We start from the raw sequence: 144,179 nt of genomic DNA on the forward strand, positions 1-144,179 counted from the left end.
TACTTGACAGGATAATCTTTTTCAGTCATTAAGGCAGTTAATTCCCCCATCACATGAACTGTGAGGGGGTCTTTAGCCTTCCTTCCAGGTTTCTTTACACAGATGTCTCTAATAGTTCTAGCGTATATAGGAACATCCCTTAGTGCTTGCAATAATGGGATTTTGACATACAAGTTCTGTAACTCTCCTAAAAGATTGAAGGTAGGCTGTTCAGGTACTTTAGTGAGAGTTAGTCTTTCAGGGAATGGTGGGTCTACCGTTTGGTCATTATTGTTAGGTGTTGTTTCTACTGTTTCAGTATTATGGTTAGCTGGTTTCTCTTTTCTAGTTTCTTCTTTATCAGAGTCCGTGATATCATCTATAATAGGTTCAACTATTCTCCCTGAGCGGAGATGGATGTCATTACATTGCAGGGGAGGAATAGACTGACTCTGAATGTCAATAACTTGCAAGGCCTTATTATTCGGATTAGGGTTAGGTTGTACAGGCAGCTGTGGTCTCATTGCCTGATTGTTCGGAGGATTATTAGGTGGTAAGGACAGAGATTGTTGTTTTTGAGGAAAAGGTATCTGTTGGGCTGCCCAGTTTGGGTTCCATTGATTAAAGTATGGTTGCTGGGGGGCCCAAGGATTCCACATAGTAGGGTCAGGAAAAGGTTGCTGCATAAGTGGAAAGTTCATTGTGTTAAAGGGAGGGTATTGCATTTGATTCATGGGTGGGTAAAAAGGAGAACTATTATTCCAACGATTGAATGTTGTATTAGAGCTCGTACCTTGTCTTTGCGGCCATTGCCTCCTCTGAGTCATTAGATACACCGCTTCAGCTTCTTCTTCAGTTGTTTGTAGTGCTGCTTTGATTCCAGGCAAAGAGGGGCATTGCTGTGTTTCATGATCCTTCTCGCAGATTGTGCATATAGGCATCCTATCCAGTGGGCATTCTCTAAGTGGATGTTTCTCTCTGCATTTTGAACAGAAAATTGCCAGAGCAGCTTCTACTTCTGCCTGTTTCTTCTTGACCTGCAGAGCGTCAATCTGTGAAGCAAAAGAACTTAGAATTTCAGTTTTAAATTCTTCTAATAAGTTACCTATCTCTGCTCTTGTTGCTCCTCCACTGGCTGACTTTTGAACCCTTGAATACACATTATCTTTGCCTTTCGATCTGCCTGCTGCTCCCCTTGAACACCGCATACAGAGCTTAATAATTTCATCAAAGGGTTCTTTAGAAATGTCCCCTTTTCCAAGCATGTTCAGCATGTCCAGGCAATCATCTCTTACCCCTTTTAGCAGTATGGTCTTCAAAATATCTTTGCTCATATTAGGATGATCAGACCGCTGCAGATTATACTGTAATCTTTCCACTAAATCTTCTAAATTCTCGTCCTCTTTCTGGACCATTTTAAACAATTCTTCCTTTCTTTCTCTTGTCCGACAGTAGTCTTGATACTTAGCCAGAAATCCCTCTTTCATTTGGTCCCAGGTGGTGATTGCCTGAGCTCCCAAGCTCATAAACCACCTCAATGCATTCCCTTTTAGTGTTGCTGGAAATAATTTCAGCTTCTGATTAGGACTTATATAATCATAGCTTCTACACAGTATGTCGAATTCGAAGAGGAATTCGTCCGGATCTTCGGAGGACAACCCATGGAAGTTGGGTAATGCCGAGAGTGGAATATTTTTCATGGGGGTCGTTCCTCTCGGAAGTTCCCCAATAGGGAATTCCAGGGTAGAGAGCGAGTTTTCCCCTCTCCCTTCTGTTCTGTTATCCTCCATCGGGATTTTCCCTGAATCACTTGCCTTGTCTTCTGTGTCTTCTGTTTCTTCAGGTTCCTCTTCCGGTTCCTCGGTGTACTCTGGTGCTTCCAGCTTCCTCTCAGGTCCTATCACTTCCTCCGTCTGCTGGTCTGTTTGTGAGGAGTATTGGATCTGGGGTCTCCGGGAACTCGTCCTCTGTGATGCTTCGGCCTTAGAGATGATTTCGTCGATGTAAGTCTTCCTTCCTCCTTTGCCGCCTGTAAAATTAGGTTTCTTGCGTCCTCTCATACACCTGTTATTTTCACAAAGAAACCATTAATGCTTTTAGAATTCTTTAGTTGCCTTCCCCGGCAACGGCGTCAAAATGTTGGCTAGTTGAATTGTTTATGAATTAAACATTCAAGTACCACATTAATTGTCGACCAGGGAAAGTCTTTTTATTTCAAAGGCACTGCGTACTGTATGTACTTAAAGTCTAAAAGCATCGAAAGTTGTAGTATACGTAATTCTTACGCTATGTCATTACAGTACTTGTTAAAATGAAAGCAATTAATTAAAACTACGAATCTGGAAAGCAAAATAATGGATGCTCTGTTGGCAGAGGATCAGGACCCTATCCTCCAGATGGGGACGTTCAGCACCTGCCCCTGTAATCAGAATTACTGATGCACACTGCACTCTCATTCACCGGTGAGAAACAAACTCAAAGATCAATGAAACAGAGTACTAGTAAAACAAAGAATACCAGAGGTAATGCTATCAAATCCAAACAGAGTACCAAAAAGAACTTACTGCACACTTACACACTTGACAGGAAAGTAAATGGGTGAATCTTGTGAGGAAGGTGGGCCCAGTCCCTCTCACAAGATTCCCCATGAAAACGAAGACGGAATTAAGTGCTCAAAACAGTTTTATATTCATCTGCCAAAAACATTAAATACAATAGAGTTCAGACTTGCTGATGTTCTCAGAATCTCGATTACAGACTGACCATAGACACCGACTAACTCCCTTTTCCTGTAGATGTCTCCTCTTTATAGAGGAGACATCTATTACAATAGAATATTACAGCCTGTTCAGTTAACCCATCTTGTCAAAAATAAGCAATTCAGAGTGCTGTTACAACAGTATGATAATACATTCCTTTCTTGAGCTTTAGCTGTTACACAGCGGGTAACTGACTTTGACGGTCTTCTCAGGATCTTCATATTCCTTCGCCATTTCCCCATGCTGTTCATGCTGACTGTGTTCTTCTTTCTTTAGACTTCCGATTGATTATGCCACGTCACGATTCTCTAGATAGCTGCCATCTGTTGTTCGTGGCTGTTACAAAATAGCTTGCTTTAGGTAATTGTTGTTGCTAGTGTTGCAGCAACTGTGTAGTTGATGTTTCTGGTGTTGCAGCAACTGCGTAGTTGCTGTTTCTGGTGTTGCAGCAACTGCGTAGTTGCTGTTTTTAATGTTACAGCAACTATTCATTATAACTCCTGCAAGCTTTAAGACAATTGTTTGACAATTTAGTCAGCGTTTCCAAGGATAAGTATAAATATATTCACGAATACAAAATAAAGCTACAATTAAACATAGACATGCGGAAGGTTACTTCATACCTTGGGGTTAATATGTCATTATAAAATAAAAGCTTTCACTTATGACTGCAAAAGGGTAATTATACGGCAAAAGATAAGGTCAAAAATAGGTCAATTGTGAGTCCCAACACACCCATAACTCCAAATATTGAATATCAAGGCAACTAATATTCCAGAGGAGAATTTGAATAATGCCTTCATAGGGAATTTAAGGAATAACATTCAACATGAGGTTTTCCTTTGAAAACCTAAGTCATTGGAGAATGCATTCAGGGTGGCAAGAAATGTTGAAAGAAAAAATATGGCAACAAGGACGTCTCCAGCTCACAACCATAAATATGGAAGTTTTACTTCTCCTAGGATCCCACAACCTACAAGGTTGACACCACAACAACTAGAGGGAAAAAGGAGAAAAAAGGATTTGGTATAGTTATGATAACAAACACACTAAATGTCATAACTGTGTTGAGAATAAATTATTTTATATAGATTGTGAAGAGGAGGAAGAAAAGGAACAAGAAACATCAAAAGGACAAGATATACACCATGAACCAACCCAAGGGGTCTAAAAACAAGAAAGAAATCCAACCATATATTGTAATGGATTTTTGGGAATTATCACTCCTCAAACTCTCAAGATAGAAGGATATAGCAAGAAAAAACATATTGTTGATTAAGTTGGGTAATAGCCATAATATTATTCATTATAATATAGCAAAGGATTTGAATTTCTTTCTATATCCAACACAAGAGTGTGATGTTATGGTTGCATTTGGAGAAAACATAATTTGATCAAGGAAATGCCATAATATCAATTCAACCATGGGGTAATATGAATTGAATAGTCCAATACTTATTATTTCAATGGGTATCATCCAACGTCCATCACATCATCTCTAAGAAAAAAAATTCTAAAGTTCAAGAAACGGAAGTTCACATAGAGCATCAACAAAAATCTCTACAACTCTTAAAGGATAACTTGACTCTGGTGCATAATCGAATGAAACAAAAAGCATATCAACATTGTAGTGAAAGAATATTTGACATGGGAAACTGAGTATTTTTACTGCAACAACCATAGAAACAAATGTCCATCAAGCAAGCTAAGAAGGATAATAAATTATCACACAAGTACTATATATGGACCTTATAAGGTGTTGCAAAAGATTAGTACTATGACATGCAAATTGGAGTTCCCTACATCTTCACGATTACACCTAGTTTTCCATGTTTCATACTTAAATAAAGTTATAGGTGACAAGATTCTAGTACAAGCTATATTGTCAAGACTTGACGAGGAAGAAAATTTTATATTAGATATTAAAGAAATCATGCATTAGATAAATTTAGAGGTAAAAAATGAACCTCAAAACAAAATTGTGTAATAAAAAACAACTTTTTACTTAGAAGCAATAGGTTTCAATATGACGATGTCAATCGTGGTGGATGGTTCACCATTTTTGGAGTAAAAAGGTAAAAAGAAAGAAAAGAAAAAAACTAGCTTTTAACTCATATTTTCAACTTATCTCCCTATGATTTTACTCAAATTTCGAGCGGGATCACTCGTTGGATGAAAAATTTAATTTTGTATCCAAGAAGTATCCATATTTCATACTTTCGATGGACCCTACTATGCGAAAAATGTGAAATACATGAAAAATGTGATTGCAATAATGTTTTTTCATATATTTCACATTTTTCATGTTGTAGGGTCCATAAAAAATATGTAACATGAGTATTCTTTGGATAGAAAATTAAATTATGCATCTAACGAGTACCCCCGCTCGAAATTTGAGTAAAATCGCAAAGAGATAAGTTGAAAAAGTAGTTTTTTCTTTTTTCACTCCAAAACTTGATAAGGTAATCTAATCTTAGTTTATTATTTTATAATATTCCTTAGGGGGGTCACTTTAGATCTCAAAAATTATATAATGGAAACAAGAATCTAGTAGCTATGAAATCAATCAATTTTAGAGTATCTCATTAAATGGAAGAACTTACCTACTAAAGGTTGCACATGGGAGGATAAGTATTTTATACAAAAGCATCCAGAACTACTCAAGCATTGAGGACGACACTTTTTTGAAGGAGAGGGGCATGTTAGGTCCCTATAATACTAGTGCAGACCCTATATTGTTATTGTTGTGTCCCATAAAAGACCACTATTGTTATTGTTGGGCCATTTCATTATTTTTTACCAAAAAGAAAAATCGTAATTAATTAATAGAGAATGAAAACTACGTGTCCTTACATTATTATTGTTATATAGGCTCTAATTATGTTTTGACCCTTTGACCAAGGATGTCTTTTCATTTGAATCATCTAAGAATTTTTTATTTACATCATGTAACATCGAAGTGACTTAATATCAAGGCGTCGATTTGTTTCTTCTTATGTTTTTTTCTTATATATATATATATATATATATATATATATATATATATATATATATATATATATATATATATATATATATATATATATATCATGAAATGGTTGGAGGAATGATTGGATCAGCCCCATCGAAATTTAACTCCTATTATATGTATACTTTCATATTGAATATATAAATATGTATCCATAAAAATATATAAAATTTTGTTGCAATAAAAAATTATAACTTTTATTATAAAATGAAAATAATAACCATCCTAGATCCATCTTAACTCTGGATCTATCAAGCGCACAGAGGGATCAAATCTAGGTATCAAATATCTCAAGGTGCAAACCTCTTTTCTAAGTGCAAAACTTGAAGAAAGGTTTGCACCTCAAGAAATTTCATCCCTCTCGGAGCTTGATAAATTCAGACTTAAGATGGATCGAGGTTGGTTTAATTATTAATTATTTTTATTTTTATTTTTATTTGTATTTTTATATAATTTCACTGAGTCAAAATGTTTTAATTAATAATTATTATTTTTTGTAATGTTAGATAACCTATTATAACTAGACATTACAACTCAATGTTAGATAACATAATATAACAAGACATTCTTCCATACTAGGATGGAGAGTGTCTCTTGGCCCAAAAATGTAATAAAATTAATTTAAAATTTTCATTTATAAAATATTTTGATTGTGAAATGAGAGATGGATTTTGGGCATGTGGTATTGATGAGTCATGGTATGGTATGGTTAATAATATCCATGGTAAAGTGGGGTGAGTATCAATGGTTAAAAGAGTTGTTAATTGTAAGTATTGAAGGATGATGCTTTGGGTATGTGGTATTGATGAACCATCATATTTATTCATGGTATGGTATGGATAATATCTATGGTAAGGTGGTGGTGAATATTCATGGTTAAAACTCTTGTTGTATTGTAAGTATTAAGTTTTTTTTGTTTATTAATGAAATTTAAATACAATTACAAAATTATTATTTTAATTTGTATGGTGAGAAAGATCTTAATTTGTAGCTACTATATTCTCATTTGATAGAGATGTAGATATATCTCAAAAGTAATTATAATATTTTTTCTTTTAAATCTAATAAAAAAAAGTATAAAACTAAATTCAAATAAAATATTTATAAAATATTTTGAGTGTGAAATGAGAGATGGTTTTTGGACATGTTTTATTGATGAGACACATATTGTAACAAAGAAAAGTAGACGTGAATATCCATGGTCAAACACATTTTTGTAATGTAAGTTTATGTCCTCAATAATTAAATTTAAATATTGTTACATAATCATTATTTTATTTTCCTTAATGTAAAGTCACCTGTTCAATTCCCCCCATTGGAATTCAACATATTAAATGGACATATAAGAATATTTACGAACTTTCTTACATTACATCTACACATTATCCCTCAAATAAGTTGCAATAATTTTAAATAATATTTTATTATACATTGAAAATTAAATAATATAACGTAATCCTTTGTTATTTTTTATTTGTATGATAATTTTATAATTATAATAAATAAAAATTATATATACATTTAGAAACAAATAAAAGATTGATATTTAAAATTCTATTAATTAATATAAAGGTAAAGATAAAAATATATCAACATGTTTCATTTATAATCCTAAAAAAAAAAAAAATTTTACATTTAAAAATATGAAAAACATTACATTAGGTTTTGATTAAAAAAATTAGTATGAAATTTATGTTTTTAAACTGAATTCTTACACTAGATCAACGCACTACACTTGTTTCAACGATAACCTCGTTACTTATAATCGCCTTATTAGTCCCTGCAATCTGGCAATGGCCAGGGACTATAGTAATCGAAAACCTCGATGCTAGCATTAGTTAACCTGCTTGTGAGCTGTTTCTTAATGGCAGTTGATGGAGTATATTGAAAGTTTTTTAGTACATGGCAATTTACCGTGTTATTTGGCCTCTTCCCGAGGCGGGGAGGAAAAAACATAGGTTATATTCAATTTTCTACCATCAATGTTAGAGGCAGTTTAAAACATCTGCTTAATGCTAGCATTATTGCTAGGCATTTAATGCTTGGGACATTGCTAGGCCTTTAAACTGGAACATTATACTGGGACATACAGGGTTGCTGCATGAAGATGGGAAGATAGGTAGCCTGCCGCGTGGCGAGAGAAGGGCTACAACTTCTTGAGCATTGCTAAACGACGCTTAGATTTACATTCTTCCATTGATGTGAATGCAAAAGCTTCATTGCTGTACTTCTTCCTTATTCCAGCTGATATTGAAATTATGTGGTCTACTGAGGAGGATCCGGTCATAGGTCCAGTTGAGGAGAGCTCCGGTTGGCCCACTGTGAACAACAACAAAGACGTCGCACCCCTTGCGCACCAGAATCTGCCTTCTGCTGCAAAAATTTCTTCAGTGACCCCAGGGTGCCACAGCCACTGCCAACAACCTCTCTGAACAAGAACAGTCAGACTGCCAACAACCTGTTTGAATAGGAACAGTCGCCCCAGGGTGCGCTACCAACAACCTCTCTGAACAGGAACAGTCGTCGCAGGGTGCCATACCCGTTGCCAACAACCTCTCTGAACAGGAACAAACAAACATGTTCAGGTGGAAAACAGACAGGTGGCCTGAATGAATATGAGCGTGGCTTTCAAGATCTTTATCTGGCTTTGGATCTGGATCTTTGCCAGATCTGGATCTGGATCTGGATCTCTTGGCAATTGGCAGAGAAAACTGGTAATGGCCACCAACTCTCGGAAATGACCTCCTTTCAAATAACCATGCAAGTCCTCCAGGCTACGAAGCCCCTGCGTCATTTTTCTGGAGTTTGGGCTATCATGCCCCTTTCTCTGTGGCAAAACCCTTCTCGAACAGGTGTTTGGGCCAGTACAAAAACAGAGTCAAGAGATGCGACAGCTTCATTATATATCAAGATATGGTGCATGCATAGTACAAAATACAGATAAGGGGAATGATTAGTAGGGGAATAATCACAGGCAAGGAAATAAAATACACAGAGTTTACCGAGAAGTAGAGACCGGAAGACAGAAGCACTGGAAGCGAGGCTGCTACCTTTCAAATCCTTTTGTCATCCAGCGTTCTAACCGCAGTTTTTGCCTCTTGAGGTACGTACATATCAGTTTCCAAACTGTTTATAAATAACTATCAAATGGCAATACAATCGATTTATCCCGGCACAAACCTAAGCTTTTAACTCCCTCCCGCAGTGCAGGGTTTATTGGGATGGTGAGACATGAGGCACGGCCATGGATACTCCCAGTCCATCCTCTGTGAAACGCTGTCTATTGGTTTCCGGTTGCCGGAATAGGCTTACGCTACGCAAGATTAGTAACATGCCTCTACCTTCCAAATCCTTTTATCATCCAGCATTTTATCCGAAGTTCTTGCCTCTTGAGGTACGTTCATCTCATTTTTCAAACTATTTATAAATAGCTATCAAATGTCAAGGCACTGAATTTCGGGCCCCTTTTCATTTATTCTGTTAATAGACATAATGTCTAAAGCGCTGATCAATGGCTTGGCTGGTGCGCGACAGGGAGTTTAATTACTGAATGCCTTCTGATATGTCCGTTGGATTGTAGATACCTGCTTGAACTAGCTCAGCGCCTACCAACCTTCATGAGCAGAATGGCCACCAGGTCTGCCGGCGCGTCTTCTTCCTCCTTAAAGCCCCCAGAGTGATCCTCTGTAGCTAACTAGAATGAATCTTCTGCCGCAGGAAAGAAAAGGAAAGCAACTGTAGCGAAATACTATGTTAGGCACTAGTTCTTTAGCTATACCTCTGGTGGTGAGCTCGGTTAGATTTCCCAGTCCATCCATTGAAAAAATATGTGTTTGTGTTTGGCAATTGAAGAAGTGTTTGTGTTGTGTTTGGCAATTGAGTTTCTTCAAGGTAATTGGTCTCTAGTTACACCTCTCAGTGAGGCAGGAGGCACGTGTATTGCGTGAAAATGTAAATTTTATAAATTACCGCTACCACATAGCATATTCATCGTCCTACACAAAACACTATGTGGGACCTACCATGGAGGCCATGTGTCTCATCGTTCCATTTATCAAAACTCTGTCATCCTTAACTTCAGCCTCGTGCCCTCCTTAACCTCGGTCTTGTTCATTCCTACCTTGGCCTTGTTCATTCCTTCGCCTCGTTCATTCCTACCTTGGCCTCGTTCATTCCGCGGTGGAGTCCATGTCTTTGCAACTTATGTTGCATATATTGTTGACCTGTTCGAAAACGTGGTTCATTTTCTAAATTGGTGTTCTATTGTAGTGGTTTTCAAATTTCTGCTTATTTTGTAATCGTTGTGGAACGTAACATTTTCTTTTCATCTGCTAATTTATACTGTTTTCTTATTGCTCTTGCTTCACTAGTTTTATTTATGTACCAGTCTATGATTTTGCTTCAATGGGATGCCTATAGAAGTTGATGCTTAGTATGGATGCTTCAAATTCTGTATATTGTTCTTCTTGTTTGGTGTTATCTTGATTATGATAATTTTTTAATGGACATACACAAATTGTTGGGGAGGGGAGCTCACAGTTGCGTTTACAAAGGCAAGCTAAGGTTTGGGAAACTAATTGTTGTGAAAAGGCTGGAGTGTGATGATAAATAATCAGGCAAGGAATTCTGCAGAGAGCTTCACATTGCTGGCAGTTTGAAGAATCGTCATGTGGTCCCTTTGTTAGGTTACTGCATTGATCGCCTAGGCCTTTCTCTGGTCTACAAGTTCATATCTGGTGGAAGCTTGGAATACCATCTTCATGGTATTTTTATATCTGTCTTTATTATTATTCTTTTGGGCTTTTTATTCTCTATTGGACTGAACATAAGAACTATGATTATTGGTGTTTTTAAAGTTTGGAATACCATCTTCATGTGGTATTGTCCTATAGAGAGCTTCACATTGCTGCCAGTTTGAAGAATCGTCATGTGGTTCCTTTGTTAGGTTACTGCATTGATCGCCTATGCCTTTCTCTGGTCTACAAGTTCATATCTTCATGGTATTGTTATATCTGTCTTTATTATTATTCTTTTGGGTTTTTTATTCTCTGTTGGACTGAACATAAGAACTATGATTACTGGTGTTTTTAAAGTTTGGAATACCATCTTCATGTGTTATTGTCCTATATGTAATTACTCTTCTTTTGGGAATTTTAGTTTCTGTTGAGCTGAAAATAAACAACTTTGATGAGTGTTTTGATGGTTCGGATTACCATCTTCATGGTACTGTTATACCTGTAGTTATTCTTCTTTTGGGCATTTATTTCTGTTGGAATGAAAAGAAAGAAAGTTGCTTATTGTTTAACGGTAGAAGTTTGTCATACCATTTTCATGCTCCTGTTATGTCTAGAATTCATATTCTTTTGGGCATTTTATTTTCTGTTGGTCTGAGAATAAGAAGTCTGATTACTGATGATTTGATGTGAAAATGCAGAAAATAAAACGAAAGGGAAGGGCTCTCTGTCCTGGTCAGCCAGGTTTCGAGTCGCAGTAGGAATTGCCAAGGCTGTGGATTATTTGCATCATGGTACTCAAAAATGCGTCCTACATAGAGATATCAAACCCTCAAAGATTCTTTTATCCTCTTTGAAAACAGCTAAGGTAATGTAACAGTTAGTTTTCATATACTGGTGAGAAACCATGTATTGGTCAGATCTATTTCTGTTACAATCTGCATATGGATTCTACATTCAATAATGTTCAGAAGATCTATTTTTTATGCAACTTGCATATGGATTCCACATTCAATAATGTTCAGATCTTTGGTATATAGTGCTCATGTGAAAATTTCTATTGCGGTTGTATGATTTTGGGCTAGCAACATGCACGCAGGGGCTTCTATACCCTTCTTGTGCAAGTCAGTTAAAGGAACATTTGGGTGAGGCAAATAATTCTTGGATACCATTTTCCATTTAAAGACCATTTTCTTATGGATAGTTCGATGTTGGTAATGTGAGCAATTTATTGTTGACTTGAATTTTGTGATGTCACTCCATTTGGAAATTGTGTGGTGTAATCTCCAGATGTCAAGCAATATTCCACCATCTAAACATTCTGAATACCTCTAGAATGCATAAAATACATGAAATAATGCAGAAATTCACTTTGTTCTAGCAATATTGCGGTCAAATTAGTTTATCGAGGTCTAAATTCACTTCATTGTAGCAATATTGCGGCCGAATTAGTAGGGAGGTCAAAATATTAGCGAGATTTGCTTTTGAAATGATAGAACTGCGTTTTTTTTTAGGACAAAGGCTTTCATTTCAACTATGAACATTCTTCCAATGGTAGTCTAAGCCCCACTGCAAATTTGCCATTGTTGAGAGATGTTCCTTATTTTGAAAGACAGTATCTCTTGATTAAAAAATTGAATATTTGTTGTCTCCAATATGATTTCTCAAACCCTAAAGAAAATATTGCAGAGAACGAGATCAAGCAGCAAACCTTACTAGAGCTTGTTGACTATGTTTAGTATGGAGCAGGCACACTCATAGAAAGAGTTCAGGGGGAGGTTGCCAAAATGTTTACTTCAAATCTTTTTCGTTCCTTGCCTCCATCTTGGACATGAAAATATGGATCGTGCATGGCCACATTTGCAGATAGTGTATGAACTCTTGTTGCAATATATAATTTCTACAGATACAAATCCCAGATTAGCCAAGAGGTATATAGACTGCTTCTTTGTATAGCAATAGCTCAACCTATTTGATTTTGAAGACCCTAAAGAGAGAGAGTATGCAAAAAATATATTGCATCACATTTATGGAAAATATATGATGCATCGACCATTTATACATAAAGCAATTAACAACACATTCTATCGGTTTATTTATGAAACTGAGAGACACAATGGCATTAGTGAGCTATTGGAAATTCTGGGTACAATAATAAATGGTTTTGCATTACCTCTAAAAGAGGAACATTAGTGGATATTGTTATTAGGGGTCTACTAAGGTATTGGCATGTCACAAATATCCAAAAGGAAGTTTTGTTCCTGGGAGAACAGGAGGAAGCTATAGAAATAACAAAATCTTATGCATTCCAGTCTTTCATCGTACCTCTATTTCGGCAGATAGGCCGCTGCCTCAATTTCTCACGTTTCCAAGTTTGTAATTGAATTTTCAAATTCCATTTTTGAAGCATTCCTATTTTTTATTGTCATATTTGTATATTTCCTTTCAGATGTGGTGTTGGCTTGATTCATTCTGGTTAAAATTGTACAAGATTTTATATTTTAATTTCTTCACATTCAATTTGAAGGTTTGTTGAGTTCAAGTACTACTAGCCCTAACTACTAAACACAGGTGGATGATGATCTTTCTCTCATCATCTTTCTCTTTTCCCTGATGATGGATCCCATTTGGGATTCGAAACGTTGGTGTAAAAACTCCATTACTGTGGGTTCTCCAATCAAAAATTCAAATAACACAAACCACAGATCTCTGAAATCCATTATAGATTTAGTTTCATTGCCCTTAAATTGGGAGGATTAATCACTTCAAGTGTATCAGTGGGGTGGCCCAATCTGCTCAATGCCAAAGTGAGTAGCTCTATCATAACATCGATATACAATATCATGTATCTACGTTTACCCTTGTCATTGTAATTTGTAATATGAACATAATTATGGATGGATTCAATTGATATTAGGTTGAATGGGCTTCTTGAGCTGGCTGGTCATATGTTCATCATATTCACACGGCCACATATGCACTGAATAAGAGAAACATAGGCAATAGGTAGTCTCTATACCAGGATTAATGGGAATGTCAGAAGCATAGGTTCTAACCCCATAGAGCATGTGCAGCAATAAAGACGTAGATAGCACCCATCATCAGTCCCCCTAACTTCTTCTCGCCCATTCCAAAATTTTTATGAGAGAAGTCCCCTTTCAAGCCAACAGACCGGTTATAATAGAGGTAGGTGTTATATAAGTTGAAGTTCCATGGAGACACTAGCATTTGAGACGAGTGCGGCCTTTTCCGCCTTAAGAGAAACTAGCCTGTAGTCCACATGCACTTATGGGTGATTCCCGGTTTCTTCCACTACTAAGAGATAGGGGGAAATAGAAGTTATAGATGTAATTCTTCCATTACTTCTTCTCACCCATCCCAAAACGTTTATGAGAGAAGTCCCCTTTCAAGCCAATAGACCGGTTATAATAGAGGTAGGTGTTATATAAGTTGAAGTTCCATGGAGACACTAGCATTTGAGATAAGTGCAACCTTTTACGCCTTAAGAGAAACTAGCCTGTAGGCCACATGCACTTATGGGTGATTCCCTGTTTCTTCCACTACTAAGAGATAGGGGGAAATATAAGTTATAGATGTAATTCTTCCATTTTATGCAATGGGCATACGGTAACATACTAATTGTAGTTAGTAGGAGAACGACATGACATGATATAATTTACCTTTACTTTTATTTATTTTTTCAAGTTTATTAATTTTATTTTTATGTTTCAAGTTTATCGATGAATGAATAGGTCATGGGATGAATATGTTTCAACTAGATGCTAGTTTTCCTAAAGCACCCAAATTCAAATTCAAGCAGTTTTATCTGTCATTGCTGGTACTTTCTGCAAGCCCAAAACTTCAATAGATGTTGCAACATCTCCTGAGTTGGCACAATAGGCTTGTGGATGACCTTTTCTAGTTGTGGCTCTAAGGGATTGTTCTTCGGAGTGGTTCTTTCTATTAACCATTTCACATAATCATTAATTTGTTGAATTGGCAATTGTCGTGAATAGTCTTCACTCTTTCGTGTCTTTTTGGCTGTGTATTCTTTTCACCTCTAGTTGTCGTTGTGCATTGAACACACATCTATGGAATTTAAAGACTTTAGATCTCTAGATTAGCTCTGAGCTACATGGTATGGTTGCATCTTCCAGCATTCTTTTTGCAAGATGAGGGCTTAGTTTTGTCGCTCTTTTAGGCAAGCATGCTCATTCCTTTCAAGCAAGAGTGTCACTTATAGATTGCATCTATATCCAATTAGTGAATATGTTAGAATGTCTTCCTCGCCCATTTATTGCACCACAAGTACCATAGAGGTGGTCTTTCGCTTCTACTCGCGAGGGCTGCCTTCTACAATTCACCAAGGCTACCTTCTACAATTCAACACATGTTAGAATGTCTTCTTCAAATTTCTATGATGAAATGAATATGGTTACTTAAGGTGGCATGTAGATTTTGGACTGTGATTTTTCAAGGCTGCTTTCTATGATCCAGTAGATATGCCAGAATTTATTTCTCGCCCTTTCTGTGATGAAATGGATAAGCTGGCTTGCAGGCTTTATATTTTATTTTGAAGCTAGTTGTGGCTTCGACCTCGACCTGATCGTGCTCATCATGGCCTTTTATACTGTGATTTTCCCATGCTTTCAGGCTAACCAGATTCATTAGACTATCATAGCTCCTGGAGTGCATGCTACTTGGCCTTTGGTTTCGATCATGACCATTAGGAGTGGCTACATTATGCGCGTGTTATTTTCCTAAATTAAGATCAAAGATCTGTATGTTTACAAAATCTCATGATTGTAGCAAAGCCATAGAATTATTAGTGTATTAGACTTGGAAATGGTAATTCTCTGCTGAAGTATGTTTTTTAGTGAAATTTATATGCTTGTAAATTGGTTCTAAGGATACACAAGACATAGAAACAAGCAATGGCTTGCGAACAAAGAGAAAGATCCCCATGTCTACATCTGAGGCAACACAAAAACCATATAATGATTAGTCGCTGAAGCTGCTTGTTGAATATTGTGTCTAGTGGTATATTCTTATGAGCTGAGATTTGTCAGCTTGTGAAGGATTTCAAGGAGTCAGTTTTGGAACAGAGAAATAGGGGCCTAAAGCTTCTTTAGAGATGTTTGCCAAACTAATGGGCAGGCGGTTGTACCGCAAGCCCTTAAAGTCTGAGAGCAATGGAACGAATGTAACAACACCACCACCAGTGAAAGCGGTGGATGTGCGTTCATCTGCGTCCATAGATCAAGCAGTTGCACCTGTGAAAAATGGATTGAAATGTTTGAATGATGATGCCATATAGCCATCAGTTGGCAGACCAAAGTTGCTAGAGGCCATAAATCATGACCCAGGGAACAAACCTTTTGTCGTGGCACTGAACTTTGTAGTTGCCCCATTGACATCTCCAATCAAAGAGAATGATGTGACTAATGCTTAATCTGAACATTCTTCCAATGGTAGTCTAAGCCCCACTACAAATTTGCCATTGTTAAGAGATGTTCCTTATTTTGAAAGACAGGATCTCTTGATTAAAAAATTGAATATTTGTTGTCTCCAATATGATTTCTCAAACCCTAAAGAAAATATTGCAGAGATCTCTAAAGATAGAAATCTCTCTCAATCTATACATCTCTAAATCAATATATAGAACTAAGTAGGTATCCATGGTGAGTCCAGTAAACAGAATAGGTCATGCGCATGGGAGGATGGCCTGTAGGCTCTTTCACCACCTTCTCCCTCTTTGCTCAATTAAACATTATTCTAGCAATCATGCAGATGGATTTAACTACTATCACTCTGGCTGCTTTCTCTACTACTCTCACTCTGGCTGCTTTCTCTACTTTGCATTTCAACTACATTCGTTGCTTTGAGGATACTCTACACAAACATAATTTTACGACCTACATATTGTTCTAAGTCAGTGCTATGGCTGATTTTTGTTCAGGTCACTGCTTTGATTCCCATGGAACTAAGTCACATGACACTAAGAATATTACACAAAATAAATGAATTTAAAAGCTGACTATCTGTTGGTCATTGGTCTTCAAGCCCAACTGTCTGTTAGCCTTAGATTGTATTACACAGAATACATGGATTTAAAATTTGATTGTTTGTTGGTCTCATATAGAACTAAGTAGGTATCCATGGTGATTCCAGTAAACAGAATAGGTTATGGGCATGGGAGGATGGCCTGTAGGCTCTTTCACCACCTTCTCCCTCTTTGCTCAATTGAACATTATTCTACCAACCATGCCGATGGATTTAACTACTATCACTCTGGCTGCTTTCTCTACTACTATACTTTGCATTTCAACTACATTCGTTGCTTTGAGGATACTCTACACAAACATACTTTTACGACCTACATATTGTTCTAAGTCAGTGCTATGGCTGATTTTTGTGCAGGTCACTGCTTTGATTCCCATGGAACTAAGTCACATGACACTAAGAATATTACACAAAATACATGAATTTAAAAGCCGACTATCACTTGGTCATTTGTCTTAAAGCCCAATTGTCTGTTAGCCTTAGATTGTATTACACAGAATACATGGATTTAAAATTTGATTGTTTGTTGGTCTCATATAGAACTAACTAGGTATCCATGGTGAGTCCAGTAAACAGAATAGGTCATGGGCATGGGAGGATGGCTTGTAGGCTCTTTCACCATCTTCTCCCTCTTTGCTCAATTGAACATTATTCTACCAATCATGCCGACGGATTTAACTACTATCACTCTGGTTGCTTTCTCTACTTTGCATTTCAACTACATTCGTTGCTTTGAGGATACTCTACACAAACATACTTTTACGACCTACATATTGTTCTAAGTCAGTGCCATGGCTGATTTTTGTGCAGGTCACTATTTTGATTCCCATGGAACTAAGTCACATGACACTAAGAATGTTACACAAAATACGTGAATTTAAAAGCTGACTATCTGTTGGTCATTGGTCTTAAAGCCCAACTGTCTGTTATCCTTAGATTGTATTACACATAATACATGGATTTAAAATTTGATTGTTTGCTGGTCTTAGATTGTATTTGGCTACTCCTTTCTCATACAGATGCATTTTCTTGAAGCTCCCGCATGGCAGGGACTTGCTGCGATGCAGCCCTTCTTAAACTTGTATCCACAAAAACCATGAATAAATCAGGTTGACAAGTCAACCTTTACCTAGGTTCCAACTCAGAAATTGAAACATTCACGTTGGATGCTAGCAGAGTGTGCGATCAAGATGATGCAGATGTATGTGACGATCCATGATGTGAAGAACCAGGATTGTTGGAAGTAGCTATAGAGCTCACAAAAGCAGGTTTCGTAGGATCTGGTAACATTATAGTCCCCGTTGAAAGCATTTCACTGTAGATGTTGATGAACAAAGTAATGGGTCATCTTGTGTACATAGCAATGCAACATGGATGCATCTCAATACTTCTGTCTAATTAACACAGGTTTCATTTATTACGGGATCAACAATGGCGTCAATATTTCATCCTGTATATAATCCCCATGTCTACATAATCACAACATATCGTGAAATTGAGAAAAATTATACAGGATGAGTAAGATCTACCATTAGTTTATGATGAATTGTAGAAAGTAATTCTCGGACAACACTATAGTCATGTCAAAACAGATCAGGATTGCATAACTTGGATAAATGATCTATGAAGCAACAAAATAACATGGTCCGGATAACGTGGATGCTGTGAATTGGAAATTTAATGGAAACGTTAGCTTACCCATTATAAAAGTATAATGGATCTGCATTTCAGGTGGTAAATTAAAATCCATGTTCCTTTTTCCACTGATAAGTTCCAGAAGAAGAATCCCAAAACTATATACATCAACTTTATCAGACAGTTGCCCATGCATGGCATACTCTGGTGCCATATACCCTCTGCAAATAACAATTTCACTTTATAAATACGTCTGTCAATATTTAAAGAAAAAGAAGACGAGTAGTGCATTGTCATTAATATCAATCATTCTCCGTGTATTTCAATTTCTTTTCTTGGTTCGTGTATTTTAATTCTATTCTTGGTTAGGTTTTTTTGATTGAGAATATTTTCTAGTTAATTCTATACAAAATTCAATATGAATATTTCACAATGACAAGTTTGAATTATGTAGTTTGTATAATTTGAGTATTAAAAATGTTTTTTTTATGGGTGGTTCACGGGGTGGTCGCTACATCCACAGAAAATCCGGGCAGAGCAATCTCAAAAAGCTCGGAAGATCAACCCTGAAGCGAATCGTTTAAAGCCCGTCAGCCAAACTAGCGGGGCCTAATCCCAAGGCTGTCAAGGAGAATTGACCCCGTGACCTTGTGATCGATGAGGTACTTAACAACGGCGATTCGACTAATTGAGCTAACCCTTGGGGCTAGTGCTACAAATTTTATTAATGTTAGAAATTGTAATTACTCTCGCATGTCGAGTTAGTTAGAATTAGAGAGTTAGTTAAATGAGCGTTGATTCAATATGAGTAATGGATGAGTGCAGTCCATATTTGAGTGTTGAGTCAAGTCGAGTTAAGTGATAGACAACTTTTAGTGTGTGGTTGCATGTCAAGGCAAGTAGATAGTTGGAAAAGGATAAATACCCTTCACCAGGTTCATTATAAGAATCATGTTTTGTGTGATCAATAGAAGAGCCGCAACTCATGTTTTTTGTGTATGAAATTTGTGTTTTGTCTCCTTTTCGTTTCCAACAAATTAGTTTCAAAGTGAAGTTAAGCCAAAGGTTTCAAAACCCGAATATTGGAAATGTGCAGCCGTAGTCTGCAAAGAAAATTAATTGTTTATTATCTATTGGGGGAATTGTGAGCCGCTGCAGCTGCTATCAACCACCATCGCAAGTGTGGTAGAGGTGAGAGCCACCAGGGTCCTCTGCCACCATCATGAATCCTATCGTCGTTGAAGTCGACAAAGGTGTCATAGCCACCTTCGTTAGCAACCGCTGGAGTGGCGATCCACAAGTTGATTTGTATAATTGTAGCGTGAGGGTCCAAGCGTAACTGAATAAGCCACCGAAGAAGGTTTGAAAATTAAAAGCATACATAAATTATTATTTTTGAAAAGTCAAAAGGTTTTTAAAGTTCCTTGACATAAGGTTTAAACGCCCATGTAATTTTTTAAAACGTTTCCACAATGATTTGAAGAAAAGGTTTTTATTCGAGGTTGAAGGTTATTAGAAAGTCAAGATTAAAAAGTTCGAGCATATACTTTATTCCAAAGGGTTGTTATTTTGTAAAAGTTGGAGATTCTTTTAGAAGATTTTAAAGTGATTTTTATTGAAAATTAATTTAGGGCTTTGCAAAGTGTTATCACCTAGATTGACCTCACGCTGAAGGGAGGCAATTCTAGGGTAACCACAAACCACACTTAACCTAGTAGCTAGCCCTACTAGGTTGGGAGAGGGCTCTCTCCTTATGGATCTTAGTCAAGATGACTGGATCAAGAACAAGATTTTATGCTAGGTATAGTAGCTCAAGGGTTTTGATTGAATTTGTTGGTGTTTTTGCTAGATCAGGAGGAGCTGGGCAATTTGGGTCTGGGAAACTAAGTCAAAATTGCAGGGGATTCTATGGGGCAAGGTAGGTATGATCTTCAACACCTTAAAGCTTGATGGGGTGAAAGGCTAGACTGGTGAGGAGCTAAGAAGGACCTGAGCAAGTCAAGAATCCTTCCTAAACAGAAGAAAACATGAAATATTGGTGTTTTCCCAAGGCAGAGCATTAAAACCTAATGTATTCCACCTATCTGACTTGAAAACAACCAATCAGAAGTAATTATATGAAATATGCATACATTAATAACATGAGAACATATTAATAGAAGAAGAAACACATGTTGAAGGCCATACCACATGTATCCCATAAAAATAGTTGCAACATTATTAGTTTCCTGCCACAACTGCTACAAAATGATAAGTGTTCAATACATGAGTATCCAGCTGAATCCAACCCCCCCAAATGACCAAGAAAACACATAATATAGACATCTAAACTACTCATCCTGACATTCAGGGGTCGAATCAATGAGAAGAGGGGTTGTTTCAATCATTTCCCAACAAAGAACTGGAATATAGGCAATCAAACAACTTGCCTCTAAAAGAGGGGAAATTGATTCATTTGCCCCAAAACCACCTCTAACTAATGAATCTACCCTCTAACATTGTTTTACCATTACATTTACATGCCATGTCATCAATTACATAATTGAAATCATCGATGAGGAGAGAGAAATCAAATTCATAGTCAAAACAGGCGAACTTTGGCTCCGTGAGCAAAATGGCCCTAAGCGCAGTGCCACTGGTCCTAAACGCAGTGCCGCTTTCCACCTTATTTTGGAAGCCTTTCCCTTATCCAAATTGAGCTCATGATATCTCATTGGAAAGGTATTCAAGTCTAGTTTCTGGAACACCTAGAATTTTTGAATTTGGAGGTCATTTGCCCTCTCAAAAGTTGAATTTCCCAATACTGCTTCTGTGTGTCCAAAAAAAGGCAGAAATGTCATTTTTGGGTAGTTTTTGGACCTTTTGGTGGACCATATCTGCTTCAAAACTTCTGAAAATTTCCAGGGTGCATGTCCTCATCATTCTGAATTCAAAAATTCCAACCTTTTCTCCATTAGATGCTCTAGGAAAAAGCGCAGCGCTAGTGGTGTTGCACTTCTAGGCAAATTTTCTGTTAAGAATTTAATATTTTCAAAAAGACCAAAACTCCTAAAAATTTGCCCAAATTTCGCATGGAGCACCACCATCAAGTGCTTTGGTTGGCCAAGGAGGCTTCAGCCAACATTTTGAGTCTATCTTCCTCTTTCTTGTCCTCTAAGGCTCTCTTCAACCTACCTTTCATCCTCTTAATTCTCATGTTGCAAATTTTATTATCGGTCCTGTAGTGATAGGCCATGTGCCTTATCATTTGGTTATATCTGTTGGCCCTCTGAAATAATAGATGGTGATATTGTGAAAGTTACTCCAGCCAGAGTCACTTCATAGTTTTTCAAGTGAGCCACAAAAAGTCTAGCAAGCTCATGATGAAACTGGACCCTCTCTACTAGTTCAAAAAATTCATAACATCCAACGTGTCTAAAACATGACACTGCTAATGGACAAGCTTGCAATTCTTTTAGATTGTTGGGCTCTTCTTTTATGAGTTTACCTCCTTTATGAGGCTTTCTCTGCTGCCTATGTGTTGTAGGGAAAAGTATCCGACTCGGATGACCCTATCCCACTCTAAGGGTGATAGTACCTCAGCAACAACTGTAAAGAAAACTACTTAAGGTTTACTTCTTTATGAAAGCAAGAGAGAGTGAAGAAATGCACTAACCGTTGCCTTGCGCTTAATGTCGAATCCAAACTCTTCTCTTTGCTGCTTGCTCCCAGCTCCTTGCACTTTTGCTGGCCCAGCTACAAAGAGATCCTGCAAAATAACAAAGAAGGAAACTACAAGAAGCATGCAATCATAACTGATTCAAGGATTAGCATAAATCAAATATACAATTATCACAATACATCATTGAAACAAGTGCATATAGAAGAACCTCAATAGCTTTTATTAATAGAAGAAGTAAAGTTCTGAGTGTGTTACAACCATTGAAGGCCCCAATCCAGCAACACCTCCCAGCAGAAAGAATTTCTCCTCTTCACCTCCTTCAAGAAATCACCCAATAGTTCTATAGTGAAACCAACAACATATCATTACTTTGCACAAAATTCCAGCCTCCTGAGCTCATAGGAGAGAGCTCAATATATAGATGAATTGAGAAAGGATGAGTCAGCTTGCAACTGATGTGTAGCTGCCTTGTGTCCTCTCTCTCTTCAGTTGATCTTCAGTTCTTGAGTCCACTTGGAGAACCTTGCTTCCACTTGGAGAAACAGAGCCTCTGACTCATCACAAGGCGAAATCCCTGATCCAAGTGTCATTTTTGGAAGATTCCAGAGCAATGACTCAGTTTTCCACTTGTCCCATCTCGCTCAGCGCAGGTAGCCTTTGTTCTACCTGCTTTGCAACGTAGGTACACCATGGAGGAGTTGAGTTTCAGCGCAGAAGCCTAGTGGAGCACCTGCTTTGATTTCAGGATTGCTTGTTTTTTAGTGTTTTCAGGTGGAGAACTGATCTGAGAGCTGTTGGTTTGCTGACCTTGTTCCTCTAGGGGTAGGAACATCATGTTTAGGGACTTTGGATCCCTTGGATCATTGACAATTCATGCCTGATGCTGCAAGGCACAAAATTGTCTATAACAGATGCCCCCTAAAGTATGAGGTCGTTTATCGGGTGAAATGCTTTATTAGGAGGATCCGAAGTTCATTCAATCTGCTGAGAACTGTCTTGTAATAAGATACAATACAATACATTATTTTTCATTCTTTTTCATGATCTAGCTAAGGCAGGCATTCCCATGCTCAGCTTTATAATTTCATTTTGGTACATAGCATAGACGATCGTCTGATGATAGACTGATAATTCTCTGCTGAAATTATCATCCTTTGAGAAGGATGATCATCTGCTACAATGATGTACATATCAAATGTCTTTATATCCTGAATATATATCGCAGCCCGGATGGATGAAACTAGATCCGGGGTCTTCAATCTCTTCTGATCTTCACTCGATGTACAAGTCGATCCATGTGAGAATTTCTTGAAGTCGAACATGGAAAGACATCGCTTGATTACCGGTCAATGATGTAAACCGTTAACAAGCGCGAGAGGAATCACCGATAAGGATGATGACCCTCAAGGTATGGCAGTACAATTCACATGGTGGGAATAAAGGACTTGGCGTCGACCACCATGCAAAATCTTCTGGTCGAAGGTCATTGAGGTATACCTGTCGCCGGAAGTGAGAAACTTGCCATTGAGGCATGCAAGCTTCAAAGTACTGAAGGGGTTGTTCCTAGATCAACTCCTTGGATAATGAGCTGATGTCGACAAGGAGCGATCCGTTAGAGGAGGGCCTTAATGATTCCCACATCAGTGACACGGAATAGAGCTAGTGATTGTGATGAGGTGAAAACAAACTGTGATGTATGATTCAGGGTGGCGGTCATGAAATGGATGAAGGACAATGTATGGCAGTGGATGGGACACGGTTGACTCTTTGCAGAACAACATCTCTTGAACATATAACGACACTGATGCGATGGATTGGTAGCATTACCCCAAATGTGGATGGTGTGGCGAGGACCATGGTGATGATACTGGTGAATGAAACAACCCAACCCGATGTGATACGGAGGACAAAGTGTCATGTTCAAGAGCGACTTGCTACCATTAAAGCTGTGAGGTTCTCCCAATTTTTCCCCAGTCATTGCTGACCAGTACCTCTTTATTTTTATCAAGCTTGAGGAGGATAACATATGCTTGTTCTATAACCTGCCCTTCGGGCAAGCCCATCGCTATGTTTTAACGAGCCTAGCGATAGGGAAACTCGTTCTCGTCTAAAGACAAGTTTGTCGCTATTTAATGAATTTTAACGAGTCTAACGACAAGGATAACTCGGTCCTTTTCATTTTTAGAGAGTCTGAAAAGGTACATAAAGTCAACTCCAGAATTCCTTTTTCGTCATCTAATCCCTTAAGTCCGAAAAAGTATAAAACAATACAGAAGGGATGAGTTTTCGATTGCTTTAACGAGCCGAACAAAACAAGCGCTCGATCTTTTTGTGCAATAATCCCTCAGGTCCAAAAAGATTAAAATCTAGAGGAGGGATAGCTCTTCCGGTCGTTTAACGAGCTGGAAGGCCAAAACTCGGCAAACTTTTCATATTTTACGAGTCAGGAGAAAAGAGCTCAAAGAAGACTCGTCTTTTGAGGAACGAGTGATAAACAGGGATAGCAGCAGATTCCAGGTACAGGTTGGAATTTTCCAATCACGGCAGTGTCACAAGGATGGCTAAGTGAAATCACTCTTCGCAGCTGTTCCTCAAAATGGGTAAACACACATATGGAGATGAACGATTGGCCAAATGAACGGATGGAGGTGAGACTGCAAGAACACGACCAAGGGCTTTAATATGGCTGTCAAAGGTTACATTTACCAAGGTTATTTACCGGTTCAATTTTTCTGGGTGAGCTTGAACTCTAGGGGAAGATTGCTCACAACTTCTGTTTATTTTTTAACGAGCATGAACTATGTGCTAAAACTGCTCGGATCTTGCGTTTATTTTTTAACGAGCATGAACTGTGTGCTAAAACTGCTTGATTATACCAGTCATAATACAAGAAACGCCTCAGGTGAGATAGCTATTTTTTAAGGAGCTTTATCTCACGAAGCTATGCTCCTATTTGGAAAGTTTTGACTTTTGCCCCACATCCTTTCTTTATGCAAGCTGGAAATGGCTAATCCTACGAGTTTAACGAGTTAGACCTACAGGTTTAAAGGGAGGACCTAAAAAATTAAAAAATAAATAGTCGTCCCATGCTTGCACTCCAAAAGGTTCGCATGCCCCCAGGTATAAAGTATAATTTCGAGGCGCTACCTCTTTCTTATTACCCGAAAAATGGTTTTGTTCGCTGCCGCAAACTAAACTCTCTTTTTCCGGCGATGTCTATCATTAGGTTGCTAAGGATGGTGACTACTTGTTGCAGCAATTTCATCTCTTTCTTTGGAGGCTGCCCCTACTTATCCTTCAAAACATATGTTTTAATGGGTGAGGCTTGCCTTCAAAGATGGTGGCTACTTGCCGCCACAAATGGATCTCCTCCCTTAGGAGAGCCTACTTTTTAGACAAAGGGAGCGAGAACCTGATTATCTCACTCACATAACTTTGACAAAAGAACTTTATCCTAGAACAACCCTCTCTTCCTTCCTTCGGACGGGGTACGGACTAGTCCCATTCTTCTGCGGAAATTAACTTTATACCCAAGGTTTCCTCTGCCCAAGGCAGGCCAGGGTGCATGCCCCCTGGGTTCCAGTTACATCTTTCTGAATCACTCGCATTCATCGGGAAGTAGAACCAGGGGTGGAGGCATTCCTTGAGTGAATAGACCGTTAAGGGATGGTATTTGACTATTTGCGATGCGTGATCCTGGAAATGAAAGTTGGTCTACGAGCTTGACCATTCTTCCTTCGTGCGGAAAACACATAACTCTGAAGAGTGAGGACACTATCGCCTCCATGCAATATATATAGTCTCGTCCAAGGAGTAAGTTATACACCAAGGGTCCCTGGACGACCATGACGTTCATATGAATTGTCTTCCCTTTCAATGTAATGGGAACATTGGGGAGAATCCCTAACGGGCGACTGGTTCCTTTATCAAAACCTGATAGATTTCTCATCTCAGGTAAAAGCGCCGGGGAACCCAGTGCTTTCCAAGCAATAGAGGAAAGGATACTCATAGATGCCCCTTCATCAATGATAGTTCCAGCCATCACCATTTTGTAGATTTGGACGATGATTCTGAATGGGATACTGGCTGGTAACCGGGGTCTGCCTAGTTGATTCCAATCAAAGGATACAACCAGGTTGCTTGGTGGTGGGACCGAATACACGGCCGGATACGACCCTGACGATGTTCCTTCCTTCGATAAAGGAATGGGCGCATTGCCCTGATGCTCATCAGAGTCTGTGTTGATGAAAAGAATATGGACGGTGTCATCCTTATTCTCTTCAGTGAGGGTGTCATTTGAAGATGAGTCTTCAATGACGAAGTCATTTGAGCATGAAACCTCTGAAGGAAGAACCGGGTCAACTGTCGTTTCGACCTTTAGAATTTCGTCTGGTCTAGATTCAGCAGGTTCATTCTCAATGACTGACACTTCAGCTGACCACTTGAGCGGGCCAGCTGGATTTTCAACTATCGAGGGATTAGGCGCGAGTTTTTGGTATCCAGGAGGAAGTCGTAACAGTGAAACCGGACGATCTTCCAAAACTCTCTTTGCCTCATCTAAGAATGGACAACGGTGGATGGCGTGACCGCCTTCACACAGCATACAGGGTGATCTTGGTCTCCCTCTTCGTCCTTCACTCTCGCTAGTCGACGGACTGCAATCAACATGACTACCAGAGGTTGATGCTACCGGATTGTGCAACCTGGGGGACCAGTCCCTTAGTATCCGGGGAATACAAGGACAATCACGATGGAAGTGGGTCCCTTTGCAAATGACACATGGCGATTTAGGCCCGGTCGGTGCAGTGTGTGGATTTTTGTCAGTTGTCTTTTGCTTGCCCCCAGTCGCCTTCGCCATAGGCCCCTTCTGCTTCTTTTCTCTCTTCTTCTTTTCCTTCTTCTCCATGGGAGGCTGACTTTTGCCGGCTCTACCTTGCGAAGATGAAGGATCAGAGGAAGAATTGTAAGAAGTGGAAGGCTGGTGGGTAGTTCTAGACTGGTCTGACTGTTGATTCGACTGCTCAGGATTAGTGGCGATCTGAACTACATTAGTTGAAAAGAGCCATACAGGTAGGCCAATTGTCAATCCTGGAAGTGACAATGTGGCCATATGGGGCGCACCAACATCTCCCCAAGAGGAGAAGGGATTGGGACTTCCGCCAAGGTGACTTCCTTGGTTGGTGGGCTCCATACTTTTCAACTGAAAGATTAACGTGGGAATAACAGGTGATTATGTTCCGATTAAAATAAATTTTATTAACGACGCTTTAGACACAACTTTGCTTTTTCATGTTTTAAGAGTCGAGAAAAAGCTAAAGATGACTCTAGTCCCCTTCGATGTTTTAATGAGCCCGAAGTGACAAATGCTCAGATGGACTTTTTCAGTTATAGAGTTTGAAAAAGGCCAAAAGAAACTTCTCTAGAGTTCTAGGCAGAGGGTGTGCCAAACTTTTCGCGAAACCACAGAATACGTTTTACGGTACGGGTGGTCAATCTTCGTGAATGCTGTGTTCACTGCATCGCGATCAGTAGGGCAGTCGACACGGCTTCCTATGGATAAAGGCTTTGTTCCTATAGGGGTCTCCCAATATATACGCGACGGTACGTGGGAGCACAAGTCCGTATTAGTGCCACCGACTCTCAGGAGGAATCACCCACCTTCGTAGAGATCGACAGTCACTATGTTTAACGACGCCGGAACACGTCTCTACCTAGACCTCTATGTGTTTGCGTTATGTTACAAAGCGTTGTTATGTAAATTGAATTTATTTTAATGTTGATCTTGTTTAGCAGTTTGCCTTTAAGGATCACCACGAGATGTATGTAACAAATTCCTGAATGCAGTCTAAGATGAGAAGCAAACTTTTCAATCTTTCAACTTTGAAAATCTTAACTACTGAGGGAGAAGAAAGGCAAATCTTTTCACACAGATCATAGAGCACACACTAATGCAATTTCCTAAATCGTCATGCAAACAGTTAAATGCAAAATGCACAATGCATGTATTTTCTTTTCCCTTTCTTAATGTTGATGTATTACAAAAAGAAAGTTGTTATATAACTTTGATTTCGATTTAAAGCGAAAACAAACAAGTTGGTCCAAAATCAAAAGACACCTTAAGATTTACTTGTTTAATCACTGGAAATACATGAAATCAAACCATAATGAAGAAAGTAAAAAGACTAATCAGCTATGGACAGCAAACAAGCTAACTCTTTAGACCAGCAAAATGCCTAACACAGGTTCAGATCTAAGAGGCCAAGGCAAGACTAGTTCACTTTCGTTATGGGAAATTGTAAATGATGTAAGAAATACAAAAGAACAAGTACAATTTCGTTATATAACGGAGGCGGAATGATGGCAAGTAAGGTTGGTTTCAGAATAGGTACAAGACTGACAACTAGCAGCAAAATCTAAGTGAAAACAGGCAAGAAAAAGGGAGGAAACCCCAACTGCACAAGGAAAAATTGGGCCAACGCAGGTGCTGCACAGCCAGTCTGGCTCTCAGCGCAGGTAGCCCCTTCGGGACCTGCATTGTAAAGCAGGTAGCCTGTGTACTACCTGCTTTGGAAAACGAAAGTTGCGTTTTCACAGTTTCCGGGTCACAATTTTCTCAAAAATGCACAGTTTTTGCTCAAATCAGAAGCTATCAGTCAAGCACACACTAAGGGATGACAAGGAAGATGAAAAGCTATCACTAAGAGTTTACAATGATCCTTGTAGATCAGCTCTTCAAATCATGAACATGCTCAGAAATGAGCTAGAGTAGCTGCCCTCTACTTCGCTTTTGATATAGTCAAAAGCTTTTCGATTTGGTACTCTTTTGTTCAGGAAATGAATAGCAAAATACTACAAACAATCAAACAGATACGTTCCCCAGTGGAGACGCCAGTTTGTTGTAGGGAAAAGTATCCGACTCGGATGACCCTATCCCACTCTAAGGGTGATAGTACCTCAGCAACAACTGTAAAGAAAACTACTTAAGGTTTACTTCTTTATGAAAGCAAGAGAGAGTGAAGAAATGCACTAACCGTTGCCTTGCGCTTAATGTCGAATCCAAACTCTTCTCTTTGCTGCTTGCTCCCAACTCCTTGCACTTTTGCTGGCCCAGCTACAAAGAGATCCTACAAAATAACAAAGAAGGAAACTACAAGAAGCATGCAATCATAACTGATTCAAGGATTAGCATAAATCAAATATACAATTATCACAATACATCATTGAAACAAGTGCATATAGAATAACCTCAATAGCTTTTATTAATAGAAGAAGTAAAGTTCTGAGTGTGTTACAACCATTGAAGGCCCCAATCCAGCAACACCTCCCAGCAGAAAGAATTTCTCCTCTTCACCTCCTTCAAGCAATCACCAAATAGTTCTATAGTGAAACCAACAGCATATCATTACTTTGCACAAAATTCCAACCTCCTGAGCTCATAGGAGAGAGCTCAATATATAGATGAATTAAGAAAGGATGAGTCAGCTTGCAACTGATGTGTAGCTGCCTTGTGTCATCTCTCTCTTCAGTTGATCTTCAGTTCTTGAGTCCACTTGGAGAACCTTGCTTCCACTTGGAGAAACAGAGCCTCTGACTCATCACACGGCGAAATCCCTGATCCAAGTGTCATTTTTGGAAGATTCCAGAGCAATGACTCAGTGTGCCACTTGTCCCATCTCGCTCAGCGCAGGTGGCCTTTGTTCTACCTGCTTTGCAACGCAGGTACACCATGGAGGAGTTGAGTTTCAGCGCAGAAGCCTAGTGGAGCACCTGCTTTGATTTCAGGATTGCTTGTTTTTGAGTGTTTTCAGTTGGAGAACTGATCTGAGAGCTGTTGGTTTGCTGACCTTGTTCCTCTAGGGGTAGGAACATCATGTTTAGGGACTTTGGATCCCTTGGATCATTGACAATTCATGCCTGATGCTGCAAGGCACAAAATTGTCTATAACACTATGTCTCTCCATTGAACTATCACTTGTTGTAACTTCATCATAATCAAAATCACTTCCTCTGTCCATTGAATTAGCTATTTAGTTGCACAAATGTTGACAGTGTAAATAGGACAATGTAAATGGGATGATGGGTATGTTATAGGGTTTGTAAGTGAATGTATGTAGTTATAAACAGAGCATATTCTATGAGAGTGAAGGGAGTGTATATGAAAATGAAAGATAGGTGATGAAAAGTAAATGAGTATGGAGGGAATGATGAATGAAAGGGTCTAGTTATGAAGCTAGATAGTGAAATGAACAGAGTGATTAGGGTTTTAATGGAAGAGGATTAAGGTTTGATAATGAGAATGGAAGAGAGGTCTACAACATGAAGTTTGCAATCTAAACACTGTATAAGAGTAGATACTTACTTGCAAATATGATATTGGAGGTAATTTGGGCAAAAATTTTAAGTTTGGAGTGATGGGATGGATGTCTGCTCTAAGCGTGGTGCCCTTCTCCATAAGCGCAATGCCTTTTTGAAGACCACGTTTGGATTACTTCCCGGTGTCCAAATTGAGCACAGGATAGCTCATTGGAAATCTTGTCGAGTCTAATTTCTAGAACATCTTGAATTTTTTAATTTGGAGTTCATTTTTCTCTCAAGAGTCCAATCTCCCAAGACTTTTCAAAATGTACAGAATAAGGCTAGCAAAATGCAGAGTTTTGTTTCAATCAATGTTTGGAGGTCTTCCTAAACTCCAAATGGAGCTCATGATAGCTCATTGAAAATCTATTTGTGTCTGGTTATCATTTAATGCATCAAGCAAGTCATTTGGTCAACCTGGCTAGGAGAAATCGTGATTTTCCCAAGGTCACTCCAGAAGTGCATTAACTCTCTTGTAGCAATTGTATTTTTTACATTTCTCTAAAACCATGACACCTGTGTACAAATTGAAGGAGGTTTTTCATATTGGGTCTATGACGGGAAAAAAAAAACCTCTCTCAATTTTGTCAAATTCATCTTTTCTTGCTCAGAAACATAGTTTGAAGAAAAATAGTCCCTTATGTGTGGTGAATGGCTTGTTCCTTGAAATGACTTCTTGACAAATGATGGAGACTTGATGTTTGATGATATGAAATGGCCTCATACCTTCTGATATCTCTCATGCCTCCTCTACGAAGATATCTCTTCTCCCATAGCCAACCCTAGCTCAGTGGGAGAGGAATTTAGGGTTTTAGTGCTTGTTTCTATTTTGCTTTTGCAGGTGAATTGCTGCTCAAGATGACTTGATTTTTGCAGTGGCAAGTGCTTGGAAACATCACAAGATGCTTAGGAGTGGCTGGGAACCAATATTACATATGAAAAGATAAAATTACATCATAAATGAAGATAAAAACAAAATACTTTGTTTTCACCTCAAAACAAGTTTTGAGGTGAGAACTACATTCGGCATTCAAAATGATAAATTATGACTTTGGCAATCATTATTGGCCTCCTCATGTCCTTGCTGATCATTATTGGCATGTAATTATTGGATTTGACCATGGTGGGACCCTAAAACCTAATGAGACCAAACCCTAAGACATAATGAAATGAATTGCAAAGCGAACATCAGCCATGACTGAAATATATGAAAGAGGATCAACAAGTACAGATCATGAGGGAAAATTTTGAAGAAAACCCTACCATCAGTGAATCCATGACCTAATGGAATGCAAACTCATCAGTATGGGACTCCTACTATGAAATGCAAAACAACAGATTTTGATCACTGATGGCAGTGTGAAGACATTGACACTAACATTGGCTCCAATGGGGATGGTAGCTCCTTGAAGGTGCCAAGAACACCATAGACCTAGTAGCCTTATCCATTGGGCATGGAGTAAAACAAAATCTCAATCTGAAATACATGACTGAAAATTGACGACTTGACGACACAAACTAACTCTGAAATTGACTGAGACATGCTCACTTCTGTGAACTTATTAATCACACCCTACTCTAAGTGATCCATTCCTCACCTGATCAAGTGAAATGAAACAACCAATGCAACCAAGTAAGCATTCTAGTTGCTTTTTTAATTCTCCGCAAGTGCTTGTTTATGAACAACAAGAGAGAACTACTGAAAGCCAACTCCCATGAAACTTGTAAACAGATCCAAATTTTCCCAGATTGAATAATATGGATTCTCTATCTCACTCCAAAAATACTGCATAAGGATTTTGAAATTAATGTGCACTTGGACTTAGCTCATCCAATGGATTACTTTTCTTCTCCTCATACCATGAATGCAAACTTTCATCTGAGCTTTGTGACAAAACTCATGCTGAAAATGACAAAGAAACTAGTTGCCAAATCAAGTTTGTATCAATACTTTTTTCAAGCTCATAGTTGGCTAATGAAGAAGGACTTTGATTGTAGACATCATCCAACACATTAGCTATTGGATCGTGAAAAACTTGAAAGGACTATTGCAACCCATTTTCTATTAGTTCTAATGAGATTGCATGATTTTTTATAGGCTACTCATTTGAAGATATACTATGCAAATTTCCCTTCAAAAACTGAAATGATTCAAAACAGAATGGTATGGAATCATCTTGCATCATTTGATCATATGTTCCAACTTCCAAGCCTTCATCTACAACTTTACAATCAATGGCATTTGGGGGCTGCAAATATATATATGAGAAGTCTTGAACAAGGATTTCATTTCCCTCAAGATGGTCCAGATCAAAAATTGTCGACAGTTGATTTCTGATTGCATGAAAGTTGTCTCTGATGAACTGAATGAAGAAAAACAAAAAGGAAAAGATCCTTCACTTACTTCAACATTTGTTGCACTTTCCTCCTCACTTCGATAGCTGATATGCAACGACTAATCATTGTATTTGAGCTGCTGAAAGTGAACTTCCTCCTTCCACAAACCAGCTGTTGATTTGTCTGCAAGACAAGCTTTTGTTTGGAGAACATAATCATCATCATATTGATAAAACTTAGGGAAATCATCAGTATAAAACACATCATCAATCATACATGTCATATCAATAGATCTCTCTTCTCCAAGATCATCTATAAAATATTCATTATCAGAGCTATGAAAACTGGGATAAGAAAGAAAATGTTTTGGATCAGCCACTTCTTTTTCTTCAATCAACGAGCCATGGTCTTGAAAATCATACTCATTCCTTGTGGTGATATTTTGCATCATCTCTTCCACTGCACTTACCAAAATGTCGAGCTTTACCTCTAAAGACGTTGATTCCTCTGGATCTATGTTCTTCATGTTTTCTTCCTTCAAATTTGCCCTTCTGATCAGCAGATTAGCCTCTACATCTACTGCACTGTTTTGCATCTCTTCAAGAGTTGCAAGTTTCCTTTCCCTCAACTGAAACTCCATTTCCGGATCAAAAGCTTCTGGGTAGTGTAAGAGAGTGGATCCAGGAGGAGGTCTTATATTAACCGACATCAAAAAATAGGCTTGGTCACACCTGGTGAAAATTGTTGCACTGTCTCCCGTGGCAGTCTTTTCAGTTGGTTATATTCTTCTAGAATGAAGAAAGGGTTATGTCTGACCACCTACATGTCAAGAAAAAATTTGAAAAACTGCTTGAAATCTGAGATGCTCGCATCAAGCAGGGTTTTGAACGAACTCTTGACTTTGCTTTGCAAAGAAAGAGAAAAAAGCCTAACACTGACATCTTTTTCATCAACCTCATAAAGGTCAAGAAAAGACTCAGAATTTAGTACATGTCTCTCAGCAGTGATGTTGTCACATTCACCATCAAATCTTGGTAGATATAGGTAATGATTTTTAGGGAAAGCATGGGATATAGGAGGTAAAATCAGAGGCTTGTATCTATCTGGCGTTTTACAAGGTATAAGAATATGTACAAGAGGTGTAGAATTAGTCTTGGTCTCTTGAGGCTCATTAGTTTAAAGACGGTCGTCATAAGATTCAGAAGAAGGGTCTTGATCAAGATCAGAGGCATGCGAACATTTTATATTCACAATTTTCAAAGGGAAAGAATCAAATGCAGGTCTAGGATCTTTTCTCGAATATAGTTTACTTTGTAAAGCCTTCATGACATTCTCGAGAAAATGGAAGAAATAATTTATAACAAAGAACATAATGTCTTGGATGAAATTCCAACTTGAATACCTGCTCTTTCCATATTGTCCTTTCATGTTTTAGCTGGTCAGGTTCATCCTCCAATGGAGTCCTTGGATCTGATATCGAAATTGATTTAGAGTCGCCAGTTGAATGATTTCAGCCTTTCGGTGTCTGATCGTTGTCCACCATCAACAATCAAATCTAAACTTGATACATTTTGCTGAGGAACATAAAACTACATTCCCTAGTACGGTCGCCACTATGTTATCACCTAGATTAACCTCAGGATGAAGGGAGGCAATTCTAGGGTAACCACAAACCACGCTTAACCTAGTAGCTAGCCCTACTAGTTCAGAAGAGGGCTCTCTCCTTATGGATCTTAGTTAAGATGACTGGATTAAGAATAATATTTTATGCTAGGTATAGTAGCTCAAGGGTTTTGATTGAATTTGTTGGTGTTTTTGCTAGATCAGGAGGAGCTGGGCAATTTGGGTCTGGGAAACTAAGTCAAAATTGCAGGGGATTCTATGGGGCAAGGTAGGTATGATATTCAGCACCTTAAAGCTTGATGGGGTGAAAGGCTAGACTGATGAGGAGCTAAGAAAGGCCTAAGAAAGTCAAGAATCCTTCCTAAACAGAAGAAAACTTGAAATACTGGTGTTTTCCCAAGGCAGAGCATTAAAACCTAATGTATTCCACCTATCTGACTTGAAAACAACCAATCAGAAGTAATTATATGAAATATGCATACATTAATAACATGAGAACATATTAACAGAAGAAGAAACACATGCTAAAAGCCATACCACAGGTATCCCATAAAAATAGTTGCAACTTTATTAGTTTCCTGCCACAACTGCTACAAAATGATAAGTGTTCAGTACATGAGCATCCAGCTGAATCCAACCCCCCAAAATGACCAAGAAAACACATAATATAGACATCTAAACTACTCATCCTGACCATCAGGGGTCGAATCCATGAGAAGAGGGGCTTTTTCAACCATTTCCCAACAAAGAATTGGAATATGGGTAGTCAAACAACTTGCCTCTAAAAGAGGGGAAACTGATTCATTTGCCTCAAAACCACCTATAACTAATGAATCTACCCTCTAACATTGTTTTATCATTACATTTACATGCCATGTCATCAATAACATCAATGAAATCATCAATGAGGAGAGATAAATCGAATTCATAGTCAAAACAGGTGAATTTTGGCTTCTTGAGCAAAATGGCCCCAAGCGCAATGCCACTGGTCCTAAGCGTAGTGCCGCTTTCCACCTAATTTTGAAAGCCTCCCCCTTAGCCAAATTGAGCTCAATATAGCTCATTGGAAAGGTCTTCAAGTCTAGTTTCTAGAACACCTGCAATTTTTGAATTTGGAGGTCATTTGCCCCCTCACAACTTGAATATCCCAAGATTGCTTTTGTGTGTCCAAAAAGAGGTAGAAAGGCCATTTTTTGGTAGTTTTTGGACCTTTTGGTGGAGCAGATCTGCTCCAAAACTTTTGAAAGTTTCTAGGGTGCATATCCTCATCATTCTGAATCCAAAAATGCCAACCTTTTCTCCATTGGATGCTCCAGGAAAAAGCGCAGCACCGGTGGTGTTGTGCTTCTGAGCAAATTTTCTGTGTTAAGAATTTCAAATTTTCAAAAAGACAAAAACTCCTCAAAATTTGCCCAAATTTGGCATGGAGCACCACGGTCAAGTGCTTTGGTTGGCCAAGGAGGCTTCAGCCAACATTTTGAGTCTATCTTCCTCTTTGTTGTCCTCTAAGGCTCTCTTCAACCTACCTTTCATCCTCTTAATTCTCATGTTGCAAATTTTGTTCCGGGTCCTGTAGTGATAGGCCATGTCCCTTATCATTTGGTTATCTGTGTTGGCTGTCTGAAATAATCGATGGTGATATTGTGAAAGTTACTCCAGCCAGAGTCACTTCATAGTTTTGCAAGTGAGCCACAAAAAGTCTAGCAAGCTCATGATGAAACTGGACCCTCTCTACTAGTTCACAAAATTCATAACATCCAACGTGTCTAAAACATGACACTGCTAATGGACAAGCTTGCAATTCTCTTAGATTGTTGGGCTCTTCTTTTATGATTTTACCTCCTCTATGAGGATTTCTCTGTTGCCTATCTCTCTCCTCTGAACTATCATTTGTTTTCTCCTCATCATAATCAAAATCACTTCCTCTGTCCATTGAATTAGCTATTTAGTTGCATAAATGTTGACAGTGTAAATGGGACAATGTAAATGGGATGATGGGTATTTTCTAGGGTTTGTAAGTGAATGTATGTAGTTATAAACAGAGCATAGGAAATGAGAGTGAAGGGAGGGTTTGTGAAAATGAAAGATAGGTGATGAAAAGTAAATGCGTATGGAGGGAATGATGAATGAAAGGGTTTAGTTATGAAGCTAGACAATGAAACGAACAAAGTGATTAGGGTTTTAATGGAAGAGGATTAGGGCTTGATAATGAGAATGGAGGAGAGGTCTACAACATGAATTTTGCAATCTAAACATTGTATAAGAGCAGATACTTACTTCCAAAATGAGATTGGAGGTAATTTGGGAAAAAATTTGAAGTTTGGAGTGATGGGATGGCTATCTACTCTAAGTGCATCACTAGGTTCTACGCGCAGCGCCCTTCTCCCTAAGTGAAATGCATTTTTGCATACCACTTTTGGAGGCCTTCCCAATGTCCAAATTGAGCGTGGGATAGCTCGTTGGAAATCTTGTCAAGTCTAATTTTCAGAACATATTGAATTTTTCAATTTGGAGTTCATTTTCCCTATCAAAAGTTCAATCTCCCAAGACTGGTCAAAATGTGCAGAATGAGGCTGCCAAAATGTAGAGTGTTGTTTCAGTCAATGTTTGGAGGTCTTCCTAAACTCAAAATTGAGCTTATGATAGCTCATTGCAAAGGTATTTCTGTCTATTTATCATTTGAATCATCAAGAAAGTCATTTGGTTAACCCGGCTAGGAGAAATCTTGATTTTCCCAAGGTCACTCCAGAAGTGCATTAACTCTCTTGTAGCAACTGTATTTTTGAAATTTCTCTAAAACCATGACACCTGTGTACAAACTGAAGGAGGTTTTTCTTCTTGGGTCTATGATGGACAAAAACCTCTCTCACTTTTGTCAAATTCATCTTTTCTTGCTCAAAAACACAGTTTGAAGAAAAATCGTCCCTTATGTGTGGTGAATGGCTTGTTCCTTGGAATGACTTCTTGAAAAATGATGGAGACCTGATGTTTGATGATATGAAATGGCCTCATACCTTCTGATATCTCTCATGCCTCCTCTGCTCAGATATCTCTGCTCCCATAGCCAACCCTAGCTCAGTGGGAGAGGAATTTAGGGTTTTAGTGCTTGTTTCTCTTTTTCTTTTGCAGCTAAATCGGTGCTCAAGATGACTTGATTTTTGCAATGGAAGGTGCTTGGCAACATCCCAAGATGCTTAAGAGAAACTGGGAACCAGTATTACATATGAAAAGATAAAATTACATCATAAATGAAGATAAAAACAAAATACTCTATATTCACCTCAAAACAAGTTTTGAGGTGAGTGGTGGGCTCCAGTATTGTAGCAATAATGCCACAACTCCTGGAGCTCCCTATCTCTAATTTTATCAACCCGGTAGTTCGTACAAACTTGGAAGCGACGGTGTTGTATGCACAAGTACTAGCTCTTGTCGCAGCTGTCACTTGGTCAGCTGGCACAAGTCCGCTAGGGCTCAAGCCAACTTCTATAGGCTCTCAGAAGAAGCTTGTTAAATGATGGACGAAAGCTAGCTCAAAGAAAACTAATCTACTTGGCAAAAATGAACTGAAAGCAAACCAAAGCATGGAAACCCTAGGAAACCCTAATCTGACTAGTTTAACCTCTATGATGCAATAGTGAGAGTGCAGATGTCTAAGAATCAATGTTTTACAAAACGGAAACGGATTCGGACTCGGCCGAGGATCGACTCGGAAACGGAAACGGAAACGGCAATGACTCGGCCGGCTCGATTTCAATGACTCGGTCGTTGTAAAAAATACATTAAATATTTATTTTTTTTATAAAAAAACATAATTTTAAATAGTTTAAACATAATTTTAAATATTTTCATTCAAGTTTCCAAACACACAACATTATAATATACATGGAAGACAACATATGATCAAAGTAGGCTCATGAACCAATCCATTATATCAAAATGGTACGGTGTACCCAATGGCAATAGTAAATACATAGTCAACTGTAGTCTGTCATACATGATCAAAGACTCAAGAGTCAAAACAAAATACAAATAACCAAGGAGGCTAGTAGCTACTGGCTACTGCCAGAGGAGCCAAGATCATCTCGACCAATCTCTGGATCATCATCATCAGAGGCAGAGCCAGACAAGGGGCCCCATGACTCCTCCTCATCATCATCGTCTCCAACTGCAACTGTAGAAGTGGTGCCAGTACCAGTACCACTAGGCTGTGAAGCAGATGCAAGCTGAGATAGAGTACAAATGCGGCTGCGCTTCTGTCGTGGCTGAGCAGAGGAAGGCGAAGCACCTACAACTGGAGTCCTAGTCCTACTAGCTGGCTGTGAGACTGAGGCTGGTGGATTGGGATCTGCATTCAACTGAACACGCTGCAGTGGATCTCCAACATCAAGTTCATCAAGATCCTCATCAGGATCAAACTCTGGTAGACGACTCTCCACTACCCAATCTGATGTTGGATCAATGTCTTCCAACACAATGGGATCTGAATCAGGTCTTTTGTTCAGCAATTGGTTCCGTCTGAGCCGAAGGTTGTATTGGACAAAAACTAGATCATTCAACCGTTTTTGCTCCAAACGGTTTCTCTTCTTTGTGTGAATCCTCTCAAAGACAGACCAATTGCGCTCACACCCAGATGCACTGCAAGTTTGACTCAAAATACGAATTGCAAACCTTTGCAATTCAGGGCAGTGGCCACCAAAGGCCTCCCACCATTGTGCTGCAAAAAACATAGGAGTGTAATGAATTATGAGTTAGATGAAGGCTGAAGCTCAAAAAAATTACAAATTATATCTAACTTGAAATTGAGAAATTGAAAATTGAAATTTTTGTTTACCTGGCTCATCTGCTTCTCTTGCAATCTTTGCTAGGTTCTTCCCAAAGGTACCTGTTGCATTGGTGAAGGATGTGACCTGCTGATGTATCAGTAGCTGATCAGACTCCGATAGGACCATGCGCTCAATGCAATCAACCAGTCCATCTCTGACCTCCCCCCTCAAAGCTCCTGACTCCTTAGCTTTATAGTGATACCGTGGGTTCAAAAAATACCCAGCTGCATGTATAGGGCGATGGAGTTGATTGTTCCATCTTTCATCAATGATTGCCCAAATGGGCCCATACTTTGCCACTCTATCCTTGTATGCTGCCTTTATTTGCTCCTTTGCTTGATCCATAGCCTCATAAATGAAGCCCATAGCCAACCTTTCCCCATCCACCAACCGCAACACCTTAACTAGTGGCTCAGCAACCTTCACAATCTCTGTTGCCTTTCTCCAAAAAGTTTCATCATGGACTTTCCTTCTCAATTCTCTGCCTTCTGGTTTGTTAGACCAACTGCTATTATTCCAATCATCACTGGAAAACATCTTTTGCAAGTTTCTATGTTGGGAAAGCATAGATTGCAATGTCAAAAAATGTGTAGCAAATCTAGTGATGGCAGGCCTAATAATATCCTTGCCTCCAGTGTGTTTCCTCATGAGACTCAAAACCAGTGTATGATTGTAGATAAATTTGGTTATGCTTTTGGCATTATCTACAGTGTTTCTGACCCAATCTAATTTCCCAATATCCTCAAGCATGAGGTCTATGCAATGTGCAGCGCATGGGGTCCAAAAGATGGTCTTGTGTTTTTCCTCTAACAGTCTACCAGCAAGAACATAGTTAGAGGCATTGTCTGTGATGATTTGAACAACATTAGCCACCCCCACTTCCTGAATAACCTCATCCAATAGCTGAAACAACAATTGGCCATCTTTTACCTTATCAGATGCATCAACTGATTTTAAAAACATGGTTCCCTGTGGGCAGAAGGCAAGAAAGTTTATGATGGTACGGTTTCTTTGATCAGTCCATCCATCTGACATGATGGTACACCCTGTTCTTGCCCATGATTCCTTGAAATCTTGCAAATACTCATTAATTGATGAAATTTCTTTCTGCAAACGAACCCCCCTTAGCTCTTGCATAGTAGGGCCTTTGAAGCCTTTTCCAGCAGCATGTATGGCCTCTAACATAGGCTCATAATATGGTGAACGAGCAGCATTAAAGGGGATATCAGCATCATACCACCATCTAGCTATGTAGTCACAAGCAGTCTCCCTCAATTCTTTCTTCCAATGGTCATCTAAAGTGGGCTGAGAAAGACCTTTACTAACTTCAGGACCATGTGCATCTGATGGAGAGGAGGCTGAGTGAGTGAAAAAACTTTTGATAGTCCCATCACCCTTCATTCTACCCTTTCCCTTATCTTGACCAGAAGCATAAGAGGGAGGAACATAACGGAAAGGGTTTGATGCATCAGTTTGAGGGATAGAGGAAGAACCCTCAAACTCATAGTGGGGGTTGGCAGCCATCATTCTTTGTATCTCCCTCTTTCTCCCAATTTCATCCTGTATCTCTTTTTGCCTAGTCTTTTGTTCTTCAAATTTTTCAAAGCTTTCCAACAAAGTCTTTCTAATCTCCCCAATTTCCTTAGATTGACATGCAGTAATATTGCCTCTAATCCCTGCCAAGTGTTGTTTCAGCCTATGAATCCCCCCAGGACCTGACTTAATTTTCCTATGGCAAAACTTGCAACACATCTCATTATCAATCATTTCAACATATGCCCAAGCAGCATCTTTTGCTCTAGGTGCCATTTTTTGACTAGGAAAACAATCTGAAAATGAAAAAAAAAAAAAAAATTGATTCAATGTTCATTTATTTGACTAAAAACACTCTCTAAGCTATCTTTATATGCACCTAAAATTTAATAAGTAAAAACAGATTTATAGAGGTGGAAAAAAATACCTCCAGGCACAAACTGCCTCCTCAAACTTGCTCCAAAAATCAGCTCCTCAATGCTGCTCCAAATGGCTGCCCAAGAAGCTCCTCACTCCAGCTACAATGCTCCTCCAAGACTCCTCACTGCTGCTCCAAAACAAGCTCAAGAACTGCTCACTAACTCTCAAAGAAGACTCTCACTCAAATGCATAAGACTGCTGTGAGTGAAATGAGAGCATTTGGCTGTCTTAAATAGAGTTTGGGAGGGGGAAATGGACCCCAAATGCATTTAACTAATCACATAAACCTTTTCATGTCCACAAACCCTAACCAAATCAGCCAAAAATCAGCAAAAAGTTATTTTTTTTCTAAGTTAAACGCTGCCCACGGGTTCCCAAACGGTACGGCCGAGTTAAGTCGTGACCCGGCCGGGTTGACCGGGTCAGCTATGACCCGGCCGAGTCATTGGCTGACTCGGCCGGGTCATAGCTGACCCGGTCACCGAGCCGGGTCAATAGGCCGGGTTGAATTTTTTTGCATCAAAACGGTTTGAAACGGCCGTTTCCGGGTTAACCCGGCCGTTTTGTAAAACAGTGCTAAGAATGATGCCATTACCTCCAGTTATGTGAAATGCATGAACTCAAACTAATTTCATGAAAAAGGACATTGTTTTTATGTTTTTGCTTGAATGGTTGGAGTGATTGTGATTTTGTTCTTATTAGGGTTTGGTTATGCAGAGGTGGTGCAGAAGGAAGGAAAGCTTGGGAAAGGTTGGGGAGGCTAGGAGAGGTCCCCAGGGATCCTTAGCATCCGTCCATAGAGGTTCCTCACGTTCAGATGCTCAGCAACCGAGTTTGTGGGCTCCTACAGGATGTCTGCAGGGGATCCTACAGGAAACTCAGGAATTTCTACAGGATGTTCTGCAATTCTTCTACAGGATGTTCTGAAATGGGATGTTTGAGGATGGATGGTTGATGGAAGATGCATGGATGGTTATGGAGGTAGGATGGGGGTCTGAAGTGATCCAGGAGCTGATGGATGGAGTGGTGAGATGATGTGGAAGGCTGACTTGCATCAACGAAGGTTTAGGCAAGGAAAGAGCAAGAAGGTAGGGTTACGTGGCAAAAGAGCAGATGGGAGATGAGGAAACAGACTTGGCGATGGAGAATCTGATCTGGACGAGGCTTAGATGAACGAAGAGGTGATGAAGGTGCCCTGCATAGTGTTTACAACTGAACCAACAAAGACATGCAAGAAAACGAAGATCTAGTTATAAAACCTATGACCTAGTTACTTCACTCTAATCTGACCTAACAGCAAAGGAAATGAACAGAAGTTTATTTGCAGTGAAACCATGTGAAACAACTATGAAACTAAGTGATTATAAACCTAAACATGCATCCAAACTGATATCGAGTTCTGCAAATGAGATTCAAACACTAATGATTGCATGGTGAAGCAAAGAAAGTGTTTTTGTTGGCAGCAAGGTTACATTGGTCCCAGCTCATTATCCCACTGAGGGAGAGGTGAGATCCAAGGTACTTGATGGCCTTTTTGTAGAGCTTTTCCTTGTCAATATCCTATCAATATATGCTAACATAAACAGCTACTTTAACCATCAAAAGAAATCTAAATAATAAAGCAAGATGTAAGTCTAAAGAGCAGATTTTATTTTAAGAACACAACAACACATAAAGATAAACAAGGGAGGTACAGAGCGCTTGAGATGGGCCCAACCCCAAGAGCTACAGCCTCCCAAGAGAGATTTAGAGCTGGTGCAAAGCTGGATTCATCTTTATTAAACAAGAACGAAGAGTTACATCAAAATTGTCCACAAGGAGAGCTTGAGAATGAACTGAAAGAAAAGCTAATCCATGGCCTACAAATCGAACTACAAAATGACTAACTACTGGTTGAGACAAGTGACTAACCACTAGCTACAAAATGACTACCCACTAGCTAACCAAAATGAGGTCCTAAGCCTTCTTATTTATACAATTTTAGGACCCAACAGTCCTCCTAAAATTTAGGGACTTGGCTGCCCAAGACTTGTAGTTAACAGCAGTCCTACTTGACTTGCTTGGCTGCCCTTGTGCTCATTGATTTAGTGGCCTTTGAACTCTGAGCTGATGGTGGAGAATTCGAGGTAAGGGCCCATAAATGAGGCGGACACCTTCCTACAAATCCTCTAGCTTGTTCTCCCACGAATTTGGCTGCCAAGTGCTCATTAAGACCTTCAATTTTGTCTCCAAGTTGACCAACAAGGCTACACAAAGCACCCATTAGACTTGTTGGCATAACGACTAACCAAATTCACTCTATTAACATAAAAATAATCAAAAACATGCAATAAACAAATGAGAATGGTGGACTAAGCCAAATTAGGAGGTTGAATGAGCCCAAATAATTGTACATTTTTGGGGCTCATCAGTGAGAACTACATTCGGCTTTCAAAATGATAAATTATGGCTTTACCAATCATTATTGGCCTCCTCATGTCCTTGCTGATCATTATTGGCATGTAATTATTGGATTTGACCATGGTGAGACCCTAAAACCTAATGAGACCAAACCCTAAGACCTAATGAAATGAATTGCAAAGTGAACATGAGCCATGACTAAAATATATGAAAGAGGATCAGCAAATACAGATCATGAGGGAAAATTTTGAAGAAAACCCTACCATCAGTGAATCCATGACCTAATGGAATGCAAACTCATCAGTATGGGGCTCCTACTATGAAATGCAAAATAGAAAATTTTGATCACTGCTGGCAGTGTGAAGACACTAACACTAACACAAAGTATGTTCATCTACAAAATTATTTGGTTTTTTGTCAAACATGACAGTGTTTTGGGTGAAGATTGTGCCTTACGGTGGTGCATATTGAAATCATATTTTTTTCGGGGTTGATATGGAAGACAGCCTAATGCAATAAGAAAAGTAGCTATAAGAAAATGAATGACAACACTCATTAATCATAAAGGGCGATTGAAGCATATTAAGAAAAGAAATCGAAAAAAAGAGGCAAAGGTCATTTCCATGGTTAGAGAGGTTCAGGGCGTAGCCGATGAACTAAGAAGTCTAGCAGCAGACGAAGAAGATATCAAGGGTGATTGGTGTAACTTTGATTTTCTACCACCTCCTATGTTTACAGGTGAATATTTTGATCATTGGGTTATCAAGATGTTAACTTTTCTTTGAGCTGGAGAGTTAATTGAGTACGAATCTAGTAACCCATATGATGAAGTATGTTATGTTTTAGAATTGAATTTTATAAAACTAGCATTGGATGAGAATTGTTGGTGCAGGGTAGAAAAAGCTACAACTTCCAAGGAAGCATGGAAATTCATGGAAGCAAATTTTGGTGCAAAGGGAAGTGACATGCAACATCGCATTATGTCACAAGCAAAGAAGCCAGCCGCAGAACTGAGAGTAGATGAGCAAGACTTTGAGAGGATAATAGAGCTTGGAGAATCCCATTTAAAAGTGGATGATGGTTGTCAAAACCATAAAATTGAAACCAATTATGCAAGCATGCATATGGTTGAAGAAGATGCAACAAAGATTGCAAAGAGAGAAGCAGGAGCCTCTATGTGTGAAATAGAGAAAGAGAAAATAAATGCTCAAGGAATCCAGTGTAATGTGGATGACATAGATGATGATGAATCCCACTGTGATGAAACACATGTGGATGATGACTGCAAAGTGATATGTGAATTGGTGAATCCAACAAGAGTTGATGGATTTGGTAAAGTTGAAATTGTCAATAAAATTGACAATGAGCACATGCATGCTCGGATATCCCACCGTAGTGTGAATGAACATTATGTTGATGTTATGTGTGGTTTCTTTTTCAAAACAAAAATTGATTTTGGCAATATGGTAGGTGCAATGTTTGATGAAACATTGAAGGTCGAAGCTACCACTATAGCAGCAATATATGAAGTAATTGGAACTTTTCATGAAGTAGTATGTCATCTAACAACTGTTGATGATTAAGAACAGGATAAAGTGATTGAAGAGTCTTTTATGAGAATATCCACTGACATCGTAATAGTGGAAGACAACCTCCATGCAATTGAAAAGAAGAAAGATGTAGAGAAGGAAGCTCTCACTGAAGAGAATCATTTTAGAGATGCTTTTAACATTTTTTTTGAATATGCAAGTGTTCAAAATAACATGGGAGCACAAGTTGAAAGCAAGGTTGTTAATAAATTTGATGCAGATTTGAACCTCATTGAATAATGGATTCAGAAACCAATAGAACAAATTGATGTGAGTTTTAAGGAAGCAGCTGGAATAAAAGAATTGAATGAAATGGTGAATATTGATCTTGAGTGTGAAGATTACAGGAAAGAAACAACAGTACTTGATGATGAAAGTGAAAAGAATGATATGAAAGACAAAGATGAATGCATTGAAACCATTTTTGAAGATGAAATGTTATGGCAACAGTCCATAGTTGAACGAATATTTGAAGAGGAAGGTGTAGAAGACATGATCCAATTGTTTTTTAGAACAAGTCAAAGAAAAATTGCAATAGCAGCAAATGAATAAAGCCTACAGCAAGAAAGTTCAACAGAGAATGAAGCAATTTCGAGGATATAGAACCTTGAAGCAAAGAAAAAGAAAATGCAAAATTGTAAAATTCTTGAGTCATTGCAAGCCTACTTGAGACATAGACCAACATGCATGTTTATGTGATAGTTAAGTCATGTTGAGTCAAACAGTCATAGTTAAGGGGGAGTGTTAGAAATTGTAATTACGCCCGCATGTGGAGTTAGCTAAAATTAGAGAGTAAGCTAACTGAGCATTGATTGAAGTCAAGTAATGGATGAGTGCACTCAATATTTGAGTGTTGAGTCGAGTCAAGTTAAGTGATAGACAACTTTTAGTGTGTGGTTGCATGTCAAGACAAGTAGCTAGTTGGGTAAGAATCATGTTTTGTGTGATCAATAAAAGAGCCGCAACTGTCTCCTCTAGCTTTCCAACAATTAAGGTGTTGAATCTAATTCTTTTACCCAAAATTCTTTTTTGGATATATTTTTCTAATAATTTTTTATTTGATAAAAATACAAAAGACATGGAACGTAACTTTAAAAAATTAATATTGGAAAAATTAGATCACCAAACTCCAACTAAAATTTAAAAGAATCCAAAAATACCAAAAATAGTTAGAAAGCCTTTCTTCACCAAAATTATCATCCTAAAAAGTAATTAATGTAACCGAGTGATGCATGGTTCTAAGTTTCACAATCTTAGAATACCTAAAATAGTTAAAAGGCCTTTCTTAAACCAAAATTATCATCCTAAAAAGTAATTAATGTAACAGATGATGCATGGTTCGAGGTTTGTCCAACAAAACGTTGCTTGCTTTAATACCCCGATGGATAATCCGGACATGAGAATCCTCGTGCAAGTAAAGAAGCCATACCCCGAGCTCCGAGTCTTCCATTATTGTTTTTGAACAATTCATCAATTCTTGTTGACAGACATGTCTTGCAGTCGGCAAGAGGTATATCTCCCCAGCACTGAGCCAGACCGTAGATCGGGCGCAACTAGCTGGAGTCTGCAGTTGAACCTTAAGCATGTCGATTCGTTGCTGTTCCAGCTGTAATATCGGATGACAAATTAAACAAGAGCTGCCGAGCAGCGTCGGCATAGGCAGTGGGGTCTGGGGAAGCGATAACGTTATTGAAATTATTGTATCCAGTATCGTCCATATGTCCAATGAAGTTATAGTTTCCATTATAACGTAAGAAGCAGACAATGGACCAAACACTACAACCAACGAAATTCCCACAATATTGTAGAGCATCGATCTTGGCTTGACGCGAACAATATTGTAGAGCATCGATCTTTATTTAAACGATGAAGATGAAGATGATGCAGTGGCTGCAGATGTATGTGACAATCCATGACGTGACGAGTCGGGATTGTTGGAGGCAGCCACAGAACTCACAAAAGTAGGTTTCGTGGGATCTGGTAACATTATAGTGCCCGTTGAAAGCATCAAGTTCACTGTAGACATTGATGGACGAAGTAATGGGTCGGCTTGTGTACACAGCAATGCAACTTGGACGCATCTCAAGACTTCAGTCTGATCGCCGCAGGTTTCATTTATTACTGGATCAATAATGGCCTCAATGTTTCCTCGTGTATATAATCCCCATGTCTGCATAATCACATCACATCGGGAAATTGAGAAAATATACAAGTGTGTTGAAAATATAATTTCAACTGCGATTGCCGATATCGCATCGGCAAAATGAAGTGAAGGAATTATAAAGGAGCCTTTGTGTTTGCGATAAGCGATCGCCGATATCGCATCGGCAAAGTCGAAGTGAAGAAATATAAAGAAGCTTGTGTGTTTGCGATGAGCGATCGCCGATATCGCATCGGCACATCGCTATCGGCAATATCATAGGGTCGGGGTCTTTGACATGAGTAAAGTTGCGATGCGATGGAGTGGACCCGATGGCTTCCCAAAACCAAATTGCATAATGTTTGAAATTCACCCGACGGCAAATATTAAATGTTGCGTGGAGTAAATCTAAGTTTTGGCTGACCATACGTCTTAATGAAATGTCATAGTGGTAGGTAAAATATTAAAGTTTTACATAGAGTTCGTAAGTTTTTTTATGAAAAGGTATGGGCGTATGTACTTATTACATAAATTCTGTATGGGATATGAGTATGTAATTTATTACTGTGTTGACCATTGTCTTTTATGTATGGCACACGGGAGGTTTTAGTGTGAGTTCACAGTAGAGTAAAATCAGAGTGGTGAAGCGAAAACCATGTGTGGTATGTATTGAACACACAGCAGTGTGAAAAATGTGAAGAACCAGAGGGTGAATGCACAGCAGTGCACAAATGTATTTGGTAATGTTTTGTAAGGAATTGTAAAACAGAGGAATAGCAAAAACCATGTGTGGTTTTGCATAAAGGAAATGGTGGAGCGTGAAATTTTGTAAGCCTGTGTGAATTTTGTTTACAGCAGTAAACTTATGTAAACTTTTGTTACAGCAGTAAGTTGTTTTTCACAGCAGTGAATATGAAAATGGTTTTACAGTGTTAAATCCCTCTCAGTAAAAGAGGATGAAGTTTGTATCGGTTTTTAATGAATAGAAATCTCTTATGGTGAAATACTCTGTCTCTGAGTGAAATTTTTTTAAGTCTTCCTGCATAAAAGATCCTGGAGCAAAGTAAAACAGAGCATTGCCTCTGTGTGTTTGAATATTTGGTTTTTGGTATTTTCCCCATTTAAAGAAAAATACCCAACAGTGGTATCAGAGCAGGCTTAGGCTCTTGTAAGTGCTCAAGAAGCTGAAGGGAGAAGGTTGTTGCTGCAGCAAAACTTCTCAGGCAGACAGAAGACTCAGACATCAAAGGATTCAGGTATTTCAAAGTTTTTATTGTGTTGCTGAAGAAGTAGTGATTTGTTTTAAATACACAGTCAAGGAATGGCCAGCACAAGCACTGGTATGGGTTTGTTTAACACCCAACTCCCACAGTTTAATGGGAAAAACTATGATTATTGGTCAATAACTATGAGAGCCCTGTTTGCCTCTCAAGATTTATGGGAAATAGTTGAAGATGGTTTTGAAGAAGTAGCAGATGAAAATGAGTTCAATGCACTAACTCAGGGAGAGAAGGATCAGCTGAAGAGCAATACGAAGAAGGATGCAAAGGCCATTTTATTGTTGCATCTAGTAGTAGACCAGAGTATATTTCCAAGGATAGCAGCAGCTAAAACATCAAATGAAGCATGGCAAACCCTTAAGACAGCCTATCAAGGAAAGGAGAGAGTGAAGACAACAAAACTACAATTGCTGAGAAAGGATTTTGAGAACTTGAACATGAAGGAGTCAGATAACATTGACTCATTCTTCACTCATGTGATTGGTGTAATCACACAAATGAGAACTCATGGAGAAACCATTGAAGATAGAAGGATTGTGGAGAAAATATTGAGGGTATTACCCTCAAGGTTTGATGCCATAGTCACCACCATTGAAGAGACAAAGGATCTCTCAAACTATTCAGTTGATGAGCTACATGCATCACTGATAACTCATGAGCAGAGGTTGAGTAGGAATGAAAACTCATCTCTTGAGCAAGCCTTCAAGACCCAGATGTCCTTTGGAAGAGGAAGAGGTCAAGGAAGAGGAAACAAAAGAGGAAGAGGCAGAAGCCAGAACAGAGGTGGAAGGAACAGCCCATCAAATGCACAAGGAAGAGGCAGCAATCCAAATCAGAACCAAGGTCAAGGCAGCAGCCAACAAAGAGATCAACATCATGCTCAAGGACAAAGGTATGATAAGTCTAATGTTCAATGCTATTATTGCAAAAAGTATGGACATTATGCTAGTGATTGTAGAAAGAAACAACATGATAAGAACAACAGACAAAATGCAAATGTTACAAGAGAAAACAACAGTCAAGAAAATGTCCTGTTAGCTTGTAACATGGCTGAAACACATAGTGAAGACATATGGTTTTTAGACTCAGGTTGCAGCAACCATATGACCGGAAACATAGCCTTCTTTTCTGCCCTAGATAAAAATGTGAAATCAGAAGTCACACTAGGAATTGATAGTAAAGTGTCTGTTATGGGAAAAGGAGAAATAAAAATATTTTCAAAGCAAGGAGAAAGGAAAACCATAACAGATGTATACTATGTCCCCGGAATGAGATGTAATCTCTTGAGTATTGGACAGCTTGTCCATAAGGGGTACAATGTTTTCTTTAAAAATGATGTGTGCACCATCATGGATATACCACCCAGCAAAAGATGCATTGCTGAAGTGAAGATGACAAGGAACAGGATGTTCCCTCTCCGGATCAGGGCAGACATAAAGAACAAAAGGGAAATGGCAGCAGTCACCCAAGAGGCCTTCCAGAGCGTGCCAAAGGATGAGAATTGGTTATGGCACTTGAGATTTGGGCATCTCAATTTTGGAGGCCTAAACTTATTGAGCAGAAAAGGAATGGTAAGAGGATTACCATTGATAGAGAAGCCGGACAGCCTTTGTGAAGGTTGTATATTGGGCAAACAACATAGAGAGAGTTTTCCATCAGGGAAAAGTATAAGGGCAAAGGCACCCTTAGAGATTATCCACTCAGATTTGTGTGGACCAATGCAAGCTCCATCATTAGCTGGCAGCCTATATTTCTTGACATTCATTGATGATTGTACAAGAAAGACTTGGATATATTTCCTCAAGAACAAAAGTGAAGTCTTTGAGAAATTTCAAAACTTCAAAGCACTTGTGGAGAACCAAAGCGGGCTGCACATTAAAGTTTTGAGAACTGATAGAGGAGGTGAGTATATCTCCAAGGAATTCCTAAGATTCTGTAGAGAAAATGGAATTCATAAACAATTTACAACTCGGTACACCCCACAGCAAAATGGAGTTGCTGAAAGGAAGAACAGGACCATCATGGATATGGCGAGGAGCATGTTGAAGGCAAAGCATTTGCCGAATGAGTATTGGGCTGAAGCTGTACATAGTGCAGTTTATATACTGAACAGGTGTCCTACAAAAGCAGTCAAGAACAAAGTGCCAGAAGAGGCATGGAGTGGGAGAAAGCAAGGAGTCACCCACATGAGAGTTTTTGGGTGTGTGGCCTATGCACACATACCAGATCAGCTAAGGAGGAAGTTGGACAGCAAAGGGGAGAAATGCATCTTCATTGGATACAGTGATGAATCCAAAGCCTACAGGCTGTACATCCCATCCACCAAGAAGTTCTTTGTAAGCAGGGATGTTCAATTCATTGAGGAGGAAGCTTGGGATGGAAGCATAGAGAAAACAGTTAATGTCAAGAACTGTTTGTCTCATGATGAAGATGAAGAGGAAATGGCTGAAGTACATCCCCAAACAGCAGCGCCAACACAAGGACAGCAAGGTACACCATTGAGGATCAATGAGAGTGCTTCTCCAAGCACACCACAAGGAGGAAATTCAAGTGCATCTTCAAGCACTTGCACACCAAGTGAAAGAGGTAAGAAGTTTAGAAATCTAAGTGACATTTATAATGAAGGAATGAATTCCTTATTTGCCCTGTTTTGTCATGTTGATGATCCTATTCATTTCGAGGATTCAATTAAAGATAGGAAATGGATAGAAGCTATGAATGAGGAAATTAATGCCATAGAGAGAAACAAAACATGGGATTTGGTTGAGTTACCAAAAGGCAAAGAAGTCATTGGTGTGAAATGGGTCTATAAGACCAAGAGCAATGCTGAAGGCAAGATAGAAAGACACAAGGCAAGGCTGGTTGTCAAAGGGTACAAGCAGCAGTATGGAAGAGATTATGAGGAGACTTTCGCACCGGTTGCAAGAATGGAAACCGTGAGAGAAGTGCTGTCCATAGCAGCTCAAAACAAATGGAAAGTCTACCAAATGGACGTGAAGTCAGCATTTCTAAATGGAGTGCTAATGGAAGAGGTCTATGTGGAACAGCCTCTCGGATATGAGAAGAAAGGTGAAGAGCACAAAGTGTGCAAGTTGAAGAAAGCTCTTTATGGGCTGAAGCAAGCGCCAAGAGCATGGTACAGCAGGATAGATTCATATCTATTAGATAATGAATTTGACAAATGTGAAGGAGAACCCACTGTCTACATCAAGGAAAAGGATGGTAAAATTTTAATTGTTGTCTTGTATGTAGATGATGTTATTTTCACTGGAAATGATATTTATCTTATTGAGAATTTTAAATCAGTCATGAAGGATGAATTTGAAATGACTGACATGGGTTTGTTGAGATACTTCTTAGGCATAGAAGTAGAGCAAAATGAAAAAGGGATTTTTATATCTCAAGCAAGATATGTAAATCAAATTTTGAGCAGATTTAAGATGGAAGAATGCAAGGCAGCAATCACTCCCACAGTGATGGGATTAAAGCTCAGCAGAGAGGACAGCAGCAAGGATTTTGATCCTAGCCTATACAAAAGCATTGTAGGCAGCCTTATGTATTTAACAGCAACTAGGCCTGATTTAATGTATGCTGTTAGTTTGATTTCCAGATTCATGGAGAGGCCAAAGGAGGCACATTGGCAGGCAGCAAAGAGAATTTTGAGGTATGTCAAAGGCACTAAAATGTTTGGAATTCTATATCATGCCTCAGAACATTCAAATTTGGTTGGTTACACTGATAGCGATTGGGCTGGAAGTGTAGATGATCGGAAGAGCACTTCCGGTTATGTTTTTAATATGGGTTCAGGAGCCATTTCATGGGCTTCTAAGAAGCAGTCCATTGTAGCATTGTCTACAGCAGAGGCTGAATATGTGGCAGCTACAGCAGCAGCATGTCAAGCAGTATGGATGAGAAGAATGTTGAGAAGCTTAGGCCAAGAGCAGGCAAAAGCGACAGTGATATTTTGTGACAATAGCTCAGCTATTGCATTGTCAAAGAATTCAGTGTTTCACAAAAGAACGAAACACATTGATACAAGGTTTCACTACATCAGAGAATTGGTGAACAATGGAGAAATTGTCCTAGAACATTGCAGGACTCAAGAACAGGTTGCGGACATCCTGACAAAGCCATTGGATCAAAAGAGCTTTGAATTTTTGAAGAAGTGTTTGGGTATGATTGAATGCCCGACAGTTGAAATTAAAGGGGAGTGTTGAAAATATAATTTCAACTGCGATCGCCGATATCGCATCGGCAAAATGAAGTGAAGGAATTATAAAGGAGCCTTTGTGTTTGCGATAAGCGATCGCCGATATCGCATCGGCAAAGTCGAAGTGAAGAAATATAAAGAAGCTTGTGTGTTTGCGATGAGCGATCGCCGATATCGCATTGGCACATCGCTATCGGCAATATCATAGGGTCGGGGTCTTTGACATGAGTAAAGTTGCGATGCGATGGAGTGGACCCGATGGCTTCCCAAAACCAAATTGCATAATGTTTGAAATTCACCCGACGGCAAATATTAAATGTTGCGTGGAGTAAATCTAAGTTTTGGTTGACCATACGTCTTAATGAAATGTCATAGTGGTAGGTAAAATATTAAAGTTTTACATAGAGTTCGTAAGTTTTTTTATGAAAAGGTATGGGCGTATGTACTTATTACATAAATTCTGTATGGGATATGAGTATGTAATTTATTACTGTGTTGACCATTGTCTTTTATGTATGGCACATGGGAGGTTTTAGTGTGAGTTCACAGTAGAGTAAAATCAGAGTGGTGAAGCGAAAACCATGTGTGGTATGTATTGAACACACAGCAGTGTGAAAAATGTGAAGAACCAGAGGGTGAATGCACAGCAGTGCACAAATGTATTTGGTAATGTTTTGTAAGGAATTGTAAAATAGAGGAATAGCAAAAACCATGTGTGGTTTTGCATAAAGGAAATGGTGGAGCGTGAAATTTTGTAAGCCTGTGTGAATTTTGTTTACAGCAGTAAACTTATGTAAACTTTTGTTACAGCAGTAAGTTGTTTTTCACAGCAGTGAATATGAAAATGGTTTTACAGTGTTAAATCCCTCTCAGTAAAAGAGGATGAAGTTTGTATCGGTTTTTAATGAATAGAAATCTCTTATGGTGAAATACTCTGTCTCTGAGTGAAATTTTTTTAAGTCTTCCTGCATAAAAGATCCTGGAGCAAAGTAAAACAGAGCATTGCCTCTGTGTGTTTGAATATTTGGTTTTTGGTATTTTCCCCATTTAAAGAAAAATACCCAACAAAGTGGTCATTAAGATCGATCACTAGTTTATGATGAATTGCAGAAAGTAATAGATGCGGATTATGTATATGCTATAATCATGTCAAAACAGATCAGGATCAGATCAATAATCTTCAATGTCATATGACTTCGCTAAACAATCTATGGAGCAACTAAAGAACATGGTCCTGATAACGTGGATGTTGTCAATTGGAAATATAATGGAAACGTTATCTTACCCATTGTAAAAGAATCTGCGTTTCAGGTGGTAAATTAAAATCCATGTTTGTTTTTCCACTTATAAGTTCCAGAAGAAGAATCCCAAAACTATATACATCAGCTTTAGCAGACAGTTGCCCATGCATGGCATACTCTGGTGCCATATACCCTCTGCAAATAACAATTTCACTTTATAAATACCTCTTCCAATCTTTAAAAGAAAAAGTGTACTTAATCTTCGGAAAGACGAGTAGTGCAGTGCCATTAACATAAATCGTTTAGTAAGTATGCTTGTATTTTAATTCCACTACGTTTTTTTTTCCCTTGGTTGAGCATATGCTATTTTAGGTAGTTTTGTTCAAAATTTAACATGAATTTGTGGCAATTGAAATTTTGACTTAGGTAGTCTGTGTAATTCGAGTGTTCTAAATGTTATTTAAGGTGCTGAATCTAATCCTTCAGCACCTTTTACAAACTTTTTCACATATATTTTTCACATATGTAATAAATAAATAAAATATCAGGAAGATCACCAAACTCCAACAAAAACTCAAAAAGTTAAACAGCCTTTCTGAAACCAAAATTATAATCCTAAAATACTAAATCTTAAAATGGTTAGACAGCCTTTCTGAAACAAAACAGTATAATACTGAAAAGTAGTTAATGTAGCCGACCGGTAGCCTGCCGCGTGGCAAGAGAAGGGCTGCAACTTCTTGAGCATTGCTAAACGACGGTTAGATTTACATTCTTCCATTGATGTGAATGCAACAGCTTCATTGTTGTACTTCTTCCTTATTCCAGCTGATATTGAAATTATGCGGTCTACTGAGGAGGATCCAGTCATCGATCCAGTTGAGGAGAGCTCCAGTTGGCCCACTGTGAACAACAACAAAGACGTCGCACCCCTTGCGCACTGAAATCTACCTTCTGCTACAACAATTTCTTCAGTGACCCCAGGGTGCCACAGCCACTGCCAACAACCTCTCTGAACAAGAACAGTGGGGTTGCCAGCAACCTGTTTGAACAGGAACAGTTGCCCTAGGGTGCGCTACCAGCAACCTCTCTGAACAGGAACAGTTGCCGCAAGGTGTCATACCCGCTGCCAACAACCTCTCTGAACAGGAACAAACAAACATGTTCAGGTGGAAAACAGACAGGTGGCCTGCATGAAGATGAGCGTGGCTTTCAAGATCTCTGTCTGGCTTTGGATCTGGATCTTTGCCAGATCTGGATCTGGATCTCTTGGCAATTGGCAGAGAAAACTGGCAATGGCCACCAGCTCTCGGCAATGACCTCCTTTCAAATAACCACGCAAGTCCTCCAGGCTATGAAGCCCCTTCGTCATTTTTCTGGAGTTTGGGCTATCATGCCCCTTTCTCTGTGGCAAAACCCTTCTCGAACAGGTGTTTGGGCTAGTACAAAAACAGAGTCAAGAGATGCGACAGCTTCATTATATATCAAGATATGGTGCATGCACAGTACAAAATACAGATAAGGGGAATGATTAGCAGGGGAATAATCACAGGCAAGGAAATAAAATACACAGAGTTTACCGAGAAGTAGAGACCGGAAGATAGAAGCACTGGAAGCGAGGCTGCTACCTTTCAAATCCTTTTGTCATCCAGCGTTCTAACCGCAGTTTTTGCCTCTTGAGGTACGTACATATCAGTTGCCAAACTGTTTATAAATAGCTATCAAATGGCAATACAATCGATTTATCCTGGCACAGACCTAAGCTTTTAACTCCCTCCCGCAGTGCAGGGTTTATTGGGGTGGTGAGACATGAGGCACGGCCACGGATACTCCCAGTCCATCCTCTGTGAAACGCTGTCTATTGGTTGTCGGTTGCCGGAATAGGATTACGCTACACAAGATTAGTAACACGCCTCCTACCTTCCAAATCCTTTTGTCATCCAGCGTTCTAACCGCAGTTCTTGCCTCTTGAGGTACGTTCATCTCAGTTTTCAAACTGTTTATAAATAGCTATAAAATGTCAAGGCACTGAATGTCGGGCCCTTTTTCATTTATTCTGTTAATAGACATAATGTCTGACGCGCTGATCAATGGCTTGGCTGGTGCGCTACAGGGAGTTTAATTGCTGAATGTCTTTTGATATGTCCGTTGGATTGCAGATACCTGCTTGAACTAGCTCAGCGCCTACCAACCTTGATGAGCAGAATGGCCACCAGGTCTGCAAGCGCGTCTTCTTCCTCCTTAAAGCCCCCACAGTGATCCTCTGTAGCTAACTAGAATGAATCTTCTACCATACTGTGTTAGGCACTAGTTCTTTAGCTATACCTCTGGTGGTGAGCCCCAGTCCATCCGCTGAAAAAATATGTGTTTGTGTTTGGCAATTCAAGAAGTGTTTGTGTTGTGTTTGGAAATTGAGTTTCTTCAAGGTAATCGGTCTCTGGTTACACCTCTTAGTGAGGCAGGAGACACGTGTATTACATAAAAATGTAAATTTTATAAATTACGGCTACCACATAGCATATTAATCATCCTACACAAAACGTTATGTGGGACCTACCATGGAGGCCATGTGTCTCATCGTTCCATTTATCAAAACTCTACCATCTTTAACTTCAGCGTCGTGCCATCCTTAACCTCGGTCTTGTTCATTCCTACCTTGGCCTTGTTCATTCCTTCGCCTCGTTCATTCCTACCTTGGCCTCGTTCATTCCGCGGTGGAGTCCATGTCTCTGCAACTTATGTTGCATATATTGTTGACCTGTTCGAAAACCTGGTTCATTTTCTCAATTGGTGTTCTATTGTAGTGGTTTTCAAATTTCTGCTTATTTTGTAATCATTCTGGAACGTAACATTTTCTTTTCCTCTGCTAATTTATATTGTTTTCTTATCGCTCTTGCTTCACTAGTTTTATTTATGTACCAGTCTATGATTCTGCTTCAATGGGATGCTTGTAGAAGTTGATGCTTAGTATGGATGCTTAAAATTCTGTATACTGTTCTTCTTGTTTGGTGTTATCTTGATTATGAGAATTTTTTAATGGACATACACAAAGTGCTGGGGAGGGTAGCTCACAGCTGCGTTTACAGAGGCAGGCTGAGGTTTGGGAAACTGATTGCTGTGAAAAGGCTGGAGTGTGATGAAAAGGAATCAGACAAGGCATTCTGCAGAGAGCTTCACATTGCTGGCAGTTTGAAGAATCGTCATGTGGTTCCTTTGTTAGGTTACTGCATTGATCGCCTAGGCCTTTCTCTGGTCTACAAGTTCATATCTGGTGGAAGCTTGGAATACCATCTTCATGGTATTTTTATATCTGTCTTTATTATTATTCTTTTGGGCTTTTTATTCTCTGTTGGATTGAACATAAGAACTATGATTACTGGTGTTTTTAAAGTTTGGAATACCATCTTCATGTGGTATTGTCCTATAGAGAGCTTCACATTGCTGCCAGTTTGAAGAATCGTCATGTGGTTCCTTTGTTAGGTTACTGCATTGATCGCCTATGCCTTTCTCTGATCTACAAGTTCATATTTGGTCGAAGCTTGGAATACCATCTTCATGGTATTGTTATATCTGTCTTTATTATTATTCTTTTGGGCTTTTTATTCTCTGTTGGACTGAACATAAGAACTATGATTACTGGTGTTTTTAAAGTTTGGAATACCATATTCATGTGGTATTGTCCTATATGTAATTACTCTTCTTTTGGGCATTTTAGTTTCTGTTGGGTTGAAAATAAACAACTCTGATGAGTGTTTTGATGGTTCGGATTACCATCTTCATGGTACTGTTATACCTATAGTTATTCTTCTTTTGGGCATTTATTTTCTGTTGGAATGAAAAGAAAGAAAGTTGCTTATTGTTTAACGGTAGAAGTTTGTCATACCATTTTCATGGTCCTGTTATGTCTAGAATTCATCTTCTTTTGGGCATTTTATTTTCTGTTGGTCTGAGAATAAGAAGTTTGATTACTGATGATTTGGTGTGAAAATGCAAAAAATAAAACGAAAGGGAAGGGCTCTCTGTCCCGGTCAGCCAGGTTTCGATTCGTATTAAGAATTTCCAAGGCTGTGGATTATTTGCATCATGGTACTCAAAAATGCGTCCTACATAGAGATATCAAACCCTCAAACATTCTTTTATCCTCTTGGAAAACAGCTAAGGTAATGTAACAGTTAGTTTGCATATACTGGTGAGAAACCATGTATTGGTCAGATCTATTTCTGTTGCAATCTGCATATGGATTCTACATTCAATAATGTTCAGAAGATCTATTTTTGATGCAACTTGCATATGGATTCCACATTCAATAATGTTCAGATCTTTGGTATATAGTGCTCATGTGACTATTTCTATTGCAGTTGTGTGATTTTGGGCTAGCAACATGCACGTTGGGGCTTCTATACCCTTCTTGTGCAAGTCAGTTAAAGGAACATTTGGGTGAGGCAAATAATTCTTGGATACCATTTTCCATTTAAAGACCATTTTCTTATGGATAGTTCAGTGTTGGTAATGTGAGCAATTTATTGTTGACTTGAATTTTGTGATGTCACTCCATTTGGAAATTGTGTGGTGTAATCTCTAGATGTCAAGCAATATTCCACCATCTAAACATTCTGAATACCTCTAAAATGCATAAAATACATGAAATAATGCAGAAAATTCACTTTGTTCTAGCAATATTGCGGTCAAATTAGTTTATCGACGTCTAAATTCACTTCATTGTAGCAATATTGCGGTCGAATTAGTAGGGAGGTCAAAATATTAGCGAGATTTGCTTTTGAAATGATAGAACTACGTTTTTTTTAGGACAAAGTCTTTCATTTCAACTGTAAACATTCTTCCAATGGTAGTCTAAGCCCCACTGCAAATTTGCCATTGTTGAGAGATGTTCCTTATTTTGAAAGACAGGATCTCTTGATTAAAAAATTGAATATTTGTTGTCTCCAATATGATTTCTCAAACCCTAAAGAAAATATTGCAGAGAATGAGATCAAGCAGCAAACCTTACTAGAGCTTGTTGACTATGTTCAGTATGGAGCAAGCACACTCATAGAAAGAGTTCAGGGGGAGATTGACAAAATGTTTACTTCAAATCTTTTTCATTCCTTGCCTCCATCTTGGACATGAAAGTATGGATCGTGCATGGCCACATTTGCAGATAGTGTATGAAATCTTGTTGCAATATATAATTTCTACAGATACAAATCCCAGATTAGCCAAGAGGTATATAGACTGCTTCTTTGTATAGTGATAGCTCAACCTATTTGATTTTGAAGACCCTAAAGAGAGAGAGTATGCAAAAAATATATTGCATCAAATTTATGGAAAATATATGATGCATTGACCATTTATACGGAAAGAAAATAACAACACATTCTATCGATTTATTTATGAAACTGAGAGACACAATGGCATTAGTGAGCTATTGGAAATCCTGGGTACAATAATAAATGGTTTTGCATTACCTCTAAAAGAGGAACATTAGTGGATATTGTTATTAGGGGTCTACTAAGGTATTGGCATGACAAAAATATCCAAAAGGAAGTTTTGTTCCTGGGAGAACTGGAGGAAGTTATAGAAATAACGAAATCTTATGAATTCCAGTTTTTCATCGTACCTCTGTTTCGGCAGATAGGTTGTTGCCTCAATTTCTCACGTTTCCAAGTTTGTAATTGAATTTTCAAATTCCATTTTTGAAGCATTCCTATTTTTTATTGTCATATTTGTATATTTCCTTTCAGAGGTGGTGTTGGCTTGATTCATTCTGGTTAAAATTGTACAAGATTTTATATTTTAATTTCTTCAAATTCAATTTGAAGGTTTTCTGAGTTCAAGTACTACTAGCCCTAACTACTAAACACAGGTGGATATTATAGATTTAGTTTCGTTGCCCTTACATTGGGAGGATTAATCACTTCAAGTGTATCAGTGGGGTGGCCCAATCTGCTCAATGCCAAAGTGAGTAGCTCTATCATAACATCGATATACAATATCGCGTATCTACGTTTACCCTTGTCATTGTAATTTGTAATCTGAACATAATTATGGATGGCTTCAACTGATATTAGGTTGAATGGGCTTCTTGAGTTGGCTCGTCATATGTTCATCATATTCACACGATCACATATGCACTGAATAAGATAAACATAGACAATAGGTAAGCTCTATACCTCTATACCAGGATTAATGGGAATGTAATAAGCATAGGTTCTAACCCCATAGAGCATGTGTAGAAATAAAGACGTAGATAGCACCCATCATCAGTCCCCCTAACTTCTTCTCGCCCATTCCAAAAAGTTTATGAGAGAAGTCCCCTTTCAAGCCAACAGACCGGTTATAATAGAGGTAGGTGTTATATAAGTTGAAGTTCCATGGAGACACTAGCATTTGAGACGAGTGCAACCTTTTCCGCCTTAAGAGAAACTAGCCTATAGTCCACATGCACTTATGGGTGATTCCTGGTTTCCTCCACTACTAAGAGATAGGGGGAAATAGAAGTTATAGATGTAATTCTTCCATTACTTCTTCTCGCCCATTCCAAAAAGTTTATGACAGAAGTCCCCTTTCAAGCCAACAGACCGGTTATAATAGAGGTAGGTGTAATATAAGTTGAAGTTCCATGGAGACACTAGCATTTGAGACGAGTGCAGCCTTTTCCGCCTTAAGAGAAACTAGCCTGTAGTCCACATGCACTTATGGGTGATTCCCTGTTTCTTCCACTACTAAGAGATAGGGGGAAATAGAAGTTATAGATGTAATTCTTCCATTATATGCAATGGGCATATGGAAACATACTAATTGTAGTTAGTAGGAGAACGACATGACATGATATATTTTACCTTTACTTTTATTTATATTTTTCAAGTTTATTAATTTTATTTTTATGTTTCAAGTTTATCGATGAATGAATAGGTCATGGGATGAATATGTTTCAACTAGATGCTAGTTTTCCTAAAGCACCCAAATTCAAATTCAAGTAGTTTTATCTGTCCTTGTTGGTACTTTCTGCAAGCTCAAAACTTTAATAGATGTTGCAACATCTCCTGAGTTGGCACAATAGGCTTATGGATGACCTTTTCCAATTGTGGCTCTAAGGGATTGTTCTTCGGAGTGGTTATTTATATTAACCTTTTCACATAATCATTAATTTGTTGAATTGGCAACTGTCTTGAATAGTCTTCACTCTTTCGTGTCTTTTTGGTTGTGTATTCTTTTCACCTCTAGTTGTCGATGTGCATTGAACACACATCTATGGAATTTAAAGACTTTAGATCTCTAGATTGGCTTTGAGCTACATGGTATGGTTGCATCTTCCAGCATTCTTTTTGCAAGATGAGGGCTTATTTTTGTCGCTCTTTTAGGCAAGCATGCTCATTCCTTTCAAGAAAGAGTGTCACTTATAGATTGCATCTATATCCAATTAGTGAATGTGTCAGAATGTCTTCCTCGCCCATTTATTGCACCACAAGTACCATAGAGGTGGTCTTTCGCTTCTACTCGCGAGGGCTGCCTTCTACAATTCACCAGGGCTACCTTCTACAATTCAACACATGTTAGAATGTCTTCTTCAAATTTCTATGATGAAATGCATATGGTTACTTAAGGTGGCATGTAGATTTTGGACTGTGATTTTTCAAGGCTGCTTTCTATGATCCAGTAGATATGCCAGAATTTCTTTCTCGCCCCTCCTGTGATGAAATGGATAAGGTGGCTTGCAGGCTTTATATTTTATTTTGAAGCTAGTTGTGGCTTCGACCTCGACCTGATCGTGTTCATCGTGGCCTTTTATACTGTGATTTTCCCATGCTTTCAGGCTAACCAGATTCATTAGACTATCATAGCTCCTGGAGTGCATGCTACTTGGCCTTTGGCTTCGATCATGACCATTAGGAGTGGCTACATTATGCGCGTGTTATTTTCCTAAATTAAGATCAAAGATCTGTATGTTTACAGAATCTCAGAATCTCATGATTGTAGCAAAGCCATAGAATTATTAGTGTATTAGACTTGGAAATGGTAATTGTCTGCTGAAGTATGTTTTTTAGTGAAATTTATATGCTTGTAAATTGGTTCTAAGGATACACAAGATAGAGAAACAAGCAATGGCTTGCGAACGAAGAGAAAGATGCCCATGTCTACATCTGAGGCAACACAAAAACCATATAATGATTAGTCGTTGAAGCTGCTTGTTGAATATTGTGTCTAGTGGTATATTCTTATGAGCTGAGATTTGTCAGCTTGTGAAGGATTTCAAGGAGTCAGTTTTGGAACAGAGAAACAGGGGCCTAAAGCTTCTTTATAGATGTTTGCCAAACTAATGGGCAGGCGGTTGTACCGCAAGCCCTTAAAGCCTGAGAGCAATGGAACGAATGTAACAGCACCACCACTAGTGAAAGCAGTGGATGTGCGTTCATCTGCGTCCATAGATCAAGCAGTTGCACCTATGAAAAATGGATTGAAATGTTTGAATGATGATGCCATATAGCCATCACTTGGCGGACCAAAGTTGCTAGAGGCCATAAATCATGACCCGGGGAACAAACCTTTTGTCGTGGCACTGAACTCTATAGTTGCCCCATTGACATCTCCAATCAAAGAGAATGATGTGACTAATGCTGAATCTGAACATTCTTCCAATGGTAGTCTAAGCCCCACTGCAAATTTGCCATTGTTAAGAGATGTTCCTTATTTTGAAGACAGGATCTCTTGAATAAAAAATTGAATATTTGTTGTCTCCAATATGATTTCTCAAACCCTAAAGAAAATATTGCAGAGATCTCTAAAGATAGAAATCTCTCTCAATCTCTACATCTCTAGATCAATATATAGAACTAAGTAGGTATCCATGGTGAGTCCAGTAAACAGAATAGGTCATGCGCATGGGAGGATGGCCTGTAGGCTCTTTCACCACCTTCTCCCTCTTTGCTCAATGAAACATTATTCTAGCAATCATGCCGACGGATTTAACGACTGTCACTCTGGCTGCTTTCTCTACCACTATCACTCTGGCTGCTTTCTCTACTTTGCATTTCAACTACATTCGTTGCTTTGAGGATACTCTACACAAACATACTTTTACGACCTACATATTGTTCTAAGTCAGTGCTATGGCTGATTTTTGTGTAGGTCACTACTTTGATTCCCATGGAACTAAGTCACATGAAACTAAGAATATTACACAAAATACATGAATTTAAACGCTAACTATCTGTTGGTCATTGGTCTTAAAGCCCAACTGTCTGTTAGCCGTAGATTGTATTACACAGAATACATGGATTTAAAATTTGATTTTTTGTTGGTCTCATATAGAACTAAGTAGGTATCCATGGTGATTCCAGTAAACAGAATAGGTCATGGGCATGGGAGGATGGCCTGTAGGCTCTTTCACCACCTTCTCCCTCTTTGCTCAATTGAACATTATTCTACCAATCATGCCGACGAATTTAACTACTATCACTCTGGCTGCTTTCTCTACTACTATAACTCTGGCTGCTTTCTCTACTTTGCATTTCAACTACATTCGTTGCTTTGAGGATACTCTACACAAACATACTTTTACGACCTACATATTGTTCTAAGTCAGTGCTATGGCTGATTTTTGTGCAGGTCACTGCTTTGATTCCAATGGAACTAAGTCACAGGACACTAAGAATATTACACAAAATACATGAATTTAAAAGTTGACTATCTGTTGGTCATTGGTCTTAAAGCCCAACTGTCTGTTTGCCTTAGATTGTATTACACATAATACATGGATTTAAAATTTGAGTGTTTGTTGGTCTCATATAGAACTAAGTAGGTATCCATGGTGAGTCCAGTGAACATAATAGGTCATGGGCATGGGAGGATGGCCTTTCGGCTCTTTCACCACCTTCTCCCTCTTTTCTCAATTGAACATTATTCTACCAATCATGCCTACAGATTTAACTACTATCACTCTGGCTGCTTTCTCTACTTTGCATTTCAACTACATTCGTTGCTTTGAGGATACTCTACACAAACATACTTTTACGACCTACATATTGTTCTAAGTCAGTGCTATGGCTGATTTTTGTGCAGGGCACTGTTTTGATTCCCATGGAACTAAGTCACATGACACTAAGAATATTACACAAAATACATGAATTTAAAAGTTGACTATCTGTTGGTCATTGGTCTTAAAGCCCAACTGTATGTTATCCTTAGATTGTATTACACAGAATACATGGATTTAAAATTTGATTGTTTGTTGGTCTTAGATTGTATTTGGCTCTCCTTCCTCATAGAGATGCATTTTCTTAAAGCTCCCGCATGGCAGGGACTTGCTGCGATGCAGCCCTTCTTAAACTTGTATCCACAAAAACCATGAATAAATCAGGTTGACAAGTCAACCTTTACCTAGGTTCCAACTCAGAAATTGAAACATTCACGTTGGATGCTAGCAGAGTGTGCGATCAAGAAGATGCAGATGTATGTGACGATCCATGATGTGAAGAACCAGGATTGTTGGAAGCAGCTATAGAACTCACAAAAGCAGGTTTCGTAGGATCTGGTAACATTATAGTCCCCGTTGAAAGCATTTCACTATAGATGTTGATGAACAAAGTAATGGGTCATCTTATGTACATAGCAATGCAACATGGATGCATCTCAATACTTCTCTCTAATCACCGCAGGTTTCATTTATTACTGGATCAACAATGGCGTCAATATTTCCTCTTGTATATAATCCCCATGTCTACATAATCACAACATATCGTGAAATTGAGAAAAAATATACAGGACGAGTAAGATCTACCATTAGTTTATGATGAATTGTAGAAAGTAATGCACGAACAACACTACAGTCATGTCAAAACAGATCAGGATCGCATAACTTGGATAAATGATCTATCAAGCAACAAAATAACATGGTCCGAATAACGTGGATGCTGCAAATTGGAAATTTAATGGAAACGTTATCTTACCCATTATAAAAGGATCTGCATTTCAGGTGGTAAATTAAAATCCATGTTCCTTTTTCCACTGATAAGTTCCAAAAGAAGAATCCCAAAACTATATACATCAACTTTATCAGACAGTTGCCCATGCATGGCATACTCTGGTGCCATATACCCTCTGCAAATAACAATTTCACTTTATAAATACGTCTGTCAATATTTAAAGAAAAAGAAGACGAGTAGTGCATTGTCATTAATATCAATCATTCTCCGTGTATTTCAATTTCTTTTCTTGGTTCGTGTATTTTAATTCTATTCTTGGTTAGGTTTTTTTGATTGAGAATATTTTCTAGTTAATTCTATACAAAATTCAATATGAATATTTCACAATGACAAGTTTGAATTATGTAGTTTGTATAATTTGAGTATTAAAAATGTTTTTTTTATGGGTGGTTTACGGGGTGGTCGCTACATCCACAGAAAATTTGGGCAGAAAAATCCCGAAAAGCTCGGAAGATCAACCCTGAAGGGAATCTTTTAAAGCCCGTCAGCCAAACTAGCGGGGCCTAATCCCAACGCTGTCAAGGAGAATTGACCCCGTGACCTCCTGATCGGCGAGGTACTTAACAACGGCGATTTGACTAGTTGAGCTAACCCTTGGGGCTAGTGCTACAAATGTTATTAATGTTAGAAATTGTAATTACTCCCGCATGTCGAGTTAGCTAAAATTAGAGAGTTAGTTAAATGAACGTTGATTCAAGTTGAGTAATGGATGAGTGCAGTCCATATTTGAGTGCTGAGTCAAGTCGAGTTAAGTGATAGACAACTTTTAGTGTGTGGTTGCATGTCAAGATAAGTAGATAGTTGGAAAAGGATAAATACCCTTCACCAGGTTCATTGTAAGAATCATGTTTTGTGTGATCAATAGAAAAGCCGCAACTCATGTTTTTTGTGTATGAAATTTGTGTTTTGTCTCCTTTACATTTCCAACAAATTGGTTTCAAAGCGAAGTTAAGCCAAAGGTTTCAAAACCCGAATATTGGAAATGTGCAGCCGCAGTCTGCAAAGAAAATTAATTGTTTATTATCTGTTGGGGGAATTGTGAGCCGCTGCAGCTGCTGTCAACCACCATCGCAAGTGTGGTAGAGGTGAGAGCCACCAGGGTCCTCTGCCACCATCATGAATCCTACCGTCGTTGAAGTCGACAAAGGTGTCATAGCCACCTTCGTTAGCAACCGCTGGAGTGGCGATCCACAAGTTGATTTGTAGAATCGTAGCGTAAGGGTCCAAGCGTAACTGAATAAGCCACCGAAGAAGGTTTGAAAATTAAAATCATACATAAATTATTATTTTTGAAAATTCAAAAGGTTTTTAAAGTTCCTTGACATAGTGTGTTTGGAAAGTTAAAAGGTTTGAAAAGGTAAAATTTAAAGGAAAGATTTATAAAAAGTTTTTTTATCATAAAAGTTTGAAACAATATTCGAAGGTTTTGGAATCAGTATTTTTATTAAAAAAGCCACCCATGTATTTTTTTTAAATGCTTCCACAATGATTTGAAGAAAAGGTTTAAACACCCATGTAATTTTTTAAAACGTTTCCACAATGATTTGAAGAAAAGGGTTTTATTCGAGGTTGAAGGTTATTAGAAAGTCACGATTAAAAAGTTCGAGCATATACTTTATTCCAAAGGTTGGAGATTCTTTTAGAAGATTTTAAAGTGATTTTTATTGAAAAATAATTTAGGGTTTTGCAAAGTGTTATCACTTAGATTGACCTCACACTGAAGGAAGGCAATTCTAGGGTAACCACAAACCACGCTTAATCTAGTAGCTAGTCCTACTAGATTCGGAGAGAGCTCTCTCCTTATGGATCTGAGTCAAGATGACTGGATGAAGAACAAGATTTTATGCTAGGTATAGTAGCTCAAGCGTTTTGATTGAATTTGTTGGTGTTTTTGCTAGATCAGGAGGAGCTAGGCAATTTGGGTCTGGGAAACTAAGTCAAAATTGCGGTGGATTCTATGGGGCAAGGTAGGTATGATCTTCAGCACCTTAAATCTTGATGGGGTGAAAGGATAGACTGGTGAGGAGCTAAGAAGGACCTGTGCAAGTCAAGAATCCTTCCTAAACAGAAGAAAACATGAAATATTGGTGTTTTCCCAAGGCAGAGCATTAAAACCTAATGTATTCCACCTATCTGACTTGAAAACAACCAATCAGAAGTAATTATATGAAAGATGCATACATTAATAACATGAGAACATATTAACAGAAGAAGAAACACATGTTGAAGGCCATACCACATGTATCCCATAAAAATAGTTGCAACATTATTAGTTCCCTGCCACAACTGCTACAAAATGATAAGTGTTCAGTACATGAGTATCCAGCTGAATCCAACCCCCCCAAATGACCAAGAAAACACGTAATATAGACATCTAAACTACTCATCCTGACATTCAGGGGTCGAATCAATGAGAAGAGGGGTTGTTTCAACCATTTCCCAACAAAGAACTGGAATATAGGCAGTCAAACAACTTGCCTCTAAAAGAGGGGAAACTGATTCATTTGCCCCAAAACCACCTCTAACTAATGAATCTACCCTCTAACATTTTTTTACCATTACATTTACATGCCATGTCATCAATTACATAAGTTAAATCATCGATGAGGAGAGAGAAATCAAATTCATAGTCAAAACAGGCGAATTTTGGCTCCGTGAGCAAAATGGCCCTAAGCGCAGTGCCACTGGTCCTAAACGCAGTGCTGCTTTCCACCTTATTTTGGAAGCCTTTCCCTTATCCACATTGAGCTCATGATAGCTCATTGGAAAGGTATTCAAGTCTAGTTTCTGGAACACCTGGAATTTTTGAATTTGGAGGTCATTTGCCCTCTCAAAAGTTGAATTGCCCAATACTTCTACTGTGTGTCCAAAAAAACGCAGAAAGGTCATTTTTGGGTAATTTTTGGACCTTTTGGTGGACCATATCTGCTCCAAAACTTCTGAAAATTTCCAGGGTGTGTGTCCTCATCATTCTGAATTCAAAAATTCCAACCTTTTCTCCATTAGATGCTCTAGGAAAAAGTGCAACACTGTGGTGTTGCACTTCTAGGCAAATTGTCTGTGTTAAGAATTTAAAATTTTCAAAAAGACCAAAACTCCTCAAAATTTGCCCAAATTTGGCATGGAGCACCACAATCAAGTGATTTGGTTGGCCAAGGAGGCTTCAACCAACATTTTGAGTCTATCTTCCTCTTTCTTGTCCTCTAAGGCTCTCTTCAGCCTACCTTTCATCCTCTTAATTCTCATGTTGCAAATTTTGTTATCGGTCATGTAGTGATAGGCCATGTGCCTTATCATTTGGTTATATTTGTTGGCCCTCTGAAATAATAGATGGTGATATTGTGAAAGTTACTCCAGCCAGAGTCACTTCATAGTTTTTCAAGTGAGCCACAAAAAGTCTAGCAAGCTCATGATGAAACTGGACCCTCTCTACTAGTTCAAAAAATTCATAACATCCAACGTGTCTAAAACATGACACTGATAATGGAAAAGCTTGCAATTCTATTAGATTGTTGGGCTCTTCTTTTATGATTTTACCTCCTTTATGAGGCTTTCTCTGCTGCCTATGTCTCTCCATTGAACTATCACTTGTTGTCTCTTCATCATAATCAAAATCACTTCCTCTGTCCATTGAATTAGCTATTTAGTTGCACAAATGTTGACAGTGTAAATGGGACAATGTAAATGGGATGATGGGTATGTTATAGGGTTTGTAAGTGAATGTATGTAGTTATAAACAGAGCATATGCTATGAGAGTGAAGGGAGTTTATATGAAAATGAAAGATAGGTGATGAAAAGTAAATGAGTATGGAGGGAATGATGAATGAAAGGGTTTAGTTATGAAGCTAGATAGTGAAATGAACAGAGTGATTAGGGTTTTAATGGAAGAGGATTAGGGTTCGATAATGAGAATGGAGGAGAGGTCTACAACATGAAGTTTGCAATCTAAACACTGTATAAGAGTAGATACTTACTTGCAAATATGATATTGGAGGTAATTTGGTCAAAAATTTTAAGTTTGGAGTGATGGGATGGATGTCTGCTCTAAGCGTGGTGCCCTTCTCCGTAAGCGCAATGCCTTTTTGCAGACCACATTTGGAGGACTTCCCGGTGTCCAAATTGAGCACGGGACAGCTCGTTGGAAACCTTGTCGAGTCTAATTTCTAGAACATCTTGAATTTTTCAATTTGGAGTTCATTTTTTCTCTCAAGAGTCAAATCTCCCAAGACAGTTCAAAACGTACAGAATAAGGCTGGCAAAATGCAGAGTGTTGTTTCAGTCAATGTTTGGAGGTCTTCCTAAACTCCAAATGGAGCTCATGATAGCTCATTGAAAATCTCTTTGTGTCTGGTTATTATTTAATGCATCAAGCAAGTCATTTGGTCAACCCGGCTAGGAGAAATCGTGATTTTCCCAAGGTCACTCCAGAAGTGCATTAACTCTCTTATAGCAACTATATAGTTTGAAGAAAAATAGTCCCTTATGTGTGGTGAATGGCTTGTTCCTTGGAATGACTTCTTGACAAATGATGGAGACTTGATGTTTGATGATATGAAATGGCCTCATACCTTCTGATATCTCTCATGCCTCCTCTACTCAGATATCTCTGCTCCCATAGCCAACCCTAGCTCAGTGGGAGAGGAATTTAGGGTTTTAGTGCTTGTTTCTCTTTTGCTTTTGCAGGTGAATTGGTGCTCAAGATGACTTGATTTTTGTAGTGGCAAGTGCTTGGCAACATCACAATATGCTTAGGAGTGGATGGGAACCAATATTACATATGAAAAGATAAAATTACATCATAAATGAAGATAAAAAAAAAAAAATACTCTATTTTCACCTCAAAACAAGTTTCGAGGTGAGAACTACATTTGGATTTCAAAATGATAAATTATGACTTTACCAATCATTATTGGCCTCCTCATGTCCTTGATGATCATTATTGGCATGTAATTATTGGATTTGACCATGGTGGGACCCTAAAACCTAATGAGACCAAACCCTAAGACCTAATGAAATGAATTACAAAGTGAACATGAGCCATGACTGAAATATATGAAAGAGGATCACCAAGTACAGATCATGAGGGAAAATTTTGAAGAAAACCCTACCATCAGTGAATCCATGACCTAATGGAATGCAAACTCATTAGTATGGGACTCCTACTATGAAATGAAAAACAACAGATTTTGGTCAATGATGGCAGTGTGAAGACACTGACACTAACATTGGCTCCAATGGGGATGGTAGCTCCTTGAAGGTGCCAAGAACACCGTAGACCTAGTAGCCTTATCCATTGGGCATGGAGTAAAACCTCAATCTGAAATACGTGACTGAAAATTGACGACTTGACGAAACAAACTAACTCTGAAACTGACTGAACCATGCTCACTTCTGTGAGCTTATTAATCACGCCCTACTCTAAGTGATCCATTCCTCACCTAATCAAGTGAAATGAAACAACCAATGCAACCAAGTAAGCATTCTGGTTGTTGTTTTGATTCTCCGCAAGTGCTTGTTTATGAACAACAAGAGAGAACTACTGAAAGCCAACTCCCATGAAACTTGTAAACAGATCCAAATTTTCCCAGATTGAATAATATGGATTCTCTATCTGACTCCAAAAATACTGCATAAGGATTTTGAAATTCATGTGCACTTGGACTTAGCTCATCCAATGGATTACTTTTCTTCTCCTCATACCATGAATGCAAACTTTCATCTGAGCTTTGTGACAAAACTCCTGCTGAAAATGACAAAGAAACTAGTTTCCGAATCAAGTTTGTATCAATACTTTTTTCAAGCTCACAGTTGGCTAATGAAGAAGGACTTTGATTGTAGACATCATCCAACACATTAGCTATTTGATCGTGAAAAACTTGAAAGGACTGTTGCAACCCATTTTCTATTGGTTCTAATGAGATTGCATGATTTTTTATAGGCTACTCATTTGAAGATATACTATGCAAATTTCCCTTCAAAAACTGAAATGATTCAAAACAGAATGGTATGGAATCATCTTGCATCATTTGATCATATGTTCCAGCTTCCAAGTCTTCATCTACAACTTGACAATCAATGGCATTCGGGGGCTACAAATCTATATATGAGAAGTCTTGAACAAGGATTTCATTTCCCTCAAGATGGTCCAGATGAAAACTTGTTGACAGTTGATTTCTGATTGCATGAAAGTTGTCTCTGATGAACTGAAACGAAGAAAAACAAAAAGGAAAAGATCCTTCACTTACTTCAACAGTTGAGCTGCTGAAAGTGAACTTCCTCCTTCCACAAACCAGCTGCTGATTTTTCTGCAAGACAAGATTTTGTTTGGACAACATAATCATCATCATACTGATCAAACTTAGGGAAATCATCAGTATAAAACACATCATCAAGCATACATGTCATATCAATAGATCTCTCTTCTCCAAGATGATCTATAAAATAATCATTATCAAAGCTATGAAAACTGGGATAAGAAAGAAAATGTTTTGTATCAGCCACTTGTTTTTCTTCAATCAACGAGCCATGGTCTTGAACATCATACTCATTCCTTGTGGTGATATTTTGCATCATCTCTTCCACGGCACTTACCAAAATGTAGAGCTTTACCTCTAAAGACGTTGATTCCTCTGGATCTATGTTCTTCATCTTTTCTTCCTTCAAATTTGCCCTTCTAATCGGCATATTAGCCTCTACATCTACTACACTGTTTTGCATCTCTTCAAGTGTTGCAAGTTTCCTTTCCCTCAACTGAAACTCCATTTCCGAATCCAAATCTTTTGGGTAGTGTAAGAGAGTGGATCCAGGAGGAGGTCTTATATTAACCGACATCGAAAAATAGACTTGGTCAAACCTGGTGAAAATTGTTGCACTGTCTCCCGTGGCAATCTTTTCAGTTGGTTATATTATTCAAGAATCAAGAAATGGTTATGTCTGACCACCTACATGTCAAGAAAAACTTTGAAAAACTGCTTGAAATCTGAGATGCTCGTATCAAGCAGGGTTTTGAACCAACTCTTGACTTTGCTTTGCAAAGAAAGAGCAAAAAGCCTAACACTGACATCTTTTTCATCAACTTCATAAAGGTCAAGAAAAGACTCAAAATTCAGTACATGTCTCTCAGCAGTGATGTTGTCACATTCACCATCAAGTCTTGATAGATATAGGTAATGATTTTTAGGAGAAGCATGGGATATAGGAGGTAAAATCAGAGGCTTGTATCTATCTGGAGTTTTACAAGGTATAGGAATATGTACAAGAGGTGTAGAATTAGTCTTGGTCTCTTGAGGCTCATTAGTTTGAAGACGGTCATCATAAGATTCAAAAGAATGGTCTTGATCAAGATCAAAGGCATGCGAACATTTTATATTCACAATTTTCAAAGGGAAAGAATCAAATGCAGGTCTAGGATCTTTTCTCGAATAGAGTTTACTTTGTAAAGCCTTCTTGACATTCTCGGGAAAATGGAAGAAACAATTTATAACAAAGAACATAATGTCTTGGATGAAATTCCAACTTGAATGCCCGATCTTTCCATATTGTCCTTTCATGTTTTAGCTGGTCAGGTTCATCCTCCAATGGAGTCCTTGGATCTGATATCGAAACTGATTTAGAGTCGCCAGGTGAATGATTTCAGCCTTTCGGTGTCTGATCGTTGTCCACCATCAACAATCAGATCTAAACTTGATACATTTTGCTGAGGAACATAAAACTACATTCCCCAGTATGGTCGCCACTATGTTATCACCTAGATTGACCTCAGGCTGAAGGGAGGAAATTCTAGGGTAACCACAAACCACGCTTAACCTAGTAGCTAGCCCTACTAGGTCAGAAGAGGGCTCTCTCCTTATGGATCTTAGTCAATATGACTGGATCAGGAATAAGATTTTATGCTAGGTATAGTAGCTCAAGGGTTTTGATTGAATTTGTTGGTGTTTTTGCTAGATCAGGAGGAGCTGGGCAATTTGGGTCTGGGAAACTAAGTCAAAATTGCATGGGATTCTATGGGGCAAGGTAGGTATGATATTCAGCACCTTAAAGCTTGATGGGGTGAAAGGCTAGACTGATGAGGAGCTAAGAAAGGCCTAAGAAAGTCAAGAATCCTTCATAAACAAAAGAAAACTTGAAATACTGGTGTTTTCCCAAGGCAGAGCATTAAAACCTAATGTATTCCACCTATCTGACTTGAAAACAACCAATCATAAGTAATTATATGAAAGATGCATACATTAATAACATGAGAACATATTAACAGAATAAGAAACACATGCTAAAAGCCATACCACAGGTATCCCATAAAAATAGTTGCAACTTTATTAGTTTCCTGCCACAACTGCTACAAAATGATAAGTGTTCAGTACATGAGCATCCAGCTGAATCCAACCCCCCCAAATGACCAAGAAAACACATAATATAGACATCTAAACTACTCATCTTGACCATCAGGGGTCGAATCCATGAGAAGAGGGGTTGTTTCAACCATTTCCCAACAAAGAACTAGAATATAGGTAGTTAAACAACTTGCCTCTAAAAGAGGGGAAACTGATTCATTTGCCTCAAAACCACCTCTAACTAATGAATCTACCCTCTAACATTGTTTTATCATTACATTTACATGCCATGTCATCAATAACATCAGTGAAATCATCAATGAGGAGAGATAAATCGAATTCATAGTCAAAATAGGTGAATTTTGGCTTCCTGAGCAAAATGGCCCCAAGCGCAGTGCCACTGGTCCTAAGCGTAGCGCCGCTTTCCACCTAATTTTGGAAGCCTCCCCCTTAGCCAAATTGAGCTCAAGATAGATCATTGGAAAGGTCTTCAAGTCTAGTTTCTAGAACACCTAAATTTTTTGAATTTGGAGGTCATTTGCCCCCTCACAACTTAAATATCCCAAGATTGCTTTTGTGTGTCCAAAAAGAGGTAGAAAGGTCATTTTTGGGTAGTTTTTGGACCTTTTGGTGGAGAAAATCTGCTCCAAAACTTTTGAAAGTTTCTAGGGTGCATATCCTCGTCATTTTGAATCCAAAAATGCCAACCTTTTCTCCATTGGATGCTCCAGGAAAAAAGGCATCGCCGATGGTGCTGCGCTTCTGAGAAAATTTTCTGTGTTAAGAATTTCAAAATTTCAAAAAGACGAACTCCTCAAAATTTTCCCAAATTTGGCATGGAGCACCACCATCAAGTGCTTTGGTTGGCCAAGGAGGCTTCAGCCAACATTTTGAGTCTATCTTCCTCTTTCTTGTCCTCTAAGTCTCTCTTCAACCTACCTTTCATCCTCTTAATTCTCATGTTGCAAATTTTGTTCCGGGTCCTGTAGTGATAGGCCATGTCCCTTATCATTTGGTTATCTCTGTTGGCCCTCTGAAATAATAGATGGTGATATTGTGAAAGTTACTCCAGCCAGAGTCACTTCATAGTTTTGCAAGTGAGCCACAAAAAGTCTAGCAAGCTCATGATGAAACTGGACCCTCTCTACTAGTTCACAAAATTCATAATATCCAACGTGTCTAAAACTTGACACTGCTAATGGACAAGCTTGCAATTCTCTTAGATTGTTGGGCTCTTCTTTTATGATTTTACCTCCTCTATGAGGATTTCTCTGTTGCCTATGTCTCTCCTCTGAACTATCACTTGTTGTCTCCTCATCATAATCAAAATGACTTCCTCTGTCCATTGAATTAGCTATTTAGTTGCATAAATGTTGACAGTGTAAATGGGACAATGTAAATGGGATGATGGATATTTTCTAGGGTTTGTAAGTGAATGTATGTAGTTATAAACACAACATAGGCAATGAGAGTGAAGGGAGGGTTTGTGAAAATGAAAGATAGGTGATGAAAAGTAAATGAGTATGGAGGGAATGATGAATGAAAGGGTTTAGTTATAAAGCTAGACAATGAAACAAACAGAGTGATTAGGGTTTTAATGGAAGAGGATTAGGGTTTGATAATGAGAATGGAGGAGAGGTCTACAACATGAATTTTGCAATCTAAACACTGTATAAGAGCAGATACTTACTTGCAAAAATGAGATTGGAGGTAATTTGGGCAAAAATTTGAAGTTTGGAGTGATGGGATGGCTATCTACTCTAAGTGCAGTGCCCTTCTCCCTCAGTGAAACACATTTTTGAAGACCACTTTTGGAGGCCTTCCCAATGTCCAAATTGAGCGTGGGATAGCTCGTTGGAAATCTTGTCAAGTCTAATTTCCAGAACATCTTGAATTTTTTAATTTGGAGTTCATTTTCCTTATCAAAAGTTCAATCTCTCAAGACTGGTCAAAATGTGTAGAATGAGGATGCCAAAATGCAGAGTGTTGTTTTAGTTGATGTTTGGAGGTCTTCCTAAACTCAAAATTGAGCTTATGATAGCTCATTGAAAATCTCTTTGTGTCTATTTATCATTTGAATCATCAAGAAAGTCATTTGGTTAACTCAGCTAGGAGAAATCGTGATTTTCCCAAGGTCACTCCAGAAGTGCATCAACTCTCTTGTAGCAACTGTATTTTTGAAATTTCTCTAAAACCATGACACCTGTGTACAAACTGAAGGAGGTTTTATTCTTGGTTCTATGATGGACAAAAACCTCTCTCACTTTTGTCAAATTCATCTTTTCTTGCTCAGAAACATAGTTTGAAGAAAAATCATCCCTTATGTGTGGTGAATGGCTTGTTCCTTGGAATGACTTCTTGACAAATGATGGAGACCTGATGTTTGATGATATGAAATGGCCTCATACCTTTTGATATCTCTCATTCCTCCTCTGCTCAGATATCTATGCTCCCATAGCCAACCCTAGCTCAGTGGGAGAGGAATTTAGGGTTTTAGTGCTTGTTTCTCGTTTGCTTTTGCAGTTAAATTGGTGCTCAAGATGACTTGATTTTTGCAGTGGAAGGTTCTTGGCAACATCACAAGATGCTTAAGAGCAACTGGGAACCAATATTACATATGAAAAGATAAAATTACATCATAAATGAAGATAAAAACAAAATACTCTGTATTCACCTCAAAACAAGTTTTGAGGTGAGAACTACATTCGGCTTTCAAAATGATAAATTATGGCTTTACCAATCATTATTGGCCTCCTCATGTCTTTTTTGATCATTACTGGCATGTAATTATTGGATTTGACCATGGTGGGACCCTAAAACCTAATGAGACCAAACCCTAAGACCTAATGAAATGAATTGCAAAGTGAACATGAGCCATGACTGAAATATATGAAAGAGGATCAACAAGTACAGATCATGAGGGAAAATTTTGAAGAAAACCCTACCATCAGTGAATCCATGACCTAATGGAATGCAAACTCATCAGTATGGGGCTCCTACTATGAAATGCAAAAGAGCAAATTTTGATCACTAATGGCAGTGTGAAGACACTAACACTAACAGAAAGTATGTTCATCTACAAAATTATTTGGTTTTTTGTCAAACATGACAGTGTTTTGGGTGAAGATTGTGCCTTACGGTGGTGCATATTGAAATCATATTTTTTTCGAGGGTGATATGGAAGACAGCCTAATGCAATAAGAAAAGTAGCTATAAGAAAATGAATGACAACACTCATGGATTGTAAAGGGCGACTGAAGCATATTAAGAAAAGAAATCGAAAAAAAGAGGCAAAGGTCATTGCCATGGTTAGAGAGGTTCAGGGCATAGCCGATGAACTAAGAAGTCTAGCAGAAGATGAAGAAGATATCGAGGGTGATTGGTGTAACTTTGATTTTCTACCACCTCCTATGTTTACAGGTGAATATTTGATCATTGGGTTATCAAGATGTTAACTTTTCTTTGAGCTGGAGAGTTAATTGAGTACGAATCTAATAACCCATATGATGAAGTATGTTATGTTTTAGAATTGAATTTTATAAAACTAGCATTGGATGAGAAGTGTTGGTGCAGGGTAGCAAAAGCTACAACTTCCAAGGAAGCATGGAAATTCATGGAAGCAGATTTTGGTGCAAGGGGGAGTGACATGCAACATCGCATTATGTCACAAGCAAAGAAGCCAGCCGCAGAATTGAGAGTAGATGAGCAAGACTTTGAGAGGAAAATAGAGCTTGGAGAATCCCACTTAAAAGTGGATGATGGTTGTCAAAACCATAAAACTGAAACCCATTATGCAAGCATGCATATGGTTGAAGAAGATGCAACAAAGATTGCAGAGAGAGAAGCAGGAGCCTCTATGTGTGAAACAAAGCAAGAGAAAATAAATGCTCAAGGAATCCACTGTAATGTGGATGATATAGATGATGATGAATCCTACTGTGATGAAACACATGTGGATGATGACTGCAAAGTGATATGTGAATTGGTGAATCCAACAAGAGTTGATGGATTTGGTGAAGTTGAAATTGTCAATAAAATTGACAATGAGCACATGCATGCTCGGATATCCCACCGTAGTGTGAATGAACATTATGTTGATGTTATGTGTGGTTTCTTTTTCAAAACAAAAATTGATTGTGGCAATATGGTAGGTGCAATGTTTGATGAAACATTGAAGGTCGAAGCTACCACTATAGCAGCAATATATGAAGTAATTGGAACTTTTCATGAAGTAGTATGTCATCTAACAACTGTTGATGATCAAGAACAGGATAAAGTGATTGAAGAGTTTTTTATGAGAATATCCACTGACATTGTAACAGTGGAAGACAACCTCCATGCAGTTGAAAAGAAGGCAGATGTAGAGAAGGAAGCTCTCACTGAAGAGAATCATTTTAGAGATGCTTTTAACATTGTTTTTGAATATGCAAGTGTTCAAAATAACATGGGAGCACAAGTTGAAATCAAGGATGTTAATAAATTTGATGCAGATTTGAACGTCATTGAATAATGGATTCAGAAACCAATAGAACAAATTGATGCGAGTTTTAAAGAAGCAGCTGGAATAAAAGAATTGAATGAAATGGTGAATATTGATCTTGAGTGTGCAGATTACAGGAAAGAAACAACAGTACTTGATGATGAAAGTGAAAAGAATGATATGAAAGACAAAGATGAATGCATTGAAACCATTTTTGTAGATGCAATATTATGGCAACAGTCCATAGTTGAACGAATATTTGAAGAGGAAGGTGTAGAAGACATGATCCAATTGTTTTTTAGAACAAGTCAAAGAAAAATTGCAATAGCAGCAAATGAATAAAGCCTACAGCAAGAAAGTTCAACAGAGAATGAAGCAATTTCGAGGATATAGAACCTCGAAGCAAAGAAAAAGAAAATGCAAAATTGTAAAATTCTTGAGTCATTGCAAGCCTAGTTGAGACATAGACCAACATGCATGTTTATGTGATAGTTAAGTCATGTTGAGTCAAACAGACATAGTTAAGGGGGAGTGTTAGAAATCGTAATTACTCCCGCATGTGGAGTTAGCTAAAATTAGAGAGTCAGCTAACTGAGCGTTGATTCAAGTCAAGTAATGGATGAGTGCACTCAATATTTGAGTGTTGAGTTGAGTCAAGTTAAGTGATAGACAACTTTTAGTGTGTGGTTGCATGTCAAGACAAGTAGCTAGTTGGGTAAGAATCATGTTTTGTGTGATCAATAAAAGAGCTGCCGCTGTGTTTTTTGTGTATGAAATTTGTGTTTTGTCTCCTCTAGCTTTCCAACAATTAAGGTGTTGAATCTAATTCTTTTACCCAAAATTCTTTTTTGAATATATTTTTTTAACAATTTTTTATTTTATAAAAATACCAAATACATCAAAATTAGATCACCAAACTCCAACTAAAATTTAAAAGAATCCAAAAATACCAAATACTAAAAAGTTAATATTACGGAAAATTAGATCACCAAACTCCAACTAAAATTTAAAAGAATCCAAGAATACCGAAAATAGTTAGAAAGCCTTTCTTCACCAAAATTATCATCCTAAAAAGTAATTAATGTAACCGAGTGATGCATGGTTCTAAGTTTCACAATCTTAAAATACCGAAAATAGTTAAAAGGCCTTTCTTAAACCAAAATTATCATCCTAAAAAGTAATTAATGTAACGGATGATGCATGGTTCGAGGTTTGTCCAACAAAACGTTGCTTGCTTTAATACCCCGATGGATAATCCGGACATGAGAATCCTCGTGCAAGTAAAGAAGCCATACCCCGAGCTCCGAGTCTTCCATTATTATTTTTGAACAATTCATCCATTCTTGTTGACAGACATGTCTTGCCAGCACTGAGCCAGACCGTAGATCGGGCGCAACTGGCTGGAGCCTGCAGTTGAACCTTAAGCATATCGATTCGTTGTTGTTCCAGCTGTAATATCGGATGACAAATTAAACAAGAGCTGCCGAGCAGCGTCGGCATAGGCAATGGGGTCTGGGGAAGCGATAACGTTATTGAAATTATTGTATCCAGTATCGTCCATATGTCCAATGAAGTTATAGTTTCCATTATAACGTAAGAAGCAGAACATGGCCCAAACACTACAACCAACGAAATTCCCACAATATTGTAGAGCATCGATCTTTGCTTGACGCGAACAATATTGTAGAGCATCGATCTTTATTTAAACGATGAAGATGAAGATGATGCAGTGGCTGCAGATGTTGTTGGGTATTTTTCAATGGGAAAATACCAAAACCAAAACAATAAAACACAACAGAGGAGTGCTCTGTTTCTCTGCCTCAGGATCTTTATGCACAGAGAAGCTTTTAGAAAAAAATTATCTCAGAACAAACCAATACACAGCCATAAAAATATTTCTATTGATTAAAATATAAAGCCTGAAACAACATTCATCCTCTTTGCTGAGAGGGATTCACCAAAATTACTTTTACCCATCAAAACTCTGTTTTCACCTGAGAAATTGCTGTGCTGGGTTTACTGCAGTAAAACCCATTTTTACATTTGCTGGTGTAAAACTATTTTTACACATACTGCTGTAAAAATATTTTACACATACAGTAATCTTTACATTACATTCACAATCTCAAAAATACCTGAGCGCTCTTTTTATTTGCATTTCAATGCAAATCCAACCTATAAAAAAAAACTTACTCAAAACACATGCGCTCCACTTCGTTTCTTTTCTTCATGCACTACTGTGCAAAACCACACATGGTTTTTCGCTTTTACTGCACCTTCGTTTTACAATGCTCCACCATTTCCTTTATGCACTGCTGTGCAAAACCACACATGGTTTTTCCCTACACAAAATTACATCACCTGGTTCTATCTTTTTACACACTGCTGTGTGTTATCATTCACATTTTAATTTCATGTGCAATTCACTCATTTACAAAAATGAGCACTCACTAGAAACATATACCAAAAAAAATTAAAGATAGGGCGATGACTTGCCCATACCATTCTTTAAATTTGCCCATACTCCCGCTGAAATAAAATTAAAAACTTCACCAAAACTTACCAACCCACAGTAAATTGCATTTACTGTTTTACTGACATTTACTGGCGGTAAAGGAACTTTTACTTCACGTCAAATTTATTTGCTGCTGACCTGTACTTTAACCATTGACTTTATTTGCATCGCATCGCAACTTTTCTCATGTCAAAGACCCCGACTCTATGACATTGCCGATAGCGATGTGCCGATGCGATATCGGCGATCGCTTATCGGAAACACAAAAGCTCCTTTATAATTCCTTCACTTCATTTTGCCGATGCGATATCGGCGATCGCAGTTGAAATTATATTTTCAACACTCCCCTTTAATTTCAACTGTCGGGCATTCAATCATACCCAAACACTTCTTCACATGGAGGGATTCACTAACTGCTGTTACAAGAATATCTTCCTCACATAGAGGGGTTCACCAATCTTCCTCGCATAGAGGGATTCACCAACTGCTTCTGCTGCAGTTCATAAACAAACAAAGTTGTCTTCCTCTTAATAGAGGGATTCACCTGAAACTGTGCTTAAGAGCACCTTCCTCATGACAGAGGGATTCACCATGTGACTGTGCTTAAGAGCACCTTCCTCATGACAGAGGGATCTACCAAACTATGCTAGAGAGCATCTTCCTCTGAACAGAGGGATTCACCAATGTAACTGTGCTTAAGAGCACCTTCCTCATTACAGAGGGATTCACTAATGACAATGTGCTTAAAAGCACCTTCCTCTTCAATAGAGGGTTTCACCAAATGACTGCTTCAAATGCAGTTCCAAAACAAACAACCATTGCACTGCTGTGTGTGCAAACTCATTACGATGTTCTTTTATGCTGCTGCATATTCTCTGCTGCACTGTTGTGCCATCTTCTTTACTGTGTCTACCTCACACTGCTGTGTCTACACTTGCACTGCTTCTGCACTTTTCAAAGACAAAATACTCTGTCTTTCTTGGAACAATTACGCTGTCCCAATTTACAAATTTACACTGCTGTGTGTAAACATTTCTTACACTCACTGCTGTTGCATATATTGCATTTCAATTCAATTCATTACATTTACCTTTACTGCTGTAAGGAAAATTTCTTTTGCATGTGCTGTTGTTCAAAACTTCTTGCTGCTGCATTTTTTTTATTTGCATTGCTGTGTGCTTCTCCTTCTTGCCGTCATGCTGCTGTCCATAACTTCCTGCTGCTGCATTTTTTCATATTCACTGCTGTCCATACCCATAACCATGGACTGTCATCCCTGGGTTTTTATTTGCTGTTGCGTTGCCTCTGCAATTTGCACTGTGGCTGCCTTTTGTTTCATCATATTGTTGTGTGCTCATACACTAACTCTTTACTCTCCATTACTTGCACATAGAGAGAAATCATCCTCACGCTGTTTTGCGCTGCATTCTCCACACAACAGAAAATAACACGGGCTGCTGCCTTTTCCTTTTACACCCTTTCATTTTTTTTTGCCACACACATTCTTATACATCCAGTGTGCAGTAAAAGTCTGCTGTCCCTGTTTTTCTTTAGCCATTTCTTTGCATGCTGCATTGCATATGAAGAAAAACATTACATTTTTTACTGCTGTGTGAGAAATTTCATTGCATTCTCAGCCACTGGGCATTTACGCTCTGCTGCGTTTTGCCTTCTCATTTTCTTCTCACTGCTTTGCATTTTCATCCCCACTACAAAACATTTCATCTGCTGTGCATTACACTCATTCTGCTGTGAGTATGTTCTATCACATTACATAGAAGGAAACTACCTTCCATTGCTATGCATTTCAATGCATGTGCACCACAAAAAAAATTTCAAACTGTTGTTTTGTGTTCTATCTTCCCACTGCTGTGAGGGTCTCCATGCTTTGCATTTTTCTATTATCTCGCTGCTGCTCTTTACATTTCAGCGCTGCCATTTTTCTTCTTTATGCATTTCTGTGCATATTGCATAAAAACAAACCAAAAACATTGTTGATTTCATCGCTGCTGCATATTACCTTTCAGAGGGATTAACAAAGATTTCATTTGCAACTGCTGCGCTGCAATACATCCTCCATCAACAAATGACTGTTAATACAGTCCAGCAACAAAAATTACAAGCTCCCCTTTAATGTATGCTTGTCTTCTTTTGGCAGACTCTTCTCAAAACAAATTTAGATCAGCTGCGTTCCTTAAGGGGCTTTCACACTGTATTTCTTTTCTTCTCCATACTTGTGTAACTTTCTTTTTTTGCATGGGTCTAGCTTGTGTAAGATCCCATGTCAAGTTATAGTCACGTGCCATATGCCCAATGTTATGACACTTGAAACATTCAACATTGTTCATGAATAACATTTCATGATTTCTTCTAAAATTGTTTCTCGGAGATTTTCGGAGACCACAACATTTATCTTTATGAAATGCTTTACAGTCTTTTGCCATATGACCAAAGTTTGAGCAAGCATAACAATAACCATAAAATGGACTTTGGTACCTGGGAGATGGAGGTTTCCTTGATGTACTTCTGAAGCCTTGCTGCCTTGAGATCCTTTGATGATCACCATTACCTCTTGCCTTTTTGACATCAGCTACATTTCTTCTTGGAGCTGGTTTTCTTCTTGGAGCAGGATCTCTTTTATTGCAGCCTTCATTTTTCTCCTTGCCTTTGCTGGAACTAGGAGCATCACCATCTCTTTCTGGCTTCTTCACATCTCCTTTGCTTAAAGCATCCTCATCCTTGTTTGAGGGTTCACCTACATATCCAAGTCCTGATTTGTCAAATGGAGATCTGTGATAGTTGAGCATGTCATCTAAAGCTTGAGAGCTCTTCATCATTTTGTTCATTCCTTCAACCTTCTTCCTGAGGAGGACAATCTCTTCTTCTAACTTTTCACATACATCATTTCTCTTTGCTAGTTGTCCCTCAGTTTCTTCCTTGCTACGAGTAGCTTCAGCTGCTACTATTTTGAAGGAGATAATATCTGACTTCATCTTGGAGATTTCTTCATCTTTTGCTTGGCTGCTCTCCATTTTCTTTTCAGCTTCTTGTATCTGCTTCCTGGCTTCTTGTAGTTCGGACTTAAGGGAGGAGACCTCTACCTTGTACTGTCCAATCTCTTCTACAAGCTTGTTCACTCTCTTGTGCCTTTGTTCAAGTTGACTTGTCAAGACATCTTCCTGCTTCTTTGCTCTGTTCAACTGATTTGTCATAGATATGACTTCTTCATGATGTTTCTTCTTGCATTGGTCAAGCTCCTTCTTGAGCTTGGCTAGCTCTTCATCCCTTTCCTTTACTTGAAGCTTGATGAGGTCAAGCTTTTCATTCTCAGCTTCTATGATGGGTGCTTCTTGACTCATTGGCATGGTCAGTGCTCCCTTTGCATGAAGGTCATGCAGTCTGTCCCATATATCCTTTGCTGATGTATATTTTCCTAGATTCCTCTTCACAGAATCAGGGAGTCCATCTAAGATAGTCTTTGTTGCCTGTGCATCATACTCCATGGATTCTTTATCCATCTTGCTGTCATCAATCACTGACTCCCAAACTTCAATCCCTTCAAACATTAGGAAAGCCCTCATCTTTATTTCCCATACATCAAAGTTTCCATCAAACTTTGGGGTTTCAAATAGAATGTATTCTAATGGATTGCCTTCAAGTTTAGTAGAGGGGGGAGACACATTTTTAACAGGCTTGGAGGCTTTCTTCTTTGACCTTGCCATTCTTATCTGGGCTTCAAATACTTGACTGTGTTTTTTTTTAATAACTCAGAAACTTGGGAAATACCTGAATCCCTTTGGCTGAAACTTCACACTGCTGGAGAAGCTTTCTCTGCTACAACCACACCTTCCTTTAGCTTCTTTGAGTCTTCAAAGAGCCTGGACTAGCTCTGATACCACTGTTGGGTATTTTTCAATGGGAAAATACCAAAACCAAAACAATAAAACACAACAGAGGAGTGCTCTGTTTCTCTGCCTCAGGATCTTTATGCACAGAGAAGCTTTTAAAAAAAAATTATCTCAGAACAAACCAATACACAGCCATAAAAATATTTCTATTGATTAAAATATGAAGCCTGAAACAACATTCATCCTCTTTGCTGAGAGGGATTCACCAAAATTACTTTTACCCATCAAAACTCTGTTTTCACCTGAGAAATTGCTGTGCTGGGTTTACTGCAGTAAAACCCATTTTTACATTTGCTGGTGTAAAACTATTTTTACACATACTGCTGTAAAAATATTTTACACATACAGTAATCTTTACATTACATTCACAATCTCAAAAATACCTGAGCGCTCTTTTTATTTGCATTTCAATGTAAATCCAACCTATAAAAAAAAACTTACTCAAAACACATGCGCTCCACTTCGTTTCTTTTCTTCATGCACTACTGTGCAAAACCACACATGGTTTTTCGCTTTTATTGCACCTTCGTTTTACAATGCTCCACCATTTCCTTTATGCACTGCTGTGCAAAACCACACATGGTTTTTCCCTACACAAAATTACATCACCTGGTTCTATCTTTTTACACACTGCTGTGTGTTATCATTCACATTTTAATTTCATGTGCAATTCACTCATCTACAAAAATGAGCACTCACTAGAAACATATACCAAAAAAAATTAAAGATAGGGCGATGACTTGCCCATACCATTCTTTAAATTTGCCCATACTCCCGCTGAAATAAAATTAAAAACTTCACCAAAACTTACCAACCCACAATAAATTGCATTTACTGTTTTACTGACATTTACTGGCGGTAAAGGAACTTTTACTTCACGTCAAATTTATTTGCTGCTGACCTGTACTTTAACCATTGACTTTATTTGCATCGCATCGCAACTTTTCTCATGTCAAAGACCCCGACTCTATGACATTGCCGATAGCGATGTGCCGTTATCGGAAACACAAAAGCTCCTTTATAATTCCTTCACTTCATTTTGCCGATGCGATATCGGCGATCGCAGTTGAAATTATATTTTCAACAGATGTATGTGACGATCCATGACGTGAGGAGCCGGGAGTGTTGGAGGCAGAACTCACTAAAAAAGGTTTTGTGGGATCTGGTAACATTATAGTGCCCGTTGAAAGCATGAAGTTCACTGTAGAGATTGATGGACGAAGTAATGCGTCTTGTGTACATAGCAATGCAACTTGGACGCATCTCAAGACTTCAGTCTGATCGCCGCAGGTTTCATTTATTACTGGATCAACAATGGCCTCAATGTTTCCTCGTGTATATAATCCCCATGTCTGCATAATCACATCACATCGGGAAATTGAGAAAATATACAAGTGGTCATTAAGATCGATCACTAGTTTATGATGAATTGCAGAAGTAATAGATGCGGATTATGTATATGCTATAATCATGTCAAAACAGATCAGGATCAGATCAATAATCTTCAATGTCATATGACTTCGCTAAACAATCTATGGAGCAACTAAAGAACATGGTCCTGATAACGTGGATGTTGTCAATTGGAAATATAATGGAAACGTTATCTTACCCATTGTAAAAGAATCTGCATTTCAGGTGGTAAATTAAAATCCATGTTTCTTTTTCCACTTATAAGTTCTAGAAGAAGAATCCCAAAACTATATACATCAGCTTTAGCAGACAGTTGCCCGTGAAGGACATACTCTGGTGCCATATACCCTCTGCAAATAACAATTTCACTTTATAAATACCTCTTCCAATCTTTAAAAGAAAAAGTGTATAGATGAGTAGTGCAGTGCCATTAACATAAATCGTTTAGTAAGTATGCCTGTATTTTAATTCCACTACGGTTTTTTTTCCCTTGGTTGAGAATATCCTATTTTAGGTAGTTTTGTTCAAAATTTAACATGAATTTGTGGCAATTGAAATTTTGACTTAGGTAGTCTGTGTAATTCGAGTGTTCTAAATGTTATTTAAGGTGCTGAATCTAATCCTTCAGCACCTTTTACAAACCTTTTCACATATATTTTTGACAAATTTTGCCTAAATGAAGCAGAAATTTATGGCATTTACAGGTTTAAGTTGTATAGTTTGAAAAAGACAAAATCCATCCCAACATCAAAACAGACAATTTAACCAAAAATGTAATAAATAAACCAAAAATGTAATAAATAAATAAAATATCAGGAAGATCACCAAACTCCAACAAAAACTCAAAAAGTTAAACAGCCTTTCTGAAACCAAAATTATAATCCTAAAATACTAAATCTTAAAATGGTTAGACAGCCTTTCTGAAACAAAACAGTATAATACTGAAAAGTAGTTAATGTAGCCGAGTGATGCATGGTTCGAAGTTTCACCGAGTTCCTGTGCCCACAGAAGTTTCATCTTCCTCAGAAGTTTCATCTTCCTCGAAGAGTCTTGCCAATCCGAAATCTGCTATCTTGGGATTCAAGTCTTTGTCCAACAAAATGTTGCTGGCTTTAATATACTGATGGATAATCCGGAGATGAGAATCCTCGTGCAAGTAGAGAAGCCCTCGAGTTATACCAAGTATGATGCTACAACGCTTCTGCCAATCCAGTTGCCTGCGTCTCTCTGGAACTGTATCGACCATGCAGGAAAATAAATGATCACAACCGACTTAAAGTATGTATAAGCATTTCAGGGAATTATTTCCATTACGGACATTAATGTCTCACTTTTCCTTCAAAAAAATGAAGGAGACTTACCGAATAGAATTTTAAGGCTGTTATTGGGTAAGTACTCATAAACCAGCAACCTTAAATGAAGGAGACTTACCGAATAGAATTTGGGTAAGTACTCATAAACCAGCAACCTTAAATGAAGGAGACTTACCGAATAGAATTTTATCAAGGCTGGTATTGGGTAAGTACTCATAAACTAGCAACCTTTCTGATCCCGCTTCGCAACAGCCAAGTAATTTCACCAGATTTCGATGTTGAACTTTTGCCAACAACTTAACTTCATTCAGAAATTCCTTCTTGCCTTGCCTCAGCTTTTTCACTGCTATCTCTTTACCCTCTGGAGTAGTTCCCTGAGAGATTGAGAGAAAATGGTTATGGAGATTTTGTGAAGAAGTACTATAAATTATCCATCTATACTTACTCTGGTACCGGCGACCATATTGCAAGATCTTTTAAAACCTTCCAAAACAGAATGGATGTTTACGTAAAGTATGTTACCTTGTATACAGCACCAAATCGTCCCTGCCCAAGCTTGTTATTATCATGAAAATTTTCTGTTGCAGCTATCAATGTTTCCATTTCAAACACTGTAAAAGCTCTGGACAGGCTGGGAATCCTTGCTAAGACATGCCCCTGGCTGGTCTGTTGCTTATTTTCTCTAATTCGTGAGTCGCCCCCCTCATAGTATCCTACAAAAATTAAAGTTCGACCAAGAAAAAAAAGATTTAATTCAACGGACTCTACGCAGTATGCTACAGAAAGCAGACAATAATAGCAAAACGAATGCCTCTGCAATACCTCCCTGACGGCTTCCAGATAAGGCAGATTTCAATTTTTTTCGAATTCCAAACAGGAACATGATTAACAGGAGAAGAAAGCCGCCAGTAACACCAAAAATTATGGGTAGTTTGCTTGAAGACTTTTCTGGATGTGATGGAGACGCAACATAGATTGGTGAAGGCGAAGGATTAAAGAAAATATATCCTTCATATCGAATAATGCAGCTTCTAGCCATACCCCGAGCTCCGAGTCGTCCATTATTGTTTTTGAACAATTCATCAATTCTTGTTGACAGACATGTCTTGCAGTCGTCAAGGGGTATATCTCCCCAGCACTGAGCCAGGCCGTAGATCGGGCGCAACTGGCTGGAGTCTGCAGTTGAACCGGAAGCATATCGATTCGTTGCAGTTCCAGCTGTAATATCAGATGACAAATTAGACAAAAGCTGCCGAGCAGCCTCGGCATAGGCAGCAGGGTCTGGGGAGGCGCTAACGTTATTGAAATTATTGTATCCAGTATCATCCAAATGTCCAATGAAGTTATAGTTTCCATTATAACGTAAGAAGCAGAACATGGCCCAAACACTACAACCGACGTAATTCCCACAATATTGTAGAGCATCGATCTTTGCTTGACGCGAACAATTGTAGCATTCATAGACGGTTGCGTCTCCCCTGCATTGGAGGAAGGCATATATTCGGTTAGGAGTTTGGCCGTAAACAGAGGTATTAAACCTGCCTTGGGAGGTATGTTCAACCTCGACTAGAAGACGATTCAACGTTACATTCAGGTTGCTTACAAACGTGCTGCCGTTTGTATATTGAATGGTCAGGTTGGTGTAAGGAGTCGGCCACCACTCTGGTTGTAAGCTGCTGCACATGAACATATTAAATGAAAAGACGACAATAATATATATAACCATGAAAGACCAGAATTGCTTTCCATGGAAGCTGATCATCTTTGTCATGGGTGAAGGCGGGAAGGAGAATGTCATGATACTAGGAGAGGCTCATGTATAGTGGTCTTGAAGGCTGAGATCGAGAAGCTCGCACTTAAATGCACTCGCCTCCGTCAAAAATGGAGAGAAAAATTATTCGAAGTATTGAGCGCCAGTCGAGTTTAAATTCGCCACCGTCCATCGGAGAGAGAAATCACCGTAGTCTAACCGTTCTACGTTAGAGAACGCCCATCTTTGCTAGTCAAACTGCAATTTTCGCTTCGTATATTTTGGCTGCACTCCCGTGGTGATACCTTTTCTAGACATTTCCCTGGCACAAATTCCAACCTCAAGTTTAGTCAGATTCAGGGCGATGTCGTTTCAACTTTCAATACTGACTTCGGCAGTACACTTCAAAACGACTGTGGCGAGATGCAAAGAGTCAAATTTTAACAACTTGATGGGGTCGTTTTTGGAGAAATTTCCACCGAACACGGGTTTTGGAGGACAAATACTTTGCTTGCACGATACGCATAGCACTTAAAGTCAAGCTGCATTGAAACACAACTCTGGACGTCAGTATCGAAAATTTAAATGAAGCGAGCAGTGGTACAAATTGAATGGCTTTCAACTTCAGTGTTGAATGTTGAAACGAAATTATTCAGTCTTTTCTACAAATATGGAATCATAAGATGAAGTTGTTCATATGTTGAACGTTTCCAGTGGTACAAATTGAATGGCTTGCAACTTCAATATTGAAAGCTGAAACGAAATTGTTCAGTGTTTTCTATAAATACGAGTCCTAAGATGAAAAGTTCATATATTAGGTTTTTATAAATTCACGGTTGATCTTATATTGTTATCGTTGTGCTTTATAATTATCAAATTTGAAGAGCTGCTTTTAATTTCAATTAAATGACATATTTATTGAGGCTTTCCATAATTTAAAAACCAAAAAAACATTATAGTTTTAAGGAAAAATATTATTTTTATATTTTATTTTTAATCAAGTTTATTTTTATTACATTATGCTAACATCAAATATGTAATATAATTAAATTTGAAAATTATAAAAAGTGATTGTAATTGCAATTTTTTATAATTGAATTTGTATTTTTTTTAAAGTGTTCTTAAAAATCTCTATTACATTCAAATTATGCACTATCAATAATTAATATCTAACTAAAAAAAGTTCCAAGCAATAAATATTGTACATAACACCAACCCACCAGTGTGGTTGTAGTTGATGGCTATTTAGGTTAAACCTGAGATTTTAGAATTACCTTGAAAATAATATGGAATGAACATGTTGTTGTCATTGGACTTGTGAGTGGGTTCATGGTATGGAACTACCACCCTCGTAAGGCAGAGCATGCATTCCCATTGATTGTCGTTTATGAAGTCTCCCACATACAACAGTTGTTTGTCTCTCAACCTTTCCAACATCACAGAGGTATTGAACCTAGACATGACATGTAAATATGAGAAACCCAACAAAATCTAGAAACATATTGAAATGAATCAACGGGTTATTGATTCAATGAGAACAAAATTCAAGCCAACACTGCCATGAGCAAATACATCATCTTGAAAGTTCACAATCGTGAAGCTGTCATCTACATCTCTCATAATTAGAGTCCATTCTACCATTATTTCTATAGTCGAAATCAAGGCTAGCATAAGAGCACGACCTAGGTGGATACAAAACATAGAAGTCATTATACACCCATCTCCCCTTGAACAAGTCATATTGGCATTGTATTCCTAGTGAAGGACACGAAGGTTCTTCCATGGACATGTTGGTGCCCCTGCCTCCCATGGGCACATTATTAGCACTCTTGTTACCTATAATTGGATTTAACCCATTGAATTCTTCATGCAACATGGTTTCCATAATGTTCTTGGCAATGTATTCCACCCCAGTATTACTCTCAGATTTACCCCAGGAAACTCTAAATCTTGTTGTCAAAGGTGGGTCACAGAAAAAATTCCTGAACAATGCAGAACGACCTGCAAATTTCATCTTGCCTGTGTTGGGTAATGGATTCTAAAGCTGTGAATAAGTGCCATCATTAAAAGCCCATATGAAGAAGGAAAATAATATGAGAAAATTGCCACTTCGTCTAACCACGTTTGCAAAGAAAGTGCCTCCTTTCTTTCCCGTTTGTCTATCTACATGAAATCATATATATATGAATGAGAGAGAGAGACAAGTAGCATTTTATAGGTAGGGCAGGCACTTGAAGCAATGTAGTGTATATTCAAGGTTGCAAAACCACAACAAAAAACTGAAAAATCGCTAAGGTGAAGGGTTGATTCTTTGTTCTCATCAATTTTCCCTTCTTAACTCTTTCTTATAAATTTCTCATAGTTTTTTGGTTCTTTTTCATGTCTACTTCTAATCCACCCAACCCAGCACAAAGTCTCACCTCATAAACTTCCAATTTTTGCTCAAACTACATAAACAAGAAAACATCAAATTTTATTGAAAAATAATGTCTGAATATAACATCTCTACCTCATTTTAATACTGGTCAATTCTTCTTATTAGTCGGTAAAAAATCGTGTGACCATTCATATTTAGTCTGGAACATGTAATGGCCTCCAGGAAATGCACATGCCAACCAAACTTTGTAATCATTGCTCATAGCCTTAGCAAAATCTCTTTAAAGAAATTTCTGATTTAGGTGAGGGAAGAGATCTTTAAAGTTTGTAGGTGTCTTTCAAGAAAATCTAGCAGGATCTTATATTTTCAGTCTTTTTCAGTATGTGAATGTTAAAGTTTTGTACATTGTAAAGTTTTCTTGAGATGAATATTACTGCGTTATAGGAAGCAATACATTGGTGACTCGTGAGAAGAAGTTGAATTGAAGGAAATTAGTTAATGTCAACCATGTTTCTCTGTCTTTCTCCTGATTAGAAAAATATGAATTTTAAAAGCACTAGAAGGGAATGCACTGAATCATTGGGTTGTGTTTGTGTGAAACTCATGGAAATTATTCAAATTGTGAAGATATAACAAGGTTAATTATGGCTAAGAGTTTAGTATTGATTACTTATAACCTACGGAAGTCGATTTGTCAACTAACAGTACATATATGTATATGAATCTTTGTAGACTGTGTAAAGGGTATTAATACAACATGGTTTGGATTTTAATATCACTTTCGCCATTATATTAAATTCAATGTTATTATTGTAAATGGCGTGATCTAGATAATTAAATCCATCCACTGAATCGCTAATTTCCATAAAATTTTGTAACACGTAATTTATCTGGCAACAATTTATCCAACATCCCTTCATCGAGCATTTTGTTATAATATTTAATTTAAAAATGATCCTGGGATCAAGAATATGCTCAAAAATAAAAGTGCTCAAAATATCTAGAAATATACAGTAAATCATAGATCTCGTTGTTCTGATTCCAACGATAGTTGAATCGCCTCAATATGACATCATATGAGGAAGTTATCACGTTCTGAAGCTTTTGATAAATAGTAAAACATCAACTTGCATGGTTGGTTGAGCAGTGTATGGATGCCATGTGGAAGTTTATACATTGACGTAGTGCTGACGTCAGCAAGGTGATTGTGCAGTACGAAGCCTATCAAGACATGACACATGGTCCAGTGATACAGGGGAAAATGGAGTGATTTGATCAATTGATGTGGTTTGGTTTGAGCCAATTATGGAGTGACACATGGCCTAATCACAGGATGCCATGTGGCACTCTCGATGAGGCAAAAATTTAGTTAAGGACCGGATGAGCCTCTGCAAGGATCGCAATCATGAACAATCACCAACTAATTGTTTTCTCTGCCACTGCGCTATGTTGTTTCTTATTAATACAAAGTGATCCTAAAAATTTTCGTGAATGCTTTCAAATAAAAATCCTGATCATACATGACCTATTACTAACACTTACATTTTCTTTGTGAAACCATCAACAATGCATATTATAACAATACTTTAGCAAACCATCAACATAAAATAGGAAACTAATAATAAGCCATAATCATGAACAACCATAAACACATGATATGATAATGGAGTTCACCCCGTGTGAGCTATGTCTTCATGCCAAGTGTCAAGAGTGGGGAGAAACCACTTCATTAGTTCCTGCAAGAAGATGATGAGTACATTATGAAATCTTTGTCAATACAAGGATTAACCCCCTTAACTAGAGTGACATGTCTCTCCACGAGACATTATTCTATAAGAAATATCACTCATAAAATATCTCCTCTAGCATGATAAAGGAACAATATTTACCACAAAGTTGGATATAATAATCCTCTCACAAAGAGGCATACATGGATCTAAAATTCAAATCATTATCTCAGGAAAAATGAAATGAAGACATGAAAACAATGCACCTTATACCTCCAATTCTGGGGACAACCTGAAAATTATCTACTCGAATGAAAAAATGGCATGCACCATCACATTCCTTGTGAAAAATCGTGAAATTTGAGTATAAACTCGACCCCTTTCTGTCTCGGTCAAATTTGGGCTCCTCGAGAATCTCAAAGATTCCTCAAAGATTATCTTCTGCATGTTGACTGAAATTTTGATTCTTTGATAAATAAATTGATCATACCATCGCGTTCATTGCAAAAAATTGAGAAAAATTAGTATAAAGTTGGTTTGGTTCTGAAATCATCATTTTTGGGCCTCTAGGGAATCTTTCAAATTCCATATAAATTCTTCCATCAAAATTCCACCTTCATGGTTCCTACCTCAACATTATGCTCACTCAAATAAAAAAACCAATCACGCCATCAATCTCCTCTTGAAATTCTAGTTAATCTAAGTACAAACTTGGCATGATTTTAACACCTTCAAAAACTGGCTCCCATGGAATCAAATTTTAACAACTTTTCCACCGACACACGGGTTTCGGAGAAGAAATACTTTGCTTGCACGATACGCATGGCGCCTAAAGTCAAGCTGCAGATGCAAACAGTCAAATTTTAACAACTTTTCCACCGACACACGGGTTTCGGAGAGGAAATACTTTGCTTGCACGATACGCATGCGTAAAGTCAAGCTGCAGATGCAAACAGTCAAATTTTAACAACTTTTCCACCGACACACGGGTTTCGGAGAAGAAATACTTTGCTTGCACGATACGCATGGCGCCTAAAGTCAAGCTGCAGATGCAAACAGTCAAATTTTAACAACTTTTCCACCGACACACGGGTTTCGGAGAAGAAATACTTTGCTTGCACGATACGCATGGCGCCTAAAGTCAAGCTGCAGATGCAAACAGTCAAATTTTAACAACTTTTCCACCGACACACGGGTTTCGGAGAAGAAATACTTTGCTTGCACGATACGCATGGCGCCTAAAGTCAAGCTGCATTGAAACTGTAGTAACGGTAAAAATATTGAGAAGAAAACTATACCGGGACAAAATGCATCTTCATCGAGAAAATGGGTGTTGGGATGAAATGAAAATGGGAAAATTATGTGCAAAAAGGTTTTAGGTGGATGCTAAAAAGAGACCAAATTAGACACGCATCTTGTTTCATATTGATATTCAATCAAAATTTAAGTCCAAGAGGTAGGTACTATGCCATGAGTATTAAAACTTACCAAAATTGTGGTTTTTACGTAAGAACTAACCACATGTTCAATTACAACTTTTCCACTTTCTCACGGAGGAATAGCTAGTCACATAAGTTTCGAAAAATCAATTGCATAGAGATAATAGGGTTTCATGAATACATGAAACATCTTTAATGGGAAGAATGTATTTTCTCAGGGAGGAATACCTAATCACATAAGTTTCGAAAAATCAGTTGCATAGAGATAATAGGGTTTCGTGAATACATGAAACATCTTTAATGGAAGAATGTTGATTCATGAGACTTGCCATTATTTCACATTTTTTAACCATCTTGTAGTAGTTTTTTTCTTGACTTTTAATCTTTTTTCACATCCCTGTGACTATGTTTTACTTTTTAGGATGAATATTTTTTTATATATTGATTTTAGTATTTAAAATGATTTTATGATTAAATATTATAAAAATAACATGTTTTTAATTATTTTTGAAAGTTTGGGAGATATATAATGAGGAAAAGATGACATAATATATTGAGCATATAATAAAGACAAAAGAGTTTTGATATTGGCAATTTTAAAAATATTGAGCTCAAAGTTAATGAAAAAATATAGAAGGGTATAAAAAATGTTAATGAAAAAATGGATACCTACAATATCTAGTGAGACTAGAGATTTTTAAAATTTAGAAGGTGTATTGAGTTCATATTAGTAGGGAGTTAAATAATGTGATTTTTATAGGAAATTTTCAAGATGTATTCAAATTAAGGGTATTGTTTAGTATTCCACGAATGCATGTGATAAACAGCCATAAAATAACATTGAAACTTTTTTATTTAAATATCATGAAGATATTCATGAGAGGATGTTTACAGATATTTATAGATACTTGTTAATTATTAGCAAACAGTTGTAACCACATGAGAGATGTGGAAATGAATTTGTTGCTAATCTTAGTTCCAAAGCAAGTTTTTGTATAAATAAGAGTGTCTTCCTCCTTCCAAAGAGAGGACTCTTAGAGAATATGTCCAACATATGATAAAACATTATACTTTTTTTAATATTTCCTTTCACATATATTGTCATCCTTTGCTTTTAGATGTAAAATGTTTTAATTTTAGTTTATGATATTATAGAATAGTTTACTACTATATTTTTTGGAGAATTAAGCTCACTACAAATAGATCATGGCCTTTTATTTCATTTTATGTTTGTTTATCAATTTTATGCAATTTCATTTCATGGTTAGCTTTTCCATTGATGCATGTCTGGTGTGTGTTTTTATCACAGCTAACTAACAACAAGATAAATAAATCATGGAAAATTGTGCTAAGAGATAACCTATTAACAAAAAGATCCCTACCTAGTAGCATGATTGAGACAAGCACATGACCATTATCAAGAGTGCTTAAGCTTGGTTTTATTTATGAAGTTTGGTTTGATTCATTTCCATAGCTAGTCTCATTAAATTCTATTATGAAATATACCAAAATGGAGTCTACAAGTTGATTTAGAACCTTGGTTGATAAATGAAAGTATATTTCAATGATTAATTTGTTTTTTCATATAGTATATTTCATTTTAATATCCTTTAATTGAACTAAATTATGGAATATATCAAAACAAGTATTGTTGTAGAAAGTTTCATATCTTGAACATTGAACACTTAACTATAACATGATTTGCAATGTTAGTTGATATAGTAAGATATCGTGGATTTTTTTTAGTTTAATTAATTCATTTCACAAGTTTTAGCTTCAATAGAATAATTATTACATAGTTTAAGTAGATCGTATTACATATAATCTATTTCTGCATATACAATATTTTCATTTCACACGTTTTACATATAATCTAATTTTGCACATACAATATTTGCATTTCACACATTTACGAACCTAAGTTGAAAATTAATGTCTAATATTATGCAAATAAATTACATGACAATCAACACATCAATATTAGGTTTTAACTAAGATGTAAAGATTTTTTACTATTTCTGGAGTGCATTGGATTTGGTTAGATGTAAATGGGAGGGCATGGGAGATAAAGAAAAGTAAATTTTTTTATATGGCTACTAATTATGGTTGTTATCAAGCTTAGAGGAAGTTCCTCAACATTCGCATGGATTAACATAATTTTCTAAAGCTAGCCTTTCTCCATTTTCTTAATTGTCCAAAAATAAAATGCCTCAATTTGTATTTCAGATACAAACTTTCAATAGAATAAGTATTATATAGTTTAGGTAGAACATATTACAAATGATCTAATTCTACACCTACACTGTTTGCATTTCACAAGTTTAATGTATAATACTTATGCAAATAAATTAAGTGACAAACAATGCACTAATGTCCTAATAGGTTTTGACTAAGGTGCAAAGTTTTTAAACAATTCCTAGTGTGCATTCGATTTGATTAAATGTAAATGAGGCAATATGGGAGATGAAGGAGTACGTAATTTTTGATATGGCTACTAGGTTAGAGGAAAATCCTCAACATTCACATAGATTAACCTAATTTTTGAAAGCTAACATCCTTAGCTTTTTTCAATTGTTTAAACACAAAATGTCTCAGTTTATATAATTTGTATTTCAAAATTTCCTAAAATGCCTAATTCCCATAATTTTTTATTTTTTAATATATTATTGCAAAAAACAATTAAGTAATTTTATTTATATTTTTTTAATATATTATTGCAAATAACAATTAATAACTTAATGTTGCTCCTATTCTATTATGTTTTTATTTTAATTCTTGAAAATATATCTGACATTAGTCCTTTGACGTACATGTTTCTTCATTACTGGGCATTGAAAATGAGGAAGTTTACCATAAATGATACAAACGTAAAGGTATTTTTATTGGATAATGTAAATATGAAGCTTTTTTTTTTTTCAATAACAATGTGTTGTTATAATATTCTTATACTTTTGAACAAAAACAAGTTATCAACTAAAGAAACAAATACAAAAATGGCATAAGATAGCTACACAAAAATGACATATATAGTGTGATTGAATAAGCATCTTTATGCTCTTGGTTAAGCATTCCACACTATATTATGTTTATATTGGAAAATAAACTGATTATTATATAAAATTTTAAAATACTATACCATGCATATTGATTTTATTGTAAATTTTTCATATATCTTCCAATTTTTATAATTTTAAATTAAATTAAAATCATAAATACAAAACAATAATAAATTTATTATAATAAGAAATAGTAACAGTTATATATTTAAAAATATTATTTTTCTTCCTAATTAATAAACAATATAATTGAATAAAAAACTTAAATTATAAACCAATTAATTAATTAATTTTAATTAAAAATATAAACAAATAATTTTAATATTAATATGATTAAAAAAAATTGATACCATTATTTTCCACTTAATGTTGTATCTAAAAAACAGCCCAAAAATATTAATTATCTTTCTAATATAAAAACCCAAATTATAACTCAATTAATTAGTTTAAATAAAAAATATAAAAAATAATTATAATATAAAAAATAAAAAATATAAATGTGAGCCATTACTTTCCACCTAATTTTAAGGCTAAAAGCAAGCAAACAAAAACCTTATTAATTATTCAAAACAATAGGTCCCTTTTCTATTGTTATTGTTATTCTAATATATGAAAATAGTTCTTGATGGCAGTTTTAATGAGTTTGAATATGAAATAAATAGAAGTTCCCACAAAATCATATATGAAAATCTGCTATTAAATAAGGCTCTATTGTCACTCTTATTGGTTGGATGTTGTCTATTCACTCAAAACACAATTCTTTCCCATTATATGTTGTTTAAAATTGTTTATTTTATTATATTATATGAAGTTTTGCTGTAATAATTAATTATAATTTTTATGATAAAATAAAATAAAAATAGTATATAATATGAAATTTATATTACAGTTAATATATATCGATTGAAATACGGTTGATGTTATCTGTTATTTTTACGCCCAAAAAATTCATTTATAAACATTAAAAATATCTATTTAAATAGAAAATATAGAAAATACTTATAAAAAAATATAGAAAACACCCATAAAAAAACACTTCAAAAAACACTTATCAACATAATTAATATTGAAAAAATATAATGATTTTACATAAGACATTATGTTCAGTTTTGACATAAATATTACAAAATTTATATTTCTTTTACTGAATCCTCACAATAACTAAATATCAGCGTACTACTTTCAACAAGAACCTCGTTACTTCTAATCGCGGTATTAAACTTGCAGTATCGACAAGAACCATGAATAACTCTGGTTCATAAATCAATCTTTACCTGGGTTCCAACTCAGAAATTGAAACGTTGGCATTGGATGCTAAAGTAGTGTGGGATGAAGATGATGCAGTGGCTGCAGATGTATGTGACGATCCATGACGTGAGGAGCCGGGATTGTTGGAGGCAGCCACAGAACTCACAAAAGCAGGTTTCGTGGGATCTGGTAACATTATTGTCCCCGTTGAAAGCATCAAGTTCACTGTAGACATTGATGGACGAAGTAATGGGTCGGCTTGTGTACATAGCAATGCAACTTGGACGCATCTCAAGACTTCTGTCTGATCGCCGCAGGTTTCATTTATTACTGCATCAACAATGGCCTCAATGTTTCCTCGTGTATATAATCCCCATGTCTGCATAATCACATCACATCGTGAAATTGAGAAAATATATAAGTGGTCATTAAGATCGACCACTAGTTTATGATGAATTGCAGAAAGTAATAGATGCGGATTATGCATATGCTATAATCATGTCAAAACAGATCAGGATCGGATCAATAATCTTCAATCTCATATGACTTCGCTAAACAATCTATGGAGCAACTAAAGAACATGGTCCCGATAACGTGGATGTTGTCAATTGGAAATATAATGGAAACGCTATCTTACCCATTGTAAAAGGATCTGCGTTTCAGGTGGTAAATTAAAATCCATGTTTCTTTTTCCACTTATAAGTTCCAGAAGAAGAATCCCAAAACTATATACATCAGCTTTAGCAGACAGTTGCCCATGCATCGCATACTCTGGTGCCATATACCCTCTGCAAATAACAATTCCACTTTATAAATACCTCTTCAATCTTTAAAAGAAAAAGTGTACTTAATCTTAGGAAAGATAAGTAGTGCAATGCCATTAATATAAATCGTTTAGTAAGTATGCCTGTATTTTAATTCCACTACGTTTTTTTCCCTTGGTTGAGCATATCCTATTTTAGGTAGTTTTGTTCAAAATTTAACATGAATTTGTGGCAATTGCAATTTTGACTTAGGTAGTCTGTGTAATTCGAGTGTTCTAAATGTTATTTAAGGTGCTGAATCTAATCCTTCAGCACCTTTTACAAACTTTTTCAAATATATTTTTGACAAATTTTGCCTAAATGAAGCAGAAATTTATGGCATTTACAGGTTTAAGTTGTATAGTTTGAAAAAGACAAAATCCATCCCAACATTAAAACAGACAATTTAACCAAAAATGTAATAAATAAACCAAAAATGTAATAAATAAATAAAATATCAGGAAGATCACCAAACTCCAACAAAAACTTAAAATAGTTAAACAGCCTTTCTGAAACCAAAATTATAATCCTAAAATACTAAATCTTAAAATGGTTAGACAGCCTTTCTGAAACAAAACAGTATAATACTGAAAAGTAGTTAATGTAGCCGAGTGATGCATGGTTCGAAGTTTCACCGAGTTCCCGCAATTCCTGTGCCCACAGAAGTTTCATCTTCCTCAAAGAGTCTTGCCAATCCGAAATCTGCTATCTTGGGATTCAAGTCTTTGTCCAACAAAATGTTGCTGGCTTTAATATCCCGATGGATAATCCGGAGATGAGAATCCTCGTGCAAGTAGAGAAGCCCTCGAGTTATACCAAGTATGATGCTACAACGCTTCTGCCAATCAAGTTGCCTGCGTCTATCTGGAACTGTATCGACCATGCAGGAAAATAAATTATCACAACCGACATAAATTATGTATAAACATTTGGGGGAATGATTTCCATTACCGACATTAATGTTTCACTTTTCCTTCAACAAAAATGAAGGAGACTTACCGAATAGAATTTTATCAAGGCTGTTATTGGGTAAGTACTCATAAACCAGCAACCTTAAATGAAGGAGACTTACCGAATAGAATTTGGGTAAGTACTCATAAACCAGCAACCTTAAATGAAGGAGACTTACCGAATAGAATTTTATCAAGGCTGTTATTGGGTAAGTACTCATAAACCAGCAACCTTTCTGATCCCGCTTCGCAACAGCCAAGTAATTTCACCAGATTTCGATGTTGAACTTTTGCCACCAACTTAACTTCATTCAGAAATTCCTTCTTGCCTTGCCTGGATTCTAAGGACAGCTTTTTCACTGCTATCTCTTTACCCTCTGGAGTAGTTCCCTGAGAGATTGAGAGAAAATGGTTATGGAGATTTTGTGAAGAAGTACTATAAATTATCCATCTATACTTACTCTGGTGCCGGCGACCATATTGTAAGATCTTTTAAAACCTTCCAAAACAGAATGGATGTTTACGTAAAGTATGTTACCTTGTATACAGCACCAAATCCTCCCTGCCCAAGCTTGTTATTATCATGAAAATTTTCTGTTGCAGCTATCAATGTTTCCATTTCAAACACTGTAAAAGCTCTGGACAGGCTGGGAATCCTTGCTAAGACATGCCCCTGGCTGGTCTGTTGCTTATTTTCTCTAATTCGTGAGTCGCCCCCCTAACAGTATCCTGCAAAAATTAAAGTTCGACCAAGAAAAAAAAGATTTAATTCAACGGACTCTGCGCAGTATGCTACAGAAAGCAGACAATAATAGCAAAACGAATGCCTCTGCAATACCTCCCTGACGGCTTCCAGATAAGGCAGATTTCATTTTTCTTCGAATTCCAAACAGGAACATACAATAGTTGATTGTCGTTTATGAAGTCTCCCACATACAATAGTTGTTTGTCTCTCAACCTTTCCAACATCACATAGGTATTGAACCTAGACATGACATGTAAATATGAGAAACCCAACAAAATCTAGAAACATATTGAAATGAATCAACGGGTTATTGATTCAATGAGAACAACATTCAAGCCAACACTGCCAAGAGAAAATACATCATCTTGAAAGTTCACAATCGTGAAGCTATCATCTGCATCTCTTGTAATTAGAATCCATTCTACCATTATTTATGTAGTCAAAATCAAGGCTAGCATAAGAGCACGACCTAGGTGGATACAAAACATAGAAGTCATTATACACCCATCTCCCCTTGAACAAATCATATTGGCATTGTATTCTTGGTGAAGGAGATGAAGGTTCTTCCATGGACATGTTGGTGCCCTTGCCTCCCATGGGCACATTATTAGCACTCTTGTTACCTATAATTGGATTTGACCCATTGACTTCTTCATGCAATAGGGTTTCCATAATGTTCTTGGCAATGTATTCCACCCTAGTATTACTCTCAGATTTACCCCAGGAAACTCTTAAATCTTGTTGTCAAAGGTGGGTCACAGAAAAAATTCCTGAACAATGCAGAACAACCTGCAAATTTCATCTCGCCTGTGTTGGGTAATGGATTCTAAAGCCATGAATAAGTGCCATCGTTAAAAGCCCATATTAGAAAGGAAAATAATATGAGAAAATTGCCACTCCGTCTAACCACGCTTGCAAAGAAAGTGTCTCCTTTCTTTCCCATTTGTCTATATATATATATGAATGAATGGATGAGAGAGAGAGAAGTAGCATTTTACAGGTAGGGCATGCACTTGAAGCAATGTAGTGCATATTCAAGGTTGCAAAACCACAACAAAGTACTGAAAAATCGCTAAGGTGAAGGGTTGATTCTTTGTTCTCATCAATTTTCCCTTCTTAACTCTTTCCTATAAATTTCTCATAGTTTTGTGGTTCTTTTTCATGTCTACTTATAATCCACCCAACTGAGCACAAAGTCTCACCTCAAAAACTTCAATTTTTTGCTCAGACTACATAAACAAGAAAACATCAAATTTTATTGAAAAATAATGTCTGAATATAGCATCTTTACCTTGTTTTAAGACTGGTCAATTCTGCATATTAGTCAGTAAAAAATAATGTGACCGTTCATATTTAGTTTAGAACATGTAACGGCCTCCAGAAAATGCACATGCCAACCAAAATTTGTAATCACTGCTCATAGCCTTAGCAAAATCTCTTTAAAGATATTTTTGATTTAGGTGAGGGAAGAGATCTTTAAAGTTTGTAGGTATCTTTCAAGAAAATCTAGCAAGATCTTATATTTTCAGTCTTTTTCAGTATGTGAATGTTAAAGTTTTGTACATTGTAAAGTTTTCTTGAGATGAATATTACTGCGTTATAGGAAGCAATACATTGGTGACTCGTGAGAAGAAGTTGAATTGAAGGAAATTAATTAATGTCAACCACGTTTCTTTGTCTTTCTCCTAGAAAAATATGAATTTTAAAAGCACTAGAAGGGAATGCACTGACTCATTGGGTTGTGTTTGTGTGAAACTCATGGAAATTATTCAAATTGTGAAGATATAACGAGGTTAATTATGGCTGAGAGTTTAGTATTTATTACTTATAACCTACTGAAGTCGATTTGTCAACTAACAATACATATATGTATATGAATCTTTGTAGAATGTGTAAAGGGTATTAATACAACATGGTTTGGATTTTAATGTCACTTTTACCATTGTACTAAATTCAATGTTATTATTGTAAATGGCGTGATCCAGATAATTAAATCCATCCACCAAATCGCTAATTTCCATAAAATTTTGTAACACGTAATTTATCTGGCAACAATTTATCCAACGTCCCTTCATCGAGCATTTTGTTATATTATTTAATTTAAAAATGATCCATGGGATCAAGAATATGCTCAAAAATAAAAGTGCTCAAAATATGTAGAAATATACATTAAATCATAGATCTCGTTGTTCTGATTCCAACGACAGTTGAATCGCCTCAATATGACATCATATGAGGAAGTTATCACGTTCTGAAGCTTTTGATAAATAGTAAAAACATCAACTTGCATGGTTATTTAGGCAGTGTATGGATGCCATGAGGAAGTTTGTACATTGACGTGGTGCTGACTTCAGTAGGGTGACTGTGCAGTACAGAGCCAATCAAGACATGACACATGGTCCAGTCATACAGGGGAAAATGGAGTGATTTGATCAATTGATGTGGTTTGGTTTGGGCCAATCATGGAGTGACACATGGCCCAATCACAGGGTGCCATGTGGCACTCTCGATGAGGCCAAAATTTAGTTAAGGACTGGATGAGCCTCTGCGGGGATCGAAATCATGAACTATCACCAACTAATTGTTTGTTCTAACACTGTGCTATGTTGTTTCTTATTAATACAAAGTGATCCGGGAAATTTTCATGAGTGCTTTCAAATAAAAATCCTGATCATACATGACCTTTTACTGACACTAACATTTTCTTTGTGAAACCATCAACAATGCATATTATAACAATACTTTAGCAAACCATCAACATAAAATATGAAACTAATAATAAGCCATAATCATGAACAACCATAAACACACGATATGATAATGGAGTTCACCCCGTGTGAGCTATGTCTTCATGCCAGGTGTCAAGAGTGGGGAGAAACCACTTCATTAGTTCCTGCAAGAAGATGATGAGTACATGATGAAATCTTTGTCAATACAAGGATTAACCCCCTTAACTAGAGTGACATGTCTCTCCACGAGACATTATTCTATAAGAAATATCACTCATAAAATATCTCCTCTAGCATGACAAAGGAACAATATTTACCATAAAGTTGGATATAATAATCCTCTCACAAAGAGGCATACATGGATCTCAAATACAAATCATTATCTTAGGAAAAATGAAATGAAGACATGAAAACAATGCATCTTATACCTCCAACTCTGGGGACGGCCTGAAAATTATCTACTTGAATGAAAAATGGCATGCACCATCACATTCCTTGTGAAAAATCGTGAAATTTGAGTATAAACTCGACCCCTTTCTGTCTCGGTCAAATTTGGGCTCCTCGAGAATCTCAAAGATTCCTCAAAGATTATCTTCTGCATGTTGACTGAAATTTTGATTCTTTGATAAATAAATTGATCATACCATCGCGTTCATTGCAAAAAATTGAGAAAAATTAGTATAAAGTTGGTTTGGTTCTGAAATCGTCATTTTCGGGCCTCTAGGGAATCTTTCAGATTCCATGCAGATTCTTCCATCAAGGTTCCACCTTCATGGTTCCTCCCTCAACATTATGCTTCTGAAGAATCCGTCACTCAAATAAAAAAACCAATCACGCCATCAATCTCCTCTTGAAATTCTAGTTAATCTAAGTACAAACTTGGCATGATTTTAACACCTTCAAAAATTGGCTCCCATGGAATCTCCAAGATTCCCTACAAAATTTTGCATAAAGAATATTCCCTAGTGTAATAGTCCCTCATAGATTCCCTCGAAATTTTTTCCCTGCCTAGGTGCGGTCCTTCTCTCATTTCTACAGCTCGTTCCTCCTCTCGACTCCAGTCTCCGTTGGTCAAATGGTGGAGTTGGGTTCTTAAACAAATTTCTCGGCAAAATATACAAAGTTGGCTTGTGGATTGTTGGTGATTGTTCCAAAATGAGGTGGGACAGGCCGAGGTTCCAACCTTGCGGCCTCCCATATTTAAATCATACTTTTGTTTTATACTTCATGGGGGAGCGTAGGTGGTGGGCCAGAGCAGGTTCAACTCTCGCGATGTCGGTGTATGCTATATGTGTTATGGTGGGTTAGCAGCGTTTGACCACCCGCCCACTCTTTTGGTTTGGAAGTTGAGAATGGGTCAGAGGGTACGCCAGTTGGGTGGCCTACCACCCAAAATATTATTTGTTTAATTATTTTTGACATGGTTGTTCAAAACTTTCAATGGAATTTTTGGGGGTCACCGACAATTTTCAGTAGGTGACATTTTCACCATTTCTGACTGCCGAAAAATGTCATTATTAAGTGTCATTTTGTCTCTTGGTTAACTTTCACAAAATTTAGAGGCTTCCAACAAATTTATCCAAACCTCCAATTTTCGTGGACATCCAAATTTACTTAGCGACCTGTTAAATTTAGCTAGTGGGGCCTAGTTGGCCAAAACTTTGATTGTGAATATATTGAGTATATGAACTCGGATTTGAGTCTCATTTGCACCGTTGGAATCAAGACAATGAGCTATTTGATATGGTCTTGGTTGCGATGAAATATGGTAAAATTTATTTGTTAATCCTTTTCAGAGCAAACTTTGATTTTTGGGCCTTTTTGGAGCCACCTGGATCACATAGTGGGCGAGTTTTATATAACGTGTTATGGTTGGCATGTTGGGGGGAGGGTTAGGCTGGCGGGCTCGCCAAACCGACCCAACCCCAAGTTGTATTGTGGTATGGTGACCGTGTGTAAAGCAGAGAGGACAAGGTGCGTGGCACCCAGCCGACGCCTCAACCCTAGGCTCTATCGTGAACGCGTAGCTAGCAGCAGAAGGATCGGGAGGGTCAGGTGCATGGCATGATGCTCATGCCCAATCCCCAGTCACATTACATTTCAAATTACTAGGATTGGGGCCAACGAGCACGTGGCCTCTGGTTTTCACCCAATGGTGACATTACTTTCCACGTGATCGGCCGAAGGGCGAAGAATTGGGGTACAGAGGCCAACTAAACATTTGATAAATTGCACCAAAATTAGTAGGTTTTGTGGTTCAATGCACCACGTGGACTTGTGACATTTTCACCTTGCATTGTCACCAGTGCTGAATTTTGTTGCCAATTTTGACAGAGGGACGGATTTTGCAGAACAATTAGTAGAGAAATGAAGAAGGATACCTAGCTTGACCATTTTTTATCCCTTTTAAGCCCAAGAAGGGCCTACACAGGTGTTTTTGGGTTTTTTGTGCATAATGGCAGTTTTAATTTTGCAATTTGAGCATTATATAATGATGTAATTTCAAGTTTGAGCGTATAATATAAAGGGCCACCATTGGAAGCTGGAACTAGAGATGTAGCCTAGGAGGGGTGAACTCTGTCATCAAATCGTTGTGTTGTGATGCTGCATGTTGTCTATTTTTCGCTGTTAAAATCTGCAAAATTTAACTTAGTTTATGTGCTTTTTCAATATCGATCCATTCCCCATAAGACATAAAATAGCTTGTAAAATTTTACATGAGACCTTTAATTTTCATTTCAGATTAGTTTGGTATCAGAGCATGGTTTTTGTGAAGGTTTGACAATTTTTGCAAGTGTTTTCTTGAATGACTACAAGGTATAAATTGAAAAGAGGAGAAGGAGATCTTGAATAACCAAACCCTCAAATTAGTTCAAGGAGGTCACAAACACCACAAACTCCACTAGTCATGGAACATGAAGAAGGACATGAGATGATGTTTTTTTTATGAAACCAACTCACAAAAAGATAGAAAAGATAGATTAACACCTTATAAATCAACCTCTTTGAGGGGGAAACCTCCTTTACATTACACAAATGAACAATTCTTCGATCATACAAATGACTAAACCTCCTTTCTATATATAGGAGTCTAAGGGGTCACATAATAATCAAAATCGGCATAGCAATAATAATATAAGGGCACAAAAATAATAATAGTGGACTTTTGTGGGGCACACTAATAACAATATGGGGACAATAGGGCCACAATAATAACAATAAGGGATACAATGACAATAGTAATAGAGGAATCACTAGTATTATATGGACCTAACATGCCCCTCTCCTTCAAAAAAGTGTTTTCCTCAACGCTTGAGTAGTTTTGGATGCTTCTGTATAAAATTCTCATCCTCCCATGTGGAATCTTCAACAGGTAAGTTCTTCCACTTGATGAGATACTCTAAAATTGATTGATTTCGTAGTTGTCGAGTTCTTGTTTATGTGACTTCTTTAGGTTCCAATATGATTTTTCCTTCCTCATCAAGTTTTGGCAATATTGTTTGAACTGGGAGCTTGTCACCTTTAACCTTCTTTAAACATGAAACATGGAAAACTGGGTGCACTCGGGACGCTGCAAGAAGCTCCAATTTGTATGCCATAGTACCAATCTTTTGCAACACCTTGTATGGACCATAATACTTTGGTGATAATTTATTATCCTTCTTAGCTTTCTTGAGGGACATTTGTTTATATGGTTGCAGCCGTAGGAATACCCAGTCACCTATATCAAAACTTCTTTCACTGTGATGTTTATCTGCCTGTTGCTTCATTCTATTCTGCGCCAAAGTGAGGTTATCCTTTAAGAGTTGGAGAACTTGTTGTTGATGCTTGATTTGATCTTCCACTACTTGAACCTTAGAATTTTCTCTTAAATATGATCTGGTGGATAGTGGATGATATCCATAAAGTGCCATAAATGGGGTCATTTTTTTTGTAGTATGGAAGGAAGTGTTATACCACCATTCAGCGAGAGGCAACCATTTGACCCATTGTGTTTATTTATCAAAGACAAAGCAACAAACATATCCTTCCAAACATTTGTTTACTATCTCAGTTTTCCCATCAGATTGAGAATGATAAGATGAGCTATGAGCTAATTGAGTACCGAGACAAGAAAATAAATTTTCCAAAAATTTCCAGTGAAAATGGGATCTCTGTCCCTTACAATAATCTTTGGGTTTCCATGTAGCTTTTGAATTGTTTCCATAAATGCAGTAGAAACTGTACTGGATTTAAATGGATGAGATAATGCACAAAAGTGTGAATACTTGGTAAGTTTGTCAACTACCACCATGATGACACTATTTCCTTCGGACTTGGGTAAACTTGTGATAAAATCCATTGAAACCTCCTCCCAACGTTGGCTTGGAATGGATAAAGGTTGTAATAGACCTGGGGTCTTAATTGTTTCAACTTTATTTTGTTGGCAAACCAAACATTCCGCCACAAACTTCAGAATATCTGATTTAAGGCCATCCCAAAAAAAATTCTTCTTAACTCTGTGTTAAGTTTTTAAAAATCTTGAGAGGCCTCACAAGGGAGAAGTGTCAAATTCCATAAGAATCTTTTGTTTGAGTTGGGAATTATTACATAGGTATAAGCGATCTTTGTACCATAACGAATCATTTTTCTAGCTAAATGTATCAAATGTACTGGGATCTTGTTGTATCTTTCGAATGAGTGCCCACACTTCTTCATCATTCTTCCATTCATCCCTTGCTTCGTTTATCCAATGTAGTTGGATAATGGAAATGGCACAAAGCAATGCTTCCACATCCTCATCCTTTCTTGAGAGTGCATCTGCCACAATATTTTGCTTCCCTTTTTTTTAGATGATTTCAAAGTCATAACCCAACATCTTTATGAACTATTTTTTTTGCTCTTCTGAAGACAATATTTGTTCTAAAATGTATTTAAGACTATCATGATCTGTTTTTACCTTGAAGTGTCTTCCCATTAGGTAGGATCGCCATTTCTTAAGTGCATGTAGTATTGCCAACATTTACTTCTCATAAATAGCTTTGTGTAAGTACTTTCCTTTGATTGGACGATTTTCGAAAGAAATGGGTCTTTCTTCTTGCATTAAAACAACACCAATTCCGTTTCCCGAGGCATCAAATTCCACAATAAAGGTTTTTGTGAAGTCCGGTGTAGCTAAGACCGGTGCTTGGCACATTGCCTCTTTAAGATGTTCAAAGGCCTTTGTTTCTTCTAGAGTCCATCAAAATGCATCTTTCTTCAATAATGTTGTTAGAGGTGCTACTATTCTCCCACAATTCTTAACAAACTTGCGATAATACCCTGTCAACCCGAGAAATCCTTGTAGATGCTTTATGGATGTGGGGATTTTCCATTCCTTAATGGATTTAATTTTTGTAGGGTATACCTTAACACCTTCATGAGATACAATATGACCCAAATATTCCACCTCTTGTACTCCAAAGAAATATTTGGAGCTTTTGCATATAATTGTTTCTCCTCCAATAGTTTGAGCACCTTGTCAACATGTTGAACATGATCCTTCTAGGACTTGTTATAGATTAGTATATCATCAAAAAATAATTTCCCAAATTTTCTAAGGAATGGTTTGAAAATGGAATTCATCAAACCTTGAAATGTAGAAGGTGCATTGGTAAGGCCAAAAGGCATGACCAAAAATTCATATTGACCCTCATGAGTTCTAAATGTTGTTTTTGGAATGTCTTTAGTCTTCATTCTGATTTGATGATATCCTGAACAAAGATCCAACTTGGTGAAGTAAATTGATCCATGCAATTCATCTAATAATTCATCAATGAAAGGAATGGAAAATTTATCTTTAATAGTGAGTTTGTTGAGCTCCCTATAATCTGGACATGTGCACCATGATCCATCCTTCTTATGCACCAATACTACTAGAGCAGAGAAAGAACTTTGACTAGGTTGAATTATACCAGCCTCTAGCATTTCTGCACCATACGTTCAATTTCACTCTTTTGGGCATATGGATATCTGTAAGGCCTGATGTTTGGAGGAACACTTCCTGGAATCAAATGAATAGCATGATAATGATCACGAATAGGTGGTAGGCCTTTGGGAGTCTCAAATACCTTGGAATGATTGTCCAAGACTTTTGGGAGATCTGGAGAAATAGATGATTTTGATGTGGGGACCTCTAGCAAACATAATTGTGAAATTATGCCTCGTTGTTCTTTCTTTAGAAGCTTTGTCATTCCGTTAGAGTTGATTATATTTCTCAGTTTCCCTACGATACCCCTTACTTCACCTTCCTTTCCTTCCGAACAAAATTTCATGAAAAGTTCTTGAAAATTAAAAGCTATTATACCCAAGGATTGTAGCCATTGGACTCCTTGTACAACATTAGCACCACCCATTGTAATGGAAAGCATTAGGCTATTCAATACATATTCTCCCATGGATAGTTTGATATTATGGCACTTTCCAAAGAAATTTATGGTTCCTCCACTTGCAACCATCACTTGACACCCTGGTGCTGGATATAGGAAGTAATTCAATTACTTTGCTATCTTACAATGAATAAAATTATGGGTACTATCTGAATCAGTCAACACTATTACCTTTTTCTTCTTGATATGTCCTTCTATCTTGATAGTTTGAAGAGTGATAATTCTCGCCAATGCATTACACGATATGGTAGGATTCATTTCTTCTTTCTCTAGGGTTTTTTCCTGGTGTATATCCTCTTCTTTTGACATTTCTTGTTCCTTTTCTTCCTCCTCTTCACAATCTATGTAAAATAATTTCTTCTCAGCACACTTATGACCTTTAGTGTATTTGCTATCACAACTGTAACAAAGCCCTTTTTCTATTTTTTCCTCCAATTTTTTTGGTTTCAACCTTGTAGGTTGTGGAAGGCTAGGGGCAACAACACTTCCATCTTCATAGTTATGAGTGGTATGCTTCCTGGTTGCCATAATCTTGCTTTCCATTTTTATTGCCAACCTGAATTCCTTCTCCAATGAATCATGTTCCCAAAGGTGAACCTCATGTTGGATGTTATCCTTTAAAGTCCCTATGAACACATCAATCCTATGCTCCTCTGGAATATCTTTTACCCCTATATTCATTTTTTGGAAGTCCTCAATGTGATCCATCATTGAACCCTTTTGTTTGAGATTTATCAATTGGCTAAAAAAGGTGTTGCTTTTTGTATCCTCATAATGTGCTATCATTTCTTCCGTAAAAATTTCCCAAGTGACAATTTTTTTACGAGAGCACAACAATCGATAGCATACAAATTGATTTGGTTCCAAATATAAAGTGGCAATGCTTACCATTTGTGTGTTTTTCACATTATGGAGATTGAAATATTGCTCCATCTATATTATCCACGTTACAGGATCCTTGCCATCAAACTTCTTCATATCAATCTTTGGAACATGGTGGGTCTTCAATCCAATGTTAGAGTCTATGAAATCATGATTAACATTTCTTTTGTTCTCATCAATAGTTTCCTTATGCTACCCTTTCACCGTTAGTAAACATTTCTTGTAGCAACTTTGTCAAATCTGTCTTTAAATCTTCCATTTTGCCTTCCATCTTAGCTTCCACATCATTCATCTTAGCTTCCATGCCTTTCTTTAAACCATCCATCTTAACTTCCATGTCATTCATCTTAGCTTCCATGTATTTCTTTAAACCATCCATCTTAGATTATGTTACTTTTTGTGAGAGTGAATTTTGTTGCACTTGGTCTCATAATTTTGATATATCATGTTGCATTTCTTCCTCTTCTTCATGAGTCATGCTAGAGATTTTAGGTTTCTTAATAGGTGTTTCCATTTTCTTTCTTCGGGGCATCAATTAATGATAATTATGCTTCACAATGCCCTTTGAATTCCTTCAAACTAATTTTTCAAATCAAGCTTATGCAAAATTTTAAAAAAACTACACACCTTTTTTCACTTTGTAGGAGCTAGATATTAAATCTGATGTATCTCTAAAATTTTGGATCTTCAAGGTCTGACATTGCGAACTAGGGTAGCCCTCTGAGTCCTCTTTCCAATGCCACCAGTATGATTGAAATTGGATTCTCCAAGAAAGAGTTATGTCCAATCTCCCATGATGACCTGATTATACACTTTTTCAGTATATCAAACTTGTACGAAGTTCCATGTGTCACTGTTTCAACTTTCGGACCTGAAAATGATGAACAGAAAACTACAGTCCGTCCTCTTTCTACAACTTCTTACGAAATTTAAATCTGATAATCAGAGAGAAACTTATGATTATTTTCCCAAGGTCACCTGTTTAGGTTGTAATTCGGGAGCATGCAAAAACCCTAACTTCCATAGATCATCTCTCTGAAAATATAGCGAGACAAGATCTGAAATTCAGACCTGAGGATCATCACGGTTTCAGCTCAAATGGGCCTTTTTTATCTTTTGAAACCTTGTAGAAAAAAATTTATAGCGAAAATGCCACGATGACCTATTTGGAGTAGCAAAACCCTAGAATCTAAAGATCTGATACCAAATGGTATGAAACCAGCTCACAAAAAGATAGAAAAGATAGGAAAGATAGATTAACACCTTAGAAATCAACCTCATTGAGGGGGAAGCCTCCTTTACATTACACAAATGAACAATTCTTCGTTCATAAAAATGACTAAACCTCCTTTCTATATATAGGAGTCTAAGGGGTCACAATATAATCAAAGCTAACATAACAATAATAATATAAGGGCACAACAATAACAATTGTGGGCTTTTATGGGTCTCACTAATAACAATATGGGGAAAATAGTGGCACAATAATAACAATAAGGGCTACAATGAAAATAGTAATGGGGGAATCACTAGTATTATAGGGACCTAACACATTTGAGGATGAGAGAGATTTTAGAAAGGATTTCTACGATATGTTTGAGATGGTGAAAGTGTTTTACAATGAGAGGAAAACAAGGTTGTAAAGAGAAATTTCTAATCAACCAAAAGGCAATGGTGGTGATGGGAGCAGGCCTCCACCTCCACCTCCTCCTTCACCTCCATCTACACCTCCATCCTCACTTCCTTCTTCACCTCTTTCATCTCATAGATCTACTCCTCCTCCATCTCCAAAAGGACATGTTAAGTCTCCTTTAATTAAGGTTGATGTCAAGTTTGAATTTCCTATGTACAATGGGGAATTAAATGTTGAAAAGTTGGATAATTGGGTTTGTTAAAGTGGAGTCTATTGCAAGATTCAAAATATTGATGATGATTTCACTAAGATTCAACTTGGTTCTCTTCATTTGGAAAGTGCAACTCTCATATGGTGGGAGGCCAAAACTCAAGAATATTTGAAGAAAAGTGGTAAAATTATCTCTTCTTGGAATGATTTTATAGATGCATTAAGAAAGAAATTTTATCCATTAGCTTACATTCAAAAATAAATTATGAATTGGAAAAAATTTAGACATGCTAAAGGTCATAATGTCCAAAGTTACACACAAAAATTTACAAGAAGAGCTTTAATCTTGGGTGTTGATTTGTCTTCACAAGATACTCTCCTTAAATACATAGGTGGATTACATAGTTATTTGATACATACTATACTTATGTTTAATCCCACCAATCTATATGAAGTATGCATTCAGGCAACTCATTAATGTTCCTCAAGGGACTAGCAAGAAACCTTCCAAATATAGAGACAAAGGAAAGGGAAAGTTTAAAGGCAAAGGAAAAAAGAATGATACTATTAAAAAAGAGGGAAAAAAACTTGCCTGTAACATTTTTCAAAAGGAGGCCGTGATGAAGACCATTGTTGGAAATTACATCCAGAAATGAGACAAAATAAGTTCAATAACAAGGGGAAACAAAGAATTGCTATTACAACTCAACAAGATCTAGGATCTGATTCAGGTGATGAAACCAAAATCACAACGATGGGAATGAAAGGTATAGATTCTAATGCAAGTACTAATTCTTCTAGAAAGCCTATTGAATCTCAAAATGATAAAGAAAGAAGTGAACTTTTCCATATCAGGTTCATTACAAAACATACAAAGGTTGATATATTGTTTGATAATGGATCCCAAGTCAATCTTATCGCTGAAGTAATTGTGAAGAAACTTAATCTAGAAAATACACCTCATACTAAACCTTACCCTTTAGGTTGGGTATGTGATGATGCCAAATTACAAGTGAAAAGAAAATGTAAACTCAAATTCGCCACCACTGCTAACTTTATAGATGAGGTAGAGCTTGATGTTGTACCACTTGATATTTTCAAGATTGTTTTGGGGAGTCCATATTTGTATGACCGAAAATCAATATTCTATCATCATGAGAAAAAATATCATATTTTTAAATATGGAGTTTAGTATATCATTATAGCACATCGCAAGAAGATGAACTTATCTCTTATTAGTGTTGGTCAGATGAAAAGGCTTGTAAATGCCAATAAGAATTTTGTGTTGTTGATGACTAAAGATAAAGATATTGTTGAATCTGAAGCTTTCACAGGATGTGATTCTAATCTCAAGCATGAATTGGTTGAAGTTGTTAACACTTATGACAAGATTATTCAGGAACCTAAAGGGTTTTTTCCTAAAAGATGAATCCAACATGAGATTCACTTGTAGCAGGATGCACCACTTCCAAATATTGGCATATATAGAATCTCAGTTTTGGAGAATGAAGAGCTCAAGAAGCAAATTCAAGAGATTCTTGACAAAGAGGTCATCAAGCCTAATACATCTACTTGTGGATCCCCTATTTTATTGGTTCATGTTGACAGTGCTGGACCCACCAACATTTGAGGGTATATCCCTAGTAAGAATTCCCAACTAGACCTCAGACCGTTTGGAGTAGGAGTCCTAGCAGTGGGTGGTAATGTAGTGCCTTGACCGCGGTAGTGTGCAGAAATAAGTATAATGACTTTGGGTGGAAGAAAATGTGTGACCTTGCAACAATTCAAGTGAGATGGATGAGGGTTCTAACACACGGAGGGGAAAACAAAGTGTGCCCCTTAAAAGCCTGCAATAATATGCAGATTGAAAGGAACACACGAGCATAATGACATCACAAGATGGGAAGTGGAATAGTCCACAAACCAAAGTGATGAATTAATCCAACAACACGCATTCAACAAGATTTATACAATTTCATACAAAGTGGTTCATAATCAAATGCATAAGTTAAAAAAAAATACATTGCTAAAGCAACCAGAATAGTCCAACTACAATAAAAACATATGCATGAAAGCATGTTGGCTTCGTTATTATTATTATAAGTGAAAGTTTCATCCATACATACACCATTGATAGCCACTAGTCCCAATTGTGGAACATTACATTGAAGAACACATGCTTCTCCAAATAAGTATACTCGTTCTACACTATGGAGAAGCCAAGGCTTGACACAATACTCCCAAGCCTTCTCTAAGACTAAGCCTAGCTAAAATCTTGGCTCCCAAAAGCCTCTTCTATGAGTTATGAGATTATATTTATAACAAAGGGTTGGGTGACCCTTGATATTCCCCTTTGTGACTCTTTGACTACCCTCATGACACTTCAACTTCTTTATAAATAACTCATTACATTACATAGTGACTATTCACATTCCACTAATGACACTTGGAATTTCACTTACAACATATTTACAAATATTATACATTTTCGATATGTACCCATGTGAGACAAAATAGACTAGAGACAACCTAACAAGATAAACACCGTGACTCAGAAGTTTTGGGGAAGACCAACTCGGCAACCTCCACTTGATGCTTCTCAGTGACGTACTGGTACCAAGCTTGGTACTATTCTATAGTGTCCCCAAACTGCTTGGTTTTTGATAGCGGACCCTTGCCTCCATAGATTCTTGGTATATGGTCTAGGAACCCTTGTCTAACTCATCCTAAAGCATGTGCATCATGGACTTGGCTATGGCAGGACCACCAATGTACCTTTGCATGTTTTCTGCGCTCAGCTCCAAGTCATCGTTGGTGGCCTCTCGCCTTAGCTTCTCCATGTACTTGTCGATCTCTAGCCAGACTTGGTTATTTTCCTTAGCTTCGACGAGGGAACCGATTGATGTGATCCTGTGCATTCTTACCATGACCTCCATACTCTTAAACAACCATGCATATGAAGCCTATATGCTGCTGACGAATAGGGTGAGTTGCTCATAATTTTGGATTAACACCCAGATTCATGTTGTGTCTAGCTCTGCTTATGACTTCATCATCTTATGCAAGTAAAGTGGGGATCCCTTGTACCTCATTGTCCACTCTTGCACATGAGAAATAACAGCATGTATGTCCCTAAGAGTTTGGACAACCCTTTTTCTCCTCTACTGAAAGCCATGTAGATGGAAAACCACCTTATTCATGGTGACAAATCCATCATAGAGTTTTCTCATGCTGGTATCAAGCATTGATACTTTAGCAAGCATCACTTTCCTCATCTTTGCCATTATGGAACCTACATATTTCTCTTCCTTCTGCTTAGCTTCTTGCAAGTTCCTTGCCATTTGTTCATTCTCTGCTAATAGGAACTTAACATTTGAGCTTGTGGCTCCTGCATAATCCATAGTGGCATTGACCATGGCGACTAGATGATTTCTGACATCTGACACTATCACCCTTTCCTTCATAAATGCAGGTGACACGTGATCATCCGGGAAATGATTTCTTTGCACCTGTATAATATTATGTTGAAACTCATCAAATGATAGATTGTAGATGTCCATCACCGGATCATCATCAAGGAGTACAACCTCTCCTTGCTCGCTTGGGACTGGTTCTGACACTGGAGGTGGTGGAGGCTGAGAGGTGACCTCGGGTTCTCTTGGCATGAGGTCGATGTCTTGGTCCTATGGCTCCCATCCCAACTCCATGTCCATTACTTCAACCATTTTCTCAATCTATTGAGCAAGTTCCTGATCCTACATCTGCTCACCCTCTTCTACATCTGCAAGCTTTTTTGAATCCTCCACCTGTATGGGCGCAATTTTCTCTGTCATCACGCCTTACCCTTCTTCTTGTTCATGTTTCTTCTTCTATTCCCTCTCTCTCCTTCTTAGCTCTTATTCTTCCTTCAAATTCTTCTTCGTTTCCTACAACTTCCTTTCTGCTTCCTCCAACCTTTTCTTTTCTCTCTTCCTTCGCTCTGCTCTCTTTATGTGTTGTTGCCTTTTTTCCTCCACTGCCAAAGATGATTTCTCAATTAGAGGATATTTTTTGAACTTGTAGATTTTCTCAGCCTTTGGGTTCTCAGAAATCTTCCACTTACACTTTTCCTACGCTGGTTTGTTGTTGTTGTTGTTGCTTCCTGCGTTGTTGTTTCCCGCAGAGAAACTTTCCATGTTGTGGCTATACTGACCGGTTCATTGAGATTGGAGTAGTTGTAACAATACCTCCAAGGCTCCTCCTCTGCCCAATGACATGCCCCATGGATCCATGGATAATACACCTTCGCATAGTGGTTCTTGAAAATATCATGGGGATCGTACGGATTGAAGTCCTTGGTGCCGAACTCAAACTTCACTAACTCCTTACCTTCGGCATCTGCATGCTTTAATATATTAATCTCATACAATCGAATCCACAAAGGAAGAGCGGGCCATGGTGCATTCTTCCTCCTATGCAACCCTGCTGATAACCCTATGGAGATGTGATATGTGACCTCTTTCATGACCAAATTGTCCGTGGCATATCTTGGTAGAACATGCAGAGGCTTCTCTTCGCCAAACATCCTTATGAAGGTGCCACCGGGTAAGGCATACCAATATGCAATGTCAAGTATTGCCTCCATAGATTCTTGGTACATGCAAGGTGGATCATGCTCAAAGATCAACTTGTATACCAAGATAATGAAATGGTCAATCAGCCTCACCATAACTCATTGGTAGCTGTAGTCAGAAAGAAACTTGCAATAAATATTGATAACAGTCTCTTCTGGTGTCCATGTCCAACCCATGCTAGGAAACTGATGATGGGCACAAATTACATCAAGTAAATACTCAGACATGTAGAATATCTCTTTCTCATCCTTAGGCGGATTCAGGGCATTATTCACATAGAATTTCAACTGAAGAGCCAAAAAATCTAGCCAGATGAATGGCCTTCCATGATTCACCAACTCGTCCAAGACGACCACCCAATTCTCCAGAAAGGTCTCCACGCTCTCTTGACTGTACAATCGCCATGCAAAGATGATCAAGAGTTGGTAGGCCTTTCTGAGTAACTTAGTTTTGTAAACATGATTAGGTTTTACTATGAACTTCGACGACTCTTTCACCCAATGCTTTATAATATATATGGTATTCACAAAGCTATGGGTGGCATAGAAAAGTGTGTCCATGCGGTTCACTAACTGTGGTAAATGATACATTTGATGATAGTTCTTTTCCTTGAAGGTAGAAAGATGTGTCCCACTAGAACTACTCAATGTCATAGTCTCTGGATCTGTGTGTGAGACAATCCAGTGGATAATGTACGCACATGGGAAGGAAGGGTACCTACATGCAACCTTATGTAACCCTGAACGGTGGACATTGACATAAACTTATCGATCCTCCAAGTCCTCCTTGAAGTCCCCTGCAAAGATATCCTTGATTTCCTACCATGATAACTTCATGCCCTTCTCAATGAATAACTAAGTGTCTACATAAACTAGAAAATTCACTGACACCTGCTCAACTGCTTCCCCGGTGCTACTCTCAATAGTATCCTTTGATGCAACTCTCTTGGAAGCCATGTTACCTAATACTGCTGGAGAGTTTCTCAACAACTGTTGTACCTGGAGACAAAGATGACTCTCGTGGCATGCAAATGGAAGCTTGAAACCAAAATCACTTCAAGAATAGACCAAACAAAAAACTGGGCAACTACTGGGAAGAATTGCGCAATCCTGGATCTCAGAGGTGATTGACTGCCAACTAGTTTTGCACATTGTGCAGTCCTAGATTCCAGTGGGAGGGCTTGCTGACTATAACTATGCAATGTGTATTTCAGTAAGGCTTACGCCAAGTGGGACTGCGCATTGCACAATCCCAGTGGCCAAGGCTAAGGACTGGCTCCTAGAACTGCACAGTTGGCGCCAGGCCTTGGTAGCCTTTCCACAATTCCTGGAGCCAAGGTAGAGCCTTGAGATAGAGAAATGCGCAGTGCATTCTAGGGAGGAGAAAGATCTAGGCCAAGGAAGCCTAGATCTTCACAATTGAAGCATGAAAAAAAGCAGAGATGAAAGTGGAAGTGACAGTGGGTGCAAATTTGAGTGAATGATGATGCATGCAAATAAAATGAGTGCAGGAATCAACAAAACTAAAGATAAATGAAGCATGTGGAGAGAGTCGCTGCAACATCAACTGTTAGTGAAAAAACTAGGTGATGCATGTAACACTCGGGAAAGGAAATGAAAAAATTAAAACAACACTTCTACAAGCTAAAAAAAATCAAAATTTCAGTGGTCGCCCAATAAAACGAGTAAAACAACACTCTCATGAGCCAAACAAACAAAAGCAATAGAAAAAGAAGCAAAAGACTAGAAAAGCAGGACTTACTCGGAAAAGAAACGATGATCGCACCAAAGTTTCCTAGATCTCCTCAGCAATTCTAGAGCTCCAAGGTCTAATGTGTAAATGAGCTCTGGCAGCGTCGTTTAAATAGATTTGGTTGATTTAGGTTTTATGACGTGAAGGCCAAAAATCTAGGAAAAAGCGACACTTGGTGATAGTTTCCAAAATAACTCGAGTGCCACCTCCGGACTGCTAGAAATAGGTCCCTATTTTCTAGGAATGCTTTTTTTCTTTTTCGTGGGAAAAAGATGCCATGAATTTCCTCGAGAGATTGCGTAGTTCTAGGGAAAAATGGGCAACTCACTGGCTCATGCATCGGGTAGCTGCTGAGGGAAAATATTCTGCACAATTTTTGGGTTGAGTGGCCCTGGATACCTCTCATGCTCAGTGCAGTTTCTCAGCTGAAGATTGGCTGTCAGCTAGCTCTACACAATTTTGGAGCTGAAGGCTCACTACTGGCTTAGACTGCGCAAGTCCTGAGAGCAAGGCTAGTTGCCCTCAAGGATTGTGCAGTTCACTAAGGCAAGCCTAGAACAGGGTTGAAACCAACTCAAGACATCGACTTGTGGGTTAGACGGTAAATCGAGTAAGAAAAAACAATCCAAAAGAAAAATATAAACATCAATGAAAGCAGAAGTGCCTGGGTCAGTGTGAGATGAGCTGCTCCGCTTGAGGAGGGAGGCTCCAAAATAAAGCATAGGAAAAATTTTGGAGGGTGGTTGCAGCTGCTACAACAGTTCCAAATAAAGATGGTACATGGAGCATGTGTGTGGATTTCCTAGATTTGAACAAGATCACGGTAAAGAATCGTTATCCTCTTCCTTGCATTGATGATTTTCTAGATCAGTTAAAGGAAATTGTTTACTTTACCAAACTAGATTTGAGAAGTGGTTATCATCATATAAGGATTGTTGAAGATGATATTTGGAAAATTTCTTTCAATACAAAACAATGTTTGTTTGAATGGTGAGTTTTACCATTTGGGCTTTGTAATGCACCTGCAACATTCATGAGAGTTATGAATGATGTATTGAGACTAGTCCTTGATTATTTTTTCATAGTCTACTTAGATGATATTTGTATTTTTAGTAGGACTCATGAAGAACATGTCAAGCATGTGAAACAAGTTTTAGACGTCTTGAAAAAGGAAAAGTTGTATTTGAAGATGTCTAAGTGTGAATTTGGGAAAACCTCTTTGGTTTATTTGGGTCATATTGTAGGAGGGTGTGAATTGAATATTGATCCCTCAAAAGTTTATGTCATTATGAATTGGCCTAAACCCAACAATGTAACTGAAGTTAGGAGCTTTTTGGTAGCAACCCAATATTGGAGAAAATTTATCACTAACTTCTCACTCATTATAGCACCATTACATGCTTTGACAACTGTGAAACGGGTCTTTAAGTGAGGAGGAAAGCAAGCTAAAGCCTTCGACACTTCCAAAGAGAAAATCAGTACAATGCCATCTTTGTCACTTCCATATCTTGAGAAACCATTTGAAATTCAAACTGATGCAAGCGAATATGCTATGGGAGTAGTTTTGATACAAAATGGTAAGCCAATATGTTATCATTCTGAAACCTTTACCAATGCAGTAATTAACTATCCAACTTATGATAAATATTTGTATTCTTTAGTACAAAGCGTGAAGAAATGGAAGCATTATTTTGTGGGTAAAGAAACAATTACACATTCTGACCATCAACCTTTGCAATATTTACAATTACAAACCAAGCTACAACAAGCTAGACATTTCAAGTGGATAGGATTCCTACAACAAATTCATTTGGTGATCAGGTATAAGAATTTTATATACAACAAAGTTTCATATATGTTACCAAGTCCTATTTTTAATGCATTTGTTATTCTTAAGCATAACTCAATCATGCATGAAAGTTATATTGAACAATATGCTCAAGATGATGATTTTAAAGATGTTTATGCAACTTTGAGTCAATGCAATCATGTTGAAGATTTGGATTATCATGTTCATAGCAAGTTGTTGTATCATCTTGGCAGGTTATGTGTTCCACAAGGTGAAGGAATCAATGTCATAAGGGAATCTCACACTTCTCTTATTGATGACCACTTTTGTGTAGGAAAAACAATTGCTCAAATTAAGAGGTATTGTTATTGGCCTCACATGAATGAAATTATTTCAAGATATGTGATAGGATGTTCCATGTGTGTTACTGGTAAGCCAAGTAATAGGAAATTGGGTTTGTACACTCCACTTCCTATTCCTTCTCTTCCTTTGGAAAGTATTTCTATGGATTTTGTTGGGGGACTACCAATGTCTAGGAAAGGTCATGATTATCCATATTTTGTTGTGGATCGTTTCAATAAAATGTGTGTGTTGATGCCTGTAACACCCTCCTCCCACATCCACCCAAGTAACCATGCCAACCAGGGTAAACATGAGATGAGAGACTACTATGATAAGATTCGACCTTGTATGTGACCTTAAGAAAGTGGAATCGACAAAATATCACACACAGTCATCCAACATCATCAAAAAAACCCTCAGGAGACAAGTCAGCCACTAAGACAGCCTTCCCCTGGGTCCCACTCCTATTCTCGATCTCTTAGGACATAGTCGCTCTCATGCTATGGGAAAGGGAGTCACCAGAAACCCAAAGTCACTCTCACAGGCTTTCCTGCCAGTGACCATGTAACAACCCTGGTGAAAAACCTTGTAATAAAAGTTAAAAACAATAACCATGGATGAATGGGATACCTATTCCAAGCTTAATGTTGGGCAAGACATCCTAGGGGGTGTTCATTTGGTTGTTTATGGCTAAGGAAATTGGCAAAGGCAATGGTTAAGGCTTTGGAAAGGAAAATAGCAATTTTGGCACATTTATTTATGAAAATAATGGAAATTAGGAGAAAAAGGAGGTGAAAGGTCACAGGTTGCATGTGAGGATGAAAATAAAGGAAAATAATGGAAAATGAAGAAAATATAAGCCTCATTCATAAAAAGGATTTTGAGGATCAATTGGTAACCTTTTGTCAGTTCAGTGTTGGAGCTCTCTCATTATTCTCTCTCTCTCTCATACTCTTGGATACTTAGAGTTTTCTTGGAGCACCCTTGGAGGGTGTGGCATACTTGGATTCTTGGAGCAAGAAGGTAAAGGAAGAGCATGAAAGTGCAAGAAGGAATCGACATCAACAACTACATCAGATTTTCTTGTAGGTACCGAGTTTCATGTATGATTTCTTCACTAGTTTTGGCATGCATGTGGTTTCTTTGTTATGATATGTCATTGGCATGGATGATTTCCTAGATCGACAGTGGATTTCCTAACCTTTCCATTTATGGGTTAATTTCATTGTTTTGTTTGTGGTTGGTTCTCATGTTTCCTTAGCTTGGGTTGAGTTATTAGTCCTAGAAGCCCTGGTTGAAAAATTTCTCTAGAAGCCCTATAAACAACTTGGGTTGAGTTACTAGTCCTGGAAGCCTTAGTTGGACAAATGCTCTAGAAGCCCTTGGTGGGTTGAGTTACTAGTCTTGGAATCCTTGGTTTGGAAAAATTCTCTGGAAACCCTATATAAGTTGTGGGTTGAGTTACTATTTCTCCGAGCCTTGGTTGAACAAACACTCTGGAAGCCCTGGAAGGCTTTAATGGAGACCAATCTGATGATGGTTTTATGATGTCCAACTGTGAGGTGGAACCATTATTTGATGGGTTGAGGTGGATGGCCTCTAGAAGCCCTGGATGAGTTTTGGTTGATGTGTTTTATGATATCCCACATTCATTCTTGGAATATGGCACGAGGGTGAATGGATGAAGGAAGATTTGGCTCAACCATTCTACAGTCGATTTGAACGTGGGAGTCCCATCTCTGGTTGGTTCATTGAATTCATTAATGAGAAATCCATTCCCTTGATTTTCATGTGTAAATGTATTGATGTATTTATGGATTTTGATGGATGATATGTTTATTGTATTTCTGTTCCTATTATGCTAGTTATATGCACATTTTATGACAACAACTATGTATGGATCTCAACATGTTTTTACTATATGAATGGATAATGTGTTCATGGTCTAATAGATGATAATGCAACAAATGGCATGAGGGAACAATGGTTCATAACGATTCTTAGATAAGTTTGAGATCCATACACTAAATTTTGTTGTTTACACCTGTAGGTTAAATGTCGATGATATGTTTGATGAAATGCCTGTCATGGCTAGCAGGCGTATGGTTGAGGTCTTGATTAACTTATTTATTTTGTGTCATAATTTCCCTATAAATTTCATGATTCTAAGCTATCATTCCATTCTGGGCAGTGGCCTGGGCTCTGGGCCTGAAAAAGTGGCTTAAATCATGGGGTCGTTGGTACAAAAATAGCAATTTTGATCCACAGTTGCTGGCAGGCAGGCCTATGAGAGCGACTTTGGGTTTCTGGTCACTCCCTTACCCATAGCGACTATGGCCTAAGAGGTCCAAACTAGTAGTGGGACCCAGGGATAGGTTGTCTGAGTGGCTAACTTGTATCCTGAGGGTTATGTTGATGGTGTTAGATGATTGTATGTGATGTTCTTTCAATTCCACTTCCTTAAGGTCACATAGGAGGTCGAATCTGACCATAGTAGCCTCTCATCTCATTCTTACCCCGGTTGGCATGGTTACTTTGGGTAGACCTGGCAGGAGGGTGTTACAGAGTGGTATCAGAGCATGGTTCAACTCTCAGATTGGATGGGTTGAATGTGTTGGTCATGCATGCATGTCAATTGAATGTGTGTCTCTTACACTTATATACTTGTTGCATTTTCTTGACGATTGATTAGGGTTGTAATATGGTTATCATGGAGAATTTGATATTGATTTCATGAAACATATTTGTCATGAGTATGTGACTGGTTGCATATGGTTATATATCACTTATATGTTGATTTTGTGTTGCCTACTTACATCCTTGTATGTTAGGTTACATTTTGGCTATTTTGACTACATGTATCAATATTGTAGGTTAATTACAAGATTTGATCGCTTATGTTTGACTACATGCGTTTATGCGTAGGTGTAGTTGATTTGGAATTGCTTATGCATATTGTTGGTTGCATGTGGCAATGTGTACGATGGAGTAATGGTTTTTGTCATGCATGAGGTCATAGCATGCATATGGCCCTGCATTGATGATTAGACCCTAGTTAGAGTGATGTTTATGAGTTGATACATTTACTTGTGTATGTCGATATGTTGTTATGATTATGTTATACATGTATCACACTAATTTGGTGATCTTGCAGACAAGGTATCCTCCTTGAGATATACTAAGGTACGTTGATTTATTGTGATTTGGTTTATCTGACATATTATGCCTTGCAAGAAGAAATATCAAATGGCTAGCAAGACGGTTGACTACAAAGACTTTCCCTACGAATTCGAAGAGCAGTATGGTGTTTGGAACTCTTTCGATTTGGCAGTAACATTGAGAAGTTTAATGGAATAGATAAGGAGTTGTAAGGCAGATAATGATAGAATCATACAGACACAGGAAAAGCTAGCAAAGGTAAATGCAGTTATACTCCAAAGCTTGTCATATTTGCGGCTGAAAGGACCACTTCAGATCATTCATGAGGAGGAGGAAAATACTAATGGGGCATATGGTAGTAGATCACATGGCAGTCACCAATCAGATAGATATGACACAATCTAAGATGACAAATTGTTGGACACTCCGGAGAGGAGAAGGGATAGACACAGGGATTATTCTAGTTCTGATTCAGATAGGCACTATGATACTTGCCAAATGAGTTTAAGAAATCAAAGCCACCTACGTTTGATGGAGGGATAAATATATCATAGGATGCAGAGGCATGGTTGCTTGGTATGAAGAAGTTCTTCAGGTTTCATGACTACTCAAAGAACATGAAAGCTAGAGTGGCTACTTTCAGTCTTAAAGGTCAATAAGACATCTCATGGGAAGATGTGAAGAATTTCAGAGATGTAGATGAGGAAGATCTGACTTGGAGTGAATTTGAATGACTATTCAAGAAGAAGTATCTTCCGGAGAGATACTTCGATGACAAGGCAAAAGAATTCTATGAACTAAAGATGGGATCCATGACAAATAATTAGTACACCAGTAAGTTCTTGGAATTGTTGAGGTATGTGCCTTACCTCAAGGAGGAGAAGGCTAAGATTCATAGATTCATTAGTGGACTACTAGTTGCATTCAAAGACAGAATTGAATTCGATGAGCCTAGATCATTAGAGGAGGCCATCCGAAAGCTAAATAATTGCTATGAACAATCAAAGCACAACACTGAAACTAAGCTAAGCTTGAGAGGTAATGTAAAGAACAAAGGAAAATGGGATAAAAAGAGAGAAAAGCCATAGGGTACAGATAACAAGGAGAATGTTGCACCACCTAAGAGGTTCAATCCATCAGATAGAAGATAGGGACATTGATCTAAAGAAAAGAATAATGACAAAGGTTGGAAGCCTCTAGAATGTTGGACTTGTGGCAAAGATCATCGCAGGAGAGATTTTCCGTGGAATCAGGGTGGTAGACCTTATATATACAGTGCACAGGAGGTGCAGACTGTATGAGATGTAGGCCAGAGTATTCCTCATATCTATGCATTTGTGGAAAAAAGGCAGGCAAAACATAAGACATATATCATTGAGATGGACGGTAAGCTTTGTGATCAAGTTATTTCTATTTTGATTGACCCTGAATCTAATTATAACTATGTTAGTCCTAACTTGGTGGATAAGTGTGGCTTGAATAAAGAGTTACATGCAGAGGCTTGGTTAGTATAGTTGGCTACAGGTACAAAGAAGCGAGTTCATCATTGGGTAAGAGATTGATGATTTTATTTGAATGGTACGCCTACAACAACACGTTTGAATGTATTACCATTGGGTTCATACAATATGTTATTGGGAATGGATTGGTTGTATATCCATAGAACCAAGGTTGACTGCTATGACAAAGATATTGAGTGTGTTGATGAAAATGGGGTACCAAGATTCTTGCAAGGTAAGAATAAAGAAACATTAGTTAGGATGGTGAAAACTATGCAAGCAAAGCGTAGCTGCAGGAAAGGGTGCAAGCTATTTGCAGTACACATTTCTAGTGATAAGGGTAAGGAGGTTGAGGGTGCAGATGTGTTGAATAGATATCTAGTTTTGCAGCAGTTTCAGGATATATTCCTTGAGGAAATTACAGAGCTTCCACCTCACAGGGAGGTAGAATTTTCATTGAGTTAGTGCCAAGGGCAGCTCCCACATTGAAAGCAGCTTACAGGATGAGCACACCTAAGTTGGCTGAGTTAAAATTGCAGTTGAAGGAAATGTTGGAAAAGGGATACATTAGGCCAAGTGTATCACCTTAGGGTGCATTGATATTGTTTGTGAGGAAGGAGGATGGTACTCTTAGATTATGCATTGATTACAGGTAGTTGAACAAAGTGACTATCAAGAACAGGTACCCTTTGTCGAGGATTGATGACTTGTTTGATCAGCTGAAGGGAGCAACAATTTTGTCTAAGATTGACTTGAGATCCAGATACCATCAGGTACCCATCAAAGAGGAGGACATTTACAAGACTACATTTAGGACCAGGTATGGGAATTATGAGTTTGTTGTTGTTCCATTTGGCTTAACTAATTCTCCAGCTACATTCATGTGTTTTATGAATAGTGTGTTGCATCCATATTTGGATAAGTTTGTTATTATGTTCATTGATGATATACTGGTATATTCTAAAAATGAGGAAGAGAATGTTGAGAATTTAGTAGCAGTGTTTAGGTTGTTGAGATAGCATCAATTGTATGCTAAGCTCAATAAGTGTAGTTTCTTTCAGACTGAGGTACACTACTTGAGGCATGCTATCTCCAAGGAAGGAATTGCAATAGATCCGGAAAAGATAAGAGCCATCATGGAGTGGGTAGCTCCTAAGAATATGGACGAGGTGAGATCCTTCATGGGTTTGGCAAGTTACGATAGGAGGTTCATCAGGAACTTCTTGCATATTGCTTATCCTATCACATCTTTGTAAAGAAAAGGTAAGAAGTTTGAATGGAGTGAGGAGTGTGAGGCTAGCTTTGAGCAGCTTAAGCAGTTGTTGCCGCATGCACTAATACTACAAATTGTAGATCCAGATAAAGAGTTTGTGATATGCACAGATGCTTGCAAGAGAGGGCTTGGTGGAGTCCTTATGCAGGATGGACAGGTAGTATGCTATGAGTCGTGGAAAATAAATGAGCACGAGAAGAACTATCCCACGCATGATCTCAAGTTGGCAGTGATTATACATGCACTGAAGAGGTGGAGGTACTATCTTCTTGGCAAGTGGTTTGTGCTTATGAGTGATCACATTGGGTTGAGGTATTTGTTTGAACAAACGAATCTGAATTCCAGGAAGGCTAGATGGTTGGCCATGATCAACGAGTTTGATTTCGAGATCAAGTACATCAAAGCTAAGGAAAACAGGGTGGAAGATGCTCTTATTAGATGGATACAGGTACATCACTTGGAAGCTATGAGCTCCTATGGGATAGACTTACAAGATAGGATCTTGTAGGCATGAAAGTAGGGTGTAAGGTATATGGAGATTGTGCATAGGTTGCAGTAGGGTGATAGTATAGGTACAGGTAAAGGTTATGGTACAGGTACAGGTATAGGTGCAAGTACAAGTACATGTAGTGGTATAGGTACAAGTGGCAGTATAGGTACAAGTATAGGTACAAGTGTAGGTACACAGGGCATGGACTATTGTCTTACAACAGATGGATTGGTCAGGTTTTGAGACAAGATATATGTACCTAATAACAGTGATCTCAAGAAGGTGATCTTGAGGGAGTTTCATGCCAAACCATATTCAGGTCACCCAGGTTATCAGAAGACACTCACAACAATGAAGAGGTATTAATATTGGCTAAATCTGAGGAGGATGTAGCAAAGTTTGTAGCGAGATGTTTCGACTATCAGCGAGTGAAAGAAGAGCGCAAACATCTAGGTGGACTGCTACAACCGATCATGATTCCAGAGTGGAAATGGGAGGTCATTTCCATGGACTTCATTACAAGGTTTCCTAAGACAATGAAGTAGCATGATTCCATCATGCTCATTATGGACAGGTTGACAAAGGTTTCACATTTTATTCCAGTGAAGTCTACATTCTCAGCTAGTCATGTAGCACTGGTATTCATCAGAGATGTGGTTAGACTACACAGTGTTCCAAAGAAGATTGTATCAGACAAGGATGTGAAGTTTACTTCCAGGTTTTGGAAGGAGTTGTTTGCAAGTTTGGGCACCGATTTGGCCTTCAACACAACTTATCATCCGCATACAATGATGAGCCCCAGTATTACAGCAAGGATGCTACAACTCCTAGGGTGACCAAATTTACTTTATCAACCTGGGGTTCATACAAACTTGGAGGTGACAGTGCTATATGCACAACATATGCATTAATATACTCTTGTCACTTCTCAATTGGGGCAATAGACCACTAGGGTTTTTCAAACCAGTCTTCTATTGACTAGAAGGAGGTTGACTACTGACAGTGAATGTAAAGTTATCTTTAATGCAGAAATTAAATGCTAGCCTATATTAAGGAAATGAAAGTGCTGAATAGAAAGTGCTATGAAATGACATGAAATTACCTAGCTAGGAATTAACACACATTACTTGCAGAAGAGACCTAATTTAACCTTGCATTCTATCATCTCGTTATCTTGAATAAGTGGCATGGAAATGATCCTAACATTTCTAAGATTGATGTATGCATGCAATAGCTAAATATTGCAGAAATAGTCTTTTGGTTTTCAATTTAGAAATGTAAATGTTAAGCTAAACAAGTTTATCTTTTGCAGGGGAGGAAGGTATGGGAAAACTGGTCAAAAATGGAATTGAGGGGTATGGAGGTTAAGTTGAAGGCCTACCCTAGGCTCTAATAATCATTTTTGCCCAAAATAGTCTAAAACAGGCTGTTACAGGGTTTCTTGTACTTTCTCCAGGATTTCCTGTAGTTACTACAGGATGTCCTGGTTTACTAAATGAAACTTAGCTGAAAGTTATAGGAAGGTAGGGAAGGTGAAAGGAAGTGTTGTGAAGGTCTATGATGGTGGAATAAGGTATGAGGAAGGTGTACAATACCCAAGGATCAACCCAACTCTTCAAGATGGTTGGATTTGCTCAAGGTGGTTGTCCACGGTGGCTACAAAATAGAAATCTGAATTGGTGATTGGTAGGATTTGGCGAGAGGTGGAGAAGACTTAGATGAGGCTGGTGGAATGAGTTCCTCCCTATAGATCAACAAATCCTGCAACAACACATATTCATTTCTTCATTTATGCACAACTTTATGTATATGTGGAAAATATGAGTTGAATTTGAGAAATTGATTTATTGATGGCCAATGGATCAAATCTATGGAATGAAATGTTTTCTAATCTACAACAAAATTAAGAAACCAAAATGATAATTGCAGGTGCTTCTAAGAAATCATTAACAATGATCTACTCAATAAGAAATCCTAAGCTATGTAATAACCAAAAGATAAATCTGTTTTTGGTGTTGTGAGAGTGGGGCCCTCAAACCATGATCCCATGAGGGAGATGAGGATGAGGCCACTGTCAAAAGATTTTCTGAAGTCTTTTCTTTCACTACCATAACACTGATCTACTTATCCAACTAATGGAAGCAAAACTAACCAATCATGCAAAGACTTGTAAATTAAATAAAATAGAGATAACTTCAACAACTAATTTATGATTCTAATCTAAGGATACATGTAGAAAAATAGGAACCTCTACTGCTAGGGTTGGGCACTAACCCAAGAGCTTCAACCCTTTGAGTCAACTCAGTACTAGATCAAAGAAACCCTTTTCATTATCACCAAAATGTCAAAAATAACATGAGAATAACAGTCACAATATCTTAAGCTTGAAATTGCCTCTTGGCTATAATAAAAAGTTGAATCCTGATGAGGCCCTAGGCCTTCTTATTTATACAACTAAAGCTACCAACAATTTCCTTAAAATTAGGGAGGCTTGGCTCCCAAACTCGAGATTTACTTGTCTTCAACTATCACTAACTTGGTTGACAATAAACTCGTTGTTGATGAGATATGGTGGAGGCATATTCAAGTGATTGAGGAGTTAAGGAGGTATACCCAATCTCCTAAAATCCCTGTTTCACTTAAATTAGCCCAAAACAACTCCAAATCCTACAATTAATGCACATTAGGCCACATGACATAACATCTCACCTTTAGCCTTCTCACTAAGCAAAATATAATAAAATATGTAAATAAATGTGAGAAAAGTTGATTTTAATAAGTTGGAGAGTGGTATTAAGGCCCATATAATTGACCTATTGATGAGCCTCATAACACAAATGGACATATAGAGAGGGTCAACAGGATATTAGAGGACATGTTGAGGATGTATGTGATGCATCAACAATGAAAGTGGGAAGAGTATCTCCCTTTGGTCGAGTTTGCATACAACCACAACTATCAGGAGTTATTGAGGATGATTCCTTTTGAGGAATTGTATGGGTGTATTTTTAACACTCCCATTAGTTGGAGTGATCCGGTTAGCAGGGTATTGATTGGACCAGATATGTTGGTAGACATGGAAGAGGAGATGTAGGTGACCAAGGATAATCTCAAGGCAACATAGTATATGTAGAAGAATTATGCAGATAGGAATAGTTTGTTCAAAGAGGTCCAGGTTGGGGAACATGTGTACTTGCACATTAAACCAAATAAGATCTCCTTGCAGATTGGATCATATGCCAAGCTGGCACCATGGTTTTGTGGACCCTTCAATATCATTGAGAGGATTGGGCCAGTATCCTATCAACTTGCACTGTGTCCGACAGTGAAAGTCCATGCTGTTTTCCATGTCTCATTTCTTAAGAAGTATGTTAAAGATGTTGATCATGTGATTGACTTGTCTATATTGCAGATGGAACCAAATGGAGAATTCTAGCCAGTTCCTCAGTGTATATTGAAGAAAAAGGTGCTCATGCTCTGGAACCGAGCAATTGAGCAAGTTAAAGTGCAATGGAAGCAATTTGGGCCCGATGAAGCTACATGGGAGATGGAAAATCAGATGCAGGCCATGTATCCTTCCTTGTTTGTCGATTGAGGCAAATCAAATAGATATGGTGGTTTGGTATTTGTTTATGGTGGCTTGGTATTTTCTTATGGTGGGTTGTTATTTTCTTATGGTGGTTTGGTATTTTCTTATGGTGGTTTGGTATATGCTATATGATAGTTTGATATATGGTTTATGATGGTTGATATATGCTATATGATGTTTTGATATATGCTTAGATATGGTGCTTAGTATATGTTTTGATATATGTTTTTGTATATGATTTGTCATATGTTTTGGGTATATATATATATTTTGATGATGTTGCTATATGTACACACATGTATGGATGCAAATACCGTAACGAGTTGTGTTATAAAGCTCCACTATGTGGTATGGGTGTCATGTTATTATGATTATGTTGTTATGTTACTATGTTATCATGTGGTTATGTTATCATGATGTTATGATGTCATATGAGTTGGCACTCAGTAGGATGATCATTGTAAATATCGTAATGAGTTATGTTATAAAGCTCCACTATGTGGTATTTTTTCATGTTGTCATGATGTTTTCTCTTGAGCAGATATTTCATTGTAAATACTGCATCGAGTTGTGTTATAAATATCCATGAGCAGTATGTCTTCTTTCAGAAGGTTGCTGAGGTATATGTGTGATTGAACACCGAGGATGGTGTCCCCCAAGGGGGAGGATTCTGTAACAACCCTGGTGAAAATTCCATGTAATAAAAGTTAAATACAATAACCACGGATGAATGGGACACCTATTCCACATTGAATGTTGGGAAAGACATCCTAGGGGGTGTTCATTTGGTTGTTTATGGCTAATGAAATTGGAAAAGGCAATGACTAAGGCTTTGGAAAGGAAAAATGACATTTTTGGCACATTTATCTATGAAAATAATGGAAATTAGGATAGAATGGAGGTGAAAGGTCACAGGTTGCATGTGAGGAGGAAAATGAAGGAAAATAATGGAAAATGAAGAAAATAGAGGCCTCATTCATAAAAAGACTTCTAAGGATCAGTTGGTAACCTTTTGTTAGTTCATTGTTGGAGCTCTCTCATTATTCTCTCTCTCCCATACTCTTGGATACTTAGAGTTTTCTTGGAGCACTCTTGGAGGGTGTGGCATACTTGGATTCTTGGAGCAAGAAAGCAAAGGAAGAGTAGTAAAGCGCAAGAAGGCATCGACAACAACAACTACATGAGGTTTTGTTGCAGGTACTGAGTTGCATGTATGATTTCTTCACTAGTTTTGGCATGCATGGGACATGCATGTGGTTTATTAGTTGTGATCAGTCATTGGCATGGAGGATTGCCTGGATCGATATTGAATTTCCTAGCCTTAACATTTGTTGGATAGCTACGGTGATTGAGAATTTATTACTGAGTTCACAGTAGAATCAATTGTGTCATACAATGAAGCATAATGAAATTTTTTCAAAGGACTGCGAGGTAAGTACTTGAGATCTATGAAACTCTGGATTAAGATGATTTTGTGTGAAAAACGAGTTCTATGAATGAAATCAGATTATTAGATTACTTATATTTGGGAGAAGATCTGAAGGAGAAACTAGAACAACACGAAGTGGAAAAAGATATAGAATAGACACTAGAAAGAGATCTCATGGAAAAGATCCCAATACTTTAATAGAAACTGACTATAGCCCTCTATTGAGTGAATTTGAAAGTGAAGAAAACCTCCTTGAAAAATATAAACTCTGCAGTATTCACCCTTTCATCCTGAAAGTTTGTCGAAGCTAGAATCTAGCAATAACGAAGGTAATTTTGGTTTTCCCCATCCCCCTACCCCCCACCCCCATCCCCTTACGAATCCCCCTCCCCTCCCCCTCCGAAAAGAAATATGGCCGATGATATTAAGCTACCTATATTTAAAGGAACTGGATCAAAGGATCCAGAACAATTCTGGTTTTTATGCAAAGCAGTATGGACAACAAAGCATGTCCATGATGAAAATATAGAGAAGGTTCAACTCATCACGACATTTCGTGATAGAGCGTTGACGTGGTACATGATGTATTCAAGCAATCAGATCAGATCATTCGCAGACATTAAAACAATGCTGGTAAAAAAATTTAAGAAGCCGAAATTTGAGTTGCAGTGCATCACATAGTTAAAATAAATTCGATCAGAGATTCAAGCTATTATTGGATCGGGTGAGCTTCGACATAGCTCCGAAGAAATATAAGGAATGGTTCATAGCTGCATTACTAGCACACATCATATTATCTTTGACGCAGCAGGAGATAGAAACTCAAGCCGAAGCTCTAGAGCTTGCAATGAAATTAGAAGCTTCACCTATTGGAGATACCAATGTAGGTATGCAGTAGATTCAGATTCAGTTGGAAAATTTGACTCTGCAGTTATAAGATATCAAGAAAATTAATAAATTCAAATAAGAAGTGTGGTGTACAAAGTGCAAATCAGAAGGCCACTCTAAAGAACAATGCCCTCTCTTCATAAATTATATGGCTAGTGGAGCACCCAATCCTTTGAATGTCGGATCCAGCCTATGGTGCGAGATATGTAGAACTAGAGGTGAAAATCACTCAGAATATTATTATTTATTAAAAAAATATGTGTAGACTCCAAAGAAATTATATTGCAAGTTTTGTAAATCGATGGGACATGATGAGAATAATTGTCGAGCTTATGAACTAATGATGGATCGTGGTGTTGAAACATATAGAATGCAAGATGAAGAACATGTACATGAAGGAAGTGGACATTTCAGTGGTCGAGGTGGCTATCAAGGAAGAGGTCGAGGTGGCAGAGTTGGTCAAGGTTGTGGACATATTATCTGCTTTAATTGCGACCAGGTAGGTCACTTTGCAAGAGACTGTCAGAATCCTACTACGACATGTAAGTATTGCAAATCGTTTGATCATGTAATTGAAGAGTGTCCGGTAATTATGGAAAAAATGAAAGAAAAGAAAAATCAATTGCCGACACAGAACATTCATATGATGACTACCGAAATAAGAATCGATTATCCATGAATCAATATTGTTACTAGAAGTGGAGCGACGATTGGAAATGATAAAGTAGATGGAAAGAAGGAATCTGAAACTGCATAGGCTAGAAAAACAACTAAAAAATCTCCTTCTTTTGACATTCAGAAGGAAAAATAAGTGTTTATGGAAGCCAAGTGAAGTTTTATGGATGTTGGAGCTTCGACATCTAGTGCGCAGCAAAAGCAGATGACCAACTGCAACGTAGTATCAACTTCAACATAGAATCAAACTTTGACACAGAATCAAGAGTCAACAAGCCAAGAAGGTATTTTAAAGTCATTTTTGCAAACGTTTATGAAGATATTAAGAGATCAAAAGGTTGTAGAAGGACTACAGGAATTGATGAATTCATGTGCATCAAAATAAATACCACGAAGTGAGTTGCGTGTAGTTAACAATGTGAAGATAATAGGGAAAGAAATAAGGCTTAGTGCGCAGATGGGAGACTATGAGATGGATCACATTATTTTAGATCTAGGATCTGAAGCCAATGTTGTGATGAAGCATACATGGGAGTTAATGGGTAAGACAAAGTTACAATGGTCACCTATTCAGCTAATGATGGAAAATCAACAGAAGATCTTCCTCTCAGAAAGACTATCTGGTGTGATAGTAGACATATAAGGAGTTCGTACTACGGATGACTTTGAAGTAATAGAAATTATGGATGACAGTAACCCCTCTCCTGCACTACTTGGACTTGATTGGGAATTTGATAGCATGGCTATAATTAATCTAAAAAAGAGACAAATGATATTTGAAGGGAATAATATCAGGGTAATTGTTCCCTTGGATCTATGAGAAGGAGCATGATATACAGAGACAGTTAGAGAAGAGTATTGTGAAAACGATATAGATAATATCTATCAATTGACCGCAAAGGGATAGGATTTTGTTAACCCTACTAAAAAGGGTAAGCTAACTTGGGAATATAACAATTCATATGCATCTGACTCAAAATAATAATTAGAGAATCGACATAACAGGCTACATGAAGTATCTACAAGGCTTTGTGCAAGAGTTACAAAATCAATTTGCTAATGTGAATATTTTTCTTGATGATTATGAGGAACATGTTACAAAAAGTCAAATATTGTTAGCTTTCGATATAGCCCTAAAATATTCTCCTGCTAAATGGTAGGGTACACATAAGAAGAATATAGGAAGATGGAAAGAATGTCTAAGGTTGATGTGGATAATATTTGGTTAGATAAACACAGAGATAGAGTTGAAAAATGATGGTGAAACTAGTCCCAGGGATCATATCCAATTATGTACTACAACATGGAAGGAATTTCCACAACAAGAATGGGTGCATAGGTTTATTCATACATTAGAGACAATTCCTCATAATTGATATCTGGAAACAAAACTTTGGCATGGTACTGCGAGTTGGGCAGATATAGTTGATGAGTTTATATTGGCATTTAGCTTTGAAGATAACTGTCCATATATAGATTCATCCCTATAGATAGTTAAGAGAAATATCTTTGAGAATACAAGTTTGAGGATTTGACAACAACCTGATTGCACTACAGAGATAAAGCATGCACTAGAATGCTAGAACCCTATTGCAGAAGAGGATGAAGACCCTCACAACATTGACATCGTGGAATCAGAAGGACACTGTGAAGTGAATGGAACTGAGCCAGAAATACTAGATATAACAAATCCAATGAATACAAATAAGGTAAATATAGGATTAGAAGCAGAACTGAAATTTGAAACTATAGGGGATTATTGGGATGAAGAAATAGTCAGCAAAGTTACATAGTTGTTTCATGAATATTAGGAGTTTTTTCCCACTGAGTCTTCAGAAATGAAAGGTATAGTAGGAGATTTAGGAGTCATGATGATCCCACTAAACCCTGATGCAAATCTAGTCAAGCAAAGACTTTACAGATTGAATCCATAATATAAGGAGAAAGTAAAAGTTGATTTGGATAAGATGATAGTAGCATGATTTATTGAGCCTGTGGAAGAATCAGAGAGGGTAAGTCCTATGGTGGTACAAGAAAATAAAACTCAAGTAGAAATCAGGATCTATGTTGATTTAAGAAAGTTGAATGATGCATGCTTACATAATCCTTTCCCTACTCCTTTCATAAATGAAGTACTGGATAATGTAGGAGGGAAAGAAGTTTATTCATTTACAGATGGATTTTTAGCATATCATCAGATTAGAATTGTACCTGAAGATCGATATAAGCTCACCTTTGCTACAGAATGGGGTTCATATCAATACATGGTGACGCCTTTTGGACTGAAGAACGCCCCTACTATATTTTCAAGAGTGGTGGTTGCAACTTTCAAAGAATATATCCACAAGCTTTTTGATGTATACTTCGATGATTGGACAATATTTGGGTTGTTAAGAAAACACATTGGAAGCTAAAGACTTATGCTTGATACATGTAGAAAGTATCAGATCTCCCTGAACTTAAATAAGTGTATATTTTGTGTACCTTTTGGTATATTTCTGGGACATATTGTTTGCAAGAAAGGTTTGATGGTGGACCCTACGAAAATTGCTATCATTGTGAACTTACCTCCACCAAAGACAGTAAGACAGCTTCGCATTGCACTGGGACATACATGATATTACAAAAATTTTATCAAAAGATATGCTCAAATTACTACACCTATGGAAAATTTGTTGAAGAAAGATGTCACTTTTCAATGGGAAGAAGAATGTCAAAAGAGCCTTGACATATTCAAGGTAAATATGGTAGTTGCCCCTATACTAGTATTCCCTAACTGGAATAAGGAATTTCATGTACATGTGGATGCTTCTTGCATAGCTTTGGGAGTAGTACTAGAACAACCTGGTGCAGGAGAAATTGGCCATCCTATAGATTTTCAAGAAGGAAACTATCTAAAGATGAGAAGAATTACACAACCACAGAAAGAGAAGGATTGAAAATGGTTATATGCCTTGCAGAAGTTTAGACATTATTTGTTGGAATCACATATCAAGATGTTTACAGATAATTTTGTGTTAAAGTACTTAGTTAATAAGCCTATTTTAGGAGGGAAATTTGCAAATGGTTATTATTGTTCCAAGAGTATGACTTTGAAATTATTGTTAAGCTAGGAATACTGAATACACGACCTGATCATTTGTCAAGATTGACACTACAACAAAAAAGGTGACTGGTGAGGGTTAAAAAATGTCACCATAATCTCATTGGTGACAGTCAAAATGGCTTCCATCACCAAATACTAAACATCACCAAAGGTGGCGTCACCAAAAATATAGGTGTTGTGGTCACACTCAAGGTCCATTGTGAATAATAGTTATAATGACAGATTATGACCGTCACCATTTCATATGAACAACAATGATTTATGGTGAGGGACCTTTCATGGCCCTCACTGTTGATGCATATATATGGTGACATTCGTTGACCACAATCTTTTCATATTTTGGTGAAGGTCAAAAAAGCACCATAAGCTCATTGGTTACGGTAAAAATAGCTTCCATCACTAAAAAATGAACATCACCAAAGGCTACATCACCAAAAGTATAGGTGTTATGGTGACATTTAAGGTCTGTCACAAATAATTATTATAATGACAGATAATGATTGTAAAAATTTCATATGAGTAACAGTGATTTATGGTGATGGACCTTTCATGAACCTCACTATTGATGCATATATATGGCGACGTTCATTAACTGTCACCATTTCATATATAAAAAATGGCTTTAGATGATGGCCCTTTAATGACCATCACTATTAACACATATAGGGACACATAGTGATTGCCACCATTCCATATGAATATTAGGGTACAATGGAATCGAACCACCAACAACCTACTTGTAAAGTAGGTGCTCTTCCATTGTGTTGAAAATAGCAACAAGAAAAGATAAAAATAGAATCCAGTATATTCCAATTTAATTTTTCCTTGAATTAAATTGTGAATTAAAATTCGAATTTAGTCTCACCAACTACTTGGAAATAATTAATTAATTCATTTTGAAATAATTAGTTGGAGAAATTCAAGTTAGAAGTCTTTCTAAAGTCATGCAAGAGTTATCCATTATATTAAGGAAGTTATCCCTTAAAATAAGGAGATAAGGTTGAGTTATGTTTGAGTTATAATTAGTTAACTCAGTTTACTGAGTTAAGTCCAGTTAAATTAGTTCCAAACTGTTTGAGGAAATAATGGAGAGTTTACAGTCAGTTGATGCATGCATGCACTCAACCAGTGTATTCCAGTTAGCTAAATATTCACTCATCGGAAACTCGTGCATGTCTATTCTGAGAAAGACCCAGTTGAGTTTAAAGACAAGGACAATATACTTTCAGTTGCATGTGTTTTCCTATAAAGAAGACTCGTACATGCAGTCAAGGAAATACACTTGAAGATTGCACAGTTCTGACAGTGTAAGAGATCTGATTGTTCCACTTGGTTGAAGGTGAATCATCCCAGAGGAATAGCGCAAGGAAATAGGAGCTTGGAGGGAAGAGAGGAAATCTTGAGAGAAGCCTGGATTGCTTATGAGCATCTGTGAGGATTGTGCTGAGAGCTGGCTAACTGTGAGAGCTAAGGCTTTGTATAATTCCTATGTATTTCCACCTTGTATGATAATACAAATAGTGGGGTTTTTGGCTGAGGCTTTCCCCTGAGTATGTTCATGTGTATTGTGCATTGATTCATTCTTCTTCTGGTTATATTGTTCAGCTCGATCTTTAAGCTTTCGCAAATTGATAGTAGAAGTAGGTTATAGTATTCTTCTTTGATTTATATTGCATTATTGGGTTAACCTACATCAGATTTTCTACATGGTCTCAAGAGCTAGATTTGTAGAGAATTTCTACATGGTATCAAAGCTATGAACAGTATATTGTGAAGAGAATTCGAAGTTTGAAGTTCGGGGTTGCAGGTGCAAATCAAATTCATATCATACTTCAAGGTTGGCTAATGGCGTTCTATGGCTTGAGACTCGAGTATGCCTTGGAAGATAGCTCGAATTACATAGCATGGAAAGATATAATGGAGGTTGTATTAGAAGACAACGGCTTGAAGGATTTCATTGATTAAGAAATCTCAAAGCTATCTTCAACTAATGAATAAGAGTTGGCTGAGTGGAAGAAGTGTGTGGTGAAGGCGAGACGGATCATCCTTGAGGGAGTTCAATACCATATTGTCTCCAGTCTCTATGGGAAGGATACTCTATTTTCAATGTGGAAGACATTAAAGGACCTCTACCAGAACAGTAGTGACTAGAGGAAATTGGCACTCAAGGATAAGCTTTGAAGAATCAAGATGGATAAGGGCGATACTATTTCCACATATCTGAACAAGCTCACCACCTGTAGAGATGAGCTTGGTAGTGTGGGAATAAATACTGCTGATGATGATATGCTGAGCCTCGCTCTCCTTGGCCTTCCAAAGAGTTGGAATAGCTACCAAGACTCTGTGAATGGAAGGGAGAAATTGTCGGATTGGGAACGAATGTGGTCGGATCTTATGCAGGAGGAGATTAGTAAGAGCACATGAGATGGTTCTTCATCCAAGAATGATGATGAAGAAAATCTGGCCTTAGCGAGTAAGGCAAGGAAAGGAAAGGGGAAGGTTTCCCATTCCAAATCGAATTCTTCTCATGGAGGGAAGAAGGGTGACATGTCCAAAGTGAGATGCTTTAATTGTCACGAGATGGGACATTATGCGACTAATTGCCCATCGAAGAAGTCCAAGAAGGGATCCTCCAAAGGATCGGAAGGTGAGGCATTAGCCTCTCAGTTCAAAATGGACTTTACCCTCATCGCATGCATGATGTCATCGATGATGGGTTGTGTGCGGTATCTTGACAGTGGAGCCTCATTCCACATGACCGGTGATAAAATTTTATTCAGTACCTTGGAGGAGAATGACCTCAAGATGTGCATAGAGATGGGTGATGACAGAAGGTATAGTGTTTCAGGAATGGGCATGGTTACTTTTTAGAGGGAGCATGGAGCTCCTATCACCTTGAAAGATGTGAAGTATGTGCCTGGACTGAAGAAGAACTTGGTATAAGTCGCGGTATTGGAAGACTGTGGATATGATGTGTTTTTTAGTAAGGGAAGGTTTTCCTTAGACACATCACCACGAGACAGGTGAAATAGATTGGTTCACGGGTCAAGAACCTATATGCTCTTAAGGTTCAAGATGCATGCAAATCCTTGAGGAGCAAGGAAAATGTTAGAGACTTGGTGGTTGAGAGGGAGAGTAAATTACCTCTCAACATGCAGCCCTAGAAGAAGCCTCAAAAGAAGTCTCAGACAATTGTGGAGGATCCATAATTGGAGAAGCTGAGAGGAGACTGAGTGAAGAGATTCACTTATGTAGATACCTCCATTAGGGGGGAATTTCGATCCAAGCGGGCAGATGGATCACATGCAGCCATACCTCCAAGTGTGAGGTGGGGCAATGTGAAGTGATAGTCCCAAGAAGGCTGAAATTGGGTAGGGTCCATTGAGAGGTTTTATCTCATGGATCGTACCTTGCTACGGGAGCCAAAAGTACATAGTAGTGGGAGGAATCAGTGGGATTGATGCAATCAGAGATCAAAGTGACAGAGGCTAGAATAGTCAGATAATGAAGAGTGCAGAGAAGGATTGATAACAATGCAGAAAGGCAGAATCAGCATAAGCACAAAGTTTTCAGTTGATAGAGGCAATAACAGTCAGAGACTTTGATGACAGATGCATCATACTGATTCAGGTTGGATTTTTTTGTTTTGTTTCTGGAGTTGCTAGTGCAACAAGACTAGAGAGAAGTGTTGTGTGCATAACATTCCAAAGGTTCATGATCGGGATCGAGTTGAATTCCTTTCTTGTTGAGATGGAGTGTTGAAAATAGCAACAAGAAATGATAAAAATACAATCCAGTATATTCCAATTTAATTTGTCCTTGAATTAAATTGTGAATTAAAATTCAAATTTAGTCTCACCAGCTACTTGGAAATAATTAATTAATTCATTTTGAATTAATTAGTTGGAGAAATTCAAGTTAGAAGTCTTTCTGAAGTCATGCAAGAGTTATCCCTTATATTAAGGAAGTTATCCCTTAAATTAAGGAGATAAGGTTGAGTTATATTTGAGTTGTAATTAGTTAACTCAGTTTACTGAGTTAAGTCCAGTTAAATTAGTTTCAAATTGTTTGAGGAACTAATGGAGAGTTTACAGTTAGTTGGTGCATGCATGCACTCAACTAGTGTATTCCAGTTAACTGAAGATCCACTCATCGAAAACTCATGCATGTCTATTCTGAGAAAGACCCAGTTGAGATTAAAGACAAGGACAATATACTATCAGTTTCAGGTGTTTTCCTATAAAGAAAACTCATGCATGCAGTCAAGGCAATACACTTGAGGATTGCGCAGTTCTGACAGTGTGAGAGATCAGAGTGTTCCACTTGGTTGAAGGTGAATCATCCCAGAGGAAAAACGCAAGGAAATAGGAGCTTGGAGGATAGAGACGAAGGCTTGAGAGAAACCTAGATTTCCTGTGAGCATCTGTGAGGATTGTACTGAGATATGGCTAGCTATGAGAGCTAAGGTTTTGTATAATTCCTATGTCTTTCCACCTTGTGTGATAATACAGATAGTGGGGTTTTTAGCTGAGGCTTTCTCCTAAGTATTTTCATGTGTATTTTGCATTGATTCATTCTTCTTCTAGTTATATTTTTTAGGTCGATCTTTAAGCTTCTACAAATTGATAGCAGAAGTAGGTTATAGTATTCTTCTTTGATTTATATTGCATTATCGGGTTAACCTACAACAAATTTTCTACATGGTCTCAAGAGCTAGATTTGTAGAGAATTTCTACACATTGATCTAGCACCCTTGAAAGAATTAAACCTTAAAACTTTACAAATTCTATATTTTAAGACTTTAATTAAATTATAAAACTTTGTAAAGTCTCGTAGGTTTCATTGGCTCAACTAGCACAAACAACCATCCAATAGATGCAGAACATAATTGTTTTAGAACAAGGAAGCAACTTTCACATGGTTAATATGCTCAACCACCTAAATAATACCATCGAATTTGATTGTTTAAACTTGAGACCAACCAAAGTACAAACCCAAAGTCCCCATATTCTATGGCTCTTCTAATACAAGTTTGTAGATGAAAGAAATCACTGAAGAACTTAAAAATTGTATACAACTATAGCAAAAATTGATGAAAATAGGCATTATAACTGCTATGATGATTAAAGATCAAAATCATGTAGAGTAGGAAATTCAACAAAGAGACTGAACATGATGGAGCCAACACAAAATCCAGTGCACGGTTCTCACATGGGCTCCATGAATATACATACCTTTGGAATGTGCCTCTTCTAAATCCCCCAAAAATTAATATAGAACTCCAATGATATATAAAGGAAGAAAATGGGCATTATAACTTAACTATAAAGATTCAAAATCTTGCAGGGCAGGTAAATTTAGTATAAAAATTGAACATATGGAGTAGACATGAGATCTTGTGCATGGGACTAGCATGGGCTTCCCAAATATACATAACTCCAAAAAGTGACTATTCTGAAGCACCAAAAATTAACATATAACTTCAATAATTTCTCTAGTAAAATGGGAGCTTCAAGTATTGAAATTAGTTTTTTGTGTATATGTTTTATAGCTTCATTAAAAAGTTGGAAAGTATCCATTATATTCAAAAGGAATCAAGAAGAAAATAAGTTATAAATGCTAGATAAATGCCTAAACAGAAAATTGTCAAGACAAAAAGAAACTTATTTTTTCTTTCAAAAATGAATATGATAAAACAATAAGAAATTAAAAACATTAACCACCATATTTCAATCTACAGTAAATTAACATATGAGCCAACCTTTTTATTGAAACAACAGACCACAAAAATGTGAAAAAAGAAATTCAATAGTTAATCATCCTTGAACAAAATATCTTCACTTAAGAAAGCCAGATGATAGAATTCCCACAACTTACCTCAAAAAGGAGAATCAAACCTTAATTTTATTATTCAAAGAGAATAAAAATACTGATGAAAATTCACAAAAAAATAAAATAATTGTTGATGTTTTCCCTTTGAATATATAAATATTTCAATGAAATAATCACTTTGTCTAGTCAACAATTTTCCACATAAAATAATAATACTTTTTGGAAAGCTAATACTTCCAGACGCCACAACATTCCAGAAAATATTGGACATTATAACTTCTTTAAAATGGCTCATGACAACTAATCCCTACAACATTAATTCCTTGACCAATTTCTCTTCTGCTTTATGAGCCTCTAAGGGAGAACATTTCGACCTTAAGGCTTAAACTAACTTCCAGAGAATTAGGGCTATGTTATTTTACTCTAGAAACATATTAGTAATGAGTTCCAACATAGACAAGCAACAATCTAATTCAGATTGACAAAATTGCAGACCAGAGGTTAAAATCTTTGTTATGACATGATTTCATTCTTTTACAAGCACACTGCAATTACTTCAACATGAAATAGAATGTTTCTAATGACCAAGTGTCAATATTGAAGGCTTTGAAGCCCATCACAGAAGATTTCATACATCAAATAAGTGTAGAAGAAAGAAAATTCTCTTCAAAATAGTTTGACAACATAATTTGGCCCATTATGAAGAAATGACCTCATTTAAAATTCTATTAAGTGTTCAGTTTTCCCATTATAGAGTATTAAGTAGATGTGTCATAACCTATGAGAACATATTGTTGCATTAAAGCCTAGAACAAATCAAAGTTGAATTATGAATAATGCAAAGAAGTGTTTAAACAAGTGCACTTAATAGTTAAAATTGTGTTATATACTTGTAAATTAAAGAAATAGCCAATTTTGTTCCCCATAGTTGTAAATTAAATTAAGACCCAATATTACTCCTTGGCTCATATCTCCATTTTACCAATTTTACTGAGTAAGAGCTACTTAAAACATATTTCTAAACATTGTTTTGGCACACCTG

General features: G+C 37.6%; 3 protein-coding genes and 3 pseudogenes across 3 annotated transcripts; 3 read left to right on the forward strand and 3 right to left on the reverse strand.

The window, feature by feature from the left end:
* Positions 1–9,010: 9,010 nt before the first annotated feature.
* Positions 9,011–12,883, forward strand: LOC149215963 (serine/threonine protein phosphatase 2A 57 kDa regulatory subunit B' beta isoform-like; annotated as a pseudogene).
* Positions 12,884–37,861: 24,978 nt separating this feature from the next.
* LOC149215964 (uncharacterized) lies at positions 37,862–41,335 on the reverse strand. The gene is made up of 2 exons (XM_089392644.1): positions 39,005–41,335; positions 37,862–38,887 (listed from the first exon to the last, which is right to left on the reverse strand). The coding sequence occupies exons 1-2, from the start codon at positions 40,803–40,805 to the stop codon at positions 38,223–38,225; spliced, it is 2,466 nt and encodes an 821-aa protein (XP_089248770.1). The 5' UTR covers positions 40,806–41,335; the 3' UTR covers positions 37,862–38,222.
* Positions 41,336–46,182: 4,847 nt separating this feature from the next.
* On the reverse strand, positions 46,183–54,321 carry LOC149215965 (cysteine-rich receptor-like protein kinase 10). The gene is made up of 2 exons (XM_089392645.1): positions 53,854–54,321; positions 46,183–47,108 (listed from the first exon to the last, which is right to left on the reverse strand). The coding sequence occupies exons 1-2, from the start codon at positions 53,995–53,997 to the stop codon at positions 46,794–46,796; spliced, it is 459 nt and encodes a 152-aa protein (XP_089248771.1). The 5' UTR covers positions 53,998–54,321; the 3' UTR covers positions 46,183–46,793.
* A 2,521-nt stretch (positions 54,322–56,842) lies between these two features.
* On the forward strand, positions 56,843–58,247 carry LOC149215966 (proline-rich receptor-like protein kinase PERK13; annotated as a pseudogene).
* Positions 58,248–58,294: 47 nt separating this feature from the next.
* Positions 58,295–59,482, forward strand: LOC149215967 (serine/threonine protein phosphatase 2A 57 kDa regulatory subunit B' beta isoform pseudogene; annotated as a pseudogene).
* Positions 59,483–62,056: 2,574 nt separating this feature from the next.
* LOC149215968 (uncharacterized) lies at positions 62,057–116,117 on the reverse strand. Its single transcript, XM_089389782.1, has 16 exons — positions 115,893–116,117; positions 100,634–100,813; positions 100,275–100,485; positions 99,781–100,015; positions 98,980–99,130; positions 98,369–98,721; positions 93,607–93,745; positions 93,384–93,439; positions 87,568–88,418; positions 87,268–87,458; positions 86,921–87,119; positions 86,422–86,665; positions 85,632–85,782; positions 85,263–85,374; positions 62,350–62,460; positions 62,057–62,220 (listed from the first exon to the last, which is right to left on the reverse strand). Exons 1-16 carry the CDS (start codon positions 116,115–116,117, stop codon positions 62,057–62,059), a joined length of 3,573 nt encoding a protein of 1,190 aa, XP_089245908.1.
* Between the last annotated feature and the right edge of the window lie 28,062 nt (positions 116,118–144,179).

The sequence above is a fragment of the Pinus tabuliformis genome, chromosome 1_1 (assembly GCF_031772625.1).
Source record: "Pinus tabuliformis cultivar Carrire ecotype Pingquan chromosome 1_1, CPIR1, whole genome shotgun sequence".
In the NCBI taxonomy this organism is placed as follows: domain Eukaryota; kingdom Viridiplantae; phylum Streptophyta; class Pinopsida; order Pinales; family Pinaceae; genus Pinus; species Pinus tabuliformis.

Excerpts from the sequence above, each read along its gene's own strand:
- LOC149215964 (XM_089392644.1), bottom strand. The coding sequence starts at position 40,805 with ATGGCACCTAGAGCAAAAGATGCTGCTTGGGCATATGTTGAAATGATT. Across the intron at positions 38,888-39,004 it reads AAGAGAAGCAGATGAGCCAG|CACAATGGTGGGAGGCCTTT; the intron begins GTAAACAAAAAT and ends TGTTTTTTGCAG.
- LOC149215965 (XM_089392645.1), bottom strand. The coding sequence starts at position 53,997 with ATGGCACCAGAGTATGCCATGCATGGGCAACTGTCTGCTAAAGCTGAT. Across the intron at positions 47,109-53,853 it reads CGCAGATTCTTTTACAATGG|ACATGGGGATTATATACACG; the intron begins GTAAGATAACGT and ends GTGATTATGCAG.
- LOC149215968 (XM_089389782.1), bottom strand. The coding sequence starts at position 116,117 with ATGGTCAATGCCACTATGGATTATGCAGGAGCCACAAGCTCAAATGTT. Across the intron at positions 85,783-86,421 it reads TCTGTGGGCACAGGAACTCG|AGGGTATATGGCACCAGAGT; the intron begins GTGAAACTTCGA and ends TGTTATTTGCAG. Across the intron at positions 85,375-85,631 it reads TGCAGATTCTTTTACAATGG|ACATGGGGATTATATACACG; the intron begins GTAAGATAACGT and ends GTGATTATGCAG.